The 141,557-nt window shown below is 45.0% G+C and overlaps 1 protein-coding gene across 3 annotated transcripts, besides 20 other annotated features; it reads left to right on the plus strand.

The window, feature by feature from the left end:
* The first annotated feature begins 2,235 nt into the window (after positions 1-2,235).
* On the plus strand, positions 2,236-51,359 carry TUNAR (transmembrane neural differentiation associated intracellular calcium regulator). 3 transcript variants are annotated; one of them, NM_001416132.1, is made up of 3 exons: positions 2,620-2,965; positions 21,599-21,731; positions 48,569-51,359. In NM_001416132.1, the coding sequence occupies exon 3, from the start codon at positions 48,608-48,610 to the stop codon at positions 48,752-48,754; it is 147 nt and encodes a 48-aa protein (NP_001403061.1). In that variant the 5' UTR covers positions 2,620-2,965; positions 21,599-21,731; positions 48,569-48,607; the 3' UTR covers positions 48,755-51,359. The 3 variants fall into 3 exon arrangements, with proteins under 3 accessions (NP_001403062.1, NP_001403061.1, NP_001403060.1); NM_001416133.1 differs by lacking the exons at positions 2,620-2,965; positions 21,599-21,731 and adding an exon at positions 2,236-2,327; NM_001416131.1 differs by lacking the exon at positions 21,599-21,731.
* Positions 12,118-12,897: an enhancer, noted in NCBI's record as "H3K27ac-H3K4me1 hESC enhancer chr14:96352667-96353446 (GRCh37/hg19 assembly coordinates)". NCBI's record gives its function as "activates a minimal SCP1, AML or CMV promoter by ChIP-STARR-seq in primed H9 embryonic stem cells {active_cell/tissue: H9 hESC(primed)}" and the evidence as "EXISTENCE:reporter gene assay evidence [ECO:0000049][PMID:30033119]".
* Positions 16,950-18,149: an enhancer, noted in NCBI's record as "MED14-independent group 3 enhancer chr14:96357499-96358698 (GRCh37/hg19 assembly coordinates)". NCBI's record gives its function as "activates an origin of replication core promoter dependent on BRD2, BRD4, P300/CBP and CDK7 cofactors, and independent of MED14, by STARR-seq in HCT116 cells {active_cell/tissue: HCT116}" and the evidence as "EXISTENCE:reporter gene assay evidence [ECO:0000049][PMID:35650434]".
* Positions 26,204-26,704: an enhancer, noted in NCBI's record as "H3K4me1 hESC enhancer chr14:96366753-96367253 (GRCh37/hg19 assembly coordinates)". NCBI's record gives its function as "activates a minimal SCP1, AML or CMV promoter by ChIP-STARR-seq in naive H9 embryonic stem cells {active_cell/tissue: H9 hESC(naive)}" and the evidence as "EXISTENCE:reporter gene assay evidence [ECO:0000049][PMID:30033119]".
* Positions 30,031-30,974: an enhancer, noted in NCBI's record as "H3K27ac-H3K4me1 hESC enhancer chr14:96370580-96371523 (GRCh37/hg19 assembly coordinates)". NCBI's record gives its function as "activates a minimal SCP1, AML or CMV promoter by ChIP-STARR-seq in primed H9 embryonic stem cells {active_cell/tissue: H9 hESC(primed)}" and the evidence as "EXISTENCE:reporter gene assay evidence [ECO:0000049][PMID:30033119]".
* Positions 33,181-33,867: an enhancer, noted in NCBI's record as "H3K27ac-H3K4me1 hESC enhancer chr14:96373730-96374416 (GRCh37/hg19 assembly coordinates)". NCBI's record gives its function as "activates a minimal SCP1, AML or CMV promoter by ChIP-STARR-seq in primed H9 embryonic stem cells {active_cell/tissue: H9 hESC(primed)}" and the evidence as "EXISTENCE:reporter gene assay evidence [ECO:0000049][PMID:30033119]".
* Positions 34,913-35,435: an enhancer, noted in NCBI's record as "H3K4me1 hESC enhancer chr14:96375462-96375984 (GRCh37/hg19 assembly coordinates)". NCBI's record gives its function as "activates a minimal SCP1, AML or CMV promoter by ChIP-STARR-seq in naive H9 embryonic stem cells {active_cell/tissue: H9 hESC(naive)}" and the evidence as "EXISTENCE:reporter gene assay evidence [ECO:0000049][PMID:30033119]".
* Positions 61,107-61,307: a silencer, noted in NCBI's record as "peak2244 fragment used in MPRA reporter construct". NCBI's record gives its function as "represses an SCP1 promoter by STARR-seq MPRAs in K562 erythroleukemia cells {active_cell/tissue: K562}" and the evidence as "EXISTENCE:reporter gene assay evidence [ECO:0000049][PMID:32103011]".
* Positions 72,731-73,580: an enhancer, noted in NCBI's record as "H3K27ac hESC enhancer chr14:96413280-96414129 (GRCh37/hg19 assembly coordinates)". NCBI's record gives its function as "activates a minimal SCP1, AML or CMV promoter by ChIP-STARR-seq in primed H9 embryonic stem cells {active_cell/tissue: H9 hESC(primed)}" and the evidence as "EXISTENCE:reporter gene assay evidence [ECO:0000049][PMID:30033119]".
* Positions 73,581-74,429: an enhancer, noted in NCBI's record as "OCT4-NANOG-H3K27ac hESC enhancer chr14:96414130-96414978 (GRCh37/hg19 assembly coordinates)". NCBI's record gives its function as "activates a minimal SCP1, AML or CMV promoter by ChIP-STARR-seq in naive and primed H9 embryonic stem cells {active_cell/tissue: H9 hESC(naive and primed)}" and the evidence as "EXISTENCE:reporter gene assay evidence [ECO:0000049][PMID:30033119]".
* Positions 74,430-75,279: an enhancer, noted in NCBI's record as "OCT4-NANOG-H3K27ac hESC enhancer chr14:96414979-96415828 (GRCh37/hg19 assembly coordinates)". NCBI's record gives its function as "activates a minimal SCP1, AML or CMV promoter by ChIP-STARR-seq in naive and primed H9 embryonic stem cells {active_cell/tissue: H9 hESC(naive and primed)}" and the evidence as "EXISTENCE:reporter gene assay evidence [ECO:0000049][PMID:30033119]".
* Positions 93,864-94,437: an enhancer, noted in NCBI's record as "OCT4-NANOG-H3K27ac hESC enhancer chr14:96434413-96434986 (GRCh37/hg19 assembly coordinates)". NCBI's record gives its function as "activates a minimal SCP1, AML or CMV promoter by ChIP-STARR-seq in naive H9 embryonic stem cells {active_cell/tissue: H9 hESC(naive)}" and the evidence as "EXISTENCE:reporter gene assay evidence [ECO:0000049][PMID:30033119]".
* Positions 101,096-101,596: an enhancer, noted in NCBI's record as "H3K27ac hESC enhancer chr14:96441645-96442145 (GRCh37/hg19 assembly coordinates)". NCBI's record gives its function as "activates a minimal SCP1, AML or CMV promoter by ChIP-STARR-seq in primed H9 embryonic stem cells {active_cell/tissue: H9 hESC(primed)}" and the evidence as "EXISTENCE:reporter gene assay evidence [ECO:0000049][PMID:30033119]".
* Positions 104,218-104,735: an enhancer, noted in NCBI's record as "OCT4-NANOG-H3K27ac hESC enhancer chr14:96444767-96445284 (GRCh37/hg19 assembly coordinates)". NCBI's record gives its function as "activates a minimal SCP1, AML or CMV promoter by ChIP-STARR-seq in naive H9 embryonic stem cells {active_cell/tissue: H9 hESC(naive)}" and the evidence as "EXISTENCE:reporter gene assay evidence [ECO:0000049][PMID:30033119]".
* Positions 105,438-105,939: an enhancer, noted in NCBI's record as "NANOG hESC enhancer chr14:96445987-96446488 (GRCh37/hg19 assembly coordinates)". NCBI's record gives its function as "activates a minimal SCP1, AML or CMV promoter by ChIP-STARR-seq in primed H9 embryonic stem cells {active_cell/tissue: H9 hESC(primed)}" and the evidence as "EXISTENCE:reporter gene assay evidence [ECO:0000049][PMID:30033119]".
* Positions 118,196-118,753: an enhancer, noted in NCBI's record as "H3K27ac hESC enhancer chr14:96458745-96459302 (GRCh37/hg19 assembly coordinates)". NCBI's record gives its function as "activates a minimal SCP1, AML or CMV promoter by ChIP-STARR-seq in primed H9 embryonic stem cells {active_cell/tissue: H9 hESC(primed)}" and the evidence as "EXISTENCE:reporter gene assay evidence [ECO:0000049][PMID:30033119]".
* Positions 119,312-119,869: an enhancer, noted in NCBI's record as "OCT4-NANOG-H3K27ac-H3K4me1 hESC enhancer chr14:96459861-96460418 (GRCh37/hg19 assembly coordinates)". NCBI's record gives its function as "activates a minimal SCP1, AML or CMV promoter by ChIP-STARR-seq in naive and primed H9 embryonic stem cells {active_cell/tissue: H9 hESC(naive and primed)}" and the evidence as "EXISTENCE:reporter gene assay evidence [ECO:0000049][PMID:30033119]".
* Positions 119,312-120,427: a biological region, named in NCBI's record as "OCT4-NANOG-H3K27ac-H3K4me1 hESC enhancers GRCh37_chr14:96459861-96460418 and GRCh37_chr14:96460419-96460976".
* Positions 119,580-119,874: a silencer, noted in NCBI's record as "tiled region #471; K562 Repressive non-DNase unmatched - State 24:Quies". NCBI's record gives its function as "represses a minimal TATA promoter and a strong SV40 promoter by Sharpr-MPRA in K562 cells {active_cell/tissue: K562}" and the evidence as "EXISTENCE:reporter gene assay evidence [ECO:0000049][PMID:27701403]".
* Positions 119,870-120,427: an enhancer, noted in NCBI's record as "OCT4-NANOG-H3K27ac-H3K4me1 hESC enhancer chr14:96460419-96460976 (GRCh37/hg19 assembly coordinates)". NCBI's record gives its function as "activates a minimal SCP1, AML or CMV promoter by ChIP-STARR-seq in naive and primed H9 embryonic stem cells {active_cell/tissue: H9 hESC(naive and primed)}" and the evidence as "EXISTENCE:reporter gene assay evidence [ECO:0000049][PMID:30033119]".
* Positions 127,344-127,845: an enhancer, noted in NCBI's record as "H3K4me1 hESC enhancer chr14:96467893-96468394 (GRCh37/hg19 assembly coordinates)". NCBI's record gives its function as "activates a minimal SCP1, AML or CMV promoter by ChIP-STARR-seq in primed H9 embryonic stem cells {active_cell/tissue: H9 hESC(primed)}" and the evidence as "EXISTENCE:reporter gene assay evidence [ECO:0000049][PMID:30033119]".

Raw genomic sequence — 141,557 nt, forward strand, 5'->3', positions numbered from 1 at the left:
ACTCCCCACTTCCTATTATTTGAGAAAAACATGAAGAATGAATATGCAATGTAGGAGTCTTCCCTGCTGCCTTTTTCCCCATGCATACACACACCAATAAAAGATGTATGTGCCAGCTTTTGCTATGCTTAAACAACATTTTTCAAATCTCTGCAAACCATGAATGAGACACTTGTGCCGTCAAATCGCACTTCCTTACAGGCTGCTTTGTTTCCTGGAATAGTGGGACGCATGGAATCCAAGCTCTGAGGTTTCATTTATTGTAAGCACTGGGCTCCCTGACCAAATTAGGTGTCAAACTCTACCTGCAGATTGGGAAATTGGGGCTGAAGAAAGAGCCGGCAGCCAATTTGGCACACAGAAATAGTTCTTCTGGAGTTTCTGGGGACCACCTCCCTGTCTGCAACTACCCATAATAACTGGTTGGGAAATTCAGAGATATTGCTCCCAATTTCGCCGGAAAATGTTGGAATGCAACTGTTATACACAGGCTGGGATGCAAAGTGCTTTTCTCAGAAAAGTGTGGCCTTTGGACCCTGGTTTCTTAAGACACAGGTTTCTGTTTCCATGGACTTGCAGGGTTTTTCAATAGGAGTTACTGGCATCTCAATAATAATAATAATTGGAGGAAATGTCTTGTCACTAAGCCAACAAAAACCACTCAGACTCTGCTGTTTCCCAAAGCCCCTCATGGAGGGACTCTGTCCTGTAGAGCTGCAGGGCTGGGGTGTGGGTGTTCCTGGGCAGGCCTGATTCCCCTAAATCTCTGCTGAGTCTCTCCTCTGCATCTTTCTCCCCACATCCATACCATGAGGAAGACAGAAAGGCCAGCTAGGGAGGGTATGGGTTGGTGTTGTGGACGAGGTGGTAGGTGATTCCTATTCTGTAGCAGGGATGGGAGGGAAGCAGCCTTTTGGTAGGCAGGAGGATCTTCTGAGAAGTAGGGGCAGAAGGTTCCTTGCACCATCCAACTGGGGAAGGGGCACAGCGGTGGGCCCTGGGAACCTGCTAACCAGGATGTCTGGGTTCTTCCCCCAGCTCTGCTTCTGAGGCACCCAGCAGACCTGGGCAATTTGCCTCCTCGTCGATAGAGACCATGGTCGCTGCTTGCTCTGACCATGTTTCCCGGCACTTGCCTTACTTCCCTGGACGTTGGGGTGGATTTTGGTGAGGTCCCAGAGAACCAGGAGACAGGCTGCTTATCTTCTAGAAAATCATGTTCACATTCATGGAAGGCCTTAGGTACTAGTACTTAGCTATGACCTTTGGAGACAAGGACTCCATCTTCCTGAAGACGTTAAAATGTCCTGTGTACTGAAAGCAATTGGAGGGGCCTGGATTTGAACCCCAGTCTGTGTCAGAGGTCCCAAGTCTTCCAAGAAAGTGGAAGGCGCCCCGAGGCAGGTTAGAGGGCCTACAAGGCGGGCAACTGGACATGGGGATGGGCTGGGGAGGCGCCAAAGGGCGGCAGGGATTGGGGGTATAGTGGTTTGACCACGACTTAACTACCTTCAGCTGCCAGGCCATCCGCCTGTTCCCTGGAAGATATAAGGAGCTGGGAGTGGGGAACGGAGCAACCTGGGCTTCCATGATGAAGAAAGAGACAGCGCAGGAGCAAAATGTCCAGGAAGGAGGGAGAGAGACCAGAGGAAGGAGGAGGCGCCTCTTTCACCCGCGTCCCCAGGTCCCCATGTACGCCACGTGGGTGGGAGCGTGTCCCACACACCCGCGCGCCCAAAGCCACATTCGCCACGCTCCCGCCGGGGCGGGCTCACCGCGCGCCTCTGGGTGCCGAGCCTCCACAGGCCACATAGCCGCCACCTGCTGCTGCATCCCCACTGCGGGGACAGGGGCACTCAGTGCCTCCCTCCGTCCCCCCCGCCCCGCGAAGGCCTCCCATCCTCCAGGGCCAGGCGGAGGCCACGTCTTTCCCGGGCCCCCTCCCCAACGCGGAGAGGGAAGCGGAGGGAGGAGCTTGGCCCGCAGCCGCCGGCCCTCCCCGCACTGGAGCTCCCCCTCCCCTCCCTCCCCGCCCCTCGGCTGCCGCAGCCCGGCTCGCAGCGCGCGTCAGCGGGGGCTCCCCGGAGCGAGTCGCTAGGTAACGGGGCTGGCTCCGCAGACGCGGGGCCGGGGAAGCCCGCGCGCGTCATCAGCAGCGGCGCCGCGGGGCGGGGGGCGCAGAGACCCTCCCCAATCCCGGCCTGCCACCACCTGGCTCGCGCGCAGCCCCGGCCCAGAATGCCTTAACCTGCGCCGATTGCTGCCGCCGAGGTGCCCCTCCCCTGTAGGGACCCCGACGCCGCCAGCCCCTTCCTCCTTTCCCGCAGGTGCGCACTGCTGTGCTTGCGGCCGGGTGGGCGCCCCGCCGCTGCGGTCGCGGTCGCCGCTGGTAAGCTGCGCTCTGGGGCTTGGGGCAGGAAGCAGTGGGGGGCGCTCGAAGAGCAGGGCAGCTACGGCCACCGTGGCCGCCGGACCGGCCATGTGCTAAAGTTTCTGGGGCTCGGCGCCCCGCTGGGCGCGCAGCGCGGGGAGCAGACGCGCCGTGGGTGGGGCAGCGCGGTGCTGCTGGCGCCCGGCCCCCGCGGGGTGCAGCTCTGCGCGTTCTCATGCTGTCTCTCTCTCTTTCCCTCCGCGCTGCCTCTCCGAGGTCCTCCCGCCGAGCCCCGGCGCGGGGCATGAGGAGCCCCCGGGTGCCGCCCAGAGACCAGCAGGCTGCGCGCACACCTAGCCAGCGGCAGACGGGGACATGAGCAGCGCGCACGGGGTCCCGCGCCCGGCGGCCAGCCCTATCCGGCGGCGGCCAGCGGGTCAACGCTGCCCGGGAGAATGAGGCAGGAGCCGGCGGCAGCCTCCTTTTTTTCCTTCTCCTCGCCTTCCTGCGGCTCCGGCGCTCCGGGTCCGGGCCGGGCTGCGGCTCTGCTGCGTGCCCCGCGCGCCCCTCAACCGCCTCCGGATGCGCTTCTCGGTAAGCCAGGCCCTCCGCCTCGCGAACAAAGCTCCCTTCGCAGGGCCCGGAGGCCGCCTCAGGGCCCCTGTCCTACCCTCCTTCCCCACTTACAGCCTGGAAACATTCGGGGCTTCCGATTGAATCGTTCAATTTCCCCTGCCCCGAAGCCCCGCCTGGAGGCTGAACTGCCCGGGCAGACCTGGTGCTTTCTTCTGCCTTCTGGAGAAAGATGTGGGTTTGACATGCAGGCGGGAGACCTGTCTGGTCTAGATAACGGCATGTGTATGCAGCTAGGTTCAGACTTAGCATTTGGGGGCAACAACTCTTATTTAGTGGGTGTCCAGGCCGTGCCGGGCAGTGTGCCTCAAAGCCGCTCTGGGAAATAGGTCCCCGTTTCTCCTTGGCCCAGATGAGGAAACTGAGGCTTAGAGAGGTTGAATGACTTAATCAAGGTCACAAGGTTAGGAAGTGGGAGACCAGGATTGGAAACCAGGGTACCCTACTTCCCTGCCAGACTGTTCCCTTTGTAACAAACACACCTGTCTCATTTCTTCTACTAACTGCTTCCGTCTCGAGAGTCATTGCGTGTGTGTGAAAATACTTGCTCCAATGAGTATCTGTTCTGATGAAATAAATTGCCTGTAGCAAGCACTTTTTGTCCATCCTGCCATCACGCTGCTGCCAACCCCTAATGTGTACTCTACTTTTTAGTTCAGGTGAGAGGATAATATGTTTTCCTAGGTGTTCTCTTTCCTGGGGTTCTGTTTTCCCAGTCCTCCTGAAGGATGGAAAGGACAGTGGTTCCTCCTGTGTGCCCAGCACATGCTAGGCCTCAGAACTGCATCCTTAACCTTTCCCTGGGGGCAGGGCTCATCAAGGTTACCTGCCCCTGGTTTTGTAAATCTTGGAGATGATTACTTAACCGGAGCGGGGGCTGATCCCAGATGGCCACTGTGCAGGGGCTGGCCCAGTGTTGGCTCATATTTGCCAGCCCTCAGTGTCAGCAGAACTTCTGAGCCCCAAACACTTCTGAGCCCCAAAGAAAAGGAGTTTTAATGCAGATACGATGCCTGATGCATGCCCCCAGTTCTCTGGCTTGCCGCTGTTAGCTGTTTGCTTAAGTGCATTTAGTTAACTGTTTGCTTAAGTGCATTTAGTTAACTGTTTGCTTAAGTGCATTTAGTTCCTGAAGGGGCAAGCCACCTGGAATCAATTGATCCTGGTCTGAGGGGCTTGTTCCATTGGTGAAGTCACAGTGTTGAGCTCAGTTGTCTACACGTACATTTGTGTTGGTGCAGAGAAAGTCCCTTAGCAGTAGGGGCCTCTGTGTCTCTGTTAGTAAAGAGCAAGGGTGGACTGACCAGCCCTTCAGACCCCCTTCAGCTAAATGATTCTGAGTGACAAAACTAGTAAGTTACAGGCTTGAGCTAGGATGTCTTAGTCCAGTCATTTGGACGAACATTCTACACTGAATGGGTTGTTGATTTCCAAGAAGAGGACTTGGTTTCCAGGGAGCTGTGAGATTCAGGTTCAGCCCAAAAGAGGTGAAGCTCGAGCTGTGCTTAATAGATTATTTACTGGGCTAACACATAGTGGCTATAAAATGTTCCAAGCTACCAGATTGGGGTTGTGGGATAGGTTAGGCCTTTCAGTAGGAGAGATGACATTAGCTCCTAAGAACTGATGACATACAATGCATTAAGAAGATGCCCAGCAGGCTAGAAAGCAGCAAGCTGGTGAGCTTTTCCTGCCCCTCCAAAAATAATCAATCATATTTGCATAGGTAAAACATTCCCAGCACAAACAATTACTGCAAATAAATAAAGTGATTTTTTTTTTAGACTCTTCCAACTGCATTGTTTGCTGAGTATATTAGCGATGCGTGGAGCCGGCCTTAGCTTGGCTGCAGAGGGGCTGGGACAGGGAAGGTGGGCTGAAGGATGTTCAGACCCTGAGTTAGTTTTTGGCTGTGGATTAGAGCTAAATCCATCACTTTGACCTATGGGTCGTTAATGGGGTTGTCATTGGTCTTTTTAAGATGTGGATTAATGAACCTCTTAAAGTGTTGCCGAATCCCAAATGAAACGGGCATGTCCCACCTTTTTCCCAGAAACTCGGCTCTCAGCGGGTTTTGTGACTGTTTGAAATTCACAAAACCAGAGCAAAGCTTTCATTTTTGACAGGCTCATAGGGATCTGCAAAGGAAAAATAATGCATCTTATGTAGGGATATTAATCTCCCAGCATTGTGTGTTTTAGCTTCTCATGATTAACTGGTAAGGTTTTGAATAAAAATGAATGCAGAGAAACAATCTTCATTAAGTTGCTTTTGAAAATGCTGAGGTAATTATGAAATAACGATTTTTGTGTCATAGATCATACTACTCATAGCCAAAGCTGGATTACATCACAAAACATTACTCTTGTTACTGATATTTATTTTTTAATTCATTAGTTTTCTCATATTTTTTGCCTTTTTTCTCCCCGTGTGAAAATAAGCCATCGAGAATAAATTCTTCCTTTTCAGTTTTTCTTTGTCTTAAATCCAGTTTTTTTTTTTCTGTAAGATCTCTAAGCTGAACTCTTCCACACCATACATATAATGGCCTCATGTTAAAATATGTTTTAAGTGCCTTGGATTTCTTTTGGGAGAACAAGAGGGTTATGTATCGTAAGTAAATAACAGTGATGAGACATTTCCCTTGTTTGCTTACTCTTCTAAGTCAGGGCTTGAGACCATGCCCTCATGATTGCAGCTGCCACACTTAGCATCATGGGGACACAGCCTGAGTGCTGTGGCATTTCTGCATCAGTGAGGATGCACACCTGGACTGATCGGAGTGTGAGGAAAACAACAGCTTCCGTAGGCCAGGAAACCTGGGGTTTATTCCCGACTCAGTTGTTCATTGGCTTTGTGGCCTTGGGCAAATTATTTCCATTTGCTGGGTCTGGGTTTACATATATGCAATGGGTGTGTACGTTTGCATGTATATGTGTGTGTATTGGTACCAGATATTGCCCTCCAAACTCTAAGTTTGAAGAATCCTCAAAATTTGGGTATAGCTGGTTATTAATACCTCCAGAATGCTCTGTACTTTAAGGTTACATAACGTTCCAATTAGACATTCCTATAAACAATAAGAAATTGGTGATTATAGAAAATATGCTGTTTATTACCCTAAGTGGAGACTCCGTACCCTGAGTGTGTGAAGGAGGATGGAGCTTTGATCCATCCTGATTATGCCGGCTTCCCTATCAGAGTCCCCTTGCACGGTAGAGGCTCAGCACAAATCTGAGAGCACTAGAATGAGCCATGACCCTCTCTAGGATCCATGTGGCAGAAGATGCAAGAACTATTATGTAATTTGGGTCAATGGGGTAAGAAGACTATGACATTCTATCTGTGTAGCTTTAGGGTTCAGGGGACTTGGAGATTCCGCCTCAATCTCAGGCTGTTCCTGGAAGGTAAGGAAGGGGAAGTATGTAATTTGAAAATGGAGAGTACTTTAGTTAGAGCCTTGAACTCAGCTGAAGCTGGGAAATGGTGAGGAAGAAGCTTGTCAGTTTGGCAGTGGTATTTTTTGCCAGGTTTTGTGTGTAGGCTTCCCTTGTAACATCTAAGGAAGTGTGTTGTCTGAGGTCAGGCTCCCTGGTGAAGCTGCAGTCATTTTCAGATAGAGAGGGCATGAGAAAGGAACCACCAGCCCTTAAACACTTTGTCCTTGCAACTCTGCAAAGTAGACATTGTGAACCCTGTGTTCTAGATGAGGAACCCAGGCTCAGAGAGCTGAAGTGTCTTTCTTAGTCTCTAATAATTATCGAATGGCAGAACCATGCAATGTTTTAAATGGACTCTGCTGGGGTTTAAATCAACCCGTGCTGGACCTCATTTCCACTGCTACTGCAGTGTGTCTGTCTGGCAACCAAATTGTGTCCTTCCTCCCCAATTTCTAGATAACCATGGCACTAAAAAAAGCATGCAGATGATTTGACGTAAGTAGCATACGGAGGTGATTTTGCTGTCAATAAACCTCTAAATTCACCAGGATTTTTGTTAATGCATTAGATTTCTTTTAACTACACGAGGTCAAACATGTCGATTTCCAAAAAGATTCCTAAATAAGCCAAGTGTAACCCTAACAGGGTTAGTGCTGGTGATTCTTTGGGAAAAGCTAAAAGAATTCTCCTGGGTCCCACATTCATCCCCCTGGGGTTCTGTGGGAGGTGAACACAAACTGATGTATGCGACGTCAGTCTGAGGAGTTGTCGCTAGGCTGCTCCTCCTGAAAAAGGGACACAATAAAAGTTATGTAACAGCTTTCAAAAGAACTGTTTCTCCTCCTCCAGGATGCCCATGAGTTAATCCTCCCCCAAACAACAGACTAGAGAAGGTATTCAGAGGAACACATGTAAGACCTTCACGGTTCACCTACAGCTCTTAGGAGTTTCTGGGACTCGGGAGGAAATGTAGGTCTCAAGGAACTTTTCACGTTATCGAGTAGAGATGCCGTCGTAGCTGATGTTGGGGACGGCCTTCGGAAGGTCACCCATGTGAGTATAGCTGCTGCTGTTCTTCGCTGTAAGTGTGCAGAGCTGGCCAAGCATCCACCATTCCCAGGACCAGAGATTCCAGAGTCCTGTTGGTAACACTCAATTTACAAAGAGCAAAGGAAAATCCCTGAAATACTCTGTCACCCCATTGCGTGGCTTTACATTCTGCTAACGATACTCAGGCTGGGTTTCTTCACCAGCAGTTGAAAATGCTTCTGTCTCTGACGCTGGCCTTGCCTGTGTCATGTGAGTGACGTCTTCACCAACAGACCCCTCCTTCCGTCTCCCTTGGATCACTGAGCTGCTTATATGCCAAAAGCTTCAAGTTTGTTGATAGGTGATGAGAAAAATTAGACAGAATGAGTTAGAAAGCTTGACTATGCTTCATCTACAATCTTTAAAATACCACATCTCAGCAGTCAGCACAAGTTTTTGATTTGGTAAATGAGGAATAACATTGCGTGTCCTCGGTGCGGCCCATGGAATCTGCATCTTCTGCCCCCAGACTTTGAGAGAACAGGTGCCCCAGGGCTTCAGCTCTGGGCTAGATTTCTAACATGTGTAGTTACTAAAAAGTAGAAAATGCAAGAGTAGCTTTGCAGAGTCACCAGAGAGGATAAGATAAGAAGACAGAGAAGTTCATGGCCTCTGATACGTGATTACTGCGAACACTTATTCAGGGCATGGTAGTAGAAATGATTTCACACCCGTTTCCAGCAACGAGAAGCACAAAATAAATTCACTAAGAAATTTAGCTGTGTTTCTTGTTGTTTTTGTATGTGGCTTATGACAAGTGCAGATGGCACTTCATGTAGTTAAAAACCTTCGCCTTCCTAAGTCCTTCGTGGTGGCTAAGAGAGGCTAGGCTAAATGCCTTGGCAGACCTGCATTTTTGAAACCTGACTCCCAAGGTCAGGTGGTGGTCTTGGTGAGGGTCAGTGTATTTCCAGGTGCTTCTGTTTCTTAATAATCTATGATGAGCTGCTGTATGTACCTCATTTAGCATCACCAAGCAAAAGAGCAAACAGAGAATGCCCAGGGCATTTTTCCCAACCTGCCACATTTCTCCGCCTCTATCTGCTAATATGGTCTGGGGATCCTGATCCACTTCTTGATTCTTTTAATTCAGAAAATGGATGATAATGACAGTCATTTTTTAAATGATCAATATTGATAAGTCTTATATTTTTAAATAAAGTGAATGCCCCTGAGAGCATCACGTGCAAGTTTAAAATGATTTATGAATGGATACAGTATCCTTTAACTTGTTCAGAGGGCTTTATTGAATACTTCTAAAACAGTACGTCTATTATCCTTTAATTTGTTCAGAGGGCTTTATTGAATACTTCTAAAACAGTACGTCCAGTTTTGCAGTGTTCAAGTCTAAAGGTAGACGTGAAAACCACATCCTGTGTTCTTCATCTGAAAAGGAGGAGTGGAAAAATACACCCGACTTCTAAAAGGGAATGTTGAGACTGTTCCTCTCTGTTTTACTGACAAGATAACATTGCTTCGGTCTGAAAATTCTCTGTAGATGCATCTTCTACAGCAGGGCTGGTTGTCCTCCAGTCTGCTCGAGGACATCCCTGTGGCGGTTGAGAGTGGCTCTGTCCATCTGTGCAGGCATGGAGCTGTCTCCTCCACAGAGCATGCCTCTCTCTGGTCCCGTCTGGTTACTAGGATCCACCCCCCCAACACACACCATCATCCTTTCCTCAGACAGATGTCAGGGACAACAGTTTAACAAACAGTTATGGAGCACTAGCTCTGGTCCAGGCACTGCTAGGCATTGAGGCTGCAGTGGTGGACACAGACAGCTGTAGTGTGTCATAGGCTGCTACTGTTTCAGTAGGCCTGGGGCGTCACCCTCTGCCCTTTTTAAGGGGTCTGTTCAGAATCTGGAGGATTTAGCTGTTGCATACTTGGAGGCACGCTGGGGCTGGTGGGGAGAGCCCAGGCTGGGAGGCAGGGGGCCTTCTCTCTCCTCTCACCTGGGTGCCTAGGGCCAAGCCACCCCCCCGCCGCCACTCTGACCCTTCACTGGTTTCAAGTGCAAAGATTGGGTCACTGCAGGTTTTTTCCAAGTGTGATCCAGGGACCACTTCCATGGAAACACCAGGTGAGCTTATTAAAATGCATATGGGTGGACCTTGCTGCAGACTTGCCAAATTAGAACTCCTGGGGATGGGGGTGCCCAGAATCTATATTTTTAACATGCTTCCAGGTCGCTCTCACCTTGAGCACAGTGGTGTTCAAGAAGCACTGGTTCTCCTGGGTGTCGAATCAGTAATGCCCCTCCCTGCTCTAAAGGACTCAGAATGTGGCACTCACCCCCATGCTGGCCACTCTTCCCACCTTCACCCACCGCCGTGCTGTCCAAGCCAATCGACTCTCTCTTCACCACGCTTCCCGCTCCTCCTCCTCTGTGCACTACAGTTTGTTTCCCGTATGGTAGCCAGAGTGAGCCTTTTAAAGGATCTCATTTCTCCTTGGCTGGGAGAGCTTCAGTGCCCCCTGTGCCCAATAGTCAGGGACCTTAAGGTGACCCTCAGGGCCCTGCACGATCTGGCCCTCCATCTCACCTCCTCTCCCACCACCTGCCCCCTTGCTTCCCTCTTCATGTCACAGCCCTAGAACCCACCCAGCTGCCAGGCATTCACTCCAAGGAGCCACAGGACCTGGGGACTGGCAAGGCAGGGTGCCAGCCCTGGTAGGTGGGGCACAACCCTGTGAAGCTCTGTTTTCTGTCTTGCCACTATGCTGAAAACCCCTGCAGACTGACACTCTTAAACCCACTTGGGCAAATCTGTTTCTGGGCCTGCCCACCACCATAGTAAAAGTAAATTTAGAAGCAGCTCTTTAAGTCTAGGCACCGTGTTACAGGGTGACTCATCATGGGACTGCATTGTCAAAGTGGCTCTAGAACTTTTTTTCGAGGAAGTTTCTGGATATAGACTGCAACCCTCTTGGGCTGGACTATTAACTCAGCCACTTTTGATCCCAGGGCCCTGTCATCCCTCCTTGTCTTCTTTCCACAAGTATTCACAAGACACCTGCTACGTCCAAACACTGCGGTCCCCACAATCTGTGTCTGCGTGGTTGTATCTCCGACTGCCGCTCTTGCTTACAGATGAAACAATGTGGTCTGGAAAGTATTTCTCTGGCCTTTTTTTTTTTCCCTCCTACTGAGAAATAGTTGCTCTGGCCTGTGTATCAACAGCAGCCCTCTTGGGGCCTAGGTTAAGCAAACTGCACTCGAAAGGATCAATCCCTTGGCAAGTAGGAGGGAAAGATGGACCATGTTGTGAGATTAACCTCCAAGGCGAGCTGAGTGCGTAACTGGAAGATCTGTGGGGTCTCTCAGATGGGATGCGTGCTCAGCGCATGGGGCCAGGGCTTGGTTTTCTGAAAGCCAGCCTGCCCAGCAGTGCAAATGAGTGAAAAAGGCCAGGAAAACTTCAGATGCTTTTGGGTCTGACATTGCAGATGCCTTACCTTGAATCGTAAGGAGGGAAGCATTTTCACGCTCAGCATCAATCTTCTTTGGGATGCTTTCTCTGGACATATTGACCAAGCCTTCACTGAGAGGCCATTAGCAAAGTGGGGTGGAGGATGAAAGTAGAGATGTTCCCTGCCTTTTATGGTTTCAGAGACAGTTGGGGAAAACGTGTTACGTAACTACCTGTAGCTAATTAGAGTGACTGACGTGCTCTGAGAAGGCAGAGATAGGAAAGATGGGTTTGGCCGGGGGAGGGTGGAGGCGTTTGACTTGAGCCCTGAGAGACGAGAAGGAATTTCCTGAGCAGAGTTGAGCGGGAAAGGCCTTCTAGGTAGGAGGGCAAGTGTGAGCAGAAGCACAGAGGCCTGTTTATTGGGGAGAGGGTACTGTGTTATAGGTCTGTAGAGTCAGGCTGAGGCTGCAAGGCAGGGACAAGGCTGGGTCACTCCTGCTTAGATGGGAGTGGGTCTTGAATGCTAGATTAAGGAGGGTTCCATGTCTTACAGGTGACAGGGAACTGTGGGAGGGGTTTGACTCAGGATTTGCATTAAAAAGATAGCTGGTAGCCCTGTTCATGACCCCCTGTACCCTCTATATTATAGGATAGTGAAGATGTGTAAAACGTTCAAGAAGAAATACTGTGTGGGAATGAGCATGGTTGTCCCGGGTGTAACCTCAGGCACCATTTCTCTGATTGCAGTGTCTCTGCTTGTCTGTATCTGTTGTCTGATCCTCTGGGCCCTGCTGCCCAGACCCCAACTCCACCAGCCCTGCTGGGGCTCGGAAGGAAAGCAAGGTAGCCGCTGGCTTCAGCAATTGCTGCCCAGCCATCGTGGACTCTAGCCAACAGGAAATGGAGCGGGCAGTGTCCCAGCCTGATTCACCGAGCCATGGGTCTCCCTGTGCCTCTGCAAATGCATTCAGGCTGCTCCTGGCCTAAAAACAATGCTCCCAGACCTACATCCACAGCTGAGAGAATCCAGGGCACACATTTGCCCGCCAGCTTCCCTGAGCTTCCCCCAGCAGTGGGCTCAGTGGGTAGGAGAGGGGGACATGGTCTGGAATCAAGGCGTGTGCCACTCAGTGACCATTTGCTTTGAAATCAATGTGCTCAGCAGGGCCAGTGACTTTTGCAGAGCTGGCTGGACAAAGGGAACATGAAGAAGGGAAGAGTGTCTCAGGGTCACGGGTGGTTATACTACCCTTGAACTTCACCTTCCTATTGCTAAGGAAGAGAGAGAGACAGAAAAGCATGTTCCACAAGCCAGTGGGCAAATTCTTAGCTGTTTTCTGTGGAGTCTGGGCCTGGCAGAGAGCCCTCTTCACGACTGGCTGACTGCCAGATGGTGCCAAGGGCACGGCATCCCGGGCAGTCAGCCTCCTAGTGAAGATTGCCATCCTCTGGAGGGTTCCCTGCCCCAGGACATGGGCCTGGGAAGGGAATGCAATTCCACCCTCCATGGGTCCCATTTACAGGTCAACAAATTGAGGCCAAGAGAAGAGAAGTGGAATTGTGGCCGAGTAGCACATGAAATCACTCTGGAGTCGGTCATGATCCCTGAGGCCGGCCAATGCCCAGTGCCCATTGCTGGCAGCAGTCCACCTGGAAATGGACAGTTTGTCCTCACACTGCCTTGCTACCCACCAGGCATGGAGGATGTGGCTTTCTCCTTGTTCATCTGTCTTCCCTCTTGGAACCCAGGCCCAGAGCCAGGGGGCTGGGCATGACCCCTAGATGTCTGGCCTTTTGTTTGCTTCTTGGTTTCTGAAGCTTGTGTGGAAGTTGAATGCAAGCAGAGAAAGGAATTTAGTAGCAAGTTATCAGAGCAGATTAGAATGGTTGTCAGGATCTGGGCATGGAAATCGATGGGGCTGAGTTCTCTCTTTGGAGCTCTAGGGCTCCTGAAACGCACCATCAGGTCCTGGGAAAGCCTTTCATCCTGGTTCTCAGAGCACCTAGTGCACACTTACGTACATACATAAGTTTAAGCCAAACCATCTCATGAGATCATCATCGCTGGCTCCATCTCTTTCTTTCAACTGTCTCTTCCCTGGATCCTCAGTACCTGGGGTGAACCTTGCTTGGCACCTGGAAGTCACTCCTGGCCTGTTAGTGACTGGATGGGGGATGCAGTGTGCAAAGGGACTTGTGCAGCGGTCAGTCTGGCTGAGCTTTTGGGGCAGCCTGGTGCTCCTGACTGTTTCTCACCTTATCAAGTAGGTTCTCCTAAATGCATAAGAAGCTGATGACAGCTCTGCTGGCTGACTTCAAAACAGTCAAACCTTCAGTGCTTTATCAGGCAGATCTGTAAGTACAGTTCCTGCTCATAAAATGCATCCGTCACAGCCCCGTGCAACATAAAGGAATTGTTTGCAAACTTTCCCAGGTTATTACCCCCAAACTTAGTAAATATATGTATTGGATAAATAATCTTGGGAGGTCCATAAATTATTGCAGTTTCGGACAGTACTAATCTACCTGCTGGCACATTTCATAGGTTTCACCACCTTATTGACTCACATTTTAATGAAAGAGGAGAGCAAAGCTATAAAAACTATCCTCATGGGTTGGGGACCCGACCAGATGATGGATGACAAAGCAGTGTAGAAAATGTATGAGTTCTGTGTGGTTATTCAGGGTAATTATTATTAAGACATTTTGAGCATCTGACCTCAGTTCCTTTTGTTTTCCTGGGCAAGGACCTACTACCTCCCAGATTCTGCTGCACTTGGCTGGCGGCACTCTGTGCCTACAATCTCACCATTGGAATGGCAGTTCTTCAACAGGATTTTGATGGCTGTCACAGTCACTTTGGGGGACATGCACCTTTTATTTGAAGCTGTTCTTCGAGTCAGATTGTGAGGCACTGGACAGACCTGGATTGAAATCTGAGCTTATCCTCTAATTCCCTGTGTGATTCTTGGACAATTTGCTTCAGCCTTTATGAGTCCTGTTTTCTCTTCTGAGAAATGGGCATAATAACAACAATTAATGGTAATCCCAGCTTTGATTAATATTTGCTGGGTGCTTACTGGGGTAGGGACCCTGTGCAATAAGTCCTTTCCGTGGACTCTTTCACTGAATGTGTACAATAGCTTGATAAAGGAGTTAATTTTATTATTCCCATTTTACAGATGAAAATACTAAGCCTTCGAGTATGTATTGGTGCATACAAAAACACCTCAGATAATGGTTTTGAACATGAATAATCATTTATTTTGCTCAGCTAGGTGGCCTTGCTGCGGGCCTCATGTGAGGTTGCAGTCAGACTGTGACTGGGGCTGGAATCATCTGGGAGGCTTCCTCACTCGCATGTCTGGCCCCTGAGTGAGAAGGGGTGCACAGCCTGAGGGTGGGAGTGGGGAGGCTGGCACAGCTGAGACTCTCCATCGCTCTGTGGACGCTCCGTGTGGCTGGGTAGCCATACTGCCTACCTGTAGTCTAGGGCTCCATTGACCCAAGAGAGAGCAAGAGGTTGTAGTGCGTGGGGGTGTCTGTCTCTATCCTCTTTGGTGATCGAGCCTCAGAAGTCACATAGTATCACTTCCGGCATGTCCTTAGAAGCAAGTCTCTAAGGCCAGCCCATATTCGAGGGGATGGGGGGGGCAGTTAGACTCCATCCTTTGATGGGAGGAGTGCCGAAGGATGCCAGTACGTTTGAAGCCACCACGGAGTGCTTAGGTGACTTACACAAGGTAGACCGTTGCAAGGCAGCAGAGTGGGGTGTCGGATCCCGAGCATGGCCGTCACCCCTCTGCAGTGTAAAGTGTGAAGCACTACGGGCCCCGTGAAACGGGACCTCTGTAAGCATGTGAGCTGTTTCCCCTTCAGATGTCCTTTCTGAAGAAGGAAGCAGAGCTGTGTGCGAGTCCAGCTGCTGCTTCTCAGCTTCAAAGAGGCCTTTATACCAACCCTTGGGGCAGACCACCTCCCCTCCCCTCCCCTGCTGTCCCTGGCCTCCCTTCCCTTCACCTGGAGCCACATTCTCACTTTCTTGGGTCCTGGGCAATTCTGTTTTCATGGGCCTCTTCCACCATAAAAAGAAAAATTAAAAATTATTTCTTAGGACTGAGCTGATATAAAGATGAACATATTAATGTTACATATTAAAAGATTTTCTTCTACCCAGAAGTTCATTGTTTTCCTTCTGATTTTAAATTGGAACATTTCTGTGGGCCCTGGGCACCGTGCCTGCTGCATGTGAAGGAGAAGTTGGCTTGCCCTTCCACCTCCACCCCTCACCCCCTCCTCTCCCTCCCCCTCCTCCTCCTCCGCCTCCACTATTCACTCTTCTGCCCTGGCCACCACTTAGCAGGCTGCTGTCCTCTCCTAGGCTGTGAACTTTCAGGTTCTCTGCACCCTGGGCAAGCCCCGTGACTGGGAGCTGACTGCTCCCCGTAACTCTGGCTTTCCTGTCTCCTGGTCCTTCACCAAGGGTAGACCTCCCTCGTGAGGAGGAACTTAAGCAGAGACTCATCTTCCCTGTAAGCCCACGGAGCCGTCACCCCTGTCTGGCTTCTGGCTGGTCTCTCATAGCAGAGTACCGGAAGGGCCTCCCTTCCTGTGCACCTGCAGGGGTGGTGGCAGTGCAGAGATGGCTGCTCTCCTGGCTCCTGCGTCTGACACCCCAGCCAGCCCATCCATCCGTGAATCCTCCACTCAACCATTTAGGAAACAGCTTTTTACTGGTGAGCATTTCACGAGGCCTACCTAGTCTCCTTCCTCATGGAATTTAGAGGGACACAAAGACAAAAAAAAAAAAAAAAAACTGACAAATGATTCTAAGCAATGGGAGATTTTTTTCCCCAAGGGGTGGGGTCTCACTGTGTTGCCCAGGCTGGAAGGCAGTGGCTATTCACAGGCGCAGTCACTGCACACTACACCCTTGAATTCCTAGGCTCAAGCACTTCTCCTTTTTTAGCTTCCCAGCAATGGGAGATTTTTTTTTATAAGAAATTGGCATTTCATGGAAATCGAAGCAAGAAGTGTAGTCTGGCTTCGTGAAGGAGAAATGAAGCCATCAGCGACCAGGATGTTTTCCTTCCTCTCTGTCTGGAGCCCCAGGTCTCACCATCTTGTACCCTTTGTCTCTAACCTTCCTCTCCAACTTCAGGTTTTTCTTCTCGTCCTCTGAGCATATGGCCAAACAATGGTCACCCCAGTATGGCAGCCCCAACCCTACATTTGTGTGGCCTCAAAGCTCACTCCATCTCCCCGGGGCCTAATTTCCCAGGAGAGAAGTAGAGTGGCCTGGCTTGGTGAGGAGCCCTCTGCTCTAAACAGCTGTGGCTGGGAGGTGGTGTCACATGGTAGGGAAAGCTGTCCCTCGAGGCTGTCACTGAGACAGGCTCCCCAGGTAGGGTGTGCAAGAGGGGAGAGAGAAATAGCACGTTCACTACACCTTTGCCTCAAAACCAATTCTGGTTTAGGGTGGTGGTTGCCAGCCTTTTGATGTCCACAGAAGAGGATATTTGTTTAGTTGAGAAATTGGTATAAGATTGCCCAATTTTAATCTGCCCTCTCTCATCAGCATGTGATAAATAATTTAGAAAACAGGAAGACCTTAATATTAGAATCGTGAAAGTATTTTAAATTTGTTCATTAATCAAATTAATCAAATGTAATTAAATTAATCAGAGTATTCTTGGTTTTCCCATTTCACCCCTGACAGCTGAGACTTTGGTCACAGAGCTGAACGGGTCTGTGGGCTTACACCGGGACCCACAGCACTCGGAGTCCTCAGAAATCATTGTTAACAACAATAATACAACCCAGACAGCAGCAGAAAGAATCGACCCGTGTCTGGAGCCTGCTGAAGTTGGGGGGCAGGGAAGCGACATGATCTAGTCTGTGATTTAGAAAGATAGCCCTTCGGCCACGTGGAGGTCGAACTAACATTCGCAAATTAGAAATCTGTGTTGGCAAACACTTTTAATTAGAGCAAATGTTTGGCATATGCAGACACACTCAAAGTGACTGATTTCTGAAAGTGCATCCCCATTCGGAAGCTAGAGCCAAGGTCCCACCTGCTCGGGGGTTTTCCCTGGAGCTTGAGAGGAACCTTTCACTCACCCACCTCCGAGTCTGAAGACACAGGCTGCCAGCGGTTGTGTTCATGACGTCAACTTTGACGGTTGATTCCTTTTTTGGAGAAAACCACTGGCTTTTGGAATAATTTTCGCCCTCTCTCCACAAGAGCCCTGCGATTCATATAAGTTCTGTTTATAAAACCCCTTCGGGGGCACAGGTCAAATTTAGCAAGTCTGGGATAGGGCAAGGCTTACTGGCCCAAAATGGCAGATGAGGAAAAAGGCTCAGACACCCTCAGGAGCCTGCCCAGGGCCACACGGCTCCTGAGAGATGGTGCAGGAATTGGACCAGAGTCTCTGCTGCCAAGTTCATCTCCCTATTACTATACACTCGCTACACATGCAGTTGGGAAGCTGTTCCTGATCTTGGCTCTGTTGTCTGTTACGTGTCCTAGCTGGGTGCTTAGTCTTCTAGGGTTGCCATAACAATACCAAAAGCTGGGTGGATTAAGACAACAGAAATGTATGGCCTTGTAGTTCTGGAGATGGGAAGCCTGAAATCCAAGTGTCAGCAGGGCTGTGCTCCATCGGAAGGCTCCAGGGCAGGATCCCTGTCTCCTCCCGGTTGCTGGTGGTTGCCTGCAATCCTTGGCATTCTTGCCTGTAGCTGCACCACTCCAGCCTCTGCCCCGTCTTCCCATGACCTTCTCCCTGTGCATCTATTTGTCTGTGTCCAAATCCTCTATTTTCCTCTTATGAAGACATTAGTCATTGGGTTTACTCACCCTGACTCATGTGACCAGATTTTAACTTAATTGCATCAGCAGAGATGCCATTTCCAAACAAAGTCACAGGTACTAACAGTTAGGACTTGAGCATATCTTTTGGGGGGACACAGGTCCCCTATGACACTGAGACGCTGCCAGGGGGCCCCTGGTGGACCACACTCATACCCAGAAGGTTCTGTGCCTGGTCAGTGTTCTCCCATCCGTGGGTTCTCCTCAATCCCCTGCTCAGGCCCATGAGATGCTTCCAGTAGGGGCTGTGCTCATGAGTCCCTCTGCCAGGAGGGACATGAAGTCAGCTGCTGCCAGCCTGTGGACGGATTGTGCCGCTTTCGCATCTGTCTGAGATGCTGCAAGTGCGTGGCCTCAGTGAGTGGGTGGCAGTGCGAGCACATTGTGTGTTCCGGGGAGCCGGGCCACCTCCGGCTGGATGTGTCGCCTTCCTCAGGGCTCCTGGCAGCACCTGGTGCATTACTGGGTCAGGGTATCATTTTGACCTCAGGGTGGCTGAGGAAGCTATGTTTGGGGAAGTGGCATGGAGCTTAGACATTCGAGCTGGCCTGATTCTTTTTCCCCACCAGATGACAAGCGTCTCTAGGGCAGGGATGCCTGGCCATCTCCATTTCCCCTCCAGCAGTTTCAGGCTCATGGGAGCTGCCATGTTTCTGCAGCTTTAGTCCCACATTGCTGTGACCCTGTGAGGCTCCCCTGGGCAAGTCTTCACTCTCTGAGCACCATGCAGGGCTGCTGTGGGGTTCCATGAGATGATGCATTTTAAAACCATGCACGACTTGAAATGCCCGCAGCTCTCATTATCTGGGAGATGCCTCAGGACAAAGTGGCAGGACCTGATTGAAGAATAGGGTTGAAGACAGCACCTCGATATGTCTGGCGGTGCAGGGATAGGTGGCCATGTAACCCCAGTGGGAGCCACTTATAGGAAAAGGTGGTAGATTTGGGCAAGGAGGTGGCCCCTCTGAAAACCTGTTGCAGTTTCAAGTGAATTTCTGAAGACGCGTCAAGTTTTAGATCTACTGAGTCTGCAGTGACCATGGCCAATGGGATGGGAAAATTTTCTCACTAGAGGAGACCAGAGAGAGGGAACACGGACTCTCCAGAGAGTTTCGTGAGGGTCCCTGCCAAGGACTAGTGGAAACCCAAGCAGTTGGGGACAGGGATAGTGGGAGAGGTGGGAGGCCACCTGGGATCTTGGAAAAGAGGAAGCTTCCTTTTTGCAGCATGGGAGGCAGCCTGGGAAAGTTAGGGTTGCAGGATGGGAATCCAGGGTTTCAGGAGGCAGGAACCTGGAGCAACCTGACTGGGCAGTGCTGTCAGCAGACCCAAGAATACTGACTGGCCTGTGAAGGAAAAGTTTGCTGCAAAGTGGAATCGAAAGTGACCAGGGGCCAACAGGGAAGGGGCCGCCCTCACTCCTTATGGCTCTAAGGGGTTGGGTCTGTTCTCAGGTTCTGCGTGTGTCCCTGATTCCTGAAGCTACCTGGATGCTCCCTGAGAGCAGGAGCTGCTTCTGAAAGACCATGGATCCCCCCCACCCCACTCCCCATCAAGCAGCCAGCAGAGTGCCAGGGGCATAGCAGGTGCTCATTTAACAAAAATAGACAAGACCCGTTGCCAGAGACAGCTTTTGCTCAAGTGCTGGAGTTCTCAACCCAGCTGTCTATGAGAATAACCTTCCCAGGAGCATTTGAAAAATGCTCATGCCCAGGCTCCTCACTTTGTATTAATGATGCAGTTGGTCTGAGCTGGAGCCTGGCACCAGGCATTTTCAAAGCTGCTCATGGACACTGCATTGTTAAGGTTCACCACCAGCTCCGAATTGTGGCTGCACTATGTGGGCACATGCCCGGTCTTTCTGGGCCTGTTCAGTCATTTGCAAATAGCCTTGCAGAAATGTACATGGTGGGTCCAGTGTGTGCCTGGCACCCAGAGCCACTCTGGCTAATGCTGATTCAAAGTCGCAAGACGATTTTGCCCTGTTTTGGTGGATAGCTCCCCTGTGGAGATGACTGCTCAGGGAAACTGGCAGATTTCCAGAAGAGGGAAGAGGAGCAGCCATTGCTGATTGGATCATCCAAGCTGGGTTAGCGTCTGGCTTCGAGCACTGGTTTAAGGTGAGCATTAAGGTCCCGTGGGATGTTGAGAGTGTTTGAGGAGAAAGAACACATCTCCTTGGTCTAGATCTCCTTTCAATGAAAAATGCCATTTTGTCAGAAATTCCCCTCTTTTGGGATCAGGCAGTGCATTTGATGTTAACGAGCTCTCATTGAACACACGCTATGTGCTGCATTTGTGCAAGGGCTTGGGGACCCCCTAAATGAATTAGACAAATTAGACAGTCATGCCCTGTTGGAGCCCAGTGGCTTTTGGGTCCCCGTTCCCCAGGCACCTTAACCCAGGACAGCCACACTAGCAGGAGGAGGGCGGGGAGGGAGAGATTCACACGTGAGGATCAGGATTTGCGAACTTGCGGAAGAGTGTGGTTTGCGGGGCCCCTGGCAACAGTCCTGCTTGTCGAAACACTTTTTTCTTGGTGTAAACTGTTCCCAATCGATTGAGAAAGAAGATTTGGAACCAGGCCCATGACCTTCTGCAGGTGCTGAGCTGTAGGTCTATAGATTGTTGGAATGTTACATAAAACAAAAAGCCCCTAAGGCCATGCCTGGAAGAGCAAGCTCTCCCACAGGTCAGCCTCCTTCTCTGCATATTGCACAGCTTCAAGAGATCTTAAAAGAAAGGACTCTTTTAAGCAAGGGTCAGATGGGATTGGGATGACGCACAGGGAAGGTGTAGATGCGGTTGCAGTGAAGGAGAGAGTGAGGACCCAGAGACCTCCTGTCCTCAGCCACAGGTGGCTTCCTCTTGGAGTCCACAGCATGTGCATATTGGTGCAGGGCACTGCGGGATGGAGTGTTCATCCCAGCCACACGTTCCTGCTGGGCACCACCTCTCTCCTGACGATAGGTTGGAGCTGAGGGCACAGAAATGGCCAAGGCAGGGAGTCAAGCCAGACAGCCAGCATCTCCAGAGAATAGTGACAGATGTTGTCTGCCAGGTAAGTGCAGGAAGTGCAGAACCTGCCTTGAAGCTGGACGAGGGTCATACAAGGTGTCCCAGAGAGGGGACATCTGAGCTGCATCTTAAAGGAAGAGTAGCAGTTAGCTATGTGCAGAAGGGCAGTCCAGGCAGGAAGAACAGATGTGTCTAACCCAGGAGGAGAGCATGGGCCAGCGGGAAGGGCAGGAAGCTAGGACTGGGCAAGATAGAAAGATCTGCCTGCTGGTTTGATAGAGTGAGGGAAGTGTGGGGCCCTGTTTTAGCTCCGTAGCCAAAGACCTGAGTTCCAGCAAATCACACATGTGTGCATGTTGTTAGAGTGTGTGTGGTGCGTGTGTGTATGTGTGGGTGTGCATGCATAGGAGGAAAGGGAGCGGAGAGTTGTCAAATGAGGCAAGCCAAAACCCAGGCAGTGGGATGGTCATGTTAGCATCTGTTTTACAAGGGAGTTCCCGACGCATCCTCCAGGATCATGGTTCGCTCAGCCTCACATTGCTACAAAGTGGGAATTTTACCAATGATTTAAAGCCCTTCCAAGGGCTTCCAGGGTCTCTGATCTTCCTGGCATAGCTCTCTGGCATCTTCCTCACCCCCAGCACCCTATGCACCAGACCTTGGGAAGGTGTTTCCGGCCCATTTTTTTCTTGCTTTGAACCACAGCACGTGCTGTTGCCCCCACTGGAACACTCTCCCGCTTCTCTTCCTCCTTCAGATCTCAGCCCGCTGTCGCCTTCTCTCTGACCCTGGTCCCTTCCACTGCAGGCTGTTGCTCCGGTGTCTCTGGGCTGCTCCACCACGTGGTGCCTGCCCATCATGGCATCCACCACCAGGTGGCCTTTTTCTTGGTAAGTTCCTTACAAAGCAACATGCTTTGTGCACCTCTCAAATCTTCAACACCTAGCGTGGTACCTGGCCCCAGGTGGGCACTTGGTCGCATATTTGTTAAATTATTGAATCCTTGAGAAAGCCCAAGCTCAGCAAGGTTAAAAAAACGTTTCTGCCAGTGAGTAATAGAGTGGATATTCAAACCGGCCTTCTCGCTGGCCCCACTCCTGTGCACCTCTCACTGCACCTACCCACCTGCTGCCTTTCCTACCGATCTCAACGATTATGCAGTGAGCTGTGGAAGAAATGGGGCTCAGAGTCCGGTCTTCTAGAAGGTGGGCACTGGAGTGAGCCAGGCAGGGTGTCAGGGTGTCAGTGTTCAAGCTCAATGGGGAAACTGAGGTAGAACCCCAGAAATAGAGATTGGGCTGTTCCAGCTAAGTAGCGGCAGTGCACAGGCATGACCCTGTACCCACTGGAGACTTCATTTGTGGCATCAAGGCTCACTGCAGCCCCACCTCCTGGGACAAAGCACCTCCTGCCCTGTTTTGTGTGGAATAAAGCTGGGACTTCCATGAAGGGACTGGGCTGGGTGAGGGGCAAGCCAGAAGCTGCACCACACCCTCTGGAACTCTAGAGGCCATTCCAAGCCTCACTTGTTTTTCTTTTCGCAAAAGTGGAAGCAGAAAGCCTCTGCTCTGTTTGCCTTACTCTGCAAATAAAAATGGAATCAGGAGAGTAGTAGTTTGAATCCCACTTGCAAGCAGTTTGTAAGAAGTGCCCAGGTGCCCCAAAAGGTGGAAACATTTATTTTCCATTTGTAAAAAATAACACTTTGTTATGTTGATATCATGCGGCAGCAGAGTACTCTGCAGTTTGCAGCTTGGGAATGCAAAGGGCAGGGTCTCCTTGCAGGCCTGGCTCTGGGAAGCCTCCTCACCACAGCCCTCCATATTTTCCATGACACTCTCCAGCTCCCAGAGCGTGCTGCCTTGCCTGCTTAGCAGGCTCTAAAATCGTACTTTACAGTTTATGCCATGATTCGGGCTTGCGTTGGAATTTGTTCCTTCAAATAGCTCTGGCATATGTTTTTATTTCACAGTAAAACCGTTTTTAAAAGTTAACACATGCACATTGTCACAAATCAAATTGTATAGGCAAGTATATCATAAAAGCCCTGATACATCCTGAATGCTTGCTTTGTGCCAGGCACTGTTCTGGGGATGTTTTTCCTATAAACTCATTTAATCCTCGTCAGAACTTTGTCCCCACTTTGTGTGATCCAGGATTTGCATCCAGACAGTGCATTGATCGTCTTTGAGCCCCAGTCATGGACTTCCTGATGTGGAAGAGGAATCCACTGCCGTACTAGTGGCTCTTTCTCCTCCTCTCAGTTTCATCTGTGCTTGTTAAAGTGCTTCTCTCTGTTACTTTTCAATCTTTAGATACATTTTTCTCCAGCACCCTTGCACAGTGTGTCTGTCTCCTTATTTCATAAGGTGAGGTTGTTAATCCATATTGTTCCTTTTGTCTTTCCTCTCAAGCTTCGGTGCCACCCACCTGCTACTTTCAGGCTGACATTCCTTCAAGGTTGCTGAAGCTTGCATCCCATCCTGAATGCTCTAGCGTATGCATTGTCCATAGTTTGACTCTGAATGTTGAGAACAGTAGGTGACATTGCTATAATTATTGCTGCATCAGAAGTGGCTAATGCTGGGTTAACTCATGCACTGGGATGACCTTTTCTTCTCTGGAGATCAATGCCAGAACCCCTAGACCACTCAAAGCAGAATGGCCTGGAACAGACTTGAGTGGGTTCTCCCGCCTACACAATGTCATTTGCTTGGAAGCATGCCATATTGTAGTTTGCTTCATCTTTGGATCATCACTTTATTGCACAGGATATTTTTTCTGGGATTTCTGGTTGCCTTTCTTTTTTTCTTCTTGCTTTCTATGCCTTTTTCATACTCTCCCTTTTTTCATACCGCCTGTTCCATTGAGCCTTTCCCCATTGTTTTTCTGTTTTGTTTTGTTTCTTCTGGAGAGCTAACCCCTCTCAGGATGCTCTCCCCTCCTCTACCCAGGGTACTGCATCCTCTCCAGGGCTGCTGCCCCCAGGTCATCTTGGGCTCACCGTCATTGCTTTCCTGGGTTGGAGGCTCTGTTTGCTTAAGTTACCTCCTAAGAAAAGGTACATGGAAAGTAAAGTGTCTGAAAATGTCTGTATTTTATGCTCACACTGAAGGTCGATTTCCAGGTTCTAGATCATTTGCCTTCAGAATTTTGAAGACTTTAGAGTTTTCCTTGTTGCTGATGAGAAGTCCGATGCCTGGTTCTTTGTAGATTATTTATTCTCTATTTGTCTTGTCCAGAAGATTATAAGAATTCTTCTTCATTCATGGGGTTCATGTATTACATGAGGATAGTCTCCAGGGTGGGTCTTCATTTATTCATTGTTCTGGATGCCCAGTGGCCCCCTTTCATCTGAAAGCCCACGTCCTTCAGCTCTGGGAGATTCTAATGGAACTGATTGTTTTAAAACCTTCATTTGTTTTCCATTCTCCATATCTGAGCCTCTTACTTGTCAGCTCTAAAATCTTCCAGAAAGGGATTATATTCTTCTACATTTTTCTCATTTCTTTGCCTTTTTGCTCTTTATTCGAGATTTTGTTGACTTCATTTTCTGGTTTGTCATTTTGCTTTTTTTTAACTTTTAAAAAACATGTTGGCACTAACATTTTTAACCTCTGAGAGCTTTTTCTTGTCTCTGATCATTTCTTTTCCTGGAATCTATTTTCGTTTTATAGCTACTAGTATACTGAGTGCTGGAATAGTAATTAGAGCATTTTGTTTGTTTGTTTGCTTTAGTCCATGAATTATTTCTGTCTCCTCTAAGGTCAGTTTTTGATTGTTTTGACTCTGCTCTTCCTGCTGCTCACTTTCTCCTGTGCCTTTTCGTTTCGAGTTGAAAAAAGTCTAGCAGCTGTTGTGAGATTGTTCTTTGGCCAATGAGTAAACAGGCTGAGAAAGACTGGGTAACTGACCAGGATCACCCAGGTAGAAATGACTAGCTGGTAACCAAACCCCAGCCTTCTGATTTCTACTCAGCTTCCCTTCCCCCCAAAACTTGATTGATTTCAAGTAGATTTTAGGCCAAGACTTGTCCCACTTTGCTGATTGCATGGAGGCTGGCATCTCTTGGTAACTGGGGCTGTGGGAGAAGCTGACTTTCCCATTTCCCACCACTGGTCTGTGCCTCCTCTGTGGTATGCTGGAGGACCCAGGAGTTCTGTGGTTGTCAGGAGACCATGCAGCCACATCTGGGATGGTTGGTGGCTTCTCATTGGCCTGATGTCCTTTGTCGAAGGTGAGGCCCCAGAATCCACTCCCAGGTATCCCACAGCCCCCCACAAAAAGCTCAGACTTCTCCCTCTCAGAACAGGAGACCCTCAGCTCTGAGATGGGGACCACAGTGGAGCAGCACCCACTAGAAGGATTCCTGGGTCCCCGAGGCTTGGTTAGAAGTAAATCTTCACCTGCATGCAGAATAATTCAAGGGGGTGTTTGACTGCAGGCAGGCTGCCTGTCTTCATCCATTTGGGCTGCTATAACAAAATAGCATAAATTGAGTGGCTTCTAAACTACACACATTTATTTCTCACAGTTCTGGAAGCTGGGGATTCCAAGATCAAGTTGCCAGTAGATTGAGTGCCTGGAGAGGGCCCACTCGGTGGTTTGCAGATGACCGTCTTCATGCTGCCTCCTCACCTAGTGGAGGGAGGGGTGGAGAGCTGTCTTCTGGGGTCCCTTTTATAAGGACACTAATTCTATTCATGAGGGCTCCACCCTCATTACCTAATCTCCTTCCAAAGGCCCTGCTTCCTAATACTAGCAACTTGAGGGTGAAGATTTCAACATATGAATTTTGGGGGGACATATTTAGATCATAGCAGTGCAAAATTAGGAAAATGTGGAAGAAACCATTAAACCATAGATATTTTAACTCATGTCACCCTCATCTTCTGCTCCTGGAACTTTCTCCTATAGAATATTCTGACTTGCAGAGAGAAACAGTGAAATCATTCAAAGGAATTTCTCGGTCCTCCAGCTTTGGGATGCTCCTTAAATCACATGGAATCTGAGACTGAGCCATTTATTGGGAGCTTTTCTTTATTCCTTTTTTTCCCCCATTTATTCAGCAGATGTATATGAAATCTTCCTGTAAACATAAAACGATGCTTAAATACAAGAGGTGAGAAGGGTGCAGAGGCAATTAAGATGTGGCGTCTGCCCTCAAGGGCCCTGCAACTCAGAGGGAGAGACAAACATGTAAACAGGTGCACTGTGAGGCGAAGGGAAGGCTGCGCTGCTGGGAGGTACAGTTAGTGGGCTGCATGATTGCGGGGAAAGGAGCGATGAATTGTGCTCGGGGGAACTGAGGCAGACTGGAGCAGAGACGGCACCAGGGCTGGGCTGGACAGGAAGTTGAGTGTTATTAGATGGAACCAGTAAAGCAAGGCATGGCTTGAGCAAGAGCCAGGAGTCAGAGGCTCACAAGTGCCAGGCCCATCCCAGGGCTGCTGGCCCCAGTTGGTGGGAGTCCAGGGTAGCAAAGGACTTGGCCATGCGAAGGTTTGGGTTTCTTGTCTGGTGAGGGCACAGTGCCTCCTTCTTAGGTCTGTGCTGGGGAGTAAATGAGCCAGCCAGGGCAGGAGGTGGGCTCCATGCTGGTTGCATAGTAAGCCTTAATCCAGGTTAGCTGTCATTGCTTATGACAAGGTGGCCAACAGTTCTACATAGCCTTGGAGCGCATACTAGTTTGGAGAGCAAGTGGTGCCGGGTTTCAAAGAACTGTGGGCATTAAAAACAGTTCATGACAAAAGGGGAGAAGCAGATGCCCTTAGAAGGGATGCAGCCACCTTCTCCACATCGCCATTTTGTGGACAGGCAAACAGGCTCGTAAAGGACAGATGTAGCTCATTTATGTGCGGTGAGACAGGACTGAAGCCATGTGGTTTATAGGTGCCTTTTGCTTCTTTTTTTGTTTAGTTGGCTAGTTATTTTTGTGCCCTTTACCTATTTTTAGGAGCGTATTTTTCCCTGCTTTTTAGTTTCAGTACTCATATATAGGTTTCTCTCTTTTCTTTTCTAGCATCATGTTTGAGATGGGTAAGAGACAGTCCAGGCAACAGCTTCAGAAGGTGTGTGTTTAACGGACAAGCAAGCAAGTGCTGTTGTCTGGCTCGGTGTAAGAGCTTTCTGACCGGCAGAGCTGACAGGAGCCATTGCTTATGGACTGCTTTGGGAGGTGATTCATGCAGCCCCGGAAATGCTCGAGCAGAAATCTGGGCAACCATCTGGTGAAACTAGTAGAGAAGGGAATGAGGATTCAATGAGTGGTCAGACTGGAAAAGCCCGAACATTCTCTTCCTCCCCAGAGAGTTGGGGGCCAGGGATTCTGTTCATGTATTCAGACCCTCCTTCTGTAAGCATTTTGTGAGCCTCTCCTGGGTGCCAGGCCCCATATAGATGCCAGGAATAAGGAAGTTAAGGGACAGAGGCAGGAGATGTAAATTTTGCTAATGTGGGGCACAGGAGTTAATCTTGTGGATTTGGGCTCAGGACAGCCCCAAGGGTTGACAGCCCTGGCGCCTAGCAGGGCCATCGTGGACAAATTACTTAACCCCAGGAACCACAACTTCCTTTTCTGGAAAATGGGCAGATACTCATTCATTGAGCCTCTGCCATATGGCATTGTTCTTGGCACAGGGGCTGCAATGAAGGACACGATTGCTGTCAAGTGGCTTCTCTTCAAAGTAGGGAGGAGAAATGAAAAAATAACATACTTTGGAGTAGGGAATCCTACTTTCTTCAGTACTTTGATGAAAATGAAGTGTAGGGTACATAGCTGGAGAGTGATGGGAATAGGGGACCTTTATAGACAGGGTATCCTGGAAGACTTTTGCTGCAGGGACACGGTATCTGAGCAATCTGAATGCTGTGATGGAGCCAGCCAGTGCAAACGTTTGGGCAAAGTGTGTTCCAGTAGAGGAGACAGCCAGTGTAAAGGCCCTGGGGTAGTAATTTCAAAAAAGATCAAGGATGTTCACATCCTTTAGTTGTGATGGGATTGACAGAGATTGTGTAAAGATCACAATCCTTTAGTTGTGATGGGATTGACAGAGAGGGGAGAGTAGCGGGAATTTAGATAGCTAGGCAGCAGTAGTATCAAGTGTATTTTTCCAGTGTAGCACCTTATAGCAAAGTCATTTTTTTTCAAGTTTTTTTTTAACCCCTGTTAGTCTGGACAAGTATTGGATCAAAATTGTAAGCTTGACTTCTCCCTGCATGTCAGCCGCAGTTTCTTCAAAAAGTTATCATTCAGAAGGATGCTATTTCCAGGCTGGACGCAAACACAGTTGGAGGGATCCATATGCAGAGATGAGAATTTTTGTATCTCAGAAGATGGTAAAACCCACCCAGCTGTCTAGTCATGTTGGAAAAAAATCACATTAAAATGCAAATGCTCCTGAGTAAGTGAAATGTTGATGGGTGCAGCCCGCCAAAGAAAAATATTCATGAAATACAGGCTGTTGATCCACAGCTAGCATGGCCAAGCCATTTGCTCAGCAAGACCTGAGTGCTAGGAAATCGCACTTACGGGAGCTGTTCTGTGCCCTTAGCAAACGCTGATCTCCCCAGGGGCATTTGGAAATGGGGACGCTCAAGTGCTGGGTAATCATGGGGATGGGGTGGGGGAGCCTGCTTGGTAAAAGGACACTCTGGCCACATTGCTTTCATCGTCTATTTGAACCTCTCAGCATGGACCTTGGGGACAAAGACTAGAGACGGTGTCACCTCCACCTTCCCAAGAGGAAGGGGTCTGCATTTCCCTGCATCGTTTCAACTTGTATTTCTGAGCCTATCAGGGACTCTAAGCTGGATTTCCTTAAAAAGCATTCTCCTTTCATGGGTGGGTCTTTGAAAAAGCATTGAGAACATAGATTTTCTCAGTAAATATCTGGTATTTGCAACTTTGAGCCATAAAATGTAGGAGTGGAGAGAGAGAAAAAAATGTGTACCAGACATCATGATTGTTTCCCATTGAATCCATACAACAGTAATCAGGTGGGCATTGTTACTCCATTTTGTAGACAGGAAAGCTGAGGCTCAGAAACAATAGAGTGGGGCCATTTAGAGCATGGCCTTGGCGAACATGAGAGAATCCCAGCTCTCTCACACCCTGAGGAAAGGGGAGATGTTTCTCCCGCTCGCTGATTCCACTTTGCCCATTTATAAAATGTGATGATAGTGTCTTCCTCTCTTCTGTTGTTGCAAGCATTACAATTATTGATGGACATAAAGTGCTTAGAACATTACTTGGCCCCTGGGAAGCAGTCAGCAATGCTAGGGGCTCTGCTGACTGCTTTAAATGTGACCACAGTCACTCAGCAAGCAGAAAGAGATGATGACATCAGCACGATTGTCCCTGTGCAGAAAGACCAAGCTCAAAGCCCAGAGACCCCTTGAGATCACCAGCGACAAACATTCCACACAGATCACAAATGAGCATTGTTCTGCTCGCAGAGTTCTTGCTCAGTTACCTGTGGAATTATTCTCCCCACTTTACAGATGAAAAAAATTGACATTCATAAAAAGCCCTCTTTTCCTTAAGGATTGCAAACAAAAGCCTCTTTCAGCCAGTGTTCCCGTTACCTATTGCTGTGTTACAAGCCAGTCTAAAACTTAGTGGCTTGAAACAGAAGGTCGTTATTATCTCATGGGGTTCTGTGGGTTGACTGGACTCAGCTGGTGGTTCTCACTTTAGGTCTCCTGGGTACTGGGGGCAGATGGTGGCTGGGGCTGGAGCCACTGGGCTGGCAGCTGGGCTGGGCTGGCCGGCACAGCCAGGGCTGTAGGGCTTCTCTGCCCATTTCTCTCCACCTGGCTCGCTGGGGCTTCCTCACAGCAGGTGGCCTCAGGGGAGTTGGATACTGGCATGGCAGCCAGCTTCCCAAGAGGGAGTGTTCCAAGACACAGGAAATGGAAGCTGCTGGGCTGTAAGGCTGGCCCAGGAACTTGCATGAGCTCTCACCCAAGGGGAGGGAACATGGACCCCTGCCTCATGATTGGAAGGGAGTGAGTGGCCATCTATAATCCCCCATTGCTGGGCAAGGTGGATTTTGCAGATCCTGGAGGGCCAAGTATGTAATAGTTCACTCCCCTGTAACATGGGTTCTGCTAGGTCCCTCAGCATAAACCTGGAGCCTTGCTTGATCCTGCTGGAGACATAGGCCATCACTGGCTCCTGTGGGGGGGCCTGGGTGGTTGGCTTAGACTAGAACCTGCCTCACTGGGGATCTGGGAGAAGGTCACTCTGGCAGACAGACTGAACCCAGGCAAGCAGTCAACATGCAAGGCCTGTGGAGGATGTGCTGGTGATAGGCAGAGCACAGTGGGAGGGAGTGGGAGAGGAAAGGTGGGCCCTGGAATGATTCAGGAAGGCAGGCAGGCTGACCTTCAGGCCTCAGGAGCACAGCCAAGGCAACCAGGCAGGTGCAGGGCAGACCACTCTCTCTGGGTGAGGGATAGGTATGAAAGTCAACAGCCCAGGCCAGGGTCACCAAGCAGCTTCCTGGGACAAGAGCTCAGCCAGAGGCCGAGTCCTAAGAGGTGGGCCACACTGTGTACTGGTAAAGCCCAGGTGTCATCCCTGAAACACAGAAGCTGTGGTTCCCAGAACCCAGGGCCCTTGAGGCTCAGCCCCATAGAGGTGGGGAGCCCCTTCCAGGCCTCGGGCCCTGATTGCTTCTGAGAACCAAGGCAGGTAAGGTCTGCAGAGAAAAGTCCAGGAGGTGGAGGGGCTGCCCGGGCTGGGTACCCCGCAGTGCCTGAGTTTATATCCTCTTCCCCTCAGGACGCTAGCCCTGGCTGAGGACCTGCGCAGGATGTTCCAGAGATCCCTTCAGTTCTGGGGCTTTCTGTAACCAAAGACTGTCCCAGAGCCTGTCACCAAAAACCAGCTCATTCCACAAGGGCCCTGGAAGCTCTGGTTCACATCCAGCACTCCTTAGCCTCTGTTCCCTGCATCCTCTAGAGGCATTGATACTAGAGCAATCCTTAAGTGGGACTTAGCAAAGGCCCTGGTGGTTTGGTCTAAGTGTTTGTGAAATCATTCAATAAGGGACTTAAACATTACCTCTTTTTAAAATTTTGAACTAATGTAGAAGTCATTTCCGCACCCAGTGGCCCCTCCCGTGAACATCTTATATAACCTGAGTGTAATCAGCAAACCCAGGAAGTTACCAACGTGTAATACTATTAACTCAATTGCACACCGATTCAGATTGCACCAGTTTTCCCACAAATGTCCTTCCATCCAGGATCCCGTTCCAGATCCCACACTGCTCAGTTGCCATGTCTCCTTATTCCCCTCCAATCTGGGGCAGTTCTTCAGTCTTTCTTTGTCTTCCATGACCCTAACACTTCAGAAGAGCACTTGTCAGCTATTTTCTTAAATGTCCCTCAGTTTAAGTTTGTCTGAAGTTCTTTTTTGGACTGAGGTTGTGCACTTTTGGCAAGAATCCCACAGAGCTCATGTTGTGACCTTCTTGGTGCCCCCTATCGGGATTCATGGTGTGGACATCACTGGTGACATTGACCTCGATCACTGGGTTAAAGGGATGTCTGCCAGGCTTCACTGTAAAGTCACTGTCTTTTCTTCGTAATTGATAAATACCTTGGAGGAAATACTTTGAGACCATGTGAATCTCTTTCTCCTCAAACATGAGCTCATTACTTTTAGCATCCATCGGTAGATCTTGTCCACAATAATTATTACTGTGGTGATTGCCTACTGGTGATTTTTCTGTTTCTCTCTGTCTTTGTAGTCCTACATTTATTTATTGGAACTCTACTGTAAGAAAGAATTGGTCTTTCTCCCCCATTTATGTATGTGATTATTTACTTATGTCAATGAAAACTCATAGACATTTCTTTTATCCTGTGATTTATAATCTAATCCTGTGGTTATTTATTTTCTTGCTCAAATTATCCCAGCTTTGGCCATTAGAAGTTCCTTCAGGTTTGCTCTTGTGTTTTCAACCAGCCCCTCCACCCCCACCTGTTTTTGGAAGACTTCCTTAACTTTCTGGTATCACAAGATGTTCAAGGCTTATCTTGTATGTTCCCTTCCTCAACTCTGGAATCAACCACTTCTCCAAGGAGCCCTGGTTCATTTTATTGGAGAATGGCATAGAGAAACCAAGGTTTGGGTGCCAGGTATGTTTATTGCCACTGAGCTGTCATTGCTTTTAGGCCTTTTAGGGGACATAGCTGGGAATGATATGGACAGGCACTAATCCATGCGTGCACACTCATCTGTATTTCTGTGTCCACCTACCTGGATGTATATTAAAAACCACGTGTTTATACTGGTATCTCTAATTCTAGTCCAACATCACAAGGCTCATTTTAACTTTTTCCCTTTCCTGCAATTTTTTTCCCCAACAGCAAGAAACTCAGCTTTTGTTAGCTAAAATATATTTATTTAATTCTAGTATACACTAAAGTAGTTTCAGATTTATTAACCCATGTCCCCATGAGAAGCACATTTACCCAATTACTGAGTAGGTGATAGCGTTTGTGTACAGTCTTTTTGTCCTCAGCCTTATGCTATCCAATCAAAATACTGTTTTCCAAAATTACTTAGGTGAGTTCTTTTCTTTCCCACCCCCTTCAGTGTGGTAATACTATTTATTTGTAATAGTTTGGTCCACTTATTAATGTTTACATTCCATTTTGGGTTTCCTTCCGGTCTTGGTAGGTTTGAATTGCTTTGTGTGGACATATGAAAGACATGCTAAACATCGCAATGCTCCTGAGTCAGATCTATAGCAAAAGATACACTCAGAGAAGCATCACTTCCTCCCCATCCTCGCCATCGTGATCCTACCCCACTCTTCTCTGCATCCCTTTCTCTTCCACCACCTCTAGGGAACCAGTCTCTTTAATTTCTAGTTTACCCTTCCTGTATTTCTTTTGCATAAGTGAGCAGATGCATGCATGCATTTTTGTAGCCCCTTTCTTCCATGAGGTGTAGCATACTGTTGTATGTTACATGTCTGTTGCATGCACTTTCACACTTTGCTTTTCTAAGTTAACATTGGGTCCTTGAAATCTCTCCAAGTCCATTCATAGGGTCCTTCCTCCTTCCTTTTTGCCACCACATCGTACTCTGTGTGGACATGCCATGGTTTATTCAGCCCTTCTCCTATATCTGAGCATTTAGGTTGCTTTTCGTATTTTTGCATTTACAAATGAGGCTGCAGTGGATGAACTTGCGTGTGTGTTTTCATAGCATTGGAGCTTATCTTCAGGGTAGAGTCCAAGAAATGGAGTTGCACAGTTGCAAGGGAAATGTATATGTGGTTTTGTTAAGTGTTGCCAATTTTGTTTCCAGAAAGCTTTGCCTTCAAGGGTTGGAAAATAGTTATTTCTTGTTGGAAGTCAACGGTAAGCATAAGGGGCAAGGTGGGGGTATTGCTACTCTTCTTATGGGATCTTTAGAATGTTGCTTTTCTGGCCAGAAATCTCTGTGGCCAGTGGTGCCTTTGCCCAAGTTCTTGTCCGGCATCCAGGAAGAATGAGGTATGCAGACAAGTGGAGGGTGAGCAAGATGAAGAGGTGCTTTACTGAGTGTTACAACAGCTCAGAGGAGATCTGCAATGGGTAGCTCCTCTCTGTAGGCAGGTCATCCCATTGAGCGTACAGCTCTCAGCAGAGAAGAGACCCTGGAGTGAGTGGCTTCTTTATGCCAGCAGGTCATCCCACCATTTCTGCAGCTCTCAGCAGAGAGGAGGCCCTGAAGAGGGTGACTCCTCTTTGCAGCTGAGTCTCAACATCTGTGCAGATCTCTGAAGCCCTCAGCAGAGAGGATAGATCCTCTCTGCAGCTGGTCCTCCTGTGGTCTCTCTGTCCTCTCTGACCTCTGCCCTGCTCTGGCTGAACCTGGGGCTTTTATGGACCTCAGAGGAGAGGAAGTGTGTGTCAGTTGGTCCATGGGCAGCCATGGGTGGGCCTGGAAAAGGCACCACAAGTCCCCAGTTTGATCTGCAGGACTGGCAGTCTGGCCCCCAGCCTTCAGGCCCTCCCTGGCCTTAAGGTGGAGCATTCCTAGGGACCTGCCTGCTTCTGCTCAGGAATCTGTCTGCCTCCTGATGCTGTTCATGGCACCTGGGCTTGGCCCCAGTTTTGCTCTGAGATCAGAGCAGATGCCAACAGCAGGGAGAAGTCAGATAGTGGGAAGAGGCACTTCCGAAGCTATGAGGGCAGGGATGACTTCCCAGGTCCCCAAGAGTGCAGGGAGGCCTGAGTCTGCAGCCATGGTTTGGGCAGCTGCAGCTGCACCCAGTGGGGTGGGGCTCCTGCCTACTCAGCCGCTCCAGACGACCTGCCACTGCCATCACTCTGATGGAGGCTCTTTCTCACCAGGCAACGATCTGTCAGGCAAAGTGCGTCCTCCCATCTGTCCTCTTAGCATCAAGGAAAGGCAGATGCTGGTCTCTCATGACAACTTACTGAGGACTCTCATATACGCTGCCTCGTTTTGTCCTCTAACAACATCATGAAGGATCTGAGCTTACTCTACTGTTGGCTCCATTTTAAAGGCAAGGAAACTGAGGCTAAGAGAAGTTAAGAGATTTTCCCTTGGTCACAGAGTTAGTTGGGATCACAAGAGTCTCAAAATCAGTTTTCTCAGATTATGGCCTTCTTCCCCTCTCCATGTACACTATTGGAACCATAAGAGGCCTTGGCTATCACCCAGTTTGAGCCCATCATGAATCCATTACAGATGAGGACCAGAGAGGGAAGTTGATGTAGTTTAGGTGACACAGCTCAGTGAGGGCCATACCTGGAACCCAAATCCCTGGGTCCTTCCCCTACTCCCTGTTAGTCCTGGGAATTGGAGGTAGAGTAGCCCTGGCAAGTGGGGTCCATGGCCCAGTGGAAGTGGCAGGTAGGCGGGGGGTGACGTTGCTGGGCTGGAGGTCTGCACCACAGGCCTGCGTCTCATCTCTGCTGTTGAAGCATCCTTTCCTCAGAGATACCTGATGACTTGGGTTCCTCAGGGAAGTCTGGACTAACAGAATTAACTTTTCCCACAAGTGAAAAACGTGTTCTCGTTGAGCAAAGGAAATTTTGATTAATTTACCCTTAAGTGTCAGTACAGGGAGCTGTTTTTTCTCTTTAGATCAGTGTTTAAACTTTTCTCACTCAACACACAGTAAACTAATCCTCCTTTCCATCAGACTTCAGGGGGAGAAAGAAAATAAACAAGGTTATCCTTGCTGCCATCTCTTTTTTTTTTTTTTTTTTTGAGGTGGAGTCTCACTTTGTCACCCAGGCTGGGCTGCAGTGGCACGATCTCGGCTCACTACAACCTCCTCCTCCCGGGTTCAAGCGATTTTCCTGCCTCAGCCTCCCGAGTAGCTGGGACTTCGGGCACCCACCACCATGCCTGGCTAATTTTTTGTATTTTTAGTAGAGACGGGGTTTCACCGTGTTAACCAGGATGGTCTCGATCTCCTGACCTCGTGATCCACCCGCCTCAGCCCCGCAAAGTGCTGGGATTACAGGCGTGAGCCACCGTGCCCGGCCGCTGCCATCTCTTTATAGGGAAATCCAGCTAGGTGGGCTGGGCTAGGCTGTCCCTACCCCCCATCTCAGCTGCCTCTCAGAGTGAGCCAATGCATGCACTCACTCTCAGTACTGAACACTGCGGCTGCCCCAGGCCAGGCTCAGGGGCCAGAGGACATGGAGGTGAATCTGACCCACCCAGGCCTGTCCTTCCAAAGGAGCTCAGTTTAGTGGGGAAAGACCCAAATCAAGAGATGGTGACAGGATAGGGCAGGAGTTGCCCAGACATCCGAAGACGGGGTCCTGGGAAATGCTACCAATGGAATCGAGCTTCAAAGGGCCAGCAGTAGTTCTTCAAGCCAGGAAGAGCATGTGAACAAATGCACAGGGGTTAGAGCCCCAGCAGGCGGTGGTGGGACTGGAATGTGGGGGGCATTTGAGGGCAGGCAGGAGATGGGCAGCACCTGGGAGTCATGTTGGCTGCGTGATTTAAATCGCAACTCGGTGTATGATCATTTCTTTACTTTTTTCACTGCCGTATCCCTAGTACCTACAAACTTCCTGGAGTGTTGCAGAGCTTCACTAATTATTTAAGTCTCAATTCCTTATCTCTAAAATGCAGATAATGCTTATTTTTGTCTGTGCTGTCGCTGTGTCTCTAGAATAGGGTCTTGGCTGGGCACGGTGGCTCACGCCTGTAATCCCAACATTTGGTGGAGGTGGGCAGATCACTTGAGCCCAAGAGTTTGAGACCAGCCTGGGCAGCAGAGTGAGACCTCGTCTGTAAAAAACAAAATAGAATGGGGCCAGCGTAGATTAAATACTAAATAAATATTTGTTGAGTGGGTGAATGGATGGAGGAACTGTGTATTTATTAATTAGTAGCTATGACGTTTATCATCATGTGTGGCTGGATAGTAGCTACTGGCCCCATCATGACAGATATCAAGTACAAAGCCAGATCCAGCAACATCTTGGCAATTAGGGAGGGGAAGCACTGTAATTAATACTAATCATTGTGAACCTTCGTTGATCAGACTAAATGCTTTACAGATATTTTATCTCTTCACTGGTTCTTTGGAACTCCTGGGAGTAATTCCTATCACCAGGGATGGCCTGGCTGCCGTCTCCCTTGAGTGGCTTGTCTGATGACAGCCAGGCCATTCTGTGGCTGCCTGTGCTGGGCATGGGCATGTGTGGAGGAGCTTGTCCTTTGGAAAACTCTTGCCCAGCCCCTGACGAAGACCTTGCCTGGGTTCAGACTTTGTCACTCAGAGGCTCCCAGCTCATTTCCTGAAAGCCTGGAAGGCAGCTGTGGAATGTTGGCAGAGCTGGCGGCCACCCTGTCTAGACATTTAGTCCTGGAGAGCCGGTTACCCATTTTACTTACTGTGGTTTGATTTTAGGAGCCAAGTGAGTTTCAAAAATTTAATATAAAGTATCTAATGCATACAAGAGTATACATAGTGTATATGTGTGATTGAAAAAATAAACAGGAATTGAACATCCATGTACCTATTGCATCTAATGAATAAATTCCACAGGTGCCTTGCATGACTTACAAGGGCCTCTGTTCTAGTCCCCGCTTCCCCCTCCAGCCTCAGCTCTTAGGACAGCCCCCTCACCATGCTGCTGCGCCAGCCCTACTCGATGTAGCATTCCGCACTTCCACATTTTCTTCACATCTGCCAGTCCCCTGCCTCGTTGCCCTTCTCCCACCATCAGCTGAGATGGTCCTACTGGCCTTTGATGTCTCAGCTCAGACCTCCTATCTTGTGGAGACAGTTCACTGCGTGCCCTCTCTGCAGTGCCCTGGGCCCTCATCACCATAGTGATCAATTTGTGTTTTCCGTTCACTGGGCCATGAGCTCGTTGAGGGCCAGGGCCCTTGTCTTCCATTTGTACATGCCCGTTGTTATGGGCAGCTGTGTTTTAGGTGACCACTGAGGTCTCTTCTTGGAAGGGAGAAGTTGATGCTTCCTCTGTGTTCTGGCCTCATCTGCTAGATTTGTCAGACAACGATGCTAAATTTCCAGGCAGGAGCTTGCCATCGTAGATAGGATCAGCGTGAACCTTCCCCGCTCCAAAATATGGAAATGTTCTCAAGACGGAGAAACACTCAGAATTACAGTTGAGCCTGAGCCACTCCATTGAAAGCAGCCAGCAAGTAATGGAAAGAATTTGGATAGAATAATCCCTGTCTTCCTTTTCCGGAATGTCTGGTACCTTTTAGCACATCAGGGAGCAAAGATTTAGTTCTGAGACTGGCATTATTTTGACAAACAAGTTGGTACTAGAATTAAATGACCCAAAACCCAACTCCCATTCAGCCTAAACATCTCTGCTGTACTATAGAAAGGCTGTCAGAACCTCCTTCATTTGTCATTTTTCACATACAGCAATGGCCCCTTTTGGTTTTCAAATTCCAGCCTCTCAGGCAGAGAGATACTGACATGAAGATTTCTCCTTGCATACCGGCGTTGTTCTTGTCACTTGGCTGGTGAGGTTCTTTGAGGATTGTTGGAAAACAGAAGCACTCGTAGTCTTCGTAGTTTTATTTATTTATATATTGATTGCTTTGAACATGATAAAAGTAAATTAACATAATCAACTATGTTATAGAACATTTCTGAATTTTTCCCCCAGCATGTTTTTCCTAAACAAGTAAGGTTTTAAAAATCTTACTTGCACTATATTGTACTTTGTATTTTTACTTTAGTCCCCATAATCATGTTGAATTTATGTGATCATTGATTTTATTTAATATGGAAAAGCAAATTTCTTCTTAAATTTACATTACCTAATATTCTCACTGGCTACGTTCTGCATTCGACACTGCCTTTTATTGTAATATTGTCTAAATAGATGCAGAAAAATGGAATTTTCTCTATTAAAGTATTTTACATTTGAAATATAAAAGAACTAGATAACAGTTTTCTATTCAAATGTGTTTATTTTAACATTGTTTGGTTAAAAAAGATAGATGAAGTTCCAGTCAACCACTTTTTCCCCCTGAAATTTCAAGATAATGCTGTATTAACTTTTCTAGATCTAACACTAGCTTATCCTTCCCTCTTACAAAATTGTTTGAACTTACTGAGAAAATATTCCCATCATTAACAAAAATAAACTATTTAATAGAAAAAAATTATTTGCAGTCATAAGTAGAACTGAATTTTAATATCCTGTGCTTTTCCCCTTATCACATCGTGGGCATCTTCCTTTTTTTCTTTTTTTTTCTTTTTTTGAGAGGGAGTCTCGCTCTGTCGCCCAGGCTGGAGTGCAGTGGTGCGATCTCAGCTCACTGCAGGCTCCATCTCCCAGGTTGACGCCATTCTCCTGCCTCAGCCTCCCGAGTAGCTGGGACTACAGGCGCCTGCCGCCACACCTGGCTAATTCTCTTGTATTTTTAGTAGAGATGGGGTTTCACCCTGTTAGCCAGGACGGTCTCCATCTCCTGACCTCGTGATCCGCCCGCCTCGGCCTCCCAAAGTGCTGGGATTACAGGCATGAGCCACCGCGCCTAGCCGGGCATCTTTTTTTTTTTACCTCATGGTCTTTGTCACCATCATTTTCTTTCCTTTTTTTTTTTTTTTAAATTCTACTCTAAGTTCTGGGATACACGTGCAGAACCTGCAGGTTTGTTAAATAGGTATACATGTACCATGGTGGTTTGCTGCACCCATCAACCCATCATCATCTAGGTTTTAAGCCCCGCATGCATTGGGTATTTGTCTTAATGCTCTCCCTCCCCTTGTCCCCCACTCCCCGACAGGCTCCGGTGTGTGATGTTCCCCTCCCTGTGTCCATGTGTTCTCATTGTTCAACTCCCACTTATGAGTGAGAACATGCGGCGTTTGGTTTTCTGTTCCTGTGTTAGTTTGCTGAGAATGGTCACCATCATTTTCAGCTGCCAGGTAATGCATCAGTGAGTTGTAATCACACGAATTTTTCATTCCGCAATTTACTATTGATCACTGAGTGGCTTGGCAAGGGACAAACTCCATTTCTTAGAATTGGCTCTGAGAAATTGGTCTAGAGAAGTCATAAAGAGGAAACCTCACCAGCAAATAGAGGCTGCAGAAAGTGCCAGGACCCAGCATCTTGGATATCGCTCAGCCATGGTCTGTCCAGCAGGGTCACTAACCTAGAGACCTCTAAGTCCTAGATGGACTGGACTTTTTTTTTTTGAGACAGAGTCTCACTCTGTCACTAGGCTGGAGTGCAGTGGCACGATCTCAGCTCCCTGCAACCTCCGCCTCCCAGGTTCAAGCGATTCTCCTGCCTCAGCCTCCCGAGTAGCTGGGACTACAGGTGCCAGCCACCACACCCAGCTAATTTTTGTATTTATAGTAGAGACGGGGTTTCACCATGTTGGTCAGGATGATCTCGATCACTTGACCTTGTGATCTGCCCGCCTTGGCCTCCCAAAGTGCTGGGATTACTGGCGTGAGCCACCGTGCCCAGCCCCTAGGTGGACTTTATAGCAACCTTGGATAAATATGGGCCAGAGGAGAAGGCAAACAGTAACCAATTGACAGCCTTGGAAGAGTGCTAATGAACTAGTTGGTATTAAGCTGGAAACCTAGTCAAAAACTGGAAGGTGAGTAACTGTATGGAGAGGGTGCACATCCAGTGTGTGGATGATCTGAAGCTGGGAGGAGAGTGACTGTGTAGGAAGACAATCATCTAGAAGCCAAGGCAAACTCAACAGATTGGCACAGTGGGCAGAGGTCAGCCCCCTGGACTGTAATGTAAATACTAAGTCCTATTCTTGGGTTAAAAATGCTCACCTTCCACAAACAGGGAGCAATGTGATTTTGTAGCATCGTAAGTCATGGCATACTGTGGTGACCCCAAAGTGAAGTGGTTCTTATTAGCATCCATGGATGTGCCACATCCAGGAGGGAGAGGACAAACCTGCCCAGTTTGGGCTGAAAATCTTTCCCTTATGTTTTCCTTATGCATGCTGTGATTTTAGGGTGGGCCTTCCCAGGAGAAGGGATCATGATTAGGAGTGGCTATGTGGACAAGTAGGGAACAGAAGGTGCTTAGCTGGACAAAAGGGCTTGTGAAGTCATGAGAATGAGCCTCTGTCATCATTGTCATCATCATCAATCATCATCATCACCACTTAATCATAGTGGCTGCCATTCATCAAGCTAGGAGACTTAGAACTAATGTCTTTAATCCTACAAGCTACTGTTATCCCTACTTTATAGGTGAGGAAACTGAAGCTCAGAGAGATGAAGCAGCTTGCCCCAGTCACATAGCTGATAAACCACTGAGACAAAATTGGATCCCAGCTATATCTGAAGCCAGAGTTGTCATTCCTTCCGTATCAATTTTTCAAAAACCGTGGTGCTCCCTTGCAGAGGATAACAAGGACTTGCTTTTGTTTAGTTCCTGGTTATAAAAGTAGTTCCAGTGGGTGCAAGCTAAGCGAGAATATTTTGTTTTAAAGCAAAGGGCTTTCCTGACTGAGCTGTCGGCAGGTAGAATATACTTCCTGAGAGGTGGTAAATTCCAGAATGATAGGAAGTCTTCAAGAGGAGGCTTGGTTAGCACTGTGTGTTCTAGAGGGAGCTCAAAGAAGCCAACAAAATAACCTTGAATACCCCTTCTGTACAAGTAAAAGCTCTGGTTGCATGCAACAGATACTGGTAAGAAATGGGTTCCAACTGCCTTAAGCAAAAACACTGTTTTTTGCAGGGATATGGGGTAGTTCATGGGATAGAAGGAAATGGTGAGCTGAGCTTTAAAAAGGGCAAAAGTCAGCCTGGCTGCAGGCATCCAGGCGGCAGCAGCTAATGGAACCTCATTTCAGCACCGTGGCTAGGATGAGTCAGTGTTTACAGTTGACCCACCTGCTATCACCCTACCTAAGACTAAGCTCCAGAGACAGAGCATCTTATAGGCTTAGCCAGGATCCAGACCCATCCCCATGGCAGCTTGATTGACAGCCTCCATTAGGAAGGGTAATTTTCCAGAGGAAAATCGAGACCAAAGAAAGACCATGAATGCTGGTTAGGCCCAGTGAGCCATGACCTCCGTGCCTTCTAGCCCTGCCCGGCTGGGATTCCACACTGAACCCTGAGTCCCCCTGCAGGGCTCTCCCTAGCTGCTCTGCAGCCTCTAGGCCCAGGCCACACACGGCGCTGTGTCACTGTATACTCGTGGTTTATTTTCCAAGACACGCATCCTAATTAAGCAAATGATTAAAAACTCTCAAGTGTGCTCATCGGAAGCAGCCCAACAGAGGACTGGCTTGCTGGGAACTGTGCTTGAAAGTGAGTTGCCCATCGCCTTAGCACAGTAGGGGTGCTGATGAGGAGCACTCTGTCTTTCCAGAAAAGTGGCTCCCTTCCTGGTTACCATGCGGGGCTTCTTTTGGCATTCAGCACAGCACTTAATATACCCAGTCTTTAAAACCCTGTGTTTTTTAAAAAAAATTGTTTTTGCTAATTAATTTGTTTTAATATCAGTATTGTTTTATTGTTAATTATGCAGTTAACTAGTAAGTATTAAATCACCAATTAACTTATTAAGTATGGAATAGATATGAGAAGCATATTTAGAATGTAAGTATAAAGAGCAAGCGCTCATGTACCCACCACCAGCTTGAGAAATATTACCAGTGGCTTAGAGAGTCCTGAGCATCCTCTCCATCCTGTCCACTTAGTGGGAACCACTACGTCGGCTTTGGGATTTATTGTTCTCTTGTTTTTCTTTGTGTTTTTATCACACTTGTATCTCCATATAAAATATTGTTAGAATCTCCCTGTTTCTGAACTTCCCACATAAGTGGGAACATCCTTTCTGTGGTCTTTTGCAACGCGCTTTTGCACTCGATATTGTATTTGCAATTCATCCATGCGATGGCACGTTCCAGCATTTCATTTTTTCCTCGACGCTGTGTGTTTTTCCAGCATGAGAACTCACAACGGTAGATCCAGGCCACCGCTGATGGCCATTGATGCTGGGTCCAGCATTTTGCTTATGCTGACATTGCTGTCTTTAAATGCTCTTATCCATGTACCCTGCTGCTCATTTGCAGGTGTACTCGGTGTGTATCTCAAGGTGGCATGGCTGGGTCACTGAGGTGTGAGTATGTTTGGCTTTATAAGATAATGCCATCCTGTTTTCCAAAGTGACAGTATCCACTGATACTCCTGCCATAGGTATCTGAGAGTCCCTGCTACCGTACAGACTCTGTCAGTGTTCAGTGGTCTTGTCAGATGTTTTAGTTCTTGCCAATCTGATGGCTGTTTGATGGTAGCTCACTGTGTTTCAATGGGCATTTCTCTGGTACTGAGGTTTAGCTTCTTTACGGCTGTTTACTCTTTTGTAAACCATGCCTGGACATGGTTTTGCCCAGTTTTCTACTGGATATTTATCATTTTCCTACTCATTTGAGACTAGAATGATGTATAGTGTATATCCCAGTTTGTGGCTTAACTTTTCACTTTTGATGATATTTTATTTTTTTGATAAACAGATATTGAATTTAAGGTCATCGAATTTCATAATTTTCCTTATAGTTTGAGCTTTTATGTCTTGTTAAGATATCCTTCTCTACCCCAAGGTCATACAGATATTCCTTTATATTGCCTTATAAAAGTTTCGAAGTGTTCTTTTTCTATTCTTATCTATAATTCATCTGGAACTGATGAACTACTGATTTGATTTCATTTATTTTTTCATACAGATACTCAGGTATTCCAACACTGCTCATCAAAGACCCGTTTACCCCTGTGGATCAGCAGTGTCCATGTGTGTGTAACTTTGTTTTTGTTTCTTTGGCCTATTTGTCTAAGGCTTGTATAAGCCTTAGACCTAAGACATATTGATGCCCTATGAGGCAGATCTCCCTACCTTATTCTTTAGTAAACATCTTGGCTGTTATTATCCATTTGCTCTTTGATATACATTTTAGAACCTACTTGTCAAATATCACCAAAAACCCCATAGACATTTTGACTGGAACTGCAAAAAACCTATAGAACACTTTAGGAAAAACTGATGTTTTTAGGATATTGAATCTTGCTTATTGAATCTAGCATTCCGTGAAGATGGTATGTCTTCTTTTTCATGTTGGTCTGCTTTTATGTCTTTCAGTAAAGTTTTACAGTATTCTTCATCAAAATTTCACACATCTTTATTAGATTTATTTCTGGGCACTTTATATTTCAGATACTATCACAAATACTGTTTTTTAAAAATTAACATCTTGATTGAGATATAATTCACAAACCACAGAATTCATCTATTTGAAGTGTACAGTTTCATGGCTTTAGTATATTTAGTGTATTTAGGGTTGTGCAACTGTCACTAAAAATCTAAGTTTAGAATATTGTTGTTACTCCAAAAAGAAATGCCTTTACTGTTATCAGCCAATCCCCACTTCCCCCTCCACCCAGCCCCTGGCAGGAAGAAATGAGTAAATGATTGAGTGGATAAATGAATGTATAACCTTTAGCAAGCTTTATGTCAGACATTGACTGGCCCCAGCCTTTGCTTGTTGTTTATTTTTAATTTTTTAAATTTTATTTTTTAAGTTTTAATTTTTGTGGCTACATAGTGGGTGTATATATTTATGGGGTACTTGAGATGTTTTGATACAGGCACACAGTGTGAAATAACACATCATGAAGAATGGGGTATCCATCCCCTCAAGCATCTATCCACTGAGTTGCAAACATTCCCGTTACACTCTCTAATCCATTTTAAAATGTGCTGTTATTATTATACTTGTTGCTTATTGTTTCTGTTTTCCTTTCCCATCTCTGTTATTGTTCTGGTTTCTAGGCTAATCTCCTGGATTCTATGAGTCTCCTCCATCACTGTTCATCCTCCAGACCCTGGCCAGACAACTTTTTCCAAAGAAAACAATATTCTAACTTCTCCATTTAAGGAAGCCCTCAGTAACTCCCCTGGGAATCAAGCCACACTCCCAACGTGTTGTCTACAGGGGAATTGAAGTTTCCAAGTTGATGACTTAAGCAACTTGGAAACAAACACCCGAGGTGCAACTCTTCTGTGAGTCGGAGAAGGTCTCTTCTAGGTCTTTGTTTGCTTCAGAGTCCTCGGAAAGTAAACACAGCTGACCTGATTATTCCCCTCCACTTCCTCCTGAGTCAGAGTTATCTCGAGTTAATTCAGGGAAGAGGCTAAATTAAGCCTTGAAACCAAGCAGCCTCCATGACAGGCGCTTTGTTTTGCTTGAGTGACTGTGATGATGGGTCTTTGGTTATAAAGGCAGCACTAATTGTATCTTCTTATACCAATCCTGGCCATCTATTCCCTGGCCTGTAGAGACTGGGAGATGCCAGGTTGCCCCAGAGCACCCACTCATTCATTCAGCACAATTTTCTTAAGTGCCTGCTCCATGCCCGGCATCACGCTTGGAGGTGGGGATTCAAAAGTCCTTCCTCCAAGGGCTTGCAGTCTTTCTAAGACGACGGATGATAAACCAGAGACTCCATTAGAGACATGACTAGTGCTTGGATAGACATCTGTCCAGGGCAGTAAAGGGAGTGGATTTCTAAGATTCTTACAACAGACTTCTCATGACTTTGTGCAAAGTTTGAGCTGTGGAGTCACCAAAATAAAAAGGGGGGATCCACTAATACCTACAAACTAGCAAACAGACACAACCACTTTGAAAAGCTGTTTAGCAGTATCCACTAATGTCAAACGTATGCGTACCCTGTGCCCGGCAGCTCCTCTTCTAGGTATGTATGTAGTAATAGGAAATGCACGTGTGAATTTTACATTAAAAGAGAAAACTGTAAATAAAAACTGTAGTTAAAACATGCAGCATGCTGCAGTGTTTACGGGGAAATGAAATAGTATCTGCAGTTTAGGCCAAGCATGGTGGCTCACACTTATGATCCCAGCACTTAGGGAAGCTGAGGCAGGAGGATTGCTTGAGCCCAGGAGTTCAAGACCAGCCTAGCAACATAGTGGGACCCAGTCTCTACAAAAAGAAATGTAAAAATTTTAGCTGGGCGTGGTGGTGCACGCTGGTGGTACCAACTGCTTGGGAGGCTGAGGCAGGAGGATCGCTTGAGCCCAGGAGGTCAAGGCTGCAGTGAGCCGTGATCACCCCACTGTACTCCAGCCTGGGCAAAAGAACAAGAGCCTGTCTCAAAATAATAATAATAATAGTAATAATGATATATGTAGTTTAAAATGCACCCAAAAAAGAAGATAGATGAATAAGGAATGGGCAGATATGTGACAAAGCAAGTATGGGAACATGTTAGTAATGGATTTGAGATGGTGAGTTTATGGGTGCTCACTGTAAAATTCCTTCAAATTTGCTGTATGTTAAAAAACTTAATATGAAATATTGGGAAAGATGTATGTATATGCTTGCCCGAATATATATACAAGAATGTTCATAGCAGCATTATTCATAATAGCCCCAAACTTGAAGCAGTGAAAATGCCCATCAGCCATAGAATAGAGACATAAATTTTGGGTGTAGTGATCCAGTGGAATACTGTTCACATATAAGAGTGAACGAGCCACAGCTATACACAACGACGTGAGCAAATCTCACACACAGTGTTGTGAGTAAGAAATCAGACTCAAAAGAGGACATACTGTATGATTCCATTTACGCAGAATTCAAAACCAGGCAAAGCTCACCAATGGTGCTAGAAGCCACAATAATGGTTTTCAGGAGGTAGGGATAGTGATTGGATGGGGCACTGTGGGAGGCCCCTGGGTGCTGGAAGGCTCTGTTTCTTGATCTCGGTGCTAAACAGATATGAAAATGTATCAAGCTGTACATTTAAACTTTGTGCACTTTCCTGTATGTTTACTATACATCATTAAAAGTATACGAGGGGAGAAAAAGCAGGAAAACCGAACGAATCCAACTAGAAGCTTTCCCTAGCTGAGCTGTGGGAGTAGGAACCCACTGTAGGCCTATCTAGTAAACCGAAGTTGTGAAGAATATGAAACTTGCCTTTAGGGTGTTCATTTGTTCACTTATGCACAGTTTCATGTTGCATCAGTTCCTCCATTCTTCACTGATGTGCTTGCCTCTCGTTCATACGGATGTTCATTCACATGTCCTGTCCTCCGGATCCAGAGCCGCTCTGTAAGGTGCGAGCGACCCAGCCCTTTCAGGGGCTCATGTGCACAGGGGGAGGGCATGCAGACGTTTCATTTCCCATCTCATTTCACATTCCCACATTCCTGGATTCCCGTTTGTGATCCTTCCTGGATATGTGCCCTAAGATAGCATTCGAATGAGAGAAACAGAACTGGTAAGATATATATAGGTGTATATAAAGAGATTTATTATACAGAGTTGACTCGTGATTTTGGAGACCAGCAAGTCCTGAGATCCGCAGGATGAGTCAGCAAGCGGGAGACCCAGGATGGCCAGTGGTGTGGTTCCATCTGAAGCCCTGCAGGCTCAAGGCCCAGGAAGAGCTACCTGAAAATCAACAGTTCGAGTCCAAAGGCAGGAAAAAGCCATTGTCCCAGCTTGAAGGCAGGCAGGCAGGAGGAATTTGGGGGAATGTCAGCCTTTTTGTTTCATTCGGGCCTTCAGCTGATTGGTCAGTCACCACCCACATTTAGGACAGTCTGATTTCTTCAGTCTCCCAATTCAAATGTTAATCTCATCCTGACACACACACCCAGAATAACGCATGACCAGCTATCTGGGCGTGCATGACCCAGTCAAGCTGACACATAAATTTAACCATCATCAAACCCTGAAGCGTGAAAAGCCTCCTGGCTCTAAAGGCACAGCCCTCCAGTGGAAGAAATGTAGCTATGGGGCTGGCCTGGTGCACATCACATCACAAGTGGACGGGCTGCCACCACCACACACACTGATCCTATTTTACCTGTGGTTTGGACCAGCAATTGGTAGAAAAGAAGGCTTTGGCTGCCCAGTCTGCCTCCTGGATGGCCATGTTTTCTGTCTTCGAAAATAAAAAGTTATTTTGATTATTGCAATACATACCATGCATACAAAAAGAGTAGCTGGAAGATATGCCTGCAGTTTAAAGGAACAGTTTAAAGCTTAACAGATGGCAGATGACTAGTATCTGAAGGCCACTGGTGCCCCTCCCTCATGGCAGCCTGCTCCACTCTTGCCTGGAGAAAGCCACTCTCCTGAGTTTTGCGCTAGTCACTTTGGTGCTAATCATTCCATTACTTTTTATGAAAATCAAATAGCACATGTCTAAAACAATAGATGACTTGGTTTTGCCTGTTTCGAGCCTTTATAAATCAAATTGTACTGCACAAATTTGTCTGCCATGTGCTCTTTCCCTCCGCTAAGTGTCTGGGCTTTGTTCTTCCTGTTGCCTGTAGTTCTAATTCATTCATTTCACCATCATATAATATTCCATTGTAGAGACTGACCACCACATGTTCATCTGCTCTCCTCTCGGTGCATATCTGGGTAACTTCCAGTTCTCTGCTATGGCAGATGAAGCCCATGGGAGCAGTCCTGTGTCCATGCCTCCAGGTGCACAGAAGTGAGGCCTTCTCTAGGGTATAACCTGGCAGAGCAGGTGCCCAGTGGTAGAATATGTCTGTTCACTTTTCTAGCTAATGCCTGGAAACTTTCTGGAATGATTGTAGCAATATCTGTTTCTACCAGGGATTATGAGAATTTCTCATGGCGTTACTCATCCACACCGTGCATAGACCCTTTACCATCCTGCCTGGTCTCAATGAATCACCTTCCCTGGCTTCCAGCCACCCCTACCCATACCGCAGTCAGAGCTTTAGCATGGTAGGACTGTGATGCCCCATACACACTTTGTGGATACTCAGGACAGCATGTTTCTTGCGTGTAACCCAATATGTGAGAGTATGTGAAATTCCCACCACCAGGATGGAGGGCACAGACTTTAGTTTCACTGCAGTGCAGCTGACCCAGTTTCTCCTTCAAGGGAAGGGGGGAAAACCAGCTCAACAAAGTGGGTGATGCCCGGGTAGACTTCTAGGCTCCTCTCTCTGTACCAATGTCAGGACACTCATCTTCTAAACCAATTAGCCGTGTTCTGCCTTTTTCCCATGGCCAAGAGCAAGGTGTCCCAAGGTAGGATCCTTGTGGGATTTGTCATTCTCCCACCATGTTCTGACCTGCAAGCAGATCACTACCCACTACAGATCTGCCTGGCTATGGAGGGCATGCTTATAAATGATCATCTTTTGTGCTGCCTCTTTCCAATTACAGGTTAGCCTGGCAAGGAAGATAAAGACATTTGCAACCAAGATGGTAATCACTAGTGAAAATGATGAAGACAGAGGAGGTCAAGAAAAAGAAAGTAAAGAGGAGAGTGTCTTGGCAATGCTGGGGATTATCGGGACCATTCTGAACCTGATTGTGATCATATTTGTCTACATATACACCACCCTGTGAATGGCCCAGAGCGTCCTCAGAGGCCTCAGAATGGCCAAAGACGGAAGTCCTGCGTGTCGGCGCATCACTGACCAGACCCTGCGAGAACAAGCAGGCTTGACCCGCACATACCACCCAATCAAATGCACCTTCAAACTTTACAAAAGGTCACACAAATAGACCGATCCTGCTGCAGGGAGCAGACACTAAAGCACAATGATTCCAACAAAACTCATTCACAGCACTAGGAACTCAACGTCTTTGGCAGGGGGCCCAGAAGAATGCTTGGAAGACCAGCCTCTGACACCATCAGTGAGCGGATGGGTGCAGAAATTCATTATTCCAGATCGCTGACAGATATCACATATTTGAAAAGATGAATAGGGCGGACATGGCTCAGATGTGTGTCTCCCAGGACAAGTGTTTCATCTTCACTTGACGAGCTATTTAGTGGAAAAACCACAGGCGCAGCCCTTTGACAGGCATCCCATTCATCAAAAGTGTCTAACTATTTGATACTGGGGAGATAACTTATTTTTCTTTTTTCATTGGCTTGACATGTGTATCTGTTCATGTCAAGGTTTATAAATATATATTTTTAATAAATGTGCTCTATTTTTTAGCATGAACCAAATACTTGGAGAGGCACTCCCAGATCCATAGAGCTTTCCTTAGTTTTATCTGCTTTGTCCCCTCCTCCCCCAACTACAGATGTTCTGTTGTGGAGCCATTCTAGTCCTTTTGTCTCATCTTGAGTCTTTTACCTTGCGCTTTTGTTCTCTCTCTCTCCTCTCTCTCTGCCTCTTTGGTCTGAAGGACATTTTCCCATACTGTCAGCCATGGTTTTGGGTGCATGTTTTAAGATTGTCCATTGAGTGGCTTTTTGTTGTTATCTCGGAGATATAAAATGATTGTGGGCATGCAGACCTTAGATGCACCCTATCTTTACTGAGAATTATGCATGAATAAGGGCTGAGTGATAGATCAGCTTAAAATTAAAAGGACTACCTTTGAGGAAGAAGAGCGTGGCTATATTTGCAGATGAACTTTTGAACAGAATATTCAGCTTCTTACCGGCAGCGTTATTGTTTCATTCTTGTGACCATTCGTTTATCAGATTTTGATTTTAGCGGTCATGTACCGCGAGAGTTGGGAAGAACAAGGGGGAAAGCTCGGGATTAGGTGCATTACTCCTTCCTTTGCAAGATACCTGGGATCCTCCTCAAAAGCGGGTGGGGTATAAATGACACAAGAACTCCCCCAGGAGATCTCATGGTGATTCAGGCTGTGAGGACAGCCCTGTGACAGGTGACTTTTCAGGGACATGAGGAGGGGATTTAATGATTGCCCTAAAGGACTTCTGTATTTTTAAAGCCCCTGGTTTACACCCACATGAAGCTATTTCCTCTCTGGCAGGGATGGTTGCATAAAAACAAATTAGCTCCCTTCTGGCTCCCTGAAATGGGCCCTTGCCTGGCTACAGTGGCATGGCCTTAAAGAGAGGGTTAGTATTCCTTCTGCCATTGCCAGCTGTATTAGTCTGTTTTCACACTGCTGAAAAAGACATCCCCAAGACTGGGCAATTTACAAAGAAAGAGGTTTATTGGACTTACAGTTCCACGTGGCTGAGGAGGCCTCACAATTACGGTGGAAGGTGAAAGGCACGTCTCACATGGTGGCAGACAAGAGAAGTGAACATGTGCAAGGAGACTCCCATTTTTAAAACAGATCTCGTGAGACTTTTTCACTATCATGCAAACAGCATGGGAAACCTGCCCCCGTGATTCAGTTACCTCCCACCGGGTCCCTCCCACAACACATGGGTATTCAAGATGAGATTTGGGTGGGGTTACAGCCAAACTCTATCACCAGCCTTGCCCCTGGGCAGAAGCAGCAGCAGTCTGCCTGGCTGGATTCAAATGATTCTGAGGCTTCTATAGTCTATGCCTGCAGATCTCTCCCTCACCCATGCTATAGTGTCTGAAATTCCACCATTAGAGAGTCATTTCTTGGGCTCTGTTAAATGGACCAGGCTCTTTTATAAAGAAAATGCCCCTGAGCAGCTGGCTCTGGCATTGATTTATGATATCTTCTCTTCCCTGCCAGAAGGAAGGAAGCTAAGGTGCATGTAGGGCGTACTGTGTGCCCAGGCACTGTGCCAGATGCTTTGGATACTTGGAGTCATTGAATTCTTGTAGTAACCCTGTGAGAGAGGGAGTCTTTTCTCCACATTGTAGAAGAAGGAAAAAGGGCTCAGAGAGGTCAAGAAATGTCCCTGAGATCACATGGCTTCTAGTGGAGTCAAGATCCAAACCCAATGTGTCTGATTCCTTAGCCCTTGGGGGTCCGGAGGCTGCTGAACAAGAAAGGAGGTGGAGAGGAGAGAAAGCTGCAGGCATACCACCGCACACCCTTCTCCCTCCCCTGTAAAAACAACCCTGGGAACTCCCTGGACACTAGCAGAATATCATACACTAAGGATAAGGGATGAGAGGAGGCTGGTTAGAAATAAAGCAGTGTCAGGGGGAAGGAGCTACTCAGTAGGCTCTGTGTGATTCTAGAAAGACTGTATGAAAATTCTGAACAGTGAACAGAATAAACAATAAAGGTGCAATGGAAAAAAATACTCGATGTCTTTTCTTTCAACATTGTGGGATATAAAACATTTCAATGTCAGTCCTTTGCCTATACATAGTGTTTATTTATTAAAAAAAAAAACTGAATGTGATGCTGTTAAACGGAGACTATTTTGTGTGGACTATAGAAGCCTCAGTGGTTTTTCAAGTATACGAATTTGAAATGTATTGAGGGGGAAAAGTGCCTTTCCAATCCTCTGCTCCCGGGATGGTTCTTCTAAGTTGTCCTAATCCACAGCCTGGAAATAAAGCTGCCTGTTCAATGTTGAACAGAGCAGTGATGCCCTTTCCCACAGCTCCAGCATGCCCTGTCTTGTTTCCCTTCTAATTTAGTAGAGACCATGAATACACACTGGGCAAACTCATAGCTTCCCCCAGATCTAAAGCCATCGCGAAGGGACGTGGAAGGGAGAGGCTGGCAGTGCCCCTCCATCCTCAACATCTGAGTGAGCCCCAAGCCCAGCCTTGGCCAGCAATAGCAATACCCAAAACAATGCCAGGGCCATCTACTCTACCAAGCACTTTCTACTCATCCTGCTGGGCACAGAACAATCCCATGAGATGTGTGTTTATCCCCACTTTACAAGATGAAGGAAAAAAGCAAATCGACTTTTCTGAAATTGCACAGCCAGAAACTAGCAGAATCAGGTCTTTGCCCCACGTCCACCAGCCGTCAGCACCTTGCCTGCCCCAGGTGGTGTGATGAACCATCTGGCTAGCTCAGTCACAATATACAGATTCCCATCAGCCCTGGCACTTCTTGATCACAATACAGCTGGCCCTGTATTGATCACAATACAACTGATCACAATACAACTGGCCTTTCACCTCTCCTCTGGGAAGGCAACTTTGAAAGGCCGGGTCCTAGCCCCGGAGGGCCAGCCATGCTGCTGGAAGTGTAGCCTGGTGGTTTGGAGCCACAGGGCACTTGCCCTATGGCCAGAAACCTCCTGGTCCTGAGCCCCATCTCTGCCTCTTTCAGTGTAAGTGATGACGGGCAGCTCACAGGAACTCACTCTGAGTTTCAGCTTTCCTCACCTGTAAGAGGGGATAACAACAGTCCCACCTGGCGGAGCTTTGTGAGGATTAAAGGAGCCTGACCAGCTGAAGCTGCCGGCACCACCAGGCCTGGCCCATAGCTCATGCTCAGGTCATGCTAAGCTCCTGCTGCTACATGAAGGCAGCCAGGGAGCCGTTGGGCATACATTTTGGGGGCCCCTTCTGGCCTCGCTCCCTCTAGTCTGCATGCTTCCCTTGCCTGCAGGGAGGACCAGAGAGGGGCCTTATGCCAGCAACAGAAAGGGAAGTTCACATGGCAACTCGGTCCTACTCTTGTTGTCTTTTCATAAATCACACACTCATAGTCACAGTCAAAAAATAATTACAATTCTAAAAACTATATACAAGCACTTTTTAAAATTAAGGTAACTCCCAAATCTCACCACCCAGAAGCAACCACTATTAATATTTAGTGTGTAATTTATAGAGCAGGTGGCTTGTACTATATATATTATATTGTATAGTACACTAGCACTATAGAGCTAGTGTGTAATTTATAGAGCAGCAGGACTCTGTTTGGTGAGTCCATTTTTTCTTGAATTTTGAAATCTCTTTGTCTTTTGGCAGGGCACACTCTTCAGCCACTGCCCCCGTGGCCCCTGCAGTCTTTCAGTGGACAGTTCTCCACATTTCTGTAACTTGGGTCGTAAGATGTTCTAGACGATATCCTTGAATGCCCATCCAGACATTGACCTATAAACAATAGATTGGATATTGTAATTTATAAAAAATGGCCTCATGCTATGAGCAGTGCCTCCAAATAATTTTGTCATTGGCAATTATGAATACGCTTCCACATCAATGGATCTATATGGGCAAGCCCTCGTGATGGTTGTTCAGTGTTCTGTGGTTTAGATGTACCATCACAAATTACCCTGTTCTCTTACTGCTGACCCTTAAGGTCATTGTCAGTGTTTTGCTACGAACCATGCAGCCTTGCTCTTTAAAGCATCCCAAGCATTGTCCATCTCTCCCCCATGATCCCCTAGAGTGGTCTCAGGTAGTGTGCTTTACAGCAAGCTTCAAGGACATATCCCTCTTTCCCTCCCTCTCTGCCTCTCCCTCTCCCTCCATCCCTCTCCCTCCGTCCCTCTCTCCCTCCCCCTTTCCCTCCGTCCCTCTCTCCCTCTCCCTCTCCCTCCATCCCTCTCTCCCTCTCCCTCCATCCCTCTCTCCCTCTCCCTCTCCCTCCGTCCCTCTCTCCCTCTCCCTCTCCCTCTGTCCCTCTCTCCCTCTCCCTCTCCCTCCGTCCCTCTCTCCCTCTCCCTCCATCCCTCTCCCTCCATCCCTCTCCCTCTCCCTCCATCCCTCTCCTTCTCCCTCCATCCCTCTCTCCCTCTCCCTCCATCCCTCTCCCTCCATCCCTCTCCCTCTCCCTCCATCCCTCTCTCCCTCTCCCTCTCCCTCCATCCCTCTCTCCCTCTCCCTCCCTCTCTCCCTCTCCCTCCATCCCTCTCTCCTTCTCCCTCCCTCTCTGCCTCTCCCTCTCTCTCTCCCTCTCCCTCCATTCCTCTCTCCCTCTCCCTCCATCCCTCTCTCCTTCTCCCTCCCTCTCTGCCTCTCCCTCTCTCTCTCCCTTTCCCTCCATCCCTCTCTCCCTCTCCCTCCATCCCTCTCTCCCTCTCCCTCTGCCCCTCTCTGCCACCCCCCTCCCTGCTTCTCCCTCTCCCTCCCTCTCTCCCTGCTTCTCCCTCTCTCTGCCTCCCTCTCTCTGCCTCTCTCTGTCCCTCCCTCTCCCTCTCCCTCCCTCCCTATCTCCTTCTCCTTCTGTTCCTGTCTGCCTCCCCTTCTTCCTCCCTCCCTCTCTGCCTCTGCCTCTCCCTCTGTCCCTTTCTTTATTATTCCTTCTTTCTCTTTCCCCTTCCTCCTCCTCTAAACACCAGGGCCTCGCTCACTTTCCTCTCCTTTACATGTTGCCACCCCCATGCTTAACTCAGGGCCCCTTCCCACCAGCTGCCTGCAGAGCATGAGAAAGCCCACCCCCTTCCCTGTCTCACTGTTCTCCACACCAACAACCCCATTGGCCATTTAGGCACTTTCCTACCAGTGACTTCATGAGCCCAGACTGGCTAGGAGCATGCCACGCATTAAGAAGAGAAAGTTCCAGAGGCCAAATTCCTGATTCCTCTTCCAAAAGAGCTCACCTAGGAGACTTCTGTGGCCTCCATCTCCCTGAAGGCAGGACCCCTATAACAGGACACCTCCAGAAAGATCCCCTTGTGGACCCGGAGACCCTCTGGCACCACTATGCAATGATTCCTCCCTGTCATGGGAAGCAGATGGGATGAACAGACTGTCAATATTTTGTGTTGTTCATAAACATGTTACATAAAACTGTGGATACTTTTCCCAGAAGATGGGCTACATGTTGCCAGGAGAAGCAAGATTACATGGCTGTAAATTTTCTCTTAAAAGACTCTTTGTTAAGAGCCGTATTTGTTTACTTTCTCCAATTCCATTAGGGAGTAATGGGGAAACTTTTCCAGAATGGGGTAAGAGTCATAGTTGCATGTCTCCATGGGAAAGTAATGAAAGGTCCTCGCACCTCCCTCCCTGACACAGCAGCCGCCAGGTACATAGACAGATGCTCAGCTTCAAAGCCGAGACATCCAACACTGTCATCCACCTGTGACTACCAAGAGGACAGCACAACTCAGCATCCTGTTGGGGCAGCAGAAACATCCCACCTCCCAGCCAAGAGCAGGAAGCAGGGGGGTCATAGCTGAATAGCCCTAAGCATTGTAGTTAATCAAAAATAAGAGGACAGCGCTTTTAACTCGTATCTGTCTCATTGGGACTAAAAGAATCAAAGTTAGAACAAACACAGAGAGGTGAATCAGCCTTAATTCTGGCAAGATCCAAAGCCTACACTTTATGTCTCCCTTATCTCATCTTTCTCTTAACCGGGAAGGAGTTTTTTCTAGCACGAAAGGCCAAAGGCACAGATTGACTGACCCACCCATGTGGTCCAGCCACAAATCAAAGCTGCCGAGATGCAGACAGGCTGTTTCATCTCTGAGACCTCGAGCCAGGGAAGGTTGACTTCAGGCGCTTCCTCACGAGCTTGCGCATGCCAGAATGAACAGTGTAGCTTCTGTTGGAGTGGATATGTGGTTAGCTTGCCTAGCCCCTCAGTCAGTTTCCAAAGAGATTCATAATTCTCAGAAACTGGGCAGCCGCCACAGTGCGGTGTCCTGCCAACGGTTACCATAACTCTCTCCCCTTCTTGCCACCCGAGCCTCTGTCGTCCTGACCAAGGTTGGCCATGTTCTTTCTTTTTTTCCGTTTTCTTTCTTTCTTTCTTTCTTTTTTTTTTTCAGACAGAGTCTCACACTGCCATCCAGACTGGAGTGCAATGGTGTGATCTCGGCTCAATACAACCTCCGCCTCCTGGGTTCAAGTGATTCTCCTGACTCAGCCTCCCGAGTAGCTGGGATTACAGGTGCCCACCACCACGCCCGGCTAATTTTTTTGTATTTTTAGTAGAGACAGGGTTTCACTATGTTGGCCAGGCTGGTCTCAAACTCCTGACGTCGTGATCTGCCTGCCTCAGCCTCCCAAAGTGCTGGGATTACAGGCATGAGCCACTGCGCCCAGCTGTGGCCATGTTCTTTCTTTGGTAACTTTGTTTTCATTTCTAAAGAGCTCGCTTTAGTGTTTTTAGTTCTAAAGACTATACTATAGAACTTTGGGTTCTGAAGTTCTGAGACTGCCTCAGTGTTGAAGAGTCGTGTGAACTCAGCTTCAAGAGGCTGTTCTGGTTTGATATTGGCTTGGCCACCCAAGCTGTTGATAGTTCTCACCTATCCCATTTTCCTCCAGAAAAGTTGGAGGATAATTCCATTGCCTGTGAGTACTAAAGCAATAAGTGTGTGCAGAAAGCCGATCCTCACTCTTCAAGGACCACCCCCCTTTTTTTCTGAGGGCCAGGAAGTTATCCAGAAATGGAACTGGGATTCAGAAGCAGAAAACCTGTGTTCAAGTCCCAACACGGCCACATATTGGCTATTGATCTTGGATCACACCCTCAGTGTTGCTGAGCCTTCATTTTCTTGTTTTGAGTTTAATAATTCTGATCTCTCAGTGTTGTGTGGATTACATCTTTATATATCATTTGGGGAACTGAGAAGTATGTTCTTCTGCTAGCAGTTAATCACAGAAATTACAAATTATATAGAGATGATACATAGATAAATAAAAAGTAAATACATAGCAGAGATTAAAGAATATATAGAGATAGATATATTTAGATAGATATGTGTATTTAAATTTTTTCACTGAAGAATCATAAAGATACAAGATTCAGATGCAATAATGTTTCAAAATCCTTTTATTGTCAAAATTAAGTGTAGTTTCACCTGGGTTGGTAGCAGAGGTCTATGTGATTGGAAAACTAAATATTAGGAACTTGGAAGTAGCTACATACTGAAATGTGAGCACAATGATCTCTTCATCAGTGATTTGTGATTTAAACTCTATCTTCTATCCACAAAGAGAACAAGCAGAGATATATTTATTCATAAGGCAAAGGTGTGTGTGTTGCAATTTCAGAGCACTCTGTGTAGACAGATACCTTAACCCCTTTGTTCCAGGTGGTCCTCAGAAGAATCTTTGTGGAGTGGATGGGACAGGACACCATGCATCAGTCATGGTCAGAAGTTAACCATATCCTTCCTGTGCTCCCAGGCCAGTGCTCACGTCTCCTCCTCTGCCTCTTACTTTTGCAGAGGAAGACAGAGACATAATCAGTCACAGCTGCTGGAAGAGGTCACCATAGTGTTCTGGGTCTCTTGCAGCAGCCCAGAGGGCTAGGTGTGACCAGCTTCAAGTTAAAGACAAGCAAACTGAGGCAAATAGAGTGTAAGTCATCCAAATTCCACAGCTGGTGAATGGCAGAGCTGGGACTTGAATCAGCATTGTCTGGTCCAAAGGCTTTGAACTTTGGACTCATGTTGCTAAAGAATTCCAGCAGTTCCTCCCTGGGGTGAAAGGTGGGCTTAGACTGACCTCACAGGACTATGGGCACACATGCATTCTGGGAAAGAACCCAGTATCTCAGTGTCTATGGACTGAATGTTTGTGTCCCCTTCAACCCCCACAGCAAATTTAAATGTTGAAGCCCTAATTTGCTAATCACCAATCTGAAAAGGTAGGACCTTTAGGGAGTTAATTAGGTTTAGATAAGGTCATGAGGATGGGGTCCTCATGAGAGATTACTGCGCTTATAAAAAAGACCTCAGAACTGTGAGAAGTGTTAATTGTTTAACTCACCTAGTCTGTGGTATTGTTTTTTGTTATAGCAGCCTAAACTAAGGCACAAGTGCATGTATCTCTTTCATCACTTGTAATTTTAGAATTCCAGCTGATGCTCCCTACTGTACCCAGAAAACACACACAGTGGCTTCCCACGGAATCTCATAGAGACCCTCAGTGAGCCCTCCCCCAATACTGAAGACAGCTTCCTCTGAGATAACAGGGTTTATTGGCTCCTTTATTTATTCATCCAACATGTATGGAATACCAACTGTGTGCCAGGCACCATGCTAGGCTTGGAGGCTCCAGAGATGCCTGTGGCATGGTCTCTAGCCATGAGAAGAAGGTAATTCATAGTCTAGTCAAGGAGACAGATATATAACTATCCTATTACCCAAGATGGCTTATTCTGCCTAGGACAAGATGGAAAATCATGAGATCCTTCCTAGGAGAGTTAGACTTGAAGAACGAGTAGGATTTTGTCATGGTACTAAAGGTAGAAGATGTTTGAGCCAGAGGAAACATCAACTATCAAGGTACCAAAGTGGGAAGGAGAACAAGGCTGTCCTCAGCCCCAGGGAAAACTGTTGCCACAGATGCCAGGACACATATCTCATTTCTTTCTCTTTCAGACCTGGTGTTTTGGGGCTTTTTATCTCAAAATTTCCTCAAAGTATGGGTTTTGAAAAAAATCCAGGTTCACATGATTTGTCCCAGAGTTGACATTTTGTGATCTAAGTGAGTTGCCTTCCATTGGTTGGACACCATCAATGTTCATTAATGTGCCATCATCTTGACAGCCAGCCTCAACTTCTAAAATATTTATGAAGCCTGAGATGGGCCCTTATTTACACACTAAAATATTTAACTACCAAAGATGAACAAGATCTGCAAAGAGTAGGCTGCAGCCCTGGGTTCAAACTGGCTCCGTTTTGCACCAAAGCACTCTTAAAACCAGCTATTTTGTTAGAAATCAAATATTAATATAAAGGGTGAATAATTCATTGGTAAGTCTGAGTTCCCGAGAAGTTCCATCGAAATCCCCAAGAGGAGATTTTGGTGCAGCAGTGACTATATATAGACTCAGCTCTTTCCACCAAGTTCAAAATGAGAGATGCTGGCTCAGAGCATGGGCTCTTTAACTAGGCTACATGGGTTTTCACCCAACTCTCACTTACTTGCTGTGCCAAATGTCTTCTATTTGTCCCTATAAATCACCCTCTACCCTTCACACTCTGCCCTGTGCTCCAACAGGCTGAACTCTATGGACTGCAGCAACAAATACCGTGGACCTGTGCCTTCCAGTTGTTCAACCAATGGAAAGCCCTGGCAACCACTGCAGAAACTGAGAAGAAACAGGCTGAGAAATGTGTTTTCCCAGCTCCCTGTCTCCCTGCTGGATCACTATGGGCTCAACCAAAGGCCACATCTCCTCTCAGGTGGACTGTCTACATGGCTCCCTCTCTAGGCTCTAGTAACTACTACCTCCTCTCACTCCTTCAGACCTAGCAGTGCCTCAGCTTCCTGGGTTACTAGCCCCAGGGTACTGCACCATCACTTGTTGCTTGCCCTAAACTCTGGTCATACATTTGCGTTAAGTTCAAACTTATAAAATTGCTATTTTTGAAAGTCAAAAATCAACAAATATTGGCAGTCTCATGTTTCAACCTCATATATTGCTCTTTTATTAAACTTGCTTTAATTTGTATGTGTTACCTATTTTCTACAACAACCTTAACTAATACAAAAGGTATGTGACTAGTTAATCGACTTTGCCTCAGTTTCCTCAGTTTGCCTCAGTTTCCTCATCTATAAGATGGAGGGAATAATAGTAGAACCTGCTTTAGAAAGTTGTTCTAAGGATCAAGTAAGCTAATGTACACAAGAAGGGTGTGTAAAACAATGTCTGGCAACAAAAACGTGCTCAGTAGGTGTTGTGGGAAGAGATATTCGAGATAGAAAAATCAGAGGAATGGGTGTATGGCTTAATAACAGACTGGGCAGAAAGAAGGTGACATCCTCTGCAACACCCAAAGGAGAAGAATATAAATAATTTACATTTATGTACATTATTCTACTGCTCAGAAAATTTATGCCTATGTTCTATTTTAACCACTTAATTAAAAATCTATTAGATGCCTACTATATTGCTGCTGGTCGCTATAGAAATATAACAGAGAGCCCATCAGGGACCCTCATCTACATATCCTCATCTCCTGAAAAGACACAGACAAAGAGGCTGAAAATGACATTACAGAGTCCTGTGAAGTGCAATGATGAGAAAAGTCAAAGATGACACAGGGAGCACTGACCACAGATTTGGAGAGTTACAAGATGGCTTCTCACAGAAGGAAATGTTTCCTCTCTGACTTGAAGGAGAAGTAGGAATTATCCAGGCACAGGGTCCAGACGATAGAATAGTATTCCCAAGAGAGGGAACAGCATTCCAGAAAGCTAAGAAATGAGAGAATGTGGAATATATAGAGGAGTAAAAGAAGTTGAGTGTGGCTGGCTCAGTTCCTTGTTGCCTAAGTCAGTCCCTGGTACACAATAGGTGCTCAATGATTAATGAAGAAACAGAAATTACAGACACATCTCTAATACATTCACACAAGGAAGACAATATTCTCCAAGTGGAGTGATTTGTCTCCCCACATGTTTATTGGACCTTATTGCTTACCTCACAGAAGAACAACTCCCTGTACATGTTGTGTAGCCCATTTCCTGCCCACCCAATCACTCATCTTTCCTTTATCAGAATTCAGAAACAAAGATGCAAATCTCTGGAGGATCTCTGGAGCTCAGGAGGCAAGATTAAAAGGAGAGCAAACTGCTGGAGGCCAGGCCTTTGAGGAAGATCCTTTGAAGGCAATTCACTCATTCATCCACTTACTTACTTGTTGATTTATTTATTCACTCATTCAACAGATACTAGTTGAGTGCCTGCTGTATGTGCTGGTAGCTGGCCAGTGCCACACCAATAAACAGTATAGATACATAACCCATTATCATGGCAAGCTATGTCTGTGAGTATAAGCCCAGGTGATTAGGTAGAATGGCCAGGTAGGGTCAGAAGGAGACAACCAGTGCAGACTCTTGCAGACTGTTGTCTTTGGCTCTGACAGCTAAGGGTAGGTTCCTGTGGGAGTGGCCTTTGGTCAGGGAGCCAGGGTGAAACCTACAACTGAATTGCCAGGGCAATATAAAGCATCATTATCTAGTGTAAAAAAGCAAGGAATCTGAGGTCAAAAGATCTGATTTAACTCTGACTTCCCCACTTGCTAACTGTGCGACTGAAAATGGGTTGCTTCACCTCTGACATTTAGTCCTCTTTTATGTGAAAAACGGGAATAATCACACACCCCTTGCTGTGTAGTTGTGAGAATTAAATAGGATCAGGTATGAAAAGTGTATGGCACATAGAAGTCACTCCACAAATTGTAGTTTTTACCATTATAAAAACAGTTTTAATTTCACTTCCATTGACCACAAACCCTTATTCCATTTTGGTGACTGGAAGGAGCTCTCCATGGTGCTGATCTATTTTGCAGCAGCTGGGAGCCTGCCCTGTGTTAAGAAGAAAAACCTTTGTCAAGAAGAAAAGTGGCATCCACAGCAAGATAGAACACATATGTGTTCCCGAAAAGATACTCCACCAAGGATTTCTCCCATACTCACTGCTCACATGGAAGTACCATGCCCAAATTGCAAGAAGTAAACCAAAAGAAAGTACCAGTTATACAAAGACTATTCTTGAAAACATCACTATGATGGGAAGCATCACAGTGAGAATAATAATAGAAAAGAAAAATAAGAATAACATCACAATAGTAGGAGTAATATTAAACAGCAAGAGGCAAAATGCTATGGTGGTTAAGAATGCAGTTTCCAAAGGCAGGACTCTTAACTCCAAATCCCAGCTATGTAGACCTTCAATGAGTTACTCAAATTCTCTGAGCTTCCTCATCCACAAGCAGAGACAAAATAGTTCCTGCCTCATAGTGTCATTGTAATGATTAAGTTACATAGTGTCATGATTATAATTCCTTTATGCCAGACACAACTCTAACTACCTTTCATACCTTAAGTCAATTAATGTAGGATTAATTGACATTAAGTCAATTAATGTATGAAAGGTACTTAGAGTTGTGTCTGGCATAAAGGAAACACTCAATAAGCATTAGCTGTTAGCACGGTAGTAAGAACTTTTAGCACAATTGGTAAGCAGCGCTGAGGGAAGCATTGTATGCACATTATTTCTTAGCACCTCAACAACATGCAGTGACCAATTATCAACACAGATTGCATGTACTACATGCCAGGCACTGTCATACTTCCAGGCACCCTGGTTTCCTCAGCTCCTGGCACAGGGCCTTCCATACAGTGAATGCTTCCAGTACATGGGAGTTAAAATAAACTGAATTTATCTGAATTAGAAAGAAAATGCCTTCAAATCCAAAGCTACTTGCCAGCATAGCCCATGCACTTAGGAGGAAAATGCCACATAGAAAGTAACCAAAATTCTACCCCCCTTCTCCCCCCACCACCAACCCCCTCTGGAAGAGGCAGCTGAGACTTTCTCACTAAAGAAATTAATCCTGCCGAGAAATAAATCCCCAATGAGCTTCCCAAGGAGACCCTTAGCAAACCACGGTTAGACACTGGCAGGAGTTTCTTCCTGTGGAAGTCCCATTGAGTCACTGCTGAATTCTTTTCTCCTGTGCAGCAGTTTGCCTGAGCCTGAGAGATGGCCAGCAATTACAGGAGAGTAAATATTTCAGCAGTACAGAGTCAGACTTCTCAACAGCCGATAGGAAACCGTTTCTCTTTCCTTTAAACAGTTTATTAAAATACAAGGTTAAACCCAGCAAGGGAATACATTTTTCTGCAGCCTCCTCCAATTAACAAGTTATTTCCATGCTGAAGTTTTTCTTGCTTTAGCAAAACCTCTGCATAAACTGTAGGAAGAGTGCTTTCCCCTCAGGGGACCATGGGGGTTCTGAACTTGGAATCAATTAGATTCCGAGCCCAACTGTCCTATGATTTCTCTGGGCAACCTCAGGCAAATCACTTTTCAACTGCCTGAATTCAAGTTCAAGAAAATGGGGACAGCAACACCGACCTGCTTAGCTCCTGTGAGATGGTAAAGCATGTGGACGTAGCTAACTTGAGAGCCAGTGCACTGAAGGCAATTGGCGAACTTTGCTGCTACCCAAAATCCACTCCTCCCTTCTTCTCACCTTTTATCCGCAGCCCCAAGGCATGAATTCTGAATGATACATGTCAGTATGATAAACCTATTTCTCTGCCAGGACTGGTTTGAGAACGGATATAGGGCATAATTTATTGGCCAGTGAGACATGAAGGAAAATCTGTTGGGGAGCTTCTGGAAAGGGTGTCATCACTTTCCAAAGGGATACCTCAAGAGGAAGGATGTAAATGTGGTTTGATGTTTTGTATTACTGAAGTTTGGTGTCTATCTGTGATGTCTGGAAGTGCTGCAGCCATCTCGTGACTATGAGGAGATAAGCTTGGGAATAAAAGCTACCATAAAAAAATGACAGAACATAAAGATGGAAAAGACCAGGGGCTCTGATGACACCTGAGTGTCTGAGTTAAACAACACTGACTCTACCCTGCTTTTGGATCCACTCCAATTTCTGGTTATGCAAAATGGTTCCTTTTTTGTTTAAGCCACTTTTAATGGAGCCATCTATTACATGCAGTTGAAATCATCCTAATAAGAACACCAATCAAGAATGAAATATCAGACTTAGGGCATATTTTATCATGGAAATGTCACCTCTCTACCCAGCTAGCCAGTGGCCAGCAAATCTTTAATGAACACCATGAACACCTATTATACATGCATAGCTTGCATGTCTACAATGTAATATAAAGTAAGATAAAGAAAAATACCAGGACACCTTTCCTCTCAAAAGAAAAATGAACTTCAAGAAAATAGGGACAGCAACACCCACCTGCCATTTTATTTATTTATTTATTTGTTTTGAGACAGGGTCTTGCTCTGTCACCCAGGCTGCAGTGCAGTGGCACAACCATGGCTTACTGCAGCCTCAACCTCCTGGGCTCAAGCGATCCTTCCCACCTCAGCTTCCCAGATAGCTGAGACTACAGGCATGCACCACCATACCCAGCTAATTTTTAAAATTTTTTGTAGAGATGGGGGCCTCACTCTGTTGTCAGGGCTGGTCTTGAACTCCTAGGCTCAAGAGATCCTCTTGCTTCTGCCTCCCAACGTGCTGGGATTACAGGTGTAAACCACTACACTTGGCTCAAGCCATTTTATATCTAAGATACAAATCATAGAGATGGTGACGATGATGAGAATGAGGATGATATTTGTGCCCATTCAAATTTTAAGTTGCAGACAACAGGATCTACTCTATCTGGTTTAAATGGAAGAGGAATTTATTAAAGATTGTTAAGAGCTTGCAGAATCTCCAAGAGGGCCAGAGACTGGGGCCTGGAGACCACATGCCCAGGAACGATTTCCAAATCGCCTGTTTGCACTGCTTGTAGCTCACTTGGATCTCATGGCCTCTGGCTACAGGCCCTGCAGACGCCAAGCACAGGACACAGCTGCTGCATCCTTGGGCTCTGCCAGAACTGAGATCTGGATGCTGCCTCTGCCTCATCCTTCACCATCCTCATCAAGAAAGGATTGCATGTGGGGTCTGTGTTTTTATGTTTCCTTCTTCCAAATCAAGGCCTTGCATGGATGCCTCTGATGGCCTGCATCTAGGCAACGTTCTTAGAAATGGCTGGGAAATCGACTTCTAGCTTACTTGAAGAGGAGAGACTTAAAAATGTGGGAATTTCCCCTAATATAGGAAAAATGTTCAGAAATGTTAAGTGATATGACAAGTGTTCATTATACCATCTATTCAGTACTTTGATTTAGCTGGAAAACTTTTGGACAAGCTGACAGAGGGTTGGGGAGCACCAATTTTAGGGGTAGTAAGTGGTTGGGTCACCAAACTAAAAAGCTGAAGATGCAGGTTCATATCTTAGCTCCATCACTAACCAACTGGGACCAAGCAACTGCCTGGACAATTGATGATGACCTGACAAGCACCCCTGAGGCTCAAATGAGTCAGCCTTCTGCGTCTGGTGCCGTGAACTCTCATGCTCCCTGTCGAGGGCTTGGAGACAGGGAAGCTGAGTCTCACTCTTGCTTTATTGGCTAATTGGCTGAATGACCTTGAGAATGCCATTCTTGGGCCTTAGTCTCCACACTTTTTAAATAGTGGGTTGAGCTAGGTTGTGTCTAGGGGTTCTTCCTACTCCATTTCTTGTCCCTAGAAAGATGTCACATCTGATGACTCTTTAAAGTACTTCTGGTTACGGTAGCAATAATTCCCCATTTGGTGTTGTCCCATTTGTAGGACTCACCGAAAAACAGCTTGCCCAAGAAAATTTGATTTTCAGGCATTAGTAAACTTGCACCAAATATTTCCCAAACTTAAAGTGACCAAGAAGTGTTTTGCAAACAGAGCACCACGTCAACACCTTCTAATAATACAGCAATCTCTCCCCAAAGACATGCCACTGACCTGTGGCAGGCAGCTGCCCACTGACTCATCCACCCTCAGAAGACAGATGGCTCGGCCTTGAAGGCCAGCCTCGGCCAGCCTGTACATGATGAGCCACTCACTTCCAGCGTATCCAGGGATGCTCTCCACACAGGCTCCAGGCAACTTTATCTTTCACCCTAGGAAACCCATGCACTATAAATACAGCAGTCTCTGTCTCTGGTGAACCCAACTCCCAGCCTTTCACAGACATATCACAAAGACTGACATCTCCATTCCCACACTAACGAGAGAGCACAGACTACACACACTCCACCCGCCATATCCATCTGGTGGCTGGACCATGTTTCACTTAGCTTTCCTGTTTCTGAGCGCTTGACAAGGAACGTGAGAGTCCATGGCTCCAGATGCAAAAGACTAACTCCTTTGAATGATTTTTGACCATGGACAAGCTCCTATGTCTCTTTCTGAGCCTCAGTTTTTCTATCTCGCAAATCAGAGTTAAAAATATCCAACACAAAGAATTAGCCAGTGAACGTGTGTAGAAGCCCCTAGCCTGGTGTTGGGCACTTAGCACGTGCTCAGTAAATGTAGCTTGCCTTTATTTCTTCAACGTCTTCTTAGTATCTGGAACCCACTCTCTTTTTAGGGGGTGCTCCCATGTGAGTGTCCACCCCTCCGCATATGTGGTCCCGCCTTCAGACCTGTCTCCTGGTGCCTTCAAGGCTCCTTCCAGGACTAAACTTCCAGGATCCTCACCCTGCCTGTAGTCAGAGCAGTGACCTGTCCAATGAGCTAAGCAGATAGTTCAAGCTAATTAGTCAATTATGGCAGCATGCATGATGTAAATAATGAATTACGAGACTGTTCACTGACAAAACATTAACCCGAAGGAGGTAGTGCTGTGGGCCCCCATCCACAGGACTCATGGAGCCTGTAATTCCAATTTATATATATATATCTTTCTCTCTCTGTGACACACACACACACACACACACACACACACACACAGAGTTAGGAGGTCCCAGAGAGCTGGCATGGTATCATTTGTGTCCTTATGATGTCTGTGACCAGAAGCTGGGCTACTTATGGGTGAGGGTCTGCATCCACCAAAATGTCAGTCAGAGGGATGCACACACCATGAGAACCAGGAGGCTGAGTCCAGGCCACTGCCCTGCCCTGACTTGCTGCTGCAAGATTTTGGGGAACAACCCTCCTCCTCCTGTCAGCTTTCTTTTCATCTCAGTAACATAGCTGATGTCCATTGAGCATGCGGTATGAGCCAGATGCTTCACTGGGCTCCATGTGCATTTGCACATTCAGTCATCTCTGTAGCCCTGTGAAAAGATCTCATGGCCATCCCCATTGACATGAGAGGAAACTGAGGCACAGCTCCAGGTCACACAACTGCTAAGTGCTAACTTAGGGGTCTGCATATATCCAATACCCCATGGCTACACCCCCCTACACACCCATCATAGGCAACTGAAGACTCCAAGAGGAGAGAGCGTTCTGTTGACTCCAGTCACTGGAAATAAACACTTTTGCATGACTGATATGGTTAGGCTTTGTGTCCCTCACCCAAATCTCATCTTGAATTATAATCCCCATAATCCCCATGTGTCAAGGGAGAGACCAGGTAGAGGTCATTGGATCATGGGGGCAGTTTCCCATATGCCATTCTCATGATAGTGACTGAGTTCTCACAAGATCTGATGGTTTTGTAACTGCTGGTAGTTCCTCCTGCATTCATTCTCCTTCCTGCCACCTTCTGAAAAAGGTACCTTGCTTCTTCTTCACCTTCTGCCATGATTGTAAGTTTTCTGAGGCTTCCCCAGCCATGCTGAACTGTGAGTCAATTAAACCTGCTTCCTTAATAAATTACCCAGTCTCAGATAGTTCTTTTTAGCAGTGTGAAGATGAACTAATACAGTAAATTGGCACTGCAGAGAGTGGGATACTGCTATAAAGATACCCAAAAATTTGGGAGTGACTTTGGAACTGGGTAACAGGCAGAGATTGGAACAGTTTGGAGGGCTCAGAAGACAGGAAGATGTGAGAAAATTTGGAACTTCCTGGAGACTGGTTTAATTGATTTGACCAAAATGCTTATAGTGATATAAACAGTGAAGTCCAGGCTGAGGTGGTCTCAGATGGAGATGAGGAGCTGCTTTTTGGGAACTGGAATAAAGGTGATTCTTGCTATGCTTTAGCAAAGAGGCTGGTGACATTTTGCTTCTGCCCTAGACATCTGTGGAACTTTGAACTTGAGAGAGATGGTTTAGAGCATTTGGCGGAAGAAATTTCTAAGCAGCAAAGCATTCAAGAGGCAATCTGGGTGCTCTTAAAAGCATTCAGTTTTATGGATTCACAAAAGGATGGTTTGGAATTGGGACTTATGTTTAAAAGGGAAGCAGAGCATGAAAGTTCAGAAAATTTGCAGCCTGATGACGTGATTGAAAAGAAAAACCCATTTTCTAGGGAGAAATTCAAGCCAGCTACAGAAAATTGCATAAATAATGAGGAGTTAAATGTTAATCACCAAGACAATGGGGAAAATGTCTCCAGGGCATGTCAGAGGTCTTCACAACAGCCCCTCCCATCACAGGCCCGAGGCCTAGGAGGAAAAAATGGTTTCCTGGGCTGGACCCACTGTCTTGCTACTTTGTGCAGTCTTGGGACCTGGTGCTCTGCATCCTAGCCATGGCTAAAAGAGGCCAATGTACATCTCAGGCAATTGCTTCAGAGAGTGCAAGCTCAAAGCCTTGGCAGCTTACACATGGTGTTGGGCCTGCAGGTGCACAGAAACCAAGAATTGGGGTTTGGGAACATCCACCTAGATTTCAGAGGGTATATGGAAATGCCTGGATGTCCAGGCAGAAGTTTGCTGCAGGGGTGGAGTCCTTATGGGGAACCTCTGCTATGTTCCCCTCTGCTAGGACCCCAGAATGGTAGATCCATTGACAGTTTGCACCATGCTCCTGGAAAAGCCACAGACATTCAATGCCATCCTGTGAATGCAGCTGGAAGAGGAGCTATACCCTGCAAAGCCACAGGGTTGGAGCTGCCCAAGGCCATGGGAGTGCACCTCTTGCATCAGCATGATCTGGATGCAAGACATGAAGTCAAAGGAGATCATTTTGGAGCTATAAAAATTAATGACTGCCCAGCTGGGTTTCGGACTGGCATAGCACCTGTAGCCCCTTTGTTTTGGCTAATTTCTCCCATTTAGAATGGAACATTTACCCAATGCCTGTACCACTGTTGTATCTTGGAAGTAACTAACTTGCTTTTGATTTTACAGGCTCCTAGGAAGAAGGAACTTGCCCTGTCTCAGATGAGACTTTGGACTTGGACTTTGGGTTAATGCTGCATTGAATTAAGACTTTGGGGGACTGTGGGGAAGGCATGATTGGTTTTGAAATGTGAAAGTGACATGAGACTTGGGAGGGGCCAGGGACAGAAAAATATGGTTAGGCTTTGTGATCCCACCCAAATCTCATCTTGAATTATAATTCCCATAATTCCCACATGTCAAGGGAGAGACCGGTTGGAGGTAAATGGATCATGAGGGCAGTTTCCCCCATGCTATTCTTGTGATAGTGAGTGAGTTATCATGAGATCTGATGGTTTTATAAGTGTTTGGTAGTTCCTCCTGTGTTCATTCTCCTTCCTGCAGCCTTCTGAAGAATGTGTTTTGCTTCCCCTTCACCTTCTGCCATGATTGTTAATTTCCTGAGGTCTCCCCAGCCATGTGGAACTGTGAGTCAATTAAATCTCTTTCCTTTATAAATTGCTCAGTCTAAGGCAGTTCTTTATAGCAGTGTAAAAAAAGACTAATACAATGACACAGGTTTAGGGAATCCCTTCCTGAAAGTGTCACCTAAATAAAAAAGAAGTGTGATCATCATGGCTTTCCACCCACATCTGCCAGGTTTTGCCATGGCTACTTGGCAGAGAGCTTCAGTGCCACTGCTTTGCAGCCAGAGGCACCTGAGCATCAATCCTAACTCACCATGCTGCCTTTAGACACAGGCTTTTACCCTATCTGAGGTTCAGTTTCCCCATTTGTATAGTGGGCCTAATTCTCTATGTCAATGGCATCCTTGGGGAGGATCAAACTTCCCAGTGTGGAAAGGGCTGAGCAAGGGGCCTGCCTCATAGAAGCTACTCAGCAGCTACTGCCATTGTGGAAACTGACTGGCCCTTGCCAGTCATAAAGCAGGCTCAGCCAGTTTTCTGACAAAGGGATGGATTTCCTTACAGTTTTAAAGGTGAGTTTTGCTCTCCAAGACTCCCTTCTGTTGGGCCCTTCTTTCCCCTCTACCTCCTCCTCTCTTTCCCTTACAGAAAGAAAGCCAGTCATTTAAAAAAAAAAGGCAGGAGGAAAAATGCCACTCTTGGCATCCTCTGGATGCCTTTCCTATCCACTGCCGTTGTCATGGTAACCTAAAGCCATTTGCCTGCCTCTTTCGGCTGTGCCTTCTCCACTGAAAGCTGAGTGTGTGGCTGGCCTTTTCCCTGCCCCCTGAAAGCTACGTTTAGAGTTCCCCAATCTATTCTTAAATTTCTCCGCAGCTCCCCATCCTCCCTGCTTTCTCTGCCTCTTACACTTGAGAGTGAGAAAGGACCATATCAAGCAGGTGCCCCATGGCATTAACTCCACAGATGTTTAAGCAGACCTCCTGTGTGCAGGCACTGTGCCAGATAGAAATTTGTCAGTGCCAAAATGCATGAAGAGAACCAATCATTTTATCCTGGAGAAACTGAGGCCCAGAGATGGAAGGAGGAGAGCCTGTCTCAGAGCCCCATGTCCTCATGCCCAGGTGAGTGCTGAGCTTTTGTTTGTTGTCATTAGCCTTTGCCAATGACCAGCCTCATGTGGGCCCCAAGCTTTCCATCTGCAAGTGCCATGAAACTGTGGAGCCATGGGCAGAGCTGGCCAGTTTTCCCAAGATTCCTCTTTCCTCTGGTGCAGCTGGGGGGTTAGGGCCCAGACCTCTTTATGAATGTCCTTTTAGCACAGCTAAGGCAGATCTTCCCCGACCATGGCCCTATCCGCTGCAGCAGACTTCCAGGAGTGCATGGAAGCTCCTGCTTCTCCCACCCTGCCTTGCTCCTTACCATGGGCAGAGCTGGAGAGAGTGTGGCTACAGCTAGCTTTGCTCCACTTAACCTGCCAGCTCCATCTGCAAGCTGACGTCACCTGAGCCACCACTATTCCCCCCACCCCCACCCTGGCATTTTCTGCTTATTAAAACACACATGCCATCTCCGCTCCTGCACCATTAAAACATTTGCTCGGCAGCCCAGACTCGGAAAAGGGAGGGATGGAGGGAGGGAGTCCACACACTGTAGAAATAAATTAATGTGGAATAAAACAGCAGTCCTGGCTCCCATAAGGTGGCTGGTTTGAGAGGCAGATAGATGCTAAAAGGCTCTAGTTACTAAATAAGGAACACTTAAAATAAGCACCCATTGCTAATAGCTCACCCTTAAAAGAGAGAATATGACAAAGACTGCACGAAGACCAACTATGGGTCAGCACTCCATCGTCTTCATCATGACGACATGTACACAGTACTTACTATGTGTCAGGTGCTTGACCACACTCGCTAAATCTAGTTTTCATTTATACATCCATTATACTTTCTTCCATCTCCACCCTCTGCTCCCTTCTCTCACTTTCTGCTCCCCACAGGTAATCCTTTTTTATTCTTTTTGTTGGTCCGTTTCAGATTCACCATATCTATAGATAATCTATTTATTAGGGTGACTGACTTGGAGGCTTTCTCTATTGACTTCCTACTATGGAATTTAACCCTCTTTCCTTAGCTCCTATATCCACCACAGACACTTCCTGCCTTCATCCTTCCAACAGGGTCATGTGGTCATTTTATTTAGATCAGCAGCTTTGCATGATCATGACTATGTGAATATTCTACCTAGATAAGCCATGTAGTGTGGTGTGGTGGCCACAAAATGCACCCCTCCAGTGTCTTTCTGAAGGGAGTATAATAGACTAACAGCTCAGCTGCTGCCCCTCTGGGCCCATCATTACCTTCACAACAAGGCCACATCCCTGTGGCCCAGTGACTGAGCACAGGTCCATTCCTGCAAGACATGCAACTTCTCCAATTGGCCTCTTGGGTTGGAGACTCCCCTGTTGTCCTGGCTGCTCCTTTCTGGAAATTGCATTGCAGCCTGGGCTGTCCCCACCTCATCTTCCTCCCTTCCCTCCCTCCTGCACAGGGGCCAGCCCTGCACTGACTTCTACAAGTGCCGCTGCCTGTGTCTGGGCTTTCCCACTAGATCCTTCAAAGGTGTTTCCCCCAATCAATCTCTCCAACATCTAATCCCATCTTAGTGTCATTCTTATCAAACCTGTACTCATATATCTGGAGTCAATCATTGTCCCTCTCTCATACCCTGTTTATTTAGTTTTTTATTTGTCTGTTTGTTCATGGGCTTTATGTATGATAGCTAAAAGCTGAAAATAAACAAATGAATGGATAAATTAATAGTGGCATATTCAAACATCAGAAGAGTACTCAGAAAAAGAAAAGGCTGAACTACTCATACATTATTAATAAATCTCAAAGTAATTACACAAGACAAATAAAACCAGAAAATAAGAGGAGTAAACACTTTATGATCCAATCATATAAAATTCCAGAAAAGGTAAACATATATATTATAGGGCAAAATAAATAAATGGTTACCTGGACGCCTGGGAAGGATGAGGAGAGGGATTATAAAAGGACATGGTTTCACAGCTTCATCTGTATGTCAGAATTTGTCCAATTGTGTATGTCAAATATGTGCAGTTTATAACATGTAAATTATACCTTAATAAAGCTTTAAAAATTGGTTCAAGATAAAAATCTACATATCCCACTCTCAGGTTGTTTGTTTCGTTTTTTATGTGCTTATCACTATTCTATTCTGAACTCTCCTGGTATGTAAATCTTCTCCCAATGTGTGCAGACACACTAGGCAGTCTCACAATTGCACTGCATCTTACAGAAACTTCTCCTGGCTCCTTCTGACCTTTTCCAATCTGGGCTGGGCTCTCTCCACCTGCTGTGCAGCTGACCTCTTGGGATTTTCCTTACTATCATCTGGGGGTCTTCCTCTGTTGCACCCCCTCTTTCCTGTTTTTCATGCCTGGATCTCCTTTGACTCACCCTCATCTTGCTGTAGCACATCCTCCAGTAGTTTCCCACTGAAGGGTGGGATTACGCCTGTAATCCCAGCACTTTGAGAGGCTGAAGTGGGTAGATTGCTTGAACCCAGGAGTTCAAAACCAGCCTGGGAAACATAGCAAGACCTTGTCTCTACAAAAAAAAAAAAAAAAGAATAAATCTGAAAGTAAGATGGAAATTCTAAACCTGTCTTTCATCTATCCTCACACTTTAGCAAGAGTCTGGCTGGACACAAAATTCTAGATGGAATCATTTTCCTTCAGAGTCTGGAAGGCTCTGCTCCCCTGTCTTTTGTGTCATGCAGTGCTGGAGTTCACAAGCCTTTTCTCCCTTTGGAAAGAAAATGGAATTCCTCCTTCCCCCCCGCATCCTGAAAGCTCATGGCCATGTGCCTCCTGTGGGTGGGTCTGTTGTCCTCCCTTGCTCTGTGCTCAGTGAGTCTTTCCAGACCAGCAACTTGGCTCCTTCAGTTCCAGGAAAGCAACTTGAATTCTTTATGGGTGAATTCTTCCTTTCTCTTTCTTCTCTTCTCCTTCTTTGCAGCTGCTTTTACTTGGATATTGAATGTCCTAATCTGGTCCTCACATCTTCTCATCATTTAGCTCCCATTTTCTCATCTCTTTGTCTCTCACTGTACTTTCCATGAGATTTTTCAACTTTATCTGGCTACTTTTCTTTTTTTTTCTTTTTTTGAGACAGGGTCTCACTTTGCCACCTGGGCTAGAGTGTGGTGGCACAATCAATGCTCACTGCTCACTGCAGCCTCAATCTCCCAAGCTCAGGTGATTCTCCTACTTCAACCTCCCAAGTACCTGGGACTACAGGCATACACCACCACGCCTGGCTAATTTTTTTTTTTTTTTTTTTTTGCAGAGACAGGGTCTTGCTATGTTGCTCAGGCTGGTCTTAAACTTCTGGGCTCAAGTGATCTGCCCACCTTAACCTCTCATAGTGCTGGGATTACAGGCAAAAGCCACTGTTTCTGGTCTATCTTGCTACCTTTTAATTGATTTTTTAAATTTCTGCTATCTTTTTTTTAATTTTCAAGATTTTTTTTGGTCTTGGAATAGTCCTTTTTATAGCATATTCTTTTTTTTTGAAGCATTCTTCTCTATAAAAGAATATATTAATAATATTAATTGTTAAGAATAGTAAGAATAATGTACGTGAAGTTCAGTCTACCGGAATAGCTTCTGCTTCTTTCAAGTCGCTTTTTTTTTTTTTTTTTTTTTTTTGAGACAGAGTCTTGCTCTGTTGCCCAGGCTGGAGTGCAGTGGTGCAATCTACAGGCATGTGCCACCACGCTGGCTAATTTTTTTGTAGTTTTACTAGAGACGGGTTTCACCATGTTGGTCAGGCTGGTCTTGAACTCCTAACCTCAAATAATCTGCCCATCTCGGCCTCCCACAGTGCTGGGATTACAGTCAAGTAGCTTTTTGTTTGTTTTGATAGCTTTTGTGTTAAGTGCATTCCCAACATGTCTTAGCTGTTCAGTAGTATTTACAACTAGTTATTGAGAAGGTAACTAGCTATCTGGGCAAGGTGGCTGGGGGAGCTTGTTATCTGTAGTTATGTTGGGTGATCTGACTGACTATTTCCTTAGGCAATTCCAGATCTTGGTATCTTTGACACTTTTCTTTTTAGTTAGTGAAATTTCCTACAAAAGACTCCTAATCTCTTTCTGGATGTCAATAGACTGTGCAGAATTCATTGTCCATGATCAGCATTTTCAACTTTTAGCAGAGTCCAGCGCTCTTCCAGAGCAGACCCTATTTACAACCCCCTCCTCTATACGAAAAAATTATTCCCAGTAATAATCATGTAAGAATCAGCATTAATCACTTCTTTATTTCTTCTTTAGTTTTAAAACAAACTGTTAACATAACAGATGGATAAATTTTCATTTTAATTATATTATGCAGATTCAGTAAAGTATTTTATGTAAGAACTAAAATCTGCATTTGCCAAACCAAAGTACTGCACTCAGTTCACACTCTGATTTACTGATTTAAATTTTAAGCATTCATGAAATTCCAAGCAGTCACATGGAATGCCAAGCGTGAAATAATGCAAATTCTACTTCTTTGTCTTTGCATTCACAATCTCTCATTGTTGCAATCTTCTTTACAAATGCAGGAATTTGCCGCACCCCAGGGATTGGACCCAGGTCACAACCAAGGAAGCTGCACAAGATCTGAAGTGTTAGCCATCTCCTCTCAACCAAATGCATGTGCTGAGTCCTCATATGCTGGGGTTCTTGCAAATAACTTCCATGTAGAATAAAATGCTTATTAAAGGGTCAGTAATAAAATGTGCTGTTTTGAAGCGTACATCTATACATACTTTTTTATTTTTTGAAAAAGGGTTTTGCTGTGTCACTCAGGCTGGAGTGCAGTAGCCCAATCATGGCTCACTGCAGCCTCAAACTCCTGATTTCTAGTCATCCTCCCACCTCAGCCGCCTGAGCAGCTGGGACTACAGACATGTGCCACCAAGCCCAGCTATTTTATTTTATTTATTTATTTATTTTGTAAAGATAGGGGTCTCGCTATGTTGACCAAGCTAGTCTTGAACTCCTGGGCTCAAGCAATCCTCCCACCTTAGCCTCTCAAAGTGGTGGCATTACAGGTGTGAGTGTGCCCAGCTGACATCTGTATTATTGAAACTCAAGAGTAACCACACAGTTATTTAGAATATAGACCAACAAGATATTTTTCAGGGAGGAATACTTTATCACAATATTGTTCAGAATTACCAGCACATGGTGATAATAAAAAAACTTGGCTTTTTATTGTTGTAAAATGTACATAACATAAAATTTATCATTATAACCATTTCTGTTTCTGGAGATGAAGTTTTGTTCTGTTCTTCAGACTCGAGTTCAGTGGTGCAATCATAGCTCACTGCAACTCCAAATTCCTGGGCACAAGTGATCTTCCTGCCTCACCCCCCTGAGTAGCTGGGACTACAGGCATATGCCACCACTTTCAGCTAATTTATTTTTTGTTTTTTATTTTTATTTTTTTTGACAAAGTCTCACTCCATTGCCCAGGCTGGAGTGCAGTGGCACAATCTTGGCTCACTGCAACCTCTGCCTCCTGGGTTCAAGCAATTCTCCTGCCTCAGCCTTCTGTGTAGCTGGGATTACAGGCGCACGCCACCATGCCTGGCTAATTTTTTTTTTCTTTTTTTTTTTGTATTTTTAGTAGAGACAGGGTTTCACACCATGTTGGCCAGGCTGGTCTCGAACTCCTGACCTCATGGTCTGCCTGCCTGGGGCTCCCAAAATGCTGGGATTACAGACATGAGCCACCGCACCTGGCCAATATTTTTATTTTTTGTAGAGACAGGATCTTACTTTGTTGCTTTGGCTGGTCTCAAACCCCTGGCGCCTAGTTATCCTCCCATCTCTGCTTCCCAAAGTGCTGGGATTACGGGCATTTTCACCATTTTTAAGTGTACAGTTCAGTGGCTCTAAGTACATTCATACTGCGGTGAATCACCACCATCGATCTCCAGAACTTTTTCTTCATTGCAAACAAAACCCTGTACCCATTAATACACTAACTCCCCCTTTTCATCTCTCCCTAGTTCCTGATAACCTCCTCTCTACTTTCTGTCTCTACAATTTTGACTACTCTAGGTATCTCACATAAGTGGAATCCTACACTATCTGTCCTTTTGTGACTGGCTTGTTTCACTTAGCGTAATTCTTCAAGGTTCATCCATGTCGCAGCATGTGTCAGAATATCCTTCCTTTTTAAGGCTGAATAATAACCCGTTTTATGTGTACACCACTTGTATGTGTACACCACATTTTATTTATGGGCTCTTGGGTTGCTCCCATTCCTGGCTATTGTGAGTAACCACTACTATGCACATAGGTATACAAATATCTCTGTGAATCCCTGCTTCCACGTCTTTCGGGTATATACCCAAAAGTAGAATTTCTGTACTATATAGTAATCCTATGTTTAATTGTTTGAGGAGTCACCATGTTCTTTTCCACAGCAGTTGCAGCATTTTACATTCCCACCAGCAATGCACAAGGATTCTGATTTCTCCATGTCCTTGCTAACACTTGTTATTTTCTGTATTTTTTTTTTTTTTTTTTGAGACGGAGTCTCGCTCTGTCACCCAGGCTGGAGTGCAGTGGCAACAATCTCGGCACACTGCAAGCTCTGCCTTCCGGGTTCATGTCATTCTCCTGCCTCAGCCTCCCGAGTAGCTGGGACTATAGGCATCCGCCACCACGCCCGGCTAATTTTTTGTATTTTTATTAGAGATGGGGTTTCACCATGTTAGCCAGGATGGTCTCGATCTCCTGACCTCATGATCCGCCCGCCTCAGCCTCCCAAAGTGCTGGGATTACAGGCGTGAGCCACCGCGCCCAGCTTCTGTATTTTTTTTTTTTTTTTAAATAATAGCCAGCCTAGTGAGTGTGAAGCGACACACTGACTTTTCACCAGTTGTATAATTTTTGGGAAGTTCTCTACAGACAAAATGTGACTTTGCTACCTCCACCCAAGACAGACCCTTCCACTGACTGCCCTTGGTACTTCTCGGGCCTCCAGGATGTAGCGTTTTCCAGCATTGTGCCCTTGGTACCCCAAGCCCAGAGCCTCTCTCTTTATCTTCTCCCGGGAATAAGGTTCCCACCCCTCTGCTGGAGTGGGAAAGGGGCATGCCCAGTAGCATGAAGTGGCTGAGGAAGCTGGAAGTCTAACTGCTTTTTGAACTTTCAACCAATCCTTCTGTTTCTAGCCCCAAATCACTTCCACTTCCAAAACTACCGTGCCACCAGGTCCAGAGCCTGTAAGGCGTTCGGTGATGCTCATCCATTGCTTCTCATCCCCATTTTGACTTAGGATTTAATGCCTCCAATCTGCTCAGTCAGTTACCACGCATCCATCTGCTTTCCAGCCTGCAATTGCAGATTCCACATCTGCTGCTCCCTCCTCTCCTTCTCTCTTTGGCCTTAAGGGTCTAAGCCTTCTTAAAAATTCCTTTGTTGTCATTTGGATGGGGTTTCAGGAAGGAGTAAAGCTAAAAACATGTGTTCAATCTTTCATCTTCAAAAAGCCTCAACTAAAGTTTAATATGCATTACTTTACTTAAATTGTACTATTATAAATGAAATTAAACATGAGGATCTGAGCTGTGGTAGAGGTGGAGGGGCATGTGGAAGTTCAGGGAGGGCCCCCAGTGCAGCAAAGGGTATCTCCAAAAGCTCCTCAAGGAGGTAACATATGAGCACATGAACTGAGCTGTGAAGGCAGAGTAGGAGTTTGATTCATTTTACACCTGTTCTGTGCTGAGAACAGAAGCATAAAGTTTTAATAATTCATTGTCCATCTACCCAAACTAACACTTAGCTGCTCTCACCATGTGCCAGACCCCAGGAAAATGCTGGTGAGTCCTCAGCACATGCAACCAGCCCCGGGGTCTCCCCTGTATCCTTGGCTCTCCGAAACTGCCCCACCCAGAAGCCATCTGCTTTCTATGATCTGGCATCACCTCACCCTACTTCCAAATGCTGGTAAATCTCCCAGCCTCACCTAAACGTTCAAGCAGCCTATCTGTAACCCAATCTTTGTGAAATTGTTGGAAAGTCCCTCCCTCCTTCTCCAAGAATGGAAGGTTACATAAAGGTCGTGCAGAAGAACTTGGATGAAACAGAGAGATTGTGCAGAATTCATTGTTGATGGCAGCCAGGCTGGGGACAGATAATCCTAGGGAAAGCATCAGAACTGACTTGAATCTCTGCCCACAGAGAGGGGATCCAGAATTCAGAGTATGACCTTGAACAAAATTTCAGTCTGCTCCTGGACTGAAGACCAACAGCACATAATTAATTGGAAGTGAGGTCCTTATGAGTGACAGGTTGGCAGTGATTAATTATCTTAATATTTGCTCTGGGTTCTGAGGATGTGCAAAGTGATTAAAGAGGGGTTTTGGAAACAGTGACTTGTTTGTTCTCTGTCCCCTAATTGTTTGCTAAATGATTCACCATAATTACATGTAACGTCTCCCTGCTCCCCCAGGTAATACTTGCATAATATGGAAACAAAACTGAAATTTCTAAAGTACAAACACAGCAAGGTCTGGGGGGTGGGCTGAGAAGCTCCAGAAGGCATCATGTATGGGACCTGATAATCCAAGCCTCCGATCTTGTACATTGCTCCAATTTGTAGACACCTGAATTGTAGCTCACGCAGAGCTGTGGAGCAGTATTGTTTCACAGCAGGATATGGAGGGGGTGATTAAGAGGTGAGATTGGGGTTAGGCAAGGAGTTAACCTCAGTGCCATCAGGAGACTGAAGTTCTAAACCTACTGTTGCCACTTCGTGTGCAGGAAAATAATCTGAGGCACAGAGAATCAGATTGAGCCATCATGGGTCTTCCTAAGCTGAATGCTCTGATCCAACCCCAGCCTCCTCAGCCTCAGGCCCCCAGGCTTCTCTGCACAAACAGGAGAAACAAGTCCTGGACCTGCCGTCCTCTTCTGATGGGCAAGGGGAGAGCCACCACCTCTCACTCACCCTCCAGCGCCCACCTCTTGCCCATCCCAGCCATTAGGATGCTTGGCTAAGAAGAGATCAGCTGATTGGGGTGGGGAGTATCAGGGAGCATCGAGATAGATGTTGGGGCTTCCAAATTCCCAGAAACCCCCATCCTGATTTCAGCACTCCTTTACCAGTCAGTACCAAGGACAGCGACTATTGCTTCTGGTTCCAGAAAACACAATACAAAGATTCAAAGGTATGAGATCCAGGAGGGCCTGAGAGGTGGTGAAGTCTAGCCTGTCCCCTTACAGGTGAGGACACAGGCCCAGAGATCAGAGGGTATTTTCCAGCACCAAGCTAAGCCCAGGTACTCAGGCAGGCAGGATCTCATGATTCACACTGCGTGCTGCACCTGGGATGCTGCCACGCTGCCTGGACTCTGGGCTCCTTGGAGGAAGGGGCTGGACATAACTCATCTGTGTCCCCACAACCCAGTCCAGGGCCAAGCACAGAGGAGATGCTTAGCGTACACGGGTTTAACTTATCTGTAAATCCAAATCCTCCCAGGCACATCCCCATAGGCCCAGGCCAAGGAACACCTCCCCTGGGAAGACCACCTTGTCAATGGTGGAGAAAGTGCCTGCAGCTTAGAGCTGGTATCACCATTTCACATGAGCAAACCTTCTGTGTGTTATTGCTGCTTTCTTCCCAACTATAATAAATTGTCTCCTCAATAAACCTGAGAATTACTAATTCATATTCTCTGAATCTTTAATAATGCCTGGCATAGATATTTGTAGGATACCTGCATGAAATACTGTCCCAATAGAGAGAGAGAGAGAGAGAGAGAAGAGGAGGAGATAGTTAGAGGGACAGAGACTTAGAGAGGCAGAGACATTTTTAAAGAAACAAGAAGAACACTATGCATCACTGTGTCACAACTATTGTTCAGTGGCCCCCAAAGCCCAAGAGGACCCATTTAAGCAAGTAGGGATCACCAGTGAGATTTCAGACTTGCTTCCTTTAGTTCGATCCAGAAGAGAAAATAAATATTATGACTCATTGTTGGTTTAAAATGAGCTTTCCTACCCTCAAACACAAAACAAACGTGGATTCTATTCATCTTCCCTCCAGCCTACACTCTGGGCAACACCTTTGCATGCACACATCAGCCACTGTCTGTCACTTCCCCATGGCGGGGGAGCATGCTGCTCAGTAAGGCTTCACAGCAGAAAGCTTATATCAGATTTGCAGAATCAGGTGAGTGAATCACAGACAAGGCCCCTGGGCCTTCCGCACAAACCAGCTACTTGGTGGAAACGGGCAAGGGTTGACAAACTGAAGGATGATAGAGTCAGAAGAGAGGATCCTTCAGCTATGTTGAAGAGACTCCTTCCTAGATGGTCAAATAAGGATCTTCAGACTCCAGATAGGAAGTGTGGTTTTGTAACACGCTAATCTGACTGTATTTGGTTACTATTGAAGACCACCATGGCTCTACTTTGCTCACAAAAGCTGCTTAACCTGAATAGCAGGGCACCAAGGTTGGGGTCATTCCATGAATGTGGTCTTTGCTTCTACCCCGCCCTTTGCTCTAGCACCACCCACTGCTCAGCTAGTCACACACAAGGTGGCCCTCTAGGGGGACTCGTCCCTCCTAGGAATGCCTTTCTACCCTCCCCTCCCTAGTTCTGCAATTAGCTGGGGACTCCCAGGCATTTTTAGGACCCCAGGCTGAGCAAGCTGTCATTCCTCTGTGCCCCAGAGGCAGGCCCTCTGTGGCTCTCCATCAGCTCCTGTATTACAGTGACTTTTTTACTCCCACCACCACACTGTGTACCTTTGAGGACAGAGTCTGTGTGGTGGACACTGGCTGACTGCCAAATACCCACTGCGATTCCCCATGCCTCCCGCTATACAGCAGAATGAGACCTGAGAAACAGACTCCAGTCTGGGGATTGGGACGTGTTAGTCCAAGCTATTGTGGCAACCTCATCCCCTTGGGCAGTGACTGGTCTTGAGCCCAGGGCTAAGCCAGTCAGTGTGTGGTGGTGCCCTGGAGATGCTGTTGGTCAGGGGCAATACAGGCACAAGAGCTGCTCCAGTCAGAAGGAAGATTGGGCTTTTTCTGTAGAGTTAGTGAGGAAGAACTCTTTTTTCTCAACTGGCCACGAATGAGGAACTCTCTTCTCTCCACATTGGCCCAATGGCTCCTTGACCATGAGGGAATCCAGCCCCAGTGTGTGTCCAGCATTGTGGATGCCAGAGGACAGGATGGGAGAACCTGCATCCTTGTTGGCACCATAGAGCCTCTGGGTCCTTCATTTGCCCTCTGAGTTTCTGACACTGCTAAGAAGTGCATTTCCAGCGTCAGCCAGTCAGGACTGAGTTACCTGTCACTCATAGTTGAAACTCCAGAACTGATATAGTTGGTCTCAGTCACCTTTGTGTGTCAGTGCTCAGAAGCATGTGAGAAAGAGTAGATGCTCAAATACGAGAGTGTCAGCATTGGGTGCTCAATTCCTGTTGCTGGTTAGGAAAAGAATCAATGAGGAGGAGGAAAGAAGCTTGCTGAGGGCAGTGAGACCATCAACCACCAGATTGGGATGCATCAAGGGCAGGTAATGACAACCACCTATGCAGATTCCACAGTGGAGCCAGCACCCACCCTAGGTCTCTGTGGCTCCAGTGCCTGGCTTATCTCTACCATCTGTCCTGCCTGGTGACCTCAGACCCAAAGAAGGCATTACTGGATGTATTGTGTATTCCATATTCAAGATATTTTATCAGAAAATGCTTTAAAGGTGCATTTAAATACTGGTCAAACAATATTATTTTATATTCTTTCTTTTTACATCAGCATCACATAAAAATATAAATTCTTTTATCTTAACCCAGCAACCAGTCATATCTCTCCAGGGCCTCTGCTGATCATTATCAATGTGTCAACATTGTTTTGCTGTCTTTGTAATCCATATATATTCCTGCTTCCTACGTTTTTTTAGTTAACTCTTTCATTGACAGGTAGCAAAGTAGCAAAGGACCTTGTCTGCGTAATCATCATATTTATCATTTTAAACATCTGTACCCCATTCCATCATACTAATAGCTTGATTTTGCAGTCTCCAGTGGTTGGGCCTGAGGACTGTATCTGCTTTCGCTGGAATAGTCATTGGAGTAATACAGCATACTGGTAAACAGTGACTGCCCTTCAGATGTTAACAGCCAGTGGGTAGAATGCAAAGTAGGGATCCCGGGTCACCACCACTCATCAGTTTCAATCAGGGTGCATTAGTTTGCAAGGGACTGAAACTCACTCAAGCTGCCATGAGCCAGGAGTTCAGTAGGGACAGAGCAAAATATCTGGGAACCACAAAACAGCCAGGCCTCAGGGAACTGCTAAGAACCATCTCTACAGTTTTTCTGTGTCACCCTGTCTCTGTCTCTGTGTCTCTGTCTCTTTGTGTCTCTCTGTCTCCAGATGAATCTCCACAACCACCAGACCTCAAATCCCCACTGACCTGCTGGTCCAGGGCCCATCACCAACCAACCCAGGGCTGAAATTCTCAGAGGACTGTGCATGTCTGTGGCCAGTGGGGGCTGGGGGAAGGGTGTCATGTGCCATAACCTACACACTGACTTCTGTCTCTTTGGCCAGGACTAAAGGTGAGCAGCTTTCAGACAAAGGGGTTCTGGGGGAGGGAAGCCACATGCACCTCCTCCACTCTGGCACTTCTATTATTAATACATCACAGAAAAACACTTTATAAATTTTAAAATTCCCTTCAGTGCAAATTTCCCTTTAAAGGCAGGCCTCCTGTATTTGAATCTGAGTCCACCACCCACCACTCTCTGATTTTGGGCAAGTCATGCCCCACACCTTTTGTGCTCCCTGTTCCTAGGTGTACTCAAGTCAACAAATGAGGGAAGAGAGAGACCCTTTCATATTGTTTTATACTCAGTACCTGTTTAAAGAAAAAAAACAAGGAAGTGAAATCAAAAACAGGCAGCCTGGTGCCAGGCCCAAAACTGGACCTGGGCCTGCCTGGCCTAAACCTAGTAGTTAAAAATCAACTGATGACTTAGAAACCGATGTTATTCATAGATTCCAGACATTGTATAGAAGAACACTGTGAAACTCCCTGCCCTGTTCTGTTTCTCTCTGACCACCAGTGCGTGCAGCCCCTGTCATGTACCGCCTGCTTGCTCAAATCAGTCACGACCCTTTCATGTGAAATCGTTAGTGTTGTGAGCCCTTAAAAGGGACAGAAATTGTGCACTTGGGAAGCTTGGATTTTAAGGCAGTAGCTTGCCGATGCTCACAGCTGAATAAAGCCCTTCCTTCTATAGGTCGGTGTCTGAGAGGTTTTATCTGTGGCTCGTCCTGCTACACAAACACTGACTGCCTGTTGTTAGCTGACATTAATTGAGCATTTACTCTATGCCAAGCGTGGTTGTAAGCACTTTCCATGAGTTAACTCAGGGAATCTTCACAGCCTCCTAAGATGAGAAATCTGAGGCACAAAAAGGATAAGTAAGTACTTGTGGATTGGACAGCTAGTGTTTAGTATGCAAAGAAATGCAAATCAAATTAAGATACCACTTTGCATTCACCAGATTGGCAAAATGAGAAAGTTGAGTGACACTAAGTGTGGGCTTGGATATGAGCAAAGCGGAGCTCTCCTGCAATGCTGATGCGTGTGAACTTGGAACCGCCTTTCTGAAGGGCATCCAGGTTGTGTTTATACTGGAAGTATTCGTGTTCAACGACCCAGCACTATCACCTTCACGTTCCAATTCCAGAGAAACTCTCCAGGGCTACCCAAGGAGGCATATTCAAAGATGTTCATCACTCTGTTGTTTACAGTAGCAGAGGACTGAAAGTGACATAATCTAGGCTTCCCCGACTAGGGGAATGGAAAAGAAAAGGTACAATACACATCTACATAGCTGTCAGCTTGATTTCAAAACCAGAATGAGGAGTGAAAACTGTGAAGAAAATAGAATTATTATTGTGAAAGGAAAATATCTTGGGCTCCTTCAAGCTGGGAACTGCTCAGGGCAAATGTGCCTCCCATTCTTTTCAAAATCACCCCCTGCTCACTGAGATAGATGCATATCTGATGGCCTCCTTTGGAAAGGCTAATGAGAAACTCAGAAGTATTCAACCTTTTGTCCCTCACCTACCTGTGACCTGGAAGCCCCCTCCCTTCTTCTAGTCTTCCTGCCTTCAAGTTGTCCTGCATTTCCAGACTAAGCCAATGTACTTCTTACATATATTGATTGATGTCTCATGTCACCCTAAAACGTATAAAACTAAGCTGTGCCCCGACCATCTTGGACGCAGCTTAGGCCTGAGGCCATGTCATGGGCACTCATCCGCGACCTTGGCAAAATAAACTTTCTAAATTAACTGAGACTGTCTCAAATTTTGGGGGTTTACATTATCCATATTGTAAACTGTTAGGGAAAAACCCACCCAAAAAAGCTTCTTGGCACTGCCAACACCCCTCCCCTTCCCCCAAGCCTTTTTACATTTCTAAGCCCTTATCTAGGCGCCATGGTGAAGCCTGCAGACTTTACCTATCAGGCCTTACTGCGATAAAGCAAACCCCAATTACAAACCATCTGGACCAAACGGAGAGGGGGAGGTCGTAGGAAGCATAAACAAACTTTACCCTCCTGTAAGTTCCTGCTATCATAAACATCACCAGGTGATATGTGGCAGAGTTAACAAACAAACGACCCCAGGGTCTCTCTCCCCCATATAAAACTCCTCATTTTGTAAGCTCAAGGCTGCCTCCTCTGTAATGGAGCAGCTGGCAGGTTCAATAAACTTAGTTGCCTGAACTTGGGTCTCTCTCTCTCTCTCTTCCTTTCTCTTGGCTGACCTTACATAAACAATATGCGTATATATCCAAAATAATTACATATATATTAAATATATATGTGTGTATATATGTTCCTCAAATTGTGTAATTTTCTTGAGACATGTGAGTAAATCAATGTTTGGCAGGACACACAGTACGTGAGAATGGAGGTGAATGGAAGGAGAGGACAATTGATTGGGAATAAGGATAGAGAGAATGAAATTGAAATAAAATGAAATAAAACCCTAAGAACTCAGCTTCTCAGGTAATTTAGTTTGGATGTCTGTCCCCTCCAAATCTCATGTTGAAATGTGATCCCCAGTGTTGGAAGTGGGGCCTGGTGGCAGGTGTTTGGGTCATGGGGCAGGATCCCTTCTGAATGGCTTGGTGCTGACCTTGCCATTGTGAGTGAGTTCTTGTGAGAGATCAGGGTGTTTAAAAGCATATGGCACCTCCCCCATCTCTCTCTTGCTCTTGCTCTGGCCACGTGACATACTGGCTTCACTTCAACTTCCACCATGATTGTGAGCTTCCTGAGGCCTCCCCATGCCAGCACCATTCTTCCCATACAGCCTGAAGAACCATCAGCCAATTAAACCTCTTTTCTTTATAAATTACCCAGCCTCAGGTATTTCTTTACAGCAATGTAAAAATGGCCTAATACACCAGGGCTTCTGAGAATTAACCTGTCAGGTGCAGAGAACTACTGCAGACACCAGATCGGTCTTTCTGAACTGCGAGATAAGGACTAGATACAACATCAGTATCTCCAGGCCCCTGCCTTCCACATCCCATGGTGAGTGCCCTCTGCAAGAGGCATCTCTAAATCTGCCTCCTGTGCTTGGGTGTTGCATCAGGTATTCTTGGTACTTTTATCTACGTTTGGTAATTGGACAATTCAACAAACACTTAAAATTCTATGCAACTATTGCGACTCTTGTTCAATAACCAAACATGGGTAAAAGTACCGAGAATACCTCTACTATAAAGACACATGCACACGTATGTTTATTGCAGCACTGTTCACAATAGCAAAGACTTGGAACCAACCTAAATGTCCGTCAATGATAGACTGGATAAAGAAAATGTGGCACATATACACCATGGAATACTATGCAGCCATAAAAAAGGATGAATTCATGTCCTTTGCAGGGACATGGATGAAGCTGGAAACCATCATTCTCAGCAAACTAACACAGGAACAGAAAACCAAACACCAAATGTTCTCACTCATAAGTAGGAGTTGAACAATGAGAACACATGGACACAGGGAGGGGAACATCACACACTGGGGCCTGTTGGGGCATGGGGGGCTAGGGGAGGTATAACATTAGGAGAAATACCTAATGTAGATGATGGGTTGATGGGTGCAGCAAACCACCATAGCACGTGTATACCTATGTAACAAACCTGTATCCCAGAACTTAAAGTATAATAATAATAATAATAATAATAATAATAACTGAAATAAATAAATAACACTCTGCTTGCTACTTTACAAAAAGATGAAAACTCATTTTTTCATATTTTATGTCTCCCCCAGCAGGTCTGGTGGAGAATGGAGAGCTCAGGGGAAAATGGGACTGATTGAAAGAGACTCTCTGGAGGGTTTTGTGCTGCACGTACCCAGGGGGCCCGACCACCATGAGAAACACTCTGTTCATAATGCAGCCTGTTCCCTCCCCTTCAAGGCAAAGCACAGCCCTGGCCCTGGCTCCACAGTGTCCTGACAGCACAGACAGCACCTGGTCCATCCCCCACAGCACAGCTGATGGAAGCTGAGGCCTGGAGAGGAAATGTGGGTTGTTGGGTTGAGTGGTGCCCTCCCCAAAAAATGGTATGTCCACTTGCAACATGTGAATGTGACTTTATCGGAAAAAGATCTTTGAAGATGTAATTAAGGATCTTGAGATGTGATCATCCAGGATTAGGTTGGTACCTAAATCCAATGATAAGTGTCCCTAGAAGAGAAGGCGCAGAGGAGAGGAGTGGCACTGAGGGGAAAGCCATGTAAAGAAAGAGATGGAGGCTGGGTGCGGTGGCTCACACCTGTAATCCCAGCCCTTTGGGAGGCCCGGGTGGGTGGATCACGAGGTCAGGAATTTGAGACCAGCCTGGACAACATAGTGAAACCCCGTCTCTACTAAAAATATAAAAATTAGCTGCGCGTGGTGGCAGGTGCCTGTAATCCTGACTACTCGAGAGGCTGAGGCAGGAGAATTGCTTGAACCCGGGAAGAGGAGGTTGCAGTGAGCAGAGATAGCACCATGGCACTCCAGCCTGGGTGACGAGTGACAGTCTGTCTCAAAAAAGAAAAGAAAAGAAAGAGATGGAAATTGGATCCTGCAAGCCACGGAAGGCCAGGGACTGCCCATGGCCACCAGAAGCTGGAAGAGGAATGGGGGTCCACTCCCTCCAGGCTGCCAGGAGGAACCAGCCCTGCTGACTCCTTGATTTTGAGTTTCCACCCTCCTGACTGTAAAGAATATGTTTCTGTTGTTTGAGGCCATTCAGTTTGTGAATTAGGAGACCAATACAAGTTTCTACTCAGCAAACAGTTGTGACCACCTCCTGTCCTTTGTGCCAGAAGCTGGTAATTCCAGCTAACCAAAGCAAGGGCCTGACCACAAAGAGTGCTCAAATTAGGAGTGTGAGTCAGATGCAAGAGTGGCAGACAGAGCAAGAGCCCTGGGGCTTGGCCCAACCCAGAGAGCCCAAGATGGCTTCTAAGAGGAGGTGATGCCTGGGCAGGAAGAGAATTCCAGGCAGAGATAATAAGAGCCAAAATAAGGTATCTGAGGGAGCTGCAGGCTGCTTGGTGTTGCTAAAAATTAAAGTCCATTGCATCAGGAATCAAGGGGAGAAGTGATGGGAGATGGGGCATAGCCAAGTCCCTTCCTCAGCACAGCTCACTATGACTGAGGACTGGACATGGGTGGCCCTCATGGGCAGATCCATCCAGAGCGCTACAGGGAAGAGATCCTTGCTCCTGGCTTCCTTTCTGTGATGCAGACATTAGAGGGGGGTGGCTGTCATGTCACCAGACCAGCATCCAGCCCACAGGCTGTCTGCCCCATGCCCATGTCCCCCCTGCTGTCTAAGCTTTGTGAGGCTAGCAAACCCAGGGTCTCATTGTTCACTCCTTACTTAATGTAGCTTCTCATCCAGGGTTTGTGGAATGGATGAACACTTTCTGAGGATTAAATAGTATGCTGCGTTAAACACTTCTGAATGCCAGTGTGTTAGCTGTGAATTGCTTGTTCATTATTACAAGCTCCTCATGGGAACTTTGAAACTAGCCCGACATGACAAAGCCATCCGGAACAAGCAGCCTTTAGCATGGGCTCCTACACTTTGGGACAGTGTTTCCCAAAACCTGGTCTGTAGACCCTCTGCATCAGAACCTCCTGACACCGGCCAGGAGGCACAAATTCAAGCACTGGCCCTGGCCTTCTGACTCAGACTCTCTGTGGGTGGGACCTGGGTGCTGGCATATCGAACAGCCCCCAGGATACCCTGTGCGTGCTGAAGTTTCAGGACCTGGCAGGAGAATCCTCAGAAAAAGGGAAGACAGCTTCTGGCTACTGCTTCTATTCGGCACTGCTGCCTTGACAGGGCAGGCAAGCCACACACCAGGAAATGGGCTATTTGACCCCACGGTTGGCCTCCACCAGGGTGACAGCTATTGAAGAAAAGTTGAGTGGAGGACTAGCAGAGAGGGTGACTGTCCATCCTGGTCTGCTCGAGACTGAGGGGGTTCCTGGGATGCAGGAGTTTCAGTGCCAAAGCCAGGAAGGTCCTGGGTAAGCCTAGGGGGGCTCTTCACCTGCCTTCCTGCAGCCCAGCCTCAAGGAGCATCTCTGGGGCTCACTGTTACTCACCTGCAGACAGGAAAGAGATCCTGGAGCCCTCCCATTTCCACTAGATCCTTGGTATCCCCTGCGCCTCTGGGAGCTGATGAGTTTGATATGGCAGCTCTACAGTGAGAGGACGAAGCTTAAGAAGCAACTTTCACAGAGAAGTAAAAGGAACTGTGATAATTTTGACCCTGTAAACTTGTGAAGGGACAGTCTGAAGTGTTTCCCTTACAAACACTTTTCTCTTTCAAGATGTGGCCCCCAGAACTTAAAGAGGCTTTATGCTAGGAGAGAAAGCTTTCAAGCACAAGCTCTTATCACAAAGCATTTGCCTTCCCCTCAGGGCAAAGGGCATGTGAGCATGCACACACACATACAGACACCCACACACAGGCACATACACACAGCCATTAGAGTTGATTCATCAACGTCCACACTAAAGCTGCCCATTCTAGCTGCTTCTATTGTAACGGTTTCTTCAAACAATAGCTTTCCACTCCTAATACTAATAATTACAGCTGTTATTTATGGAGTACTCATTGTGCTGGGCACTGACGCGTTTCCCATGCACTATGGCATTGCCTGGCATTTCATTCTGGAGCCATCCCCATTTTGCGGATGAGTACCCCAAGGTACAGAAAGGCTAAATAACTCTCTCCAGTTTATACAGAGGGCAGATGGTGAAGCCCGAATTCAAAGCCTGTGTTCTTAATGACCACACCAGTGGTTCTCTTGAGGGGGTCTCAGAATTGCCTGGGGGTCTTGTGGAAACATGGATTGCTGGCCCCACCCCCCTAGAGCTCCTGACTCAGTAGTCTGGGTAGGGTCAGGGAATTTGCATTTCTAACAAGTTCCCAGATGATGCTGATGCTGCCGGTCCTGGGACCACACTTTGAGAACCAGTGCACGATACCATATTGCCTTCATTAAGCCAGAAGGGCTGCTATGTAAGAGCAACAACAATAATCATAATTAAAAATGAATGTTCTGCAGTGCTTATTAGGTTCCAGCCAGTATTAGAAGTGCTTTAAATACATTAGCTCGTTTCATCCTCACACCCACACTCCATGATGGAGAGATGGTTATTACCGTCATTTCACATGTGAAGACATTGACAGCGGAGAAGCTGAGTAACTTGCCAAAGGCCACACAGCCAATAAGTAGCGAAGATGAAATGCCATCTACCTGGTTCCATATTAAATTGATCAATAATTACCTGTGGTGGATTCAGACCTCATCCTGACTTGACTTGACCTGCCCCACCCTTTTCCAACCAGTTCCCTTATAGTGTCTTCTATTCATGTGATTTTATGTACTCAACATAAAGCAGCCATGTTTTTTTTCCCTGGGCGAGCCCAGCCTCTGAAAACTGGAGTGTGCATGGCGTGGACCCATGGGTTCCCTGTTTAAACAGACAGATCCCTAGAACAATGCAGGATAGGGCATGAACTCATGACTATGGAATAATTTATCAGAAAAAAATCTCCCTAGAATAGTGATTCTTAACCTTTCGTGGGGTACAGTCTCTTCTGAGACCCTGACGAAAATAGTAACCCTCTTCCCAGGAAGACACACATGTCCATATACACCCGAGATGTTGCATCCAATGCTAAGGCAGTTATGAATCTTCTAAAACCATTCACAGTCTGTATGCCCCCAGGTAGGGCTCTGCCTCAGAAAGCAAAGAACAAAAAGCCAGGGCAAGTGGTTTCCCCAAGTTCAGCCCCTCCTTCCATGAATGCAGCTTTCATCACGTGGATCGTATGGTCTTAAAGTACCCCTCTGCCTGCAAAGCAGTGTCTGACCCTTAGCCTGCCAAGCAAGGTGCTCCTACCTGGGAAACAGTACCCCACTCCTGCAGCTTCACCTCAGGAGGCTCTCAGGCTACCCTCAGGCCCCAAAGACAGTTGAATTTCCACTGGTCTTTGAAGTGTTCTGTTAAAAATGCAAATACTATAGGAAGGGATCACTGACCACAGCTGGCCCTAATACAAATGCAAAGTGTTATGAAATGTTATGAGCTTTAAGATCTTGAAGCTGATTATAAGGAGAAAACAGGCACCTGCTTAATTGTAGTTGTCTTGGGCCTCTGTGAATGATGCTGCAACAGACATCTTTGTCCATACGGAAACTGCCTTAGCAAAGATTATGACAGCAAGGGAGTCTAGCACAGCTGACTCTATCTTGCTTCTAGCCTCACAGGCTGGCTGTCCTCGCTCATTCCTGGGCATAAGCCAAGCTAACTGTAGGAGGAATTTAGTTTATGGTTTAGCTTTGAAACAAGCATGATCATAGTCCCTCTCTAAAACTGATCCCCTGCTTGTTTGGGGCCTGAAACTGCTTTTGTAAGACTAAAGAAAGGCCACAAGATTATGATTATGGGAGGGGCCTGAATTCTGCTAAAATGTAGGCATACTTTCTGTAATCCCTTACTGCTCTGGAGTCATGTAGCCAGAGGTCACAAGATTTGTGGCTGCCCCAATTGCTCCTATAAATAACATCACTATTGTAGAATCTAAGATTGGCCTTTGGAGATGTTTTTCAGACTTCTGAATTCTGGCATCCGACTGACCCCACCTGGACTCGTGACTCATGACTCAGTTGGTCCTGTGGCTCCACCAATAGGCAGGCTCAGCACATGAGGACCGTCTTCCACACCCCTATGATTGTGTCCCCAACCAATCAGTAGCACCCATTCCCTAGTCCCTTGCCCACCAAACTGTCCTGGAAAAACCCTAACCTCCAAACCTAGGGGGAGAATGATTTGAGTAATAACTCCATCTTCTGCATGGCTGGTGTAGCATCAGTTAAACTCTTTCTTTACTGCGATACCATGATCCAAGTGAACTGTTTTTGTCTGTGCAGCAGGCAGGAAGAACATGTTGGACAATTACAATATGAGAGTACATGCCAGCAGTTTCATTTCTATGGAATATATCCCAGGAATGGGATTGCTAGGTCAAGGTTGATTTGAATTTTTAATGTTAACAGTTGTTAGCAGATTACTTTCCTGAAAGATTCTAACCATTCACACTTCCATTCACAGTGCAGGAGAGAGCTTTTTGGCCTACATGGCCTCTGGCAATATTTATCACTCTCTTAGATTTTTGTCAGGCTCTAGGGTAGAAAGTGATACACCATTGCGACTATAATGCTTATGTAGTATTTAAGCTCTTTTCTTAACTGCTAGAGAATTTTAATATAATTCTTGGCCATTTGAATTTGCTGTTGTATACATTGCTTCTTCATAATAGCCTGCCCTTTTTTTCTCTTGTGTTGCTTGTTTTCATCAAATTTTAAAGCACTGAATACATCATACACATATATGTACACATATACATATACATATTTTAAAGCACTGAATACATCATACATATATGTACACATATACAATACATGTATATACATATACATGTATATGTACATATATATGTACATATATATACACACACACATACATAGAGTCATCTGTGCTGCCAGCATTCTTTCCAAACTCACCATTTGTCTTTTTTTTTTTTTTTTTGAGACAGATTCTCACTCTGTTGCCCAGACTGGAGTGCAGTGGCACAATCTCAGCTAACTGCAACCTCCTCCTCCCGGGTTCAAGCGATTCTTCTGCCTCAGCCTCGCAAGTAGCTGGGACTGCAGGCATGCACCACCACGGCTGGCTAATTTTTGTATTTTTAGTAGGGACAGGGTTTCACAATATTGGCCAGGCTGGTCTGGAACTCCTGACTTCAGGTGATCCACCCACCTTGGCCTCCCAAAGTGCTGGGATTACAGGCATGAGCCACCACACCCAGTCTACCATTTGTCTTCTTATTTCATTCATGAGTGTTTTTTCCATGTATATTTTAAAATTTTATGGACCCAAATATGCCTACCTTTTCTTTGTTAACATCTGGGTTTCTTGTCTTGGTTCAGAAGGTTTTTTCCACCCTTTGGTTATACATATTGTTTATCTTGCAAATTTTTAATCCTTTTAACACAAGTCTGTAATCCACCTAAATTTTTTTGGATGATATAAAATAGTGATTCAATTTTATTTCCTTCCAAAAGGAGAACCAGTTGTTCCAGCACCATGTGTTCAAGTATCCATTTTCCCAACCAAATTTAGCCACCATTTTTATTACATGAAAATCCTTGTTAAGCAGGACCAATTTCTGCACGCTCTATTCTATTCCACTGATCTGTTTAGTCCGATACCAGTGCCAGATTGGTTGGGTTACTCTGACTTTTTCCAAAATTCCAGTGTCAAGTAAGATGAGTCATTCATTCTTCATTTATACCTTTGATACATCAAGGACATGGCCTACTTTCAGGCCCACACATGTTTGATGTGTGTGGGGACAATTATGAGGCATTTATTTTTCCATATAGATTTATATATTAATTTATTCAATAACTCACTTCAGAAAAATATTGCATTTGAAATTCCAATCAAAATTTTATTTCATTTACATATTTATTTTGAGGTGAACTGACATTTTTATAAGACATATTATTTTACAACTCACTATGTCCTTTCCTTTGATCAGCTCTATATTAGTTCTATATCCTTCCTTGAGATCTTCTAATATTCTCCATATAGGTCCTGTCTTTTAAAATTATATTCATTTATAAATACTTTAGAGTGTTTATCACTACTGCAAATAAAATATTTCTCCTCCTTTTCATTTCTAGATGCTTATTTACTGGAAGAGAGAAAGGCTATTGATTTTTGTGTTTTATCTTATAACCATTCCACCTTACTAAATTCTTTTTGCCATTCCCTTTATTTTAAGCACTTATTACTGTCTTAAGCATAGTTTTTTCAAACACAGCATATGGTTACATTTCATCTTTTAACCCAATATGAAAGTCCCTGTCTTTAGGTGGGAAAAATCCAGCCATTCAACATACAGAGTAACTGCTGGTAGACCTTGTTCTATTTTTTACAATTTGTTTTATGTTTAGTATTTGGTTCTCCTTTTTTGACTTTTATTGTCTTAGTTTAGGTCAAATGACCAAGATGTTCGTATTCATTTTATTTCTTCCCATTGTGAATTTGGAGCTCTTCTGTCCACTCCCATTCCATTAGCATTGACTTTTCCTTTGCTGGCTCTCTTCTTTGACTCTACATTTTGCTACAAATATCTGGAAGTAAGATGTTAACTATTCTCTCTCTCTCTAAAGATATATATTTACTATATCTATAGATAGATAGATAGATAGATAGATAGATAGATAGATAGATAGATACCTTCTTTTAAATTTTTTTTTAAGAGATCAGGTCTTACTCTGTCACCCAGGCTAGAATGCAGTTGCACAATCATAGCTCACTGCAGCTTTGAATTCCTGGGCTCTGTCAGGCCTCTGAGCCCAAGCCTGCACGTATACATCCAGATGGCCTGAAGCAAGTGAAGAATCACAAAAGAAGTGAAAATGGCCGGTTCCTGCCTTAACTGATGACTTTCCACCATTGTGATTTATTCCTGCCCCACCTTAACTGAGCGATTAACCTTGTGAAATTCCTTCTCCTGGCTCAGAAGCTCCCCGACTGAGCACCTTGTGACCCCTGCCCCTGCCCGTAAGAGAAAAACCCCCTTTGACTGTAAATTTTCCACTACCTACCCAAATCCTATAAAACGGCCCCACCCCTATCTCCCTTGGCTGACTCTCTTTCTGGACTCAGCCCGCCTGCACCCAGGTGAAATAAACAGACTTGTTGCTCACACAAAGCATGTTTGGTGGTCTCTTCACATGTACGCGTGTGATAGGCTCAAGTAATCCTCCGTCCTCAACCACCATGCCCAGCTATTTTCTCTCTTCATCTCTCTGTCTCTGTCTGTCTGTCTGTCTGTCTGTCTGTCTGTCTGTCTGTCTCTCTCTCTCTCTCTCTCGTAAAGACAAGGTCTCACGATGTTGCCCAAGCTGGTCTTAAACTCCCAGCCTCAAGCAATCCTCCTGCCTCAGCCTCCAGAATAGCTGGGATTATAGGGGTAAGCCACCAAGCCCTGCAGATGTGAACTATTCTCTTTCCCACCAAAGATGCCTTTGCTCCCACCAAGATTCTCAGCATTGCTTTTACTCTCTCTTGGCCCAGAGAGATGGGTCCTGGAGATATTTTCACTTTCCTCCTTCAGCTTGGTCCTCCTTTTCGCCCACCACCCCCTCCCTCTGGCCCCTGCAATGAGACTTTGAAGTTGATGTCAATTTGCCCCCTTACCGCACCACTCCGAACTCCTAGGTTTTGCTGTGATGGTTTCATAGTTTTGAACTCTGTGTGATAGTCTCTTCCTTCTGTTTGAGGAGAATTTAACAAGCATATTATGCTACTCCCAGACAGCTTCATCATGTTCATCTGCGTCTAATTATGCACACACATATATACAATATTATGTTTAACTACATATCGCTGAATGCCATGTACCCTGCCCTTCATCTCCCCATCTTTAGTCTATCTTTGGGTTCATTTATCATTTAATGAACATTATTATCAAGTCCCTTTTCAGATGGATCATGTGAGTGTATTCTTCTAGTGAAGGATGGCCTTGACTGAGTATGGATTTGGTTTCTCCATCCTTTTCACTCAGCTGTCTGTAGATGCAATTCCACCATCTTCAATCTTCTAGTTAATGCAGAGAAGTCTGATGTGAGTCTAATTATTTATCCTTTTAGGTAATTTATTTCTGCCAGGAAGCTCATAAAACCTTCTATTTATGCTTAGAATTCAGGGATTTACTAGGATATGCCTACATCTATGCCTTTTCTTATTAATCCAGGCCTAGAACTTAGTACAACTTTTCCATCCACAGACTCTGTTTTTTTCTTTGTCTCAAGAAAGTGGTCTTCTGTTATGTCTTCTGTTCTTTAATTGTCCTTTCTCTATGTATCCCTTTCTCATTTTCTGAAATTCCTGTAGTTCGTGTATTAAGTTTCCCTCCTCTCTCCTCCTAGTCTCTTATCTTGTCTCTCCTGATTTCAAAGTCATGTTGTTCTGAGATTTCAGATAGTTCATGCACTTGGCCCTCTGAGCCACTGACTTAGGCCTCAACTATGACTGACACCTCCTATTCCTTTGTTTAGCTCAGAGACTAGTCCCAGGGAGTCTTTTTCTTACTATCACCTGAACATCTTTATATTACTCTTATGTTTTAAAATTCAAGTCATCTGCTTCCCCCAGGCCCTCTGTTTCACTGAGTACCTGTTCTGTCTATCTTGGCTTCCCTCTCTCTCTCTACCTTTGGACCCTCTAGATAGGTTATGGGTTTTTGTTTTTTTTCACCTCTTTAGGGTGCTGGTTTAGTTTGATTATTAACATGTCCTCAGCAGAAGTTTATGCAGGTAAAAAGGTAGAGCTGGTGTAGACCAGGGCTTAGCCCCTGGCCCCACTGCTGAGGCTCCTGGCTAGCAGAGCCTCTCTGCTCTCAAGGCTTGCTGTGCTGACCCAGCATCAAAGGAAGGCAGAACTTAACCCACTATTTCATTGTATTCTTCAGCAGTTGATGTCCAAGGGACCAGGCCCATCCTGTGGGTAAGTGGTGGCCTTTCCTCCACTCCCTCTGAAGTCCTCAGGTCTCTGAGGCTCAAGTGCTTCTCACTGGGTATCTTAAAATGCCTAGTGTTTACCCTGGAACTCCAGGAAGGTGATGTCTGGGCCCTTGCTCAACCCCACAGGGGATAATGATTCATACCTGTAATTACCACAAAGCCAGGACCACCACCACCCCCCAACCACGCTCTGGAGATTAGCTCCCTCTGGGATCCGTAGACAAGGCAAACAGAATGGAGAAGGGAGACAAGGGCTCAGCCAGTTAGCAGACTTCCAGATTCCCCCTCATTAACATCATTAGCATTAAACGTTAGAAGGAGGGAGGATGACACAGGAAAAAAAAATGGGACAAAAAAGAGCGGAGTATTTCACAAATCAAGATGCTTAGGAATTTGAGACTAATATTTATTAAGCATCTACTATGTGCCAGATAGACATTGATACTTTTGTACATTATCACATCTCATTCTCTTATCAATCCTAAAGTTAGATATGTTGATCCTCAATTATAGATGAGAAAACAGCTACAGATGAGAGACTCAGGAAGATTAGTCGAAAAGTTCAAAGTCTAATGGGTAGAAGAAGTGGCAGAGATAAAATTGAAATTGGAATAAGGTCTTCCCTATTCCAAGATCATGACCTTTTACTGCACCGTACTGAGCACAGGTACTTTCAAATGTATATATATATATATATATATTTTTTTTTTGAGACGGAGTCTTACTCTGTTGCCCAGGCTGGAGTGCAGTGGCATGATCTCTGCTCACTGCCACCTCCGCCTCCCGGGTTCATGCCATTCTTCTGCCTCGGCCTCCTGAGTAGCTGGGACTACAGCCACCCACCACCACGCCCGGCTAATTTTTTGTATTTTTAGTAGAGATGGGGTTTCACCATGTTAGCCAGGACGGTCTTGATCTCCTGACCTCATGATCTGCCCACCTTGGCCTCCCAAAGTGCTGGGACTACAGGTGTGAGCCACTGCGCCCGGCCCTCAAATATTTTTCTTAAAAAACAAACAAACCACTCTGCCTAGTAGTGTCTGGTTATTTTACAAGGCCTTGTAACAGTCACATCTCCCAGTGGTGACACTACTTGGAATGAACATGCTGTTTCTGAGCAGGGGAAGAATTCATTTTCCTCCTGTAAGAATCTGCCAGAACTAAGAATAGGCCAGGGACAACCTGTGTATTTAATAAAGCCCTGCATCAGGAGTGCCAGCCTGGTGAAGCATCCCCTTGGCTAATGAAGGAAGGCAGAGAGATGGCTGTGGCAGGGCTGGGATCACCAGAACTTGCCTCTCAGATGTGCTAGACACACATGCACCCTCACATGCACACATAGGCTGCTATGGTTTGAATGTGTCACCAGATTTTATGTGTTGGAAACTTAGTACCCAAATTCATATATTGATGGCATTAGGTGGTAGGGCCTTTGGGAGATAAATAGGATTAGATAAGGTCATCAGGGCGGGGCCCCCACGGGGGGACTGGCGGCTTTATAAGAAGGGGAAGAGAGAACTAAATTAGTACACTCCTTCTGTCTTGTCATGTGATGCTTCCCGCCATGTCATGAGGTAGCAGGAAGGCCCTCAGCAGATGCTGATGTTATGCTTTTGGATTTCCCAGCCTCCAGAACTATAGGATAAATAAACCACTATTCTTTATAAATTACCCAATCTGTGGTATTCAGTAATAGCAACGGAAAATGGACTAAGACACATGCATATACACACATGACATGTACACATCATGTACACACACACACCAGAAACATACACACATGCACATCCACACCAGACATGCCACACATACACCACATACATACATACACATGCACACATAACCATGATACACATACACACAAATAACACACACACATACAACACACACATGCACACACCCCACACACAAACTCACTGTGCATAAACATACATATGCATGCATGCACACACACCACAGATGCACACACATACACACATACATATGCCACACATACACACAAACAGCACACACTTATTCATACCACACATGTGCACACATCACATGTAGGCACACACATGCACACACATCCCCACATACATACATGCACCAAACACATAGACATACACATGGATACATGCACACACACCACACATGCACACGCATACCACACATATACATATACATGCACACAGACACACAAACAATGTACAATTTAATACTATCTTCAACTTGAATGTTTGCTGGACTCAAGTCAAACAGCTTTAGCATACGAGCAAAGAATAAGAACTTCCCAGTTAATGACTTTGTATTTTTTAAAAACTGTTTTTAACTCTTGGCTCTTGTATGTTGCACAAGTAGCTTTATGCTAGCAATCAAGCAAATGAGAAAGATGGGAAACATTCACCCAGAATCCCTCTAGTCCAGTCCAACACTTTGTTTTAATTTTTCCACATCTCTCCTCATCCCTTTGTCAGATGAAGGCATATTTTACAAAGCTCCAATGTTTTTCCACTTGTCTTTTCCTGTGTTACAACATTACCTTCAGAACTATTGTTATCAGCCAAAATTTGTTCCATCAAGTGGAGATGTCTTAGTTTACTTTGTTGGGTAAATATCTCCACTGCTGTATGTCAGGACTCTGAGCCCAAGCTAAGCCATCATATCCCCCGTGACCTGCACATACGCATCCAGATGGCTGGTTTCTGCCTTAACTGATGACATTCCACCACAAAAGAAGTGAAAATGGCCTGTTCCTGCCTTAACTGATGACATTATCTTGTGAAATTCCTTCTCCTGGCTCATACTGGCTCAAAAGCTCCCCTACTGAGCACCTTGTGACCCCCAACTCCTGCCCGCCAGAGAACAACTCCCCTTTTCCTTTACCTACCCAAATCCTATAAAATGGCACCACCCCTATCTCCCCTTGCTGACTCTCTTTTCGGACTCAGCCCACGTGCACCCAGGTGATTAAAAGGTTTATTGCTCACACAAAGCCTGTTTGGTGGTCTCTTCACATGGACGCACATGAAATTTGGTGCCGTGACTAGGATCGGGGGACCTCCCTTGGGAGATCAATCCCCTGTCCTCCTGTTCTTTGCTCCGTGAGAAAGATCCACCTACAACCTCAGGTCCTCAGACCAACCAGCCCAAGAAACATCTCACCAATTTCAAATCTGGTAAGCGGCCTCATTTTACTCTCTTCTCCAACCTCCCTCACTATCCCTCAACCACTTTCTCCTTTCAATCTTGGCACCACACTTCAATCTCTCCCTTCTCTTAATTTCAATTCCTTTCATTCTCTGGCAGAGACAAAAGAGACACGTTTTATCCATGGACCCAAAACTCCGGCGCCGGTCACCGGCAAGAACCCCATCCCTTCTCTCCGTGTCTCTACCCCTTCTCTGCTTTTCTGGGGGAGGGGCATGAACCCCTCAACCCCTTCTCCTTCACCCTTAGTGGCAAGTCCCACTTTTCTGGGGGAGAGGCAAGAACCCCTCAAGCCCTTCTCCTGCACCCTTAGCGGCAAGTCCCGCTTTTCTGGGGGAGGGGCAAGAACCCCTCAACTCCTCCTCCTTCAACCTTAGCGGCAAATCCTTCTTCTCTGGGGGAGGGGCAGGAACCCTGACATCTTATCTCTGTGCCCCAATCTCTTATTTCTGCACCCCGACCTCTTATCTCTGTGCCCCAACCCCTTATTTCTGCGCCCCACCCCCTTCTCTGCTTTTCTGGAGGGCAAGAACCCCTCACCCCTTCTCTATGTCTTGACTCTCTTTTCTCTGGGCTTGCCTCCTCCACTATGGGAAAGCTTCCGCCTTCCATTCCTCCTTTTCTCCCTTAGCCTGTGTTCTTAAGAACTTAAAACCTCTTCAACTCTCACCTGACCTAAAATCTAAGCATCTTATTTTCTTCTGCAATGCCACTTGACCCCAATACAAACTCAACAGTAGTTCCAAATACCCGGAAAATGGCCCTTTCAATTTTTCCATCCTACAAGATCTAAATAATTTTTGTCATAAAATAGGCAAACGATCTGAGGTGCCTGACATTCAGGCATTCTTTTACACATTGGTCCCTCCCTAGTCTCTGTTCCCAATGCAACTCATCCCAAATCTTCCTTCTTTCCCTCCCACCTGTCCCCTCAGTCCCAACCCCAAGCATCACTGAGTCTTTCTGATCTTCCTTTTCTACAGACCTCTCCCCTCCTCGCCAGGCCAAGCTAGGTCCCAATTCTTCCTCAGCCTCCGCTCCTCCACCCTATAATCCTTTTATCACCTCCCCTCCTCACACCTGGTCCGGCTTACAGTTTCGTTCCATGACTAGCCCTCCCCCACCTGCCCAGCAATTTACTCTTAAAAAGGTGGCTGGAGCTAAAGGCATAGTCAAGGTTAATGCTCCTTTTTCTTTATCCCAAATTAGATAGCGTTTAGGCTCTTTTTCATCAAATATAAAAATCCAGCCCAGTTCATGGCTCGTTTGGCAGCAACCCTGAGATGCTTTACAGCCCTAGACCCTAAAAGGTCAAAAGGCCGTCTTATTCTCAACATACATTTTATTACCCAATCTGCTCCCAACATTAAATAAAACTCCAAAAATTAAATTCCGGCCCTCAAACCCCACAACAGGACTTAATTAACCTCACCTTCAAGGTGTACAATAATAGAGTCGAGGCAGCCAAGTATCAACATATTTCTGAGTTGCAATTCCTTGCCTCCACTGTGAGACAAACCCCAGCCACATCTCCAGCACACAAGAACTTCCAAACGCCTAAACCGCAGTGGCCAGGTGTTCCTCCAGAACCGCCTCCCCCAGGAGCTTGCTACAAGTGTCAGAAATCTGGCCACCAGGCCAAGGAATGCCCACAGCCCGGGATTCCTCCTAAGCTGTGTCCCATCTGTGTGGGACCCCACTGGAAATTGGACTGTTCAACTCACCTGGCAGCCACTCCCAGAGCCCCTGGAACTCTGGCCCAAGGCTCTCTGACTGACTCCTTCCCAGATCTTCTCGGCTTAGCAGCTGAAGACTGACACTGCCTGATCACCTCAGAAGCCCTGTAGACCATCATGGATGCCGAGCTTCAAGTAACTCTCACAGTGGAGGGTAAGTCCCTCCCCTTCTTAATCAATACGGAGGCTACCGACTCCACATTACCTTCTTTTCAAGGGCCTGTTTCCCTTGCCTCTGTAACTGTTGTGGGTGTTGACAGCCAGGCTTCTAAACCTCTTAAAACTCCCCAACTCTGGTGCCAACTTAGACAATACTCTTTTAAGCACTCCTTTTTAGTTATCCCCACCTGCCCAGTTCCCTTATTAGGCTGAGACACTTTAACTAAATTATCTGCTTCCCTGACTATTCCTGGACTACAGCTACATCTCATTGCCGCCCTTCTTCCCAATCCAAAGCCTCCTTTGCATCCTCCTCTTGTATCCCCTCACCTTAACCCACAAGTATAAGATACCTCTGCTCCCTCCTTGGTGACCGATCATGCACCCCTTACCATCTCATTAAAACCTAATCACCCTTACCCCATTCAATGCCAATATCCCATCCCACAGCATGCTTTAAAAGGATTAAAGCCTGTTATCACTTGCCTGCTATGGCATGGCCTTTTAAAGCCTATAAACTCTCCTTACAATTCCCCCATTTTACCTGTCCTAAAACCAGACAAGCCTCACGAATTAGTTCAGGATCTATGCCTTATCAACCAAATTGTTTTGGCTATCCACCCCATGGTGCCAAACCCATATACTCTCCTATCCTCAACACCTCCCTCCACAATCCATTATTCTGTTCTGGATCTCAAACATGCTTTCCTTACTATTTCTTTGTACCCTGCATCCCAGCCTGTCTTTGCTTTCACCTGGACTGACCCTGACACCCATCAAGCTCAGCCAATTACCTAGGCTGTACTGCTGCAAAGCTTCACAGACAGCCCCCATTACTTCAGTCAAGCCCAAATTTCTTCCTCATCTGTTACCTATTTCGGCATAATTCTCATAAAAACACATGTGCTCTCCCTGCTGATCGTGTCAGCTAATCTTCCAAACCCCAATCCCTTCTACAAAACAAAAACTCCTTTCCTTCCTAGGCATGGTTGGATACTTTCACCTTTGGATACCTGGTTTTGCTATCCTAATGAAACCATTATATAAACTGACAAAAGGAAACCTAGCTGACCCCATAGATCCTAAATCCTTTCCCCACTCCTCTTTCCATTCCTTTAAGACAGCTTTAGAGACTGCCCCCACCCTACCTCTCTCTGACTCATCCCAACCCTTTTCATTACGCACAGCCGAAGTGCAGGGCTGTGCAGTTGGAATTCTTACACAAGGACTGGGAACGCGCCCTGTAACCTTTTTGTCCAAACAACTTGACCTTACTGTTTTAGGCTGGCCATCATGTCTCCATGCAGCTGCAGCTGCCACTCTAATACTTTTAGAGGCCCTTAAAATCACAAACTATGCTCAACTCACTCTCTACAGCTCTCATAATTTCCAAAATCTATTTTCTTCCTCACACCTGATGCATATACTTTATGCTCCCCGGCTCCTTCAGCTGTACTCACTCTTTGTTGAGTCTACCACAATTACCATTGTTCCTGGCCCAGATTTCAATCCGGCCTCCCACATTATTCCTGATACCACACCTGACCCTCATAACTGCATCTCTCTGATCCACCTGACGTTCACCCCATTTCCCCACATTTCCTTCTTTCCTGTTTCTCACCCTGCTCACACTTGGTTTATTGATGGCAGTTCCACCAGGCCTAATCACCACACACCAGCAAAGGCAGGCTATGCTATAGTACAAGCCACCAGCCCGCCTCTTAGAACCTCTCATTTCCTTTCCATTATGGAAATCTATCCTCAAGGAAATAACTTCTCAGTGTTCCATCTGCTATTCTACTACTCCTCAGGGATTATTCAGGCTCCCTCCCTTCCCTACACATCAAGCTCAGGGATTTGCCCCCACCCAGGACTGGCAAATTAGCTTTACTCAACATGCCCTGAGTCAGGAAACTAAAATACCTCTTGGTCTAGGTAGACACTTTCACTGGATAGGTAGAGGCCTTTCCCACAGGTTCTAAGAAGGCCACCATGGTCATTTCTTCCCTTCTGTCAGACATAATTCCTTGGTTTGGCCTTCCCACCTCTATACAGTCCGATAACAGACCAGCCTTTATTAGTCAAATCACCCAAGCATTTTTTCAGGCTCTTAGTATTCGGTGAAAACTTTATATCGCTTACAGTCCTCAGTGTTCAGGAAAGGTAGAACAGACTAATGGTCTTTTAAAAACACACCTCATCAAGCTCAGCCAACAACTGAAAAAGGACTAGGCAATACGTTTACCTCTTTCCCTTCTCAGAATTCAGGCCTGTCCTTGGAGTGCTACAAGGTACAGCCCATATGAGCTCCTGTATAGATGCTCCTTTTTATTAGGCCCCAGTCTCATTCCAGACACCAGACCAACTTGGACTGTGCCCCAAAAAACTTGTCAACCCTACTATCTTCTGTCTAGTCATACTCCTATTCACCATTCTCAACTACTCATACATGCCCTGCTCTTGTTTACGCTGCCAGTTTACACTGTTTCTCCAAGACATCACAGCTGATATCTCCTGGTGCTATCCCCAAACCGCCACTCTTAACTCTTAAAGTAAATAAATAATCTTTGCTGGCAAGGCTATGCGAACCTCCTTAGGCACTCTCTAATTAGATGTCCTAGGTCCTCCCAATTCTTAGTCCTTAAATACCTGTTTTTCTCCTTCTCTTATTCCGTTTAGTTTTTTAATGCATACAAAACTGTATCCAGGCCATCACCAATAATTCTAAATGACAAATGTTTCTTCTAACAACCTCACAATATCACCCCTTACCACAAAATCTTTCTTCAGCTTAATCTCTCCCACTCTAGGTTCCCACGCCGCCCCTAATCCCGCTCGAAGCAGCCCTGAGAAACATTGTCTATTATCTCTTCATACCACCCCCCAAAAATTTTCACCGTCCCAACACTTTACCACTATTTCATTTTCTTTCTCTTATTAATATAAGAAGACAGGAATATCAGACCTCTGAGCCCAAGCTAAGCCATCATATCCCCTGTGACCTGCACGTACACATCCAGATGGCCGGTTCCTGCCTTAACTGATGACATTCCACCACAAAAGAAGTGAAAATGGCCTGTTCCTGCCTTAACTGATGACATTATCTTGTGAAATTCCTTTTCCTGGCTCATCCTGGCTCAAAAGCTCCCCTACTGAGCACCTTGTGACCCCTACTCCTGCCCGCCAGAGAACAACTCCTCTTTTCCTTTACCTACCCAAATCCTATAAAACGGCCCCACCCCTATCTCCCTTTGCTGACTCTCTTTTCGGACTCAGCCCACCTGCACCCAGGTGATTAAAAGGTTTATTGCTCACACAAAGCCTGTTTGGTGGTCTCTTCACACGGACGCGCATGAAACTGTATCTTTTTAATTGTTTGCAAAGATTTGCCACCATACATAACAGCACAGGGAACATTTTCGTGGAGAGGGGTTCTACTGTTTTGGAGGCTGGATTGGTGGGTGGATGGATGGGAGAGGTTGAACTGAAATTTCATCTTTGTGGGACTCTTGAAGAAACCCAGAGATGGCGCGAGGTACTCACAGAGTGAGAGGCTGAGCTAGGAGGGTCAGCCACCCAGCTCCCCTCCAGCCAGAGCTTTGCTTTTGTCTCTTAGATGTTAGACCTTGGCAGACAGTGTTGTTTCACCAAAAAGTGGCACTGCTGAACATATATTTGAAACTCAGAGGTCAGAATTAGACCTAAGCAGATTCCTATCCAGCTCCCTTTTGTTCATTAAGGCATATTATCATTCATGAATGGGCATTGCATTTAATTAATCATTCATTCAGCACTTTTTGAAGATCCATTCTGTGCCAGGCTAAATTCCAAAGGTAAACATACAGACAGGGAGTCCCTGCTTAACTGGCCCCAGTTTAGGTCAAGTGAGAGAGACACCGTAATGATGATCATGATAAAAGTTCACATTTATTGGCTTTTTACTAGTCACCAGTATATGCCCTTGTTTAATTCTCATAAGAGCCTTTTAAGGTTTTACCTGTGATATGCCCATTTTACAGATAAGGAGATTGAGGCTTAGTTATAAGCCAAAGGTCCAGGGGTAATAAGTGTCGTGCTGAGCTCTCTACTGCCATGCAACCCTGCATCTCTTGAAGAGGTGACTTGTCAAACCATATGACAATGGCAGCATTGTGCAGTATAAACCATACAGTGCTTTACAGTGCTATGCCATATAAACCCTGGAACATGACGTGCTTTCCAGGGCAAAAACGGCAGAAGTGACAAGGAGGAGAAATTTCCCTGACAAAGAACAATGGAATGCGGGGCTTTAAGCATAACAAATCCTTTTGGGCTCTTTGAAAAACTGGGTCAGCTCCCAGTGCTGAACACCCTCTTTGCCTGGGGTTTTCTACCTGGAACTGTGTGCAGACGTCATTACTGCCCCCCAGAGGACTGAATGGTCTGACAATGCTCCCCAAAGTTAATGACGAAAAATTATGCAAAATCTCAAGGAAATGAGAATCAGGGAAAATGTCTGTCACTCCATGCCACCATCCTTCCCTTTGGGGCTAAAGTTTTGAGACATGAAAACCAATCCATTTTAACACAAACCCCACGGATGCTTCTGGGAATGAAGAAAAGGCTGCATTTGCAAGGAGATAAAAGAAGGTAAGGTGGGTCCTCTTTGGCTCTGTTCTCTCCCCGTTACAGATTTCTGAAAAGGCATCATTTGGGGGACAGGAAACAGCTTGGGATCTAGCTACCAACTCAGAGTGTAACCTTGGGTGTCTCACTTCCTCTGGATGGCTCTTAGCCTCTCCTCTTGGGTCCCATGAAGGCATTAGACCAGGTGTTACAGTCCGGGCTGTCCAGAGAAACTGAGCCAATAAGAGCTATCTTACCTTTAGACACACATTCTTTATGCATATCTTTATATACTTATATATCCATATCTATGTAGATATATAGGTATCTATATATGCATAAATTATATATTTTATGTATGTATTGTGAAAGGAAAATCTTGGGGCCCCCAAATTACTAAGCCACAAGGAAAAGTCAAGCTGGGAACTGCTCAGGGCAAACTTACCTCCCGTTCTATTCAAAGTCATCCTTCTGCTCGCTGAGACAGATGCATACCTGATTGCCTCCTTTGGGAAGGCTAATCAGAAACTCAAAAGAATGCAACCATTTGTCTCTCAACTACCTGTAACCTGGAAACTCCCTCCCTGCTTCGAGAACCAACGTATTTCTTACATATATTGATTGATGTCTCATGTCTCCCTAAAATGTATAAAATCCAGCTGTGCCCCGACCACCTTGGATGCATGTCATCAGGACTTCCTGAGGCTGTGTCACGCGTGTGCATCCTCAACCTTGGCAAAATAAACTTTCTAAGTTAACTGAGACTGTCCCAGATATTCAGGGTTCACAGTATGTACAATACAAATTTTATTTATATATACACATGTGTATACATACCTCCATATATATTTTATACATTATACATTCCTATATTTTCATATATTTATAATTTATATGTACACATATAGAGAGAGATTTATGTGAAGGAATGGGTGGGAGCTGTTATGGGGGCTGGCAGGTCTGGTATCTGTAGGGCAAGCCAGTGGACTGAACACACAGGCTCAGGTCGAAGCTGTAGTCTTCAGGTAGAATTTCTTCTCCAGAGAACTTCAGTTTTTACTCTCCAGACCTTTGACTGATTAAATGAGGCCAATCTATATTATGAAGGATAATCTTTTTTAGTTAAAGTCAACTGATTATGACTGTCAACCTTATCTACAGAATATCTTCACAGGAGCCAACACCTGGATTGTAGTTGATTAAATAACTGAGTACTAGAGCCCAGTCAAGCTGACTCACGAGGCTAACATCGAACCAGGTGGTCTCCAAAGTCCCTTCCAGCTGAGAAGGAGCAGAGACTCACTGATCCTCTGGGCCCCAGCGATACTAGAAGAAGCAGGGGATGCCCCTGGAATGGGTCTGTTGAAGCCTCCATCGTTTCTCACACTTCCCAATCCACTAAGCCCAGTGCAGGCTCCGGAGAAGGGAGCCTGGTCCCCACCCCAGCTCTGCCACACAGCACCTAGGAGCTCTTAGGACTAAAACCTGGTCTTCTCACCTGTCAAAAGGGGGATAAATGGGGCCAGGTGTGGTGGCTCATGCCTGTAATCCCAGCACTTTGGGAGGCTGAGGCCGGTGGATCACCTGAGGTCAGGAGTTCGAGACCAGCCTGGTCAACATGGTGAAACTCCTACTGAAAATACAAATTAGCCAGACATGGTGATGGGCGCCTGTAATCCCAGCTACTTGGGAGGCTGAGGCAGAAGAATCGCTTGAACCCCAGAGGTGGAGGTTGCAGTGAGCCAAGATCGCACCGTTGCACTCCAGCCTGGGTGATAGATAGAAAGAGTCTCAAAGGTGGGGCGAGGGGGGATAAATGGTCCCCACCTCAAAGACCATGAAGGGTTAAAGGAAATGGTATTTGTGAGCTCCTTAGCAGAGTAACAGGCACATCAAAAGTGCTCAGAAAATCTGTACTCAAAACCCCAATACCCACAGCCTGAGGAGCCAATTACTCTCCTCTTGTTCTCTCTAAAACCCCCTTCAATCAGGCTGACACCTCTGCCCCTCCCCCAAAGTTGCTGTGGTCAAGGTCAGCTGAGCCATCAGCAGCAGTGCTGCCCTGGCGGTTCCCTCACTCCTGGAAACACTCCCTTGCTTTGATGTCCCGAGTCCAATACATGACCCCATCATTCCTCCTGCTTCCCTGGCTGCTCCCCTCCCCTCCCCTTGGTTGGTCCCTCCTCATCACCCGCACCCTGCACCTCTATACCTCTTCCCTGCTTAGTTTTATTCAATTGCTACGTGCAACTTGTTTATTTTCCCTGGCTCCTCCCACCGTGAATCCGTGAAGGCAGGTGCTTTGACTGTTTTGTTAATTACTTTACCCCAGCGTCTAGAAGAGTGCCTTGTGCATGGATGTTTGTCAGTGGACGAATCAATACATGTGATTGATGATGACAATGGTGGCAATGGCAGTGACGACATGACGAAGTGTGCACATACCCTAGATGCTGTTCAAACAACACCCAGTTTGGACGGAACAAAGGTGTGCAGTGAAAAGTATATAAAGAGGATGTGATCAAATCTGACTTCTCATCCCAGTACCCTCTGTTCATTACAAGTAGCTTAACTCACCTGAGCTGGATTCATCCCAGAGATTTAGACAATATCCAGCCCAAGAACCAAGGGATAGTCAGATTCTACTTCTAACTGAAGAAGGTAAGTGCACCCACCCATACTTGGAGAACTCTCTTCCCTGAGATAAGCTGGCTTGACCGGCTGGAGCCGAAATGGCTGCCCTGTTCCCACACTCGCCTGCTGATGGCTTGTGTCTGGGCTTACGTCTCTTTTCCCCGGACCCTGCCCCTAGCTCCTTCTCCTTCTTCGGCTTTCCCCAGCCTCTCAGCTTCCAAAGATACTGCCTAGAGCCCTTTATAGCTGCTTTCTTTCCCTTCTCATTTCTATTCCTGCCTTATTTCACCGGCATGTACACTTTACTTATTTTACAGCGAGCCTACAATTTTGAATCCAGCTTTTAGTCTTAACATCATGGCCTCCACATTGTATGCAGTTGCAGAATGTTCTCATTTTTATGCCCCAGTAAGTGTGCTGATTGGATTATCCATCACCCACTCAGTGTTGGAGCTGGGCTCTGTGCTAGGTCCGTCTCGGTTTCCAAGGAGCTTGCAGCCTGGCTTCAAGATTTCATGCCCACGCTAGCTTAAATAGTCCTTATTATTGGATGTTTGGGGTTTGTTCAGATATCCCCTTTGGTAAATGATTCTGGGATTAATATCGTTGGGCATAAGGGTTTTCCCAGTTTGGGGGTCGTTCATTTCTTTGACCTTTTATGGAGCACCTCTATACTGTCAGCCGGTCTGCATTCAACTCGACAACATCCCTGCATTCCCATCCCCTTCTTTGCTGCATCACAACCAAATTTCCCAGAGGCATCTTTAAATGAGGTTTCTGCTTCATTTCTACAAATGAGAAGCCCTTGCTTGACACATGGCAGGAAAAAGAGAAGAAGCTGTTCCTATTCAAAGGAATCTGAGGATAGGCAGCTGGGATCGTCAGTACCAAATGCCCTTTGCTTCTTGGTGTCCACTGCAGTCTTCCTGCTCCAGGGATGTGGGCAGCTGGGATCACCGACGGTGCCTTTGCTGTAAAACCCAAGCCTTTATACTACCTCGGATGGATGATGTGGTGTTCCTCTCATATCCTCTCTTCAGGGGGCTGATGGGTCACAGTTGTATCCCTCACTGGACATTGCCCTCCCCGTGGGGTTTGGCCTTGCCCAAGCTTACATCCTTTCCAAAAGAACGGCCAGTAGCCAGTGGCTGGCCAGTGCCTAGATACAAAGGCCCAGCTCTCTTTTTCTGGTTTGAGACAACACTGAAGACCATCCCAGCTCCAGAGCTCCCCGTAAGACTGGCTGAGGCTTTGCAGCAACCACACTGCGAGTCAGCATCTCCTTCCACCCAGTCCTCCTTCCTCCTTTCCTTACAGCTGCATCCCCAAGACACTTTTCAGTAAACCTTCTATATACAACTGTCCTTCTCAGAGCTGTTTCCAGGGAACCCCTAGACACTGATCTTTGCTGCCCAAGCTCTTACAATGATCACATAAGCCATACAATTTCAGAGTATGTATTTGCTATGGCAACTGCACTGATTATCTTGATGAAAACAGAAATTGAGGCTGGAAGTAAAGCTCTGTTATGGCAACAAACCTAAAATACGTGATACTTGCTTCATTGTGGGGTGACAGGCATTGAGGAAAATTATAACTTAGGAAGCAAATATGTCAATTCATGTTGTCCTAAAACACTACCATGTGTGGTGAAACCTGCCTATGGTTATTTCGGAAGCAGACCATGTGCTTACTAAATTGACAACTCTAGGGTTGGACTTGGAAAACATGTCTTCAGTGCTATGTGTTGGTTGCTATTGGCTGCATTCATAAGGTATTATAAGAAGAGATGAGCTTACAGTGAAAAAAAAGTTGGGAGGAGGGGAGCAGAGAGGGAGGAATAGAGAGAATCCAGAAATGTGAAGATTAGACCATGAAAAGCCAAGTGCTTCTGGATCCCAAACAGGAAGACATGGAGCAAAAAAGTCTTTAAGGTATAAAAGCTCAACCAAATTTCCCTGTAAAGATCAATTCATGGCAAAGATCAGAGTAAGGGCAGGATTTTCCTACCTACTACTCCAGATGACTTCAGTGGCGCGTCCATTGAGTTGGGTGGGGCACAGGGCAAGGGAGTGAAGAAATAATGCAGATTGAGAACCAGTTTTAAAATAGTTTTTTGGGTGCAGTTACTGATGCATGGATTTGGCTGGGAGCAAATAAATCACGAGTGTATAGCATACCTCAAAGATACTGTGGGTTTGATTTCAGACCACCGCGATAAAGTGAAAACCAAAATCAAGTGAGATACATGAATATTTTGGTTTCCCAGTGCATATAAAGTTATGTTTACACATGCTGTAAGCTATTAGGTGTGCAATAGCATTATGTCTAAAAATGTACATACCATAATTTTAAAATACTTTATTGCTGAAAACTGCTAACAAATCATCTAAGCCTTCAATGAATTGTAATCTTTTCATTGGTGTAGGGTCTTGCCTTGATGCTGAAAGCTGCTGACTGATCAGGGTGACGGTTGCTGATGGTTGGTGTGGCTGTGACAATTTATTAAAATAGACAAACATGAAGTTTCCCATATCGATTAACTCTTTTCTTCACAAAATATTCTCTGTAGTATTGTATGCTCTTAGATAGCATTTTACCCACAGTAGAACTTCTTTCAAAATTGAAGTCAGTCCTCTCAAACCCTATCACTGCTTTATCAACTCATTGTATGTAATATTCTAAATCCTTTGCTGTCATTTCAATAATATTCAAAGCATCTTCACTGGGAGTTGACTTCATCTCAAGAGATTTTAGCAATTCACTGATATCTTCAAGTTTCCCTTCTAATTCTAGTTCTCTTGCTGTTTCCACTACATCAGTAGTTACTTCCTCTGCAAAGTCTTGAACCCCTGGAAGTCATTCATGAGGGTTGAAATCAATGTCTTTCAAATTCCTGTTCATATTGATATTTTGACTTCCTCCTATGGATAAGGAATGTTCTTAATGACATTTAGAATGGTGAGTGTTTTCCAGAAAGTATTCAATTTACTTTGTCCAGATCCATCAGAGGATTCACTATCTATGGCAGCTATAGCCTTATAAAATGTATTTCTTAAATAATAAGACTTGAAAGTCAAAATTACCTCTTGATCCTTGGGCTGCAGAATGGATGTTGTGCTAGCAAGCATCGAAACAATATTCGTCTCCTTGTACAGCTCCATCAGAGCTCTTGGGTGACTAGGCTCGTTGTCAATGAGCAGTAATATTTTGAAAGGAATCTTTTCTTATGAGCAGTAAGTCTCAACAGGGGACTTAAGATACTCAGTAATTTATTCAGTAATCAATTTCATTAATTTCTCCTCTTCAGCTATGGAAGTCCTAGATGGCCTTTTCTTCTAGTAGAAGGCTGTTTCATCTACACTGAAGCCACCTTCATCAGTGGTCTTCTGGATAACTTGCTGCAACTTCTACATCAGCACTTGCTGCTTTCCCTTGCTCTTACATGTTATGGAGACAGCTTCTTTCCTTAAACCTCATGAACCAACCTTTGCTAGCTTCCAGCTTTTCTTCTGCAGCTTCTTCACTTCTCTCAACCTTCACAGAACTGAAGAGAGTTGGGGCCTTGTTCTGGGTTAGGCTTTGGCTTAAGAAAATGTGGCTGACTTGATCTTCTATTCTTATCACTAAAACTTTCTCCATATCAGCAATAAGGCTGCTTAGCCTTCTTATCTTTTGTGTGTTTACTGGAGCAGCACTTTTAATTTCCTTCAAGAATTTTTCCTTTACATTCACAACTTGGCTAACTGGCCCAAGAGGCCTAGCTTTTGGTCTGTCTCACTTTTTTTGACATGCCTTCCTCACTAAGCTTAATCATTTCTAGCTTTTAATTTAAAGTGACAGACGTGTGACTTTTCTTTTCACCTGAATGCTTCAAGGCCCATTGTAGGGTTATTAACTGGCCTAATGGCAATATTGTTATGTCTCAGGAAATAGGGAGGCTTGAGGAGAGGGGGAGAGATGATAGATCAGCTAATCAATGAAGCAGTCAGAACACATGCATTTATCAACTAAGTTCACTGTTTATGGCACCCCAAGACAATTGCAGTAGTGACATCAGAGATCATTGATCACAGATCACCATAACAGATATAATAATGAAAAAGTCTGAAGTATTTTGAGATTACCAAAATGTGAAACAGAGACACAAAGTGAGCACATGCTGTTAGAAAAATAAGACTTGCTGAACACAGAGTTGCTATAACCCTTTAATTTGTAATAGATGGAATATCTGTGAAGTGCAAAAAAGTGAAGTGCAATAAAATGAAGTTTATACTTGTGCTACATTTTTGAGGGTCATGTTACCAAAGAACCATACAGACAGACTGAATAAGACCTTCAGTCTTCAAGCCTTAAGGCTTGTACCAAACTTTTAGAACAGCAGTCCATAAGGAGGGCTTATTTCTCAATGCCTGATTCATGTGCTACCAAGGAAGCTTACAAAAAAAGAAATAACCTCATGGGTAGAACCAGGCTCATGGAGAAAAGTGAACAAAGCAGCATCTCTCAGAGAGCAAAACTAGAGCCTAATCATGGATGCCGAGGATATGGGCTTTCATGACGTCTGCCCAGTGGGATTTCAGAATTGCTATGGACAGTGACTCTATGTACTTCCCATCCTTCCCTTTTCCAAGTGGGAGGTGCCTATTGAGGCCATATTATCTCAGTTTCATCATTATATATTGGAAGCAGGGTTGGCAGGTGACTTTTTTTTTTTTTCCAGTTTTGGTATCCTTGGACCAAAAGGAGCCACATGCGAACTTGCTGGGAAGAAGGCCAGACATCACCCAGAGATCTGAGTTTGAACTGGATGTGGTGACTGGGGGAGATTTTAGAGGAGGGGTTGAGTGAGCTCTATGTGGGGGCAGAAAGAAATGAGAAGACAGTGATGAGAAGGGCACGCTCAGCAGAGATGGCATACACCAAGTATTCCATGTGCTTCTTTGCACTTCTCAGCCTCCCTTGCAGCTGGATTGAGACTGTGAATAATTATGGCCTGTGAATGCAAGTGGCATGTGTCTTTCTCTCTTGCAGAGGCAGTATATATCAAGTGACATACTAAAAAGTAGAAGAGACCCCCCTGAGCACATTGAACTTTACACAAGGAAAAACATAAACCTTTATTCCATGAAGTCATAGAGATTCCTGGGTTAGTTAGTTTCTGCAGCAGACCCTAGCCTGTCCTGACCAATATTCTGACTATGTGCTACTTTTCTTCAAGTCACTGAGTAGGAACAGATATTGAATAACAAAATAGCATGTTTAGGTAGTTATGAAGTTTCCAAATTTTAATAAAATTCTGATGCTCCTGGTCCCTGGACTTCTAGAACCTCTTCTGAACCAGTCTACAAGTTTGATTGCACTTATTTTTTCTGCTTTTATTTCTGAGCGTGAGGGAGGAGCTGGAAGACTCACTGATAGCTCTCTCTCCTCTTTCTCACTCTAGCCCTTCAGTAAACTGTGTGGGCTAGGTTTGGGGGGAACTTACATTATTTTATATTCTTTAATTTACTGAAATACTATGTATTTATATATAAATAATATACAACTGCATTTATAAATAGTATTATGCTAGAGGACACACTCACTGGACTTTCCTCTATACTCCCCAATCCTACATTAAGTTATATTCAGGTTTGAGGTCCCCCATGGGACTAGGTTGTTTCATTCCTTCATGCTTTGTCTGCACTCCTTCTTCTGTCTGGAACATCCTCTCTCCCCACCACCTTCTCCATACCCCAAACTCACCCGTTCATTTTCTCAAATTGGGCTCTCTCTGTGCTCCTGGGCTGACTAGACCACCCCCTCCTTGGTGAACCTGTGGTGCCTCCAGTACCCCAAACTCATCACAGGAAGGCCCTGTAGACATTTCCCTTCTGTGATAATTAATTCCATGTGTCAACTTGACTGAGCTAAGAGATGCCCAGATAGCTGGTAAAACATGATTTCTGGGTGCATCTGTGAGGGTGTTTCCAGAAGAGATTAGCATTTGAATGAATGGACTGAGTAGAGAATGTGGGTGGGTGACATCCAATCTGTTGAGGGCCCAGATAGAAAAAAATGACAGAAGAGGGGCAAATTCTCTTTCTTCTTCAGCTGGAACTTCCATCTTTTCCTGACCTTTGACATTGACTCCTTGTTCTTGGGCCCTCAGACTCCAGGACTTACACCAGCAGCCCCTCTGTTCTCAGGCCTTTGGACTCAGATTGAATTACATCACCAGCTTTCCTCGGTCTCCAGCTTGCAGATGGCAAATCATGGAACTTCTCAGACTCCAAAATCACATAAGCCAATTGCCATAATAAATCTCCTTTTAGATCTCTCTCTTGCTCTTTCTTTCTGTGTGTGTGTATATATATATATATATATATATATATATATATATATATATACACACACACACACACACACACCTATATATCTTATTGGTTCTGTTTCTCTGAAAAGTCTTGACTAATACACCCTCTGTCTTCCCTTCCCTTCTCAACTGTGGGGTCCTGGAGCCAATATCTGTGTTCTGTGGTCTCTGTTTCCCCTGCACCAGCACATCTCATTTTGAGTTATCCACTGGTCTTGGCTTGTGTGACTTTGGCTTTGGGAGGAGGAGTCCTTGGGAATTGAAGGCTCCTGCTATGCTGAGACCATGGGAGGTGGGGAGCTCTGACTATGCTGGTCCTCAAAACAGGACAACCAACCACCCCTTCGCTGCATCTCTCTGCTTTCAGGACTTGAGTGTTGCTCTTGAAAGTAAGGAAACCCAGGGAGAACGGTGAGGAAATAAATCCAAGAACTAAGAAAGGAGAAATCCCTAGATGAGCTCTCTCTTTGGAATTCCTCATGGAATAGGACAGGCCCCAGAGGACACTAACTCCACCAAGATCAGACATCTGAATGTGCTGAGCCAACTAAATTTATGCTCCAATTACCCTCTGTTGTTCCTCCTAGATGTTCAGTGAACTTTTTGGAAGTTCTTGTGGCCTCAGCACAAGGACTCCAAAAACAGGGGCTTGGTCTTATGCAAGCTCCATTATTCAAGGGTGACAGTATCCTCACGGGAACCTGAATAGCCAGAGACAGGAGAACAGGGACAGAGCAAAGGATGCCATGTGGACTGCCACCACCCCACACCTGCAGGTTTAAACACTGAGTATGTTTCAATAAGAAAACTGTTCCCAAAAGGCTCTTTGCAAGACCAATATGAAAACAAAGCCTGGATATATGCTGAGCAGTGACACCTGAAGTGAGGAGGCTCCCATATTTCTCCCTCATATCCCACACAGGCAGGGTAGTCATCTTCCCAGGGATCTCACCTATTATAGCTAGTGTTGCTGACCACCTGCTATCTGCTCTTCCCTGTTAGAAGTCACCCCTGCACCATTCCAAGTTTCCCACCGATTCGGCCAACACTGATTCACTGCCTACATGTACCAGGCACTGTGCTAACCACTGATGGTCTGAAATGAGTAAGGTGTATGCAGTAAACGGCAACATTTTAGAGGGCCAGCCTTCTAAAATGTGCACCATCCAAATGGCTAAGACTGATCTCAGCCCAACATGAGACAAAGGCCCAGATGGTCAATGTCCCCTTCCCATTTCAGTTTTACACTTTCCCTGTTGAGCAACTTTCCCTGAGCTGTTCTCAGGCACCAGTGTCCTCAAGGTACCCTGCAGAATTCTCCACCATCCTCCAGTAAGGAGCTGCACACCCTCATCAAAGCTGGCCAATCCACTGTCTATTTACCCAGAACTCAACTGACCACAAAACATTTGTTTTCTTCTTTGAAGCTCTGTAGACAACTCATTCACCCAACAAACACTTAAGAAGTCCCTTCTAGGTGGTGGTCACCCTGGAGTAGACCGTGGGGTACGATGAAAAATGAGACAGTGATACTGCCTTCAAGGAGTGAAGGCTCAAAGGGGCAAGGTGGACACACAGTGCCCCATAGCATGGCAGGTAAGATGGCAGGAGTCAGGACATGCAACAACATAAAGGAATGTAGAGTCAATGCATTCTGAGGACAAATGATTCCAGAGAGGCTTTGGGGAGGAGATTAAGCAAAAGGCATGAGCAGTTGTTCTTGGGTTTCCAGGAGAAGGGGTCAGCTGGGGGTTTGTGTAGAAAACATCTCTCAGGACCATGGCCATTGGCCTCCTAAAGGTTCACTGAAAAATCACTGGAATGAGACTGATGGATTAACTGGGGAAAAGGCATAAAATTATATTTAATTTTTATTCAGAATGAAGATCCAACTTCCCAACGAGCTACAGGAACTTATATATCATTTTGAAATTACAGAAAAAATGGGGGCTTGGATTCTGGTAAAACAGGTTATTGGAAGGGGGAGATGAGGAATTCTATTGAAGGGCAATAAGTGAGTGCTATGAAGAGTGATTGGATGGGGAACAGAGCTTACCTTGTAAATAGTAAATAGTTTTCTTTGGAATGCAGATGATCCTTGGACAGTCACTATGCTTGTAAAAGAGTCTGTTCAGGTGTAGTCACATCTTGGTCTTCTTTTCTGCAATAGATAATGAGATAATAGGGAGAGGAAGAAAGAACAGTTGTTCTCCTTGGTGGGTCTGGATTTTAGGTAGATAAAGAAACTTCAGCTTCTTTGGGAGAAATGGTGGAAGAAGGGGGAGGTCAGGGAGACCTGAGCCTTCTTCTGTTCAGCATGTCAAAATGCCATATTTTGGAGTATCAGTTTCTGAGCTCCAATACAACATTCAGCAGAAGGAAATAGCATGAGCAAAATCACAGTAGTATAAATTATCCATGGGAATTCTCCACATTCTAGATGGTAAGGGAAAGTCCAGTCATAATTGTTAAAATAATGAAATGGGAGGTCACTAGTTTGAGGTGGCTCTGACACCCTGGGTTCCTGTATAAGCCAACTGAAACCTAACTCAGGAATTAAAAGAAAACAAAACTTAAGCTCAACTAATCATAGGCAGCCAACTGGGCATTCGTTATCTTGTCTTAAACTTCCTATTAGGATAGTTCAAATGAGGCTATGACCACCCAATGAGTTCACCATGCCCACTGCCCAGATAGAGCCAATTTATCGAAACAGGGGAATTGCAACAGAGAAAGAGTTTAACACACATAGAGTCAACTAACCAGGACAACAGAGTTTTATTATTACTCAGATTGGCCTCCCCTAAAATTTGGAAGGTAGGATTTCTCAAAGATTGGGGTGCAGGGGGCTAGAGAATGGATGCTGCTGATTGGTTGAGTATGTAATCACAGGGGTGTGGAAAATGGTCCTCATTCTCTGAGTCTGCTTTGGGTTGGGACCATAGGATTGGTTGTGTGGAGAGTCACGGGTCTGGGTGGGGTCATCTGCTCATGAGAAATGCAAAAGTCTGAAAAGACATCTTAAAAGGCCAGTCTTAATTCTACAATAGTAATGTGATTTACAGGAGTAATTGGGGAAGTTGCAAATTTTATGACCTCTGGAATAATGGCTGGTAATCATTTAACTATAAATTCAGACCTCTCTCATCCTTCTAACTTGGTGACTTTTCATTAGTTTTACATAGGGGCTTTAGTTTTGGGGAAGATCTATTATCATTTAAACTATAAAATTTCTCCCAACCTTAGCTTGGCCAACACCTAGAAGTGACCAGGGCTCTTTGGAGGTTAAAGGCAAAATGGAGTTGGTTAGGTTGGATCTCTTTCACTGTTGCAATTTTCCCACTGTTATAATTTTTGCAAAGGCTATTTCAAGGCAATTGCTCAAACGTTAACTAATCAAATAATTTTTTTGCTCTGCTTCCACATTTGTTCTACAAAAGCCTTTCCTTCAAACCTCTTTGGCAAGCCCTGAACCATTTGAATTCTGGAGCTGCCCAGTTCATGGATTGTTGAATGCTCAAATAAGCTCTAATATTTTAATGTGCCTCAGTTTATCTTTTAACAAAATGTATGGTGTGTGTGTGTGTGCACATTTATGTGCTGTTGGGGAAAGAAGTACACAGGACAGGAAGGAGTAGGCAGGGGCCAGATTCTGCAGGGCTTGTGAGACATGTGAGAGAGAGGCTGGACTTTTCCCTGTGGACAGGAGTCTCAGACTTCACAGTGCATCAGAATCACCCAAGGGTCTATTACAGGCAGATTGCTGGGCTCCCATCAGCAGCTCTGGTTCAGTAAGGCAGGTAGCAGGCAAGGAGTCTGTATGTGTGATAGATGGCCAGGTGACCCCAGTGCCGTGGTCCTGGGAGCCCTGCATGTTATGGGAGAGGTAGAGCCTGTGGACATCACCTTGACGCAACCCCACCCTAGCTGACAAAATCAAAAGCCAATCACCTTTGGTAGAGTTCACGCTGTTACAGGAAAGGAGTCCAGATCCTGACCCCAAGAGAGGGTTCTTGGATCTCGCGCAAGAAACAACTAAGGGCGAGCCTGTAGAGTAAAGTGAAAGCAACCTTATTAAGAAAGTAAAGAAATAATAGAATGGCAACTCCATAGACAGAGCAGCCCCGAGGGCAGCTGTTTGCCCATTTTTATGGTTATTTCTTGATGACATGCTAAACAAGGGGTGGATTATTCAGGCCTTCCCTTTTTAGACCATATAAGGTAACTTCCTGACGTTCCCATGGCATTTGTAAACTGTCATGTTGCTGGTGAAAGTGTAGCTGTGAGGACGACCAGAGGTCACTCTCGTTGCCACCTTGGTTTTGGTAGGTTTCGCTTGGCTTCTTTACTGCAACCTGTTTTATCAGCAACGTCTTCATGACCTGTATCTGGTGCTGACCTCGTATCCCATCCTGTGACTTAGAATGCCTTAACTGTCTGGGAATGCAGCCCAGTAGGTCTCAGCCTCATTTTACCCAACCCTTACTCAAGATGGAGTTGCTCTGGTTCAAACGCCTCTGACAAAACCATCATCTCCTAAAATCAGGATTCAGGATTTCTGTGAGAATAAGGGCTCTGCCCATTCTGTGCTCCCACTCACAGACTCACAGACGAGGCTCTGAGACAGGAGGAGCTCAACGGCAGCTGCAGCCTGTATCTGTCAGTGGCAGAGCTGGGATTAGAAGCCTCGCCATCACCCCGCTCCACAGTGCCACAGCCACAGCCATGACTGTCGCAGAAAAGTCATCCCTGGCTCTCCACCAGCCTGTCAGGGCCCAGGATGGGTCAGCTGCTAGAGTCCCTGCTGTTCTGCCTGTAGGGCATGTTAACTGAATAGAGTGCTCTGGGGAGCCAGTGGGATGAGTCTGTAGTGAAGACAACTCAGGTGCTGTGACAGGAGAGAGTTACTGGCAGATCAGGTCTTTCTCCCAAGCCTCTAATCAGAGCACAAAAGAGTCATTCAGTCATCACTGAGAAAATTCCAACAAAGAATATCATTAAGTACTTTGCATTTAATAAAGGGCCTTTAAGTGCAATAGCATATATAAAGCCACCCTGGAGTGGCATTAATGGTCAGACTTTGGGTCTATGGAAAGCTAATTGAAATGTTTTTGGAGTCCCTGTCTGAGCCCTTCCAGCAACAGGAAACTCACTAGTCCTGAAGACAGATTGTTCTGTTTGGGGATGCCCCTGAGTGCAGTTCAAATTCCTTTTTGCCAGGCTCTTCAGCCACAGGTCTGTGTAGTATCCACAGCGGAAAGAGGTCTCTCCCCCGTGGGTCCCATCAGGAGCTAGGGAGAGAGGAGCTCTGCAATTGCAGAGTTCATTGTGTTCTGAGAAGGCAAATCATTTATTGTGGGGACAATTTAGCCAATTAGCAGAATTTAGCTAAAAGCATTTCTTATGCACCAGAGCCCCCTGCTGGCTAAATAGAAGTATTGATAGTCCTGCAGAAGGACCCTCTAAGTTGGAGCACTCCCAATTTAGGATATCCGGACTTTCTGCTGGTGGAATCAAATCACACACCTTCAAAATCTGTTGAGAATCGTGTGGCTTATCCCATAATGAGTTCCAGGGGTCAACTATTTAGGAGGTGGAGGGAGTTAATTAGAGTCCATTAGAGTCCTATTTCACTCAGGACACTGAGATGAATTCCCAGATGAATTAAAGAGTTACATATTAAAATATAGAATACTAAAAGAACCAGGAGAAAATAAATATGGATCCATATTAATTTGATTCATAATGGAAAATACCTTATAAATGTAGAACCAAAGTAAGATTTTATAAATGAAAATATAAATAGATTTGGCAAGGGAAAAGACGTTTATTTCTTCATAGCAGTCATCTTAGACTGAAACAGACCTAGGATGGAGACTTGTGTGCAGGAGGTTTATTGGGAAAGGCTATTGGAATGGCACCTGCAAGAGAATGAGTAGGACAGGTGGAGGGACACATTGAACGGCAATGCAATAGCAACAGGGCTGAGGATGGCCCCTTCAGCTGTCCTGAATTAAAGTCAAGGGCTCAGAGCTTTGTGTGTCCTAATGGCCCAATCATTGGATGTGAGATCCACTAGGGAGGCAGCTTCCTTAGGCAAGGACAATTCCTAGGGAAGGACTCTGCTTGAGCCATGAGCAGGCAGCACTCCTGGCAGCTGGGGAAATAGGTGCCTCTATCCTTCACTGGGAATCTGGGTGGCACACTACAGCATCCACTACACCCATGCTTGACTATGCCCATGCGCATTTTATCCTACCCTTGGCAACACTTACAATTGATATGTTTAAATACTTGCCAGGGTAAAAATAAAATAATATAGTCTTAATTTGTTGAAGTACCTTTTTGTTAATATATTTACTGATTTTATCCCATATTTTGTAGCTTGCCTAGTCAAATTCCTTGTTTCCTTTTCTACTAATTTTAGTTTCTCTAAGTGTATTCTTAAGAACTTTAAAACTTTATACTCTAATTTATGTTTACCCTCCATTCCAACCAGTTAGATTTCATTTTCTTCCTTTTCCTTAAAAGCCTGAAGGTAGCATCTTTAATGAATGCTAGCTGTCAACTGCTGAAATGACAGTCAAGTTCTTTCAAGAAAAATTTATCTTCTAGCAAAAAATCATTTAGCTCCACTTGTAGATGTTCTGAAATCTAGATATGGTTACTGAATCTTTTGTATCCCCAAACGTGTACATGGGCAAGCCTCTAAAAAAGCCATATACTCTTTTAAAATTATTCTTTATTTAACTTTTATTTTAAGTTCAGGGCTACACATGCAGGTTTGTTACATAGGTAAACTTTTGCCATGGTTTTTTTTTTTAACAGATTATTTAATCACCCAGCTATTAAGCCTAATACCCATTAGTTATTTCTCCTGATCCTCTCTCTCCTCCTACCTCCTTCCTCCAATAGTCCCAAGTGTGTGTTGTTCCCCTCTATGCGTTCATGTGTTCTCATCATTTAGCTCCCACTTATAAGTGAGAACATGCACTGTTTGGTTTTCTGTTCCTGTGTTAGTTTGCTGAAGATAATGGCTTCCAGCTCTATCCATGCCCCTGTAAAGGACATGATCTAATTCCTTTTTATGGCTGCATAGTATTCCGTGGTGTATATGTAGCACATTTTCTTTATCTAGTGTATCATTGATGGGCATTTGAGTTGATTTCATGGTGCTGCAATGAGCATATGTGTGTATGTATCTTTATAATAGAATGATTTATATTCCTTTGGGTATATACCCAGTAATGGGATTGCTGAGTCAAATGGTATTTCTATTTCTAGGTCTTTGAGGAATAGCCTGTATTACACAATTGTTGAACTAACTTACACTCCCACCAACAGTGTATAAGTATTCCTTTTTCTCTGCAAACTCACCAGCATCTGCTATTTTTTAATTTTTTAATAGTAGCCATTCTGGCTGGTGTGAGATGGTATCTCATTGTGGTGTTGATTTGCATTTCTCTAATGAACAGTAATATTGATTTTTTTCCATATGACTGTTGGCCACATGTATGTCTTCTTTTGAAAAGGGTCTGTTCTGTTCATGTCCTTGGCCCACTTTTTAATGGGGTTTTTTTTTTCTTGTAAATTTGTTTAAGTTCCTTATAGATGCTAGATATTAGACCTTTGTCAGATGCATAGTTTGCAAAATTTTTCTCCCATTCTGTAGACTGTCTTTTTACTCTGTTGATAGTTTCCTTTTCTGTGGAGAAGCTCTTCAGTTTAATTACATCCCATGTGTCAATTTTTGCTTCTGTTGCAATTGCTTCTGGGTCTTTGTCATGAACTCTTTGCCTGCTCCTATGTCCAGAATGGTATTGCCTAGGTTGTCTTCCAGAGTTTTTATGGTTTTGGGTTTTACATTTAAGTCTTTAATCCATCTCGAGTTGATTTTTGTATATGGTGTAAGGAAGGTGTTTAGTTTCAATCTTCTGCATATGGCTAGCCAGTTCTCCCAGCACCATTTATTGAATAGGGAATCCTTTCCCCATTGCTTGTTTTTGTCAGGTTTGTTGAAGATCAGATAGTTGTGAGTGTGTGGTCTTATTTCTGGATCTCTATTCTGTTCCACTGGTCTATGCATCTGTTTTTGTACCAGTACTATGCTGTTTTAATTACTGTAACCCTGTAATATAATTTGAAGTTGGGTACTATGATGCCTCCAGCTTTGTTCTTTCTGCTTAGGATTGCCTTGACTTTTTGGGCTCCTTTTTAGTTCTATATGAATTTTAAAACAGTTTTTTTTTCTAGTTCTGTGACGAATGTCAATGGTAGTTTAATAGGAATAGCATTGAATCTATAAATTTCTCTGGGCGGTATGGCCATTTTAACGATATTGATTCTTTCTATCCATGAGCATGGAATATTTTTTCCATTTGTTAGTGTCATCTCTGATTTCTTTGAGCAGTGTTTTATAGGTCTCCTTGTAGATATCTTTCACCACTCTGGTTAGCTGTATTCCTAGGTATTTTATTTTTGTGTGGCAATTTTGAATGAGAGTTTTTTCCTGATTTGGCTCTAAGTTTGACTGTTGTTGGTGTATAGGAATGCTAGTGATTTTAGAACATTGATTTTTACATCCTGAGAAAATGCCATATATTTTTAAGGATCACCTTCCAAGAAAAATCATTAGTTGTCAAGATAGGAGACTTTTCTTCATAATGAATATAAATGTCACATGTTGGCATAGTGAAAGTGTTTGGAGAAATGCTGTTGTTAAAATAGACTTGGTGAGGCTGAGACTTTGAAATCACCTCCCTTTAAGTAAAAGAAAATAGACAATTCAAAATAGAAGCAATAAAGATTCTATCTATTGCATCCATTTAACTCAATGTCCCAGGTAATTGTTGAATGTCTGCCCTCTGGAAGGCACTGGGCTAAGCTTGAGTGATTTATGTGTAGCTTCTTCAGTAGAGCATTCAAAGTCCTTTGTGTTCTTGTTCAACCTAAGGTTCGATACTTTCCTCCAGTCACATCTACAATGATGCTTAAAGTGCAGCCACACAGGACCCTGGGGTGGTCCCAGAATGTGTTGTCTGCCTCTCACATGCCGCCTTGTTGATGAGAGTCCTTCTAGCATCCCCCTTCTCCACATCAGGAGCTGCTACTGAGATCCCAACCTGTAGCTCAAATCTTCTTTCCATGTCAACTGTTTGCTTGCCCCTGTCCCTAGCAAAAGCTAACCCTTCCTTCTCTAGGCTCCTACAGCACTTTGTCCAGTGCCAACCATAGTCTTTCTGTAGATTTTGACAATTGCTCTCTCCAACGTCCTATGTGGCCACAAGAGAGTGAGGTGAGCCCTTCACATTGTGCAATGTGCAGCCAATAGGCATTGTAACAAAAGTTTGTGAATAAACAAATGAGTAGATCTGGAAAGCATTTTGTAGTTTACAAAATGTTTTCGCAGACTTGACGCAATTTAATCCTCACACCAGCCCTGAAGGCTTGAAATTGTTATGAGAGAGAAAGAGACAGAGAGAGAGAGAAAGGAGACAGAGAGTAAAACAGGTCCCTGCCCTCAAAAGGTTTACAAGCTGATGAGGGAGACAGAGATATTGTAAGCACTGGACAGTAATAGAAACCTAGACAAGATACTGCAGAATCAGATTTGGGGGTCAAGAGGTAAAAAAGGTGAATTCCAACTTAAGGGGAAAATAAATAATATTCATTTTGGTTTTTCTATGAGTGAGAGAAATCCTAGCAATAACTTGAACACACCACACAGGGGCAGAAGAAGCTCATTATCATTAGGATTTAATATTCCTCCATGAGTGCGTGCCTGCTCATAATTCTACATTGAGTGGAGATGCCAAAAGAAATGAGGATCCTCACATTTATTGAGTGCCTACTGTATGCCAGAAAGTTTACATGGAGAGAGTTGGTTAATCCTTTAGCACAAGTAATCCTGTAAGGGATTCTTATCTGTCCTCCCCATCTCCTTTCCAAATTCTCTCCACTTCCTTTCCTCCCCCACCGTGATGTGACTTGTCCATTGTCACACATGTGGCCCAAAGTGGAGCTGGCGTTCAAATTCATGTCAGATTCCAAAGTCTAACTGCATTTCTTTCATTTCTTTTACTTTTTTTACTTTTTCTTTTTCACACTTTTAAAATCACACCAATAATACAAAAATACATTCTCATCATTAATAAAGACATTGCAGATAAACACATGTCACCCTGACCCTCACCTAATCCCACCACATGCCCACATATACAAATGTTTCTCTCAGTTTGGTGTATCTCTTTCCAGATGTTTGTCCATGCACTTGCAAACATGTAGATATTTATTTAAACAAAAATGAGTTCACATAGAATCATTATTTCACTGTTGTGATATACTTATTGTCTTAAAATATATCTTATAATTACATACTATGTTTAAAATTTCATGATGAGCAGAATTTGTTTTTGCAAAATAATCCATTAGAGTGGATGAAACTAATGAGGTCTTTGATTGATTATTGTTGTAGCTGGGTGATGGGGTTCATTATACTGCAATCTGCCATAATACAGTTTTAAAAAATACTCATAGACTTCCATTCTCCACTTAGGAGATAGGCAAATGGAAAAAAAAATCGCTTCCATCTTTACAACAACAAATATGCTGGACAACCTGTAAATCTTGCACCTGTTAAAGAACTGAGGTCACAGGGCAACCAACTAATGTGAAATCTAAGGAAATACAGGATCCCCCAAGAAGAAAGGGGAGGTGAGCCCTTGCTTACCTGTGGTAAATCTCACCAGACACTGGTAAGAAAAATCAGCTAAAAATGCTAACAAATTGCTAAAGGACAAATACAGACAGGTGAGAGGATATAGAACTACTGGGAATCACAAGCACAAGGGGAATATGTAGCTGCTAGCTAGCTGTTCTCCAAGCTAGATGATTACAAGAAAGATGGGGTCAGAGCATGAGTGCTGAGAGGCATCACTGATGGTGCTGACCCAGGAGAAAGGCACAGTAGTCACTGTGAGAAAAACATTAAACCCTACCTGGATCCTTTTTTCTATGTCTCCTACAGAACAAATGGCTTATACCCCTGGGGAAAGACAATACACACTCTGTCACACTTAGCACATTGATGGAAACCCATTCTAGCTGGGAGAAGGAACATAAAAATACATTCTACCTTTGCAGAAGGTGCAAGATCACTGTCCCCTGACCAGACCCACAGTTGGAAGTGTGCGATACTGCTGAGAAGGCCCCATCTCCAAGACCCAGGGACACAGTTCTTGCCTCTAAAACTGAGGCTTAGCCAGAACAGGAGAGGATGCCCCAGCTCTGCCTCTCTTTAGAGGCAGAAATGACTTCATGGCCAATGACTTGTGTGATCACACAGCCCATGCTTAGAAGGGTCCTGCATTTGGTTTAATACTCTACTATTGCCATCCTGACAGTTTTAATACTTTCTGAGCAAGGAGCCCTTCATTTTTATTTTTCACCTGCAAACTCTGTAGCACATCCTGTCAACAGGCTACAACAGCGTCAAGTAACAAATAACAGCAGTTTCCAGCTGGGAAAGAGACAAGAGCATGAAGAGAGACTCTTTCTCTCTTTCTCTCTCTGTCTCTCCAGGCATGGCACAAAGGAAAACTTAAAGTCAAGGGTGAAGCAGATATTGACTAAAAAAACCACTCTTTAAGAGCAGCCCATATGCTAGATATGACTTCATTGGTGAATTCTACCAAACATTCAAGGAAGAAATATGAATTACACACAAACTCTTCCAGAATGTAGAAGAGGAGGAAAGACTTCCCAGCTCATTTTCTGAGGCCAGCATTACACAGGTACCAAAACCATCCAAAGAAATTCAACACACACACACACACACACACACACACACACACACACACACACACACCTAGAGAAGAATATCACTCACGGATACAGATACAAAAAATTCTTCAGCAAAAATATTAGCAAATTGTGCCATATATATGTACGTATATGGTAATACATTATTACTAAGTGGGATCTTTTGCAGGAAGTTCAGGCCATTTCAACATCCAAAAATCAATCAATGTAATTAATCACATCAACAGACTAAAAATGAAAAACCATGTAACCCTCTCTATAGATGCAGAAAAAAATAATTTAATACAATTCAACAAGTCTTAAAAAATATTGAATAGAAAGAAACTTTCTTAACTCAAGAAAGGATACGTACCAAAAAAAAAAAAAAGCCACAGTTAATATCATACTTAAAATAGAAGGCTAAATATTTTCCCCAAAGATCAACAACAAGGCTGGGATGCCCCTCCTCACCATGCTTATTTAACATCATACTGGAGTTCCTAGCTAGTTTAATAATGTAATAAATAAATGTCTCTACTTGCAGACAATGTGAGTTTCTATGTAGAAAATCCCAAAGAATCTACCCAAAAAGCTACCAGAACTACTAATTTTCACAAGGTCATAGGATTAAAGGTCAACATTTAAAAATCAATCAGGGGGTGGGGTCAAGATGGCTGACTAGAAGCAGCAATGGTCGGAGGCTCCCACCGAGAAGAAACAAAACAGCATGCAAATCCTACACCTGCAACCAAGATATTCAGGTTCTATCATCAGGACTAACTAGGTGGTTGGCATGACCCACGGAGAGCAAAGAGAAGCAGGATGGTGCATCAGCCTACCTGAGAGCCACACGGGACAAGGGGAGCACCCCCATGCCCAGCCAAAGGAGGCGGTGAGTGAGTGTGCTACCCAGCCTGAGAAATTGTGCTTTTTCCACAGATCTGTGCAACCCACAGATCAGAAGTTTCCACTCATGAGCCTACGCCACCAGGGCCTTGGGTCCCAACCACAGAGCCACACAGATTCTCAACAGCCTCTCAGCTGAAATCTGCTTAAGACTACAGAGTTCCCAGCAGGAGGGGCAGCCATCATCACTGTGCCTGCCTGTTGTCTAAGTCATCTGAGCTCCCTAGGGGAGGGGCAGCAACCATCACTGTGGTTACCAGCTGCCAGCTGCCTAAGACAACTGAGATTCCTGAGAAAGGGGCAGCCATCATCACTGTGGCTGCCAGCTGGCTAAGAAAGTTGAGCTCCCCAGGGAAGAGACGGCAGACATCACTCCGGCTGCTAGCTGCCTAAGACACTGAACTCCTGGGGAGGGGGGACGGCAGCAGCCATCACTATAGCTCCAGGCTGCATTTCTCCCCTGCTAGAGCCAGGGAGACTGCATGGCTTGGTCCCGAGAGGTATTCCCCACAGCATAGCACACCAGCTATGACAGACTATGGCCAGACTGCCTCTTTAGGCTGGACCCTGACTCATCCCACCTCACTGGGTGGGGCCTCCCTGTAGGAACTCCAGTAACTCCAGCCAGGGGCTTAGGGGCAAAACTCTGATCTCCCTGGACCTGAGCCCCTATGGGGAGGGGTGGCCATGGTCTCTGTTGACCCGCAGACTTAGTCTCTCTGCTTGCTAGCTCTGAGGAATCTGGGCAGCCCAGATTAGTGGGTTTCCCCTTAGTGCAGCACACCCCCTCCACCAAGAGACAGCCAAAGTGCTTCATTAAATGGGTCCTGATTCCCATGCCCCCCAGTTGGGTGAGAGCTCCCAACAGGGGTCGCCAGACACCCTATACAGGAGCACTCCTACTGCCATCAGGTCAGTGCCCCTTGAAGTCAGAGATCCCAGTAGAAGGAGCAGGCACCCATCTTTGCTGTTCTCCAGCTTCCTCCAGTGACATCTCCAGGTGGGGGAAGGACCCAGATGAATAAGGCCTCAGCAAACTGCAGCAGCCCTACAGAAGAGGGATCTGACTGTTGAAATAAAAACAAGCAAGCAGAAAACAACAACAAGAGCTTCAACAAAAAAGTCCCCACAGAAAACTCGTCCAAAGGTCAGCAGCCTCAAAGATTGAAGCTAGACAATCTCATGAAGATGAGGAAGAATCAACAATAAAATGCTGAAAACTCAAAAGGCCAGGGTGCCTCTTCTCCAAATGATTGCAACAGCTCTCCAGCAGGGGCACAGAACTGGACGGGGAATGAGATGGACAAATTGACAGAAGTAGCCTTCAGAAGGTGGGTAGTAACAAAATTCACTGAGATAAAGGAGCATATTCTAACCCAATGCAAAGAAGCTAAGACCCATGACAAGAGGTTACAGGAGCTGTTAACTAGAATAACCAGCTTAGAGAGGAACATAAATGACCTGATGGAGTTGAAAAACACAGCACAAGAAATTTATGATCCAAATATAAGTATCAGTAGCTGAATCAATCAAGTCAAACAAAGAATATCAGAGCTTGAAGACTATGCTGCTGAATTAAGGGAGGCAGGAAAAATTAGAGAAAAAAGAATGAAAAGAAATGAACAAAACTTCCCAAAACAATGGGACTATGTAAAAAGACTAAACCTACGACTGATTGGAGTACCTGAAAGAGATGGGGATAATGCAACCAAGTTGGAAACACACTTCAGGATATCATCCAGGAGAACTTCCCCAACCTAGCAAGACAGGCCAATATTCAAATTCAGGAAATATAGAGAACCCCAGTAAGATACTCCATGAGAAGATTAACTCCAAGACACAAAATTATCAGATTCTCCAAGGTTGAAATGCAGGAAAAAAATGTTAAGGGCAGCCAGAGAGAAAGGCTGGATCACCTACAAAAGGAAGCGGTGGACCTCTCAGCAGAAACCCTACAAACCAGAAAAGAGTGGGGTCAATATTCAAAATTCTTAAAGAAAATAATTTTCAACCCAGAATTTCATATCCAGCCAAACTAAGCTTCATAAGCAAAGGAGAAATAAAATACTTTTCAGACAAGCAAATGCTGAGGGAACTTGTCACCATAAGGCCTGTCTTGCAAGAGCTCCTGAAGGAAGCAATAAATATGGAAAGGAAGAACTGGTACCAGCCACTGCAAAAACACACTGAAATACTAAGACCAATGACACTATGAAGAAACTGCATCCACTAGTGTGCAAAATAACCAGCTAGCATCATGATGACAGGATCAAATTCACACATAACAATATTAACCTTAAATGTAAATGGGCTAAATGCCCCAACTGAAAGACACAGATTGGCAAATTGGATAAAGAGTCAAGACCAATTGGTGTGCTGTATTCAAGAGACCCATCTCATGTGCAAAGACACTCATAGGCTCAAAATAAAGGGATGGAGGAAAATTTACCAAGTAAATGGAAAGCAGAAAAAAGCAGAGGTTGCAATCCTAGTTTCTGACAAAACAGACTTTAAACAAACAAGGATCAAAAAAGACAAAAAGGGCATTACATAATGGAAAAGAGATCAATTCAACATGAAGAACCAACTATCCTAAATATATATGAACCTAATACAGGAGTATCCAGATTGATAAAACAAGTTCTTAGAGACCTACAAAGAGACTTAAACTCCCACACAATAATAGTGGGAGACTTTAACACCTCACTGTCGATATATTAGACAGATCATTGAGAGAGAAAATTAAGGATATTCATGACTTGAACTCAGCTTTGGATAAGTGAACCTGATAGATATCTACAGAACTCTCCACCCCAAAACAACAGAATATACATTCTTCTCACTGCTACATGGCACTTACTGTAAAATCGATCACATAATTCAAAGTAAAACACTCCTCAGCAAATGCAAAAGAACAAAAATCATAATAAACAGTATCACAGAACACAGTGCAATCAAATTAGAACTCAAGATTATGAAACCCACTCAAAACCACACAACTACATGGAAATTGAACAACCTGCTCCTGAATGACTCCTGGGTAAATAATGAGATTAAAGCAGACTTCAAGAAGTTCTTTGAAACCAATGAGAACAAAGAGAAAATGTACCAGAGTATCTGGGAAGCAGCTAAACCAGTGTTAAGAGGGAAATTTATAGCACTAAATGCCCACATCAGAAAGCTAGAAAGATCTCAGATCGACACCCTAACATCACAACTAAAACAACTAGAGAAGCAAGAGCAAACAAATCCCAAAGCTAGCAGGAGACAAGAAATAACTAAGATCAGAGCAGAACTGAAGGAGATAGAGACAGGAAAAATCATTCAAAAACTCAATGAATCCAGGAGCTTGTTTTTTGAAAAAAATAATAAAATAGATGGCTAGCTAGACTAATAAAGAAGAAAAGAGAGAAGAATCAAATAGACACAATAAAAAATGATAAAGGGGATATCACCATTGACCCTGCAGAAATACAAACTACCATCCAAGAATACTATAAACACCTCTACCCAAATAAACTAGAAAATCTAGAAGAAATGGATAAATTCCTGGATGCATACACCTTCCCAAGACTAAATCAGAAATAAGTTGAATCCTTGAATAGACCAATAACCAGTCCTCAAGTTGAGGCAGTAATAAATAGCCTACCAACTAAAAAAAGCCCGGGACCAGATGGATTCACAGCTGAATTCTACCAGAGGTACAAAGAAGAGCTGGTACCATTCCTTTTGAAACTATTCTAAGCAATTGAAAAGGAGGGACTTCTCCCTAATTCATTTTATAAGGCCAGCGTCATCCTGATCCCCAAACCTGGCAGAGACACAGCAAAAGAAGAAAACTTCAGGTCAATATCCCTGATAAACATTGATGCAAAAATCCTCAATAAAACACTGGCAAACTGAGTCCAGCAGCACATCAAAAAGCTTATTCACCACAATCAAGTCAGCTTCATCCCTGGGATGCAAGCCTCATTCAACATACACAAATCAATAAATGTAATTCATCGCATAAACAGAACTAATGACAAAAATCACATGATCATCTCAATAGATGCAGAAAAGATCTTCGATGAAATTCAACATCCCTTTATGTTAAAAACTCTCAATAAACTAGGCATTGATGGATCATATTTCAAAATAATAAGAGCCACTTATGACAAAACCACAACCAATATCATACCAAATGAGCAAAAGCTGGAAGAATTTCCTCTGGAAATCGGCAGAAGACAAGGACGCCCCCTCTCTCAACCTATTCAACCTAGTATTGGAAGTTCTGGCCAGGGCAATCAGGCAAAAGGTAGAAATAAAAGGTATTCAAATCGGAAGAGAGGAAGTCAAATTGTCTCTGTTTGCAGATGACATAATCCTATAACTAGAAAACCCCATTGTCTCAGCCCAAAAGCTCTTTAAGCCAATAAGCAACTTCAGCAAAGTCTCAAGATACAAAATCAATGTGGAAAAATTACAAACATTCCTATACACCAACAATAGACAAGTGGAGAGACAAATCATGAATGAACTCTCATTCACAATTGCTACAAAGATAATAAAATATCTAGGAATTCAGCTAAAAAGGAATGTGAAGGACCTCTTCAAGGAGAACTACAAACCATTGCTCAAGGAAATAAGAGAGGATACAAACAAATGGAACAACATTCCATTCTCGTGGATAGGAAGAATCAATATCCTGAATATGGTCATACTGCCCAAAGTAATTTATAGACTCAATGCTATTTCCATCAAACTATCATTGACATTCTTCACAGAATTAGAAAGAACTATTTTAAAATTCACATGGAACCAAAAAAAGAGCCCATATAGCCAAGACAATCCTAAACAAAAAGAACAAAGCTGGAGGCATCATGCTACCTGATTTCAAACTACACTACAGGCTACAGTAACCAAAACATTGTACTGGTACCAAAACAGACACATAGACCAATGCAACAAAATAGAGATCTCAGAAATAAGACCACACATCTACAACCATCTGATCTTTGGTGAACCTGACACAAACAACTGAGAAAGAATTTTCTATTTAATAAATATTGCTTGGAAAACTGGCTAGCCATATGCAGAAAACTGAAGCTGGACCCCTTTGTTACACCTTATACAAAAATTAACTCAAGATGGATTAAAGACTTAAATGTAAAACCCAAAACTATAGCCAGATGCAGTGGCTCACGCCTGTAATCCCTGCACTTTGGGAGGCTGAGGCAGGTGGATCACGAGGTCAGGAGATCGAGACCATCCTGGCAAACACGGTGAAACCCCATCTCTACTGAAAATACAAAAAAATTAGCCTGATGTGGTGGCGGGCGCCTGTAGTCCCAGCTACTCGGGAGGCTGAGGCAGGATAATGGCATGAACCTGGGAGGTGGAGCTTGCAGTGAGCTGAGATCGCACCACTGCACTCCAGCCTGGGAGACAGTGAGACTCTGTCTCAAAACAAACAAACAAACAAAACAAAAAAAAACAAAACCCAATAAAACCCAAAACTATAAAACCCTAGAAGAAAATCTATGCAATACCATTCAGGACATAGGCATGGATGAAAATTTTATGATGAAATCGCCAAAAGCAATTGCAGCAAAAGCAAAAATTGACACATGGGATCTAATTAAAGTAAACAGCTTCTGCCCAGCAAAAGAAACTATCATCAGAGCAAACAGGCAACCTACAGAATGGGAAAAACTTTTGCAATCTACCCATTTGATAAAGGTCTAATATCCAGAATTGACAAGAAACTTAAACAAATTTACAAGAAAAAAATGAATAACCCCATCAAAAAATAGGCAAAGGACATGAACAGACACTTCTCAAATGAAGACATACATTTGGCCAACAACCATATGAGAAAAAAAGCTCAACATCACTGACCATTAAAGAAATGCAAATCAAAACCACAATGAGATACCATCTCACTCCAGTCAGAATGGTGATTATCAAAAAGTCAAGAAGCAACAGATGCTGGCAAGGCTGTGGAGAAATAGGAATGATTTACACTATTGGTGGGAATGTAAATTAGTTCAACCATTGTGGAAGACAGTGTGGCAATTCCTCAAGGATCTATAATCAGAAATACCATTTGAGCCACCAATTTCATTACTGTGTATATACCCACAGGAATATATATCATTCTATTATAAAGACACGTGCACATGTATGTTCATTGCAGCAGTATTCACAATAGTAAAGACATGGAACCAACCCAAATGCCCATCAATGATAGACTGGACAAAGAAAATGTGATACATATACACCATGGAATATTATGCAGCCATAAAAAGGAATGAGATCATGTCCTTTGCAGAGACATGGATGGAGGTGGAAACCATCATCCTCAGTAAACTGACACAGGAACAGAAAACCAAACACTGCATGTTCTCACTCATAAGTGGGAGCTGAACAATGAGAACATATGGACACAGGGAGGGTAACAACACACACTGGGACCTGTTGTTCCCCTCCCTGTGGGACCTGTTGCGGAGGGCAGGGGAAGGGAGAGCATCAGGGTAAATAGCTAATGCATGTGAGCTTAATACCTAGATGATGGGTTGATCTGTGCGGCAAACCACCACCGCACGTTTAACTACATAACAAACCTGCATGTTCTGCTCATGTATCCCAAAACTTAAAATAAAATCAAATTAAAAAAAAAAAACAGAGAAAGGGATTGCCAAAATTGTAAAGAAAAAATCATATTTCTTTATACTACCAATGAAAAATTAGAACTTGAAATAAAAATAACAGTACATTTTAAATACTACCAAAAATATAAAATACTTGGGCATAAATATTATAAAATATGTGCAATATCTATACTCTGATAGCTGCAAAACACTAATGAAAGCAATGAAAGAAGGCCTAAATAAATGAAGAGGCATATATTGTTCATGAATGGAAGATTCACTATTATTAAGATGGCAATTATCACCAAACTGATATATAGATTTAGTGCGATTCCAATCAAAATCTCAGGCCAGGAGTGGTGGCACATGCCTTTAATCCCAGCACTTTGGGAGGCTGAGGCAGGAGGATTGCTTGAGCTCAGGAGTTTGAGACCAGCCTGGGCAACACGGTGAAACCCCATGTCTACAAAAAATACAAAAATTAGCTGGGTGTAATTGTGTTCACCTGTAGTACCAGCTACTCAGGAGGCTGAGGTGGAAGGATCACCTGAGCCTGGGAAGTCGAGGCTGCAGTGAGCCATGATCATACCACTGCTCTCCAGCCTGGGTGAGAGAATGAGATCCTGTCTCAAAAAATAAAAATAAAAATAAATTTAAAAATCCTGGCAGGACTTTTTTGTAGAAATTGGCAAAGTAATTCTAAAATTTTTATGGAAATTTTAAAAAATAACTAGAATGGCAAAACAAATTGTAAGAAAAGTAGCAAAATTGGAAGACTCACACTACCAGATTTTCAGGCTTACTATAAAGCTGGCAGTCAAGAGAATCTGCTATTAGAAAAGGATTAACATCTAGATTAGTGGAACAGACTAGAATAGACCAATACACATGTGGTCATTTGGTTTTTGACAAAGTCCCAAAGGCAACTTAATGGAGAAATGATAGTTTTTCTCAACAAATTGTTCTTGGACAATTGAATATCCCTAGGCAAATAAATGGATATGCCTCAAGGCATGCATTACCCACTATAGAAATATTAACTCAAAATAGATCTCAGGCCTAAATGTAAAGCCTAAAACCACAATACTTTTGGGAAAAAAAAATAGGAGAAAATCTTTATAGCCTTAATTAGGTAAAGCTTTCTTAAATACAACACCAAAAACATGACCCATAAAAGAAAATATGATAAATAGGGCCTAATCAAAATTAAGAACTTCTGCCCTTTGAAAGACACTTTAAAAAATGGAAAGACCAGCCACAGACTGGGAGGAAATGTTTGACATTACATGTCAGGTAAAAGACTTGTTTCTAATGTATAAAGAACTTTTAAAACTCAATAAACAAACAACTTTTAAAATAGACAAGATATTTAAATGGGAACTTTTATCAAAGAAGATATACAGATAACAAATAAGTATATGAAAAGATGCTCAATGTCCTTAGTCATGAGGAAAATAGAATTTTGGACCAAAATGAGATAAAGCTACATACCAATTAACATAACTTTATAAAAAGCAAACCTGATGACAGGAAGCTTAGGTAAGGATGAGGTGCAACTGGAACTCTCATACCTTGCTGTTGGGAATGCAAATGGTACAGACACTTATACTTTGGCATTTTCTCACTGTATGAGGCCATTCTTGCATTGCTATAAAGAAATACCTGAGACTGGGTAATTTATAAAGATAAGAGGTTTAATTGGTTCACGGTTCTGCAGGCTTTACAGAAAGCATAGTGCTGGCATCTGCTCAGCTTCTAGGGAGGCTTCCGGAAACTTACAATCATGGCAGAAGGCAAAGGGTAATCAGGCATGTCACATGGTGAAAGAAACAGCAAGAAAGAGAGAATGGAGAGGGGGAGGTGCCACACACTTTTAAACGACCAGATCTCATGTGAACTCAGAGCAAGAGCTCACTTATCATCAAAGGGATGGCTGAAGCCATTCATGAAGGATCTGCCCCCATTATCCAAATATTTCCCACAAGGCCCCACCTCCAACATTGGGGATTACATTTCAATATGAGATTTCAGTGAGGATGGATACTCAAACTATCATTCTATCCCTGGCCCATAAAATCTCATGTCCTTCTCACATTGAACAACACAATTATACCTTCCCAATAATCCCCCAAAGTCCTAACTCATTCTGGCGTAAACTCAAAAGTCCAAAGTCTCATCTGAGACAAGGCAAGTCCCTTCCACCTATGAGCCTGTAAAATCAAAACAAGTTATTTCCTCCCAAGATATAATGGGGGTATAGGCATTTGGTAAACATTCTCATTCCAAAAGGGAGAAATCAGCCAAAGAAAGGGGCTACAGGCCCCACGCAAGTTCAAAACCCAACAGGGCAGTCATTAAATCTTAAAGCTCCAGAATAATCTCCTTTGACTCCATATCCTGCATCCAGGCACACTGGAGCAAGGAGTGGGCTCTTAGGAAGCTCTGTACCTGCTGCTTTTCCATGCTGAGATTGCAAGTTACTGGTGGTTCTACCATTTCCACTTCTGGAGAGCTGCGGCACCCTTCCCACAGCTCCACTGGGTGGTACCCCATTGGGGACTCTGTGTGGGGACTCCAACCCCACATTTCCCCTTGGCAATGCCCTAGCAGAGGTCTCTCTGGGGGCTCCACCCCTGCAGCAGACTTCTGCCTGGGTATGCAGGCTTTCTCATACAGCCTCTGAAATCTAGGCAGAAGCTGCCAAGTATTCTTCACTCTTGCACTCTGCACACCTGAAGGCTAAACACGACATAGAGGATGCCAAGGCAGCAGGCTGAGCTGTATCTGGGTCCCTTTGAGCCAAGGCTGGAGCTGGAGCAGTCCAGATGTGGGGAGGAGTGTCACAAGACTGCACAGGGCATAGAGGCCCTGGGCCTGGCCCTTAAAACCATTTAGTCCTTCTAGGCCTCAAGGCCTGTGATGGGAGGGGCTGCCTCTTAGATCTCTAAAATGTCTTTGAGGCCTTTTCCTCATTGTCTTGGATATTAGCACTTGGCTCCCTTTCAATTATGCAAATATCTCTAACACATGATTGATCCACAGTCTGTTTGAATTCCTCTACTGAAAAAGCTTTTTCTTTCTTTGCCACATGGCTAGGCTGAAAATTTTCCAAACTTTTATCCTCTGCTTCCTGTTTCCAACTGTTCCAAAATTCCAACTTTTAAGTCATTTCTTTCTTTGCACATCTGAACATAGGCTGTTAGAAGCAGCCAGGCTATATCTTGAGCACTGCTGTTTAGAAATCTCCTCCACCAGCTCCTCTAGGTTGTCACTCTTTAGTTCTAACTTTCAACAGATCCCTAAGGCATGAACAAAATGCAGCCAAGCTCTTTGCATAACACACATGACCTTTGCTCCAGTTCCCAATAAGTTCCTCATTTCCACCTCAGCTGCTGGACTTCACTGTCCATATCACTGTCAGCATTTTGGTCACAATCACTGAACCAGCTTCTGAGAAATTCCAAATGTTTCCTCATCTTCCTTTCTTTTCCTGAGCCCTCCAAACACTTCCAACCTCTGCCTGTTAACCAGTTCCAAAGCTGCTTCCACATTTTCAGATATTTTTATATCAATGCCCCACTCCTTGGCACCAATTTCCCGTGTTAGGCCATTCTTGCATTGCTATAAAGAAATACCTGAGCCTAGATAATTTATAAAGAAAAGAGATTTACTTGGCTCATGGTTCTACATATTTTACAAGAAGAATGGTGCTGGCATCTCCTCAGCTTCCAGGGAGGCCTCAGGAAGCTTACAATCATGACAGAAGGCAAACGGGAAGGAGGCATATCACACGGTGAAAACCAGAGCAAAGGAGAGAGAAAGAGTGGGCAGCAGGAGGTGCCACATACTTTAAAATGACCAGATCTCGTGTAAACTCAGAGTGAGAGCTCACTTATCACCAAGATGTTGGCCCAAGCCATTCATGAGGGACCTGCCCCCATGATTCAAACACCTACCACCAGGCCCCACCTCCAACATTAAAGATCACAATTCAGCATGAGATTTGAGCTGGGACAAATATGCAAACTATATCACTCACAAAGTTAAATACATACTTAACATATGGCATAACAATCCCACTCCAAGGTATTAATCCAAGTGAAATTAAAACTATATTCACATAAAAGCTGTGTATGAATGATACCACCACAAGGAATGGTGCAGTAAGGACTTTATGTGATAAATTTCCACCCCATTTTTAATAACAAAGCAAATAGACAAAAGACAAAGAAATACAAGACTTGAACAATACTGTAAAGCAGCTATGTCTGTCACTGAGGAAGACAAGCATCTATAGAACATTCCACTCAGCACTAAAAAAATGAAGTCTTCTTAAATGTATGTGGAACATTCTCCAGGATAAACCACAAGTTAGGCCATAAAATAATTCTCAATAAATTAAAAAGGGCTGGCTGAAATCATACTAAGTATTTCTGAGGGAAGAGAGAGACCCTCTCATATTGTTTTATATTGTTTTATACTCAGTACCTGTTTTAAGAAAAAACAAGGAAGTGAAACCAAAGACAGGCAGCCTGGTGCCAGGCCCAAAACCAGGCCTGGGCTTGCCTGGCCTAAACCTAGTAGTTAAAAATCAACTCATGACTTAGCAACCAATGTTATCCATAGATTCCAGACATTGTATAGAAGAACACTGTGAAACTCCCTGCCCTGTTCTATTTCTCTCTGACCACCAGTGCATGCAGCCCCTGCCACGTACCCCTTGCTTGCTCAAATCAATCATGACCCTTTCATGTGAAATCTTTAGTGTTGTGAGCCCTTAAAAGGGACAGAAATTGTGCACACGGGGAGCTCAGATTTTAAGGCAGTAGCTTGCCGATGCTCCCAGCTGAATAAAGCCCTTCCTTCTACAACTCGGTGTCTGAGAGGTTTTGTCTGCAGCTCGTCCTGCTACGTTTCCTCTGACCATGATGGAATAAAATTAAAAATCAACAACAGAAAGAAATTTGGCAAATTCACAAATATGTGGAAATTAAACAAAACACTCCTAAGTAATTAATAGATCAAAGAAGAAATTATAGGAGAAATTAGAAAATATTTTGAGATGAATGACAATGAAAACACATCATACCAAAATTTATGAAATGCAGATAAAACAGTGGAAAGAGGAAACTTTATAGCTGTAAATGCGTATATTAAAAAAGGAGATCCCCAAATCAATAAACTAGCCTCCACCCTAAGTCATAGCAATCCCAAAGCCAGACCCAAAGCCAGCAGAAAGAAATAATAAATATTGGAGTAGAAGTTAATGAAATCGAGAATTTTTAAAACAGAGAGAGTCAGTGAAACCAGAAGTTTGTTCTTTGAAAAGATTAACAATATTGACAAAATCTTTGGCTAAACTGATGGAAAAAAAAGAGAAGACTCAAATTACTAAATAAAATCAGAAATGAAAAGAGGAGACATTATTGCTGACTTCTGAAAAATAAAAAGGATTTTAAAGGAATACTGTGAACAATTGTATGCCAACAAATTAGATAATCTAGATGAAATGGAAATAGATTTAAGTCCCTAGATCTGGCAATGTGTCCCTAGATTAGGCAATGTTCTCTTAGATATAATCTCCAAAGCACAAGCAACAAAAGAAACAATACGTAAATTGGGCTACATCCAAATTAAGAACACTTGTGCTACAAATGATACCATCAAGAAAGTGAAAATACAGCTCACAAAATCTACAAAAGGGGAGAATATATTTGCAAATCATAAATATGATAAGGGACTTGTGTCTAGAATGCATAAAGAACTCTTAGTATTCAACAATAAAATGACAAATTCCGCAATTTAAAAATTGGCAAAAATTTGAATACACATTTCTCCAATTAAGATATGCAAATGGCCAATGAGCACATAAAAATGCTTAACATAATTTAACCATTACTGAAATTCAAATAGTGAGACAACATTTCACATCCACTAGGATTGCTAGTGTGAAAGTTAATTATTCAAATTGGGTCATTCTTGTCATACCCAAATAAATCAGTCAAGGGGGCTACGGGGAAAAAGCCCTGGGAGCTCGTAGCACCTGCTCCAAGAATTAAATCTTCCACAGGCCCAGGTGCCTAAATGGCCTGCTGTAACTCCAAGAACAGCTTTACCTAGCAGCTGCTGAAACAACCTGCTGGGACCCTAACACTGGTTTTACTTACCACCATCACTCACTAATCAGAGCTAGCAAGAAGCTTGCTATCTCCCAAAAGCTTCTCTAGTGCAAATGAACTTCTTTCAAAACAATACAGAATATGTCTCTTTCTAATAAAATTTCCAACATTCTCTTTGGGACATGCTGAGGACCACTTGGTCTGTGTGTGTGCCCTGAATCGCAATTCTTGCTTTCCAAATAAAACATTTTAAATGTAAAGATTCATCTCTATTGTTCATTTTACTTAGACACTATAATCAACAAAACAGACAATAACAAGTATTGAATAACTCAGATGTGCAGAAATTGGAACCCTCATACATTGCTGGTGGAAATATAAATCGGTACAGCCACACTAGAAAAAAAAATGGGCAGTTCCAACAAGTTAAATATGGAATTATCCTGAGAGCTATCAATTCCACTCAAAGTGAATTGAAAACGTGTTCATACAAAATTGTACATGAGTGTTCACAGCAGAATTATTCATAATAGCTATAAGTAAACAACCTAAATATCCGTCAACTAATGAATGAATAAACAAAATGTGGTGTGCCTATACAATGTAATATTCCCGCTATAAAAAGAAACAAAGTAGTGATACATCTCCAACAGTGATGAAACTTGAGACAAGCTAAGTGACAAAAGCCAGACACAAGATGCCATATATTTTGTGAGTGCATTTATATACTGAAAGGGGAAAATCAATAGTGACAGAAAATAGATTAGTGGTTGCCATAGGCTGGCAGCAGAAGCAAATTGGGAGTAAGTGCTAATGGATATGGGGTTCTTACTGGTGTGAAAAAAGTGTTCTGGGATTAGACAATGATAATGGTTGCACAATTCTCTGAATACAGAAAAAATTACTGAACTGTACACTTTAAAATGATGTATTTAAAGGCACGTGAGTTATAGCTCAATTTTTTAAAACTATGTGTGAGTGCTTATAGTGGGTTCATTTTTTTATAAGCCAAGTAAGGAAGAGGAGGGGCAAGGGAAGAAAAGAGCAGGAGAACAACTTCAAGTTCCTTAAATGGGGAATGGATAAACAAACTTACACATTCATACAATGGAATACCCTTCAGCAATATAAAAAAGAATGAACTACTGAAACACAATGACATCGGTGTATATCAAACTCATTACACGAAGTGAAATAGCCAGACTCAAAAGA

The sequence above is a fragment of the Homo sapiens genome, chromosome 14 (genome assembly GCF_000001405.40).
Source record: "Homo sapiens chromosome 14, GRCh38.p14 Primary Assembly".
Taxonomy (NCBI): Eukaryota; Metazoa; Chordata; class Mammalia; order Primates; family Hominidae; genus Homo; species Homo sapiens.